This window comes from Polyodon spathula, chromosome 4 (assembly GCF_017654505.1).
Source record: "Polyodon spathula isolate WHYD16114869_AA chromosome 4, ASM1765450v1, whole genome shotgun sequence".
Lineage (NCBI taxonomy): Eukaryota > Metazoa > Chordata > Actinopteri > Acipenseriformes > Polyodontidae > Polyodon > Polyodon spathula.
In genome coordinates this window covers 35,114,273-35,258,451 of record NC_054537.1, presented here as the reverse complement: position 1 = coordinate 35,258,451, position 144,179 = coordinate 35,114,273, and the positions used below count along the sequence as shown (strand labels likewise).

General features: G+C 38.2%; 2 protein-coding genes and 1 pseudogene across 4 annotated transcripts in view; all 3 read left to right on the top strand.

The window, feature by feature from the left end:
* Nucleotides 1–33,031: 33,031 nt before the first annotated feature.
* LOC121314472 lies at nt 33,032–52,275 on the top strand (annotated as a pseudogene).
* Nucleotides 52,276–55,065: 2,790 nt separating this feature from the next.
* Nucleotides 55,066–136,097, top strand: LOC121314470 (ankyrin repeat domain-containing protein 12-like). 3 transcript variants are annotated; one of them, XM_041247780.1, is made up of 14 exons: nt 55,066–55,482; nt 84,282–84,311; nt 96,895–97,008; nt 108,808–108,958; nt 113,312–113,380; nt 113,765–113,911; nt 119,456–119,656; nt 122,597–122,739; nt 125,403–125,550; nt 127,436–132,174; nt 132,679–132,777; nt 133,146–133,289; nt 133,409–133,504; nt 134,705–136,097. In XM_041247780.1, the coding sequence occupies exons 3-14, from the start codon at nt 96,949–96,951 to the stop codon at nt 134,888–134,890; spliced, it is 6,183 nt and encodes a 2,060-aa protein (XP_041103714.1). In that variant the 5' UTR covers nt 55,066–55,482; nt 84,282–84,311; nt 96,895–96,948; the 3' UTR covers nt 134,891–136,097. The 3 variants fall into 3 exon arrangements, with proteins under 3 accessions (XP_041103714.1, XP_041103716.1, XP_041103715.1); XM_041247781.1 differs by lacking the exon at nt 55,066–55,482 and adding an exon at nt 74,316–74,413; XM_041247782.1 differs by lacking the exon at nt 113,312–113,380.
* Nucleotides 136,098–139,405: 3,308 nt separating this feature from the next.
* The window catches only part of LOC121314471 (twisted gastrulation protein homolog 1-like), an 18,717-nt gene continuing 13,943 nt past the window's right edge, over nt 139,406–144,179 (top strand). Inside the window, exons 1-2 of the mRNA XM_041247783.1 lie at nt 139,406–139,632; nt 141,238–141,404. Coding sequence (XP_041103717.1) covers nt 141,279–141,404 — 126 coding nt within the window. The 5' untranslated portion in view covers nt 139,406–139,632; nt 141,238–141,278. The remainder of the gene's footprint in view (nt 139,633–141,237; nt 141,405–144,179) is intronic.

Genomic DNA, 144,179 nt, shown 5'->3' with positions numbered 1-144,179 from the left:
AATTTGCAGCTCAAATGAAGGTGTGCCACTTCATCACCTGACAGGCAGAATAAATATCACTATATACAAAGGAGCATTAGCTTGTGAGTTTCTGGTTTCAATTGCAAGAAATCTCCTTGTACAGGTTTACATGCTCCATAACAACACATAAAAACAACAGAATAAATAAATGACATGGTTCTGAACATTGAAAAAAGTGATTTTTTAACAGAAGAATAACGTAGATTTGGAATATATTTGTGGAGATGGTCAGGTCGGGTATGCAAATATTTAAAAGGTCTCCTCGGGTCAGGTTCGGATTTGTTTGGTCAGGTCGGGTTCGGATCAGGTTTTAAATTTAGGCCCGAGCAGACATTTACCGGTGTGGTGTTATTTTGTGGTATGTGTTAAAACGTGGTACGCCATGTACTGCGCTTGCCCAGGCATGTGCATTGATTTTAGCTCAGAAAACAAGGAAACACCCATCTGAATGTGGTACGATGCACTGTTTGGCTCTTAAAGTTATTTTTAATATATATTTTTTTCACAATTCAGCAAATTTATATGACTTTAGTTGACAAGCAACAAGTTGGGTTATTTAAAATTGTAAACATGTACGTTTTTGTGGTGATCTACACTTTGTCTTGTTCATAGTGATTTGTGTAGTCTTCAATCACAGAGCTTCCGAATCAGTGTACCCTTAATTAGAGCCTTGTATGGCTGGAGATCTAATTTTAAAAGTTGTCAATATAACTTTTTAAATTATTATCATAAGAGGCGTGTATTTTAAGTGAAATATGCTTTAAAGGTATGGGGCTATACTAAGATAACAACAATAATTCTGAGCAGTAATTTTGTTTGTTTTTGTTTTTGCCAATTACTTACAGCCCTGTGTTAGCTAGCTAAGAAATGCCTTGCATGCCTTTTTTTTTTTTTTTTTTTACTGTTCTACCCATCAGACTTGCAGGTCTTGGTTAGTATCAACAAAGGTGTTTATTTTTGTATTGTTTATTCATTTTACTTATTATACTGAAAAATAAGTGCATGCTGCCACAAATAGATAAAAGATACATAGATACTGACAAATATGGACAGTAGCATAGTTCCCAGCAAATCTCCAAATGCTGGGAATTTGTTTGTTTGTTTGTTTAGCATAGAGATACAGTACAGTATAGTATAGTTGTGTAAACATTTTAATATTCTGTATATTTTTACTTTACATGTGGGTGTTTAAGATCAGGACTATTATTTCGGGACCAGCCCGTGGATTAAACGAGCAATACTCACCGCTGTATTGCCTGTTCTCATTCTTATTTACTGAGTTTTGTCATCAGACTTTGGAATATAACAAGTAAAACATCATTGCACCTGGATAATCATGTCTGTCTGTCTAGTATTCACAACAGCACTCCTGCACCTGCATACTGCTAACCACTTTGCCACAGTGAGTTAACGCATATCAAATAGCAAATCATGCGTCCAGCCAATCAAAGCACAGTGGGGGGAGTAAGGTTACAACTAGGAGTTAACAAAACAAAAGTATAGGTAAGGAGTATACCTTACTGCTGCTTCTCTTTCTCTGGCTTTTCCTGTGTGTCTCTTTTTGTCACACCTGGTTTGTTCTAACTTTGTCAGTTCACCGGTCTCTCTATAGCAAACACAATAGTCCAGAACAAAACTTAAAGGAGCAGTCCTCCAAATACAAACTGATAAATAAACGTGAATAGTTACTTACAGTACATTAAATCCAATGATGAACTTTAAGTAAAATATTATGATGCTTTTTTAGTTTGAATCCTAAATCTATTTCTCCATCTGTTTTTTTGCAGTGATATAGAAAAAGGTATTTCATGCAATTTTTGGAAACTGCGTGTGACACAATGTTCTTGAAATCCGACTTCAAATTATATGGGCAGAACAGATACTGGTTTTATGACATGTTTTTGAATGAGTCTTGTGATGGATTGTGACTTGCTGTCGACTGATTAAAGTCTTTATATAGTGGTGGTGCCCCACCTGGACAGAGAATTATTAAACTGTGAAGGAGACAGATTACCAAGTCAATTATTTCACAACAAGTCCTTCAAACACTCATCTATAACCCATGAATGCTCGTTTCGGAACTTTGCAAGAATCCATTTTTAAAAACGGCAACAAAGAATAAATAAGAGGTCAATAGTACCTCTGTAGCTCTATGACAAACCTCTTGCATGTAAAGATTATACACATTTTATGGTTTCTCTTGGTTTAAACTCAAACTATTTGTTAATATTGAACAATATAAGCAAAAACAACATAAATTGTTCATGTTTGTACATTTGTTAAACTGTGAAGAAGACAGATTACCAAGTCAATTATTTTACCACAAGCACTTTAAAGGTCAGTTTGTTAACTTGTATCCCATTCAGCCCTTCAAAGATGGGACACAATCCTGAAGAATTCTACAGAAGACCTACCTGGCTATCTGTACATAATAATTCATGGGGCTATTGACATTCTAAAAACCATTTTTAGATCCTCAAAATCACTCCAAAATGAGACGTGTTTCAAGTATGACTACCCCCACCCCCAACAAAATGGGGTGTATCTCAGAAAATCGTCAATGAGCATAATTGGTTTTATACCTGATCTGTATCTTCCACTAAACAAAATATAAGCAAAATCCAGGATCGGTTGATTTGGCTCAGAATGACCCATCTATAAGGTGCCACTTGGCACATGCAACATCAATGAATGTTGTTAGGATGGTTGCATACACATCTGTGATGTAGTTGTTGGAGTCACACATTACTTGCACGTTGACAGAATAGGTCCCCTTACGATTTATGAAGAGGTGCCTATTCTGTGTTGGTGCATGTAGGTGCACATGTGCAATCGAAGATTCCCAGGACACCAGGAAAGCCATACCTCCCAACAAAACCCTGCTTTGTATTTTGTTGCAACTCGTGAGAGACAGGGAAATGGATGAATTCTCCTGTCCGCTTTATTAAAGCTGGAGTTACACCTCACAACTGCACCTGATAGTCGACCGACTCATGTCTGCAGCATACTGTAAAGCCACTGTGCTTTTATGGCACAAAATCAAATTCCACTAACAATACATACTTTGTATATTGCAACAGATAGCCAACATTTCTGGAGCAAAATTGGTTTGATAGCTGGGATTCACCTAATATTTTGGTCGCAAATATTTATGGCTTTACAATAACCCACAGTACTTTGAAACGAGCCAGTGGCATAAAATGTTAGAGCAGCGTGTTCTCTTATTGTTACAGGCAAACAGTGTGCTCTACCCACGTTTCCTTCCAGGTCAGCCTGAAGCAGTTGGCAGATGTCAGTGATTGTCTATTGAGGCAAAATTGCTACACTGTGTGTCAGACAGGCTCAGAAAAGACAAATGACTTCTAAATATTTGGGGACATCTCCTGCTCCTCCTCTCTTTCCCTAGCCATGTAGAAATCCAGTGTGCACTCAATATTTCTTTTATTTCTCTTTTTTCTCTCTCTTTTCTTTGCCTGCTTCCCTGGTAGCTTCACCAGTATTTATAGTCGACCATGTCATTTGTGCTCAGTTTAGATCTGGTTTTCACATGCCAGCTGAAACGCAAACACTAACACTGTGGATGGTTTGCTAAATCACTATATTTGTATTTAAATGCTCCCCTGAAGTTCAGCCCATATCCGACGTTAACGCTGACTTCCCAGGTGGGCACTAAAAACACAGTTGCTAAATCACATAGATGGGAAAAGTTTGTTTGCCCACAGGTGCGCCTGGTTTTGGTGCACTAACTGTCTGCAAAAGTGTTTTGCGATTGCCTTAGGGGTTTGCGAATGTTGCTAAATAGGGCCCACAGAGTTTTCCACATTGCTGCTTGTAATGCAGACAGTTTAATAAAATAAACCACCTATACTTTGATTAAAACTGTAGTTATGCAACCCATGCCTGGTCCACTACCCTTTTCTTTTCTTTTTTTTTTTTTTTTTAGACCTTAAGGAGCAACGACACATAACTTTTCTGCTCTGTGTTTGCTCTGGTGTTACACAGCAGCTCCAGTCATTTTGGAATTCTGCCAGTTTGAGTAATGTCAGCAAATCCACCTTCCAGCGTCTGATGTTGTGTTTACAAACAGGAGCACAGTAACAACTTGCTGGTTTTCAGATTGAGAAAGACAAAAAAGACGTCAACAGCAGATAATGATGCAGACCAGTGAGAAGCAATTATAACTAAACCAAAAGGTACTCTTTAAATCTCCTAATACTATAATTGCAGATGTGTTATTTTAACTGTAGTATTTAACTGTAGTATTTTACAGTACTTAATGTTGTGTAAATGCATTTATTTATTTTTGTTAATGATCATGTTTTCTGATAACTCTTCATCTAAAGCTCTGTTCACACCAGATGCAATGTGATTTGTGATGCGATAAAATGATACTTTTGCTGAGACACTTCCTTTCACACCAGTGGGGACAGACACGCACGGTATGATGATGGTCCTGTTATACAGCTAATAAAAATATAGAATACTAATAGATTTTTACAGAATACTTATTTCAGTAAGCCTAAACAAATCATACACACCAACTGTATCCAGTACCCTGGAGATGGTCTCCCAGATCAGAGTGTCTTTGTAATGTTTGTGTCCTTTATTATACAGCTCCAGGTATTTTGATACTGCAAAAATTTACTTTTCTTCTGCCACTGTTTCCTGAAAAAAAAAGCCTCATTTGTCAGTTGTTCCCTAGCCACCATGTGACAAAAATCGCAAAAATACACACCAATTTAGTTTTTTTGCATCGCATAGTATCGCTTCAGTGTTGACCTGTCACGTCGTAGGCAGTGTGAATGGTTCATTGCAAAACTATGTTTTATTTAATTTTTTGTCTTTGCACAATGTGCTGTACTACAGGTTCACTTGTCGCGAAAATGTACAGCGATGCGACAAAATGAATAGAACCTGTACTTTTGATAAGTATCTTTCACACCAGGGCGACACTGGTGCAACGTGAAATAAGTAGGATTGAATCCTATTTTGTGTTGTTTTTTTTCTATACGACAACTAAGAAAATGAGCAATTACAGAACAGCTTCAATTCAGTGTCCACCAGGGTGAAGCAGTATCCAAAATGACGGAGGAAAAAAATACATGCCGTTGAAAAAACCCAGACCTCTGTGACAAAAAATGAGAGACACAGAGATTAAAGATAAATTATGGGAGTCCATTTCGAAGGCACTGAATAAGCCTGGTGTGTGTGGTTCATTGCCATGGCATATATGGTGAAATACCGTCAGAGAAGACTCGTAATTTCCACTCCATGCTGACTAATATGTACCAGTCTTGATCATAGTTTTGTCAATAGCAATTTGTAATAGTTTTATAGACGTGGCAGTTTTCAAAACTGTCGCATCATGTCATCGTCATGTCGCTGCAAAACTGTCTTGTCACCCACTGAACAATCACATTGTTGTAGCGACCTTTACTTGTCCAGGGTTGCACCACTGACAAGGCATGCTTATCAGTTACAATTGCTCATTTATCCTGAAAAAGTTTTTTTGTTTCTCTTTCATGTTATTTGTGTATGGGTATATAAATATATAAAAAATTGCTACTGCAATATTAAATTTCCCAGAAAATATATACATGAAGGATTATTATGATCTAACACAAGGCTGTAGGAGCATGAACTCTTTTGGTTACAGTCTGTAGCCAGCTGTTACTTTGATATTAATAAATAAGTATGTTTTAAAGAAACTTGCTTTCATTTAAAAGCTTCATGCCAGATTTTTGTTTTGTATCCTAAAGTGAGTTGGTTTTAGCAAAGAACTATGATTTCTGCCTCCTCTGTACTGTACCAACTGTGAATTAGTAAATAACAAATCTACAGGAGGGATAGAAATTTCAAATGAAATATGCACTTTAAATGCTTAAAACTGTAGCAATATCTATTGCTGCCTGTATTCACAATTTTCAAGGAAAACAAAGCAAATGGTTATAGAACACCCTGCAATGTTTAGTTCACCTTTGCTGTATCTTATGTTGTCTGCATTGCAGTGATTTTTTTTTAGCATAATCTTGAAATCTTGTGTTGCTTAATTAATGAAACAATCAAACCAATGCCATGCTGAGATTGAACAGCTGACGTGCTGTCTTTTGTTGGGCACCACCATAGCTCTGCTTGTCTGCTGTGACATGGGGGCAATCACTGTGCACTGCAGCCGAGTCCTTATAACAATATGTCAACTAAAAAGGCAGTACTTTCAGTCTCAGGAACTATTCCTCTTCAGACTGAAGACTTTCAGTACCAGTACCAGTCAGCTCCTTGGATAATTGTAACTGTTTGAGGCTTTTTTGGCTACAGTCCTTGCTATGGTGTCAAAAGAAGGCATCTTCCGACTAGCTCTTGGAATATATATATATATATATATATATATATATATATATATATATATATATATATATATATATATATATATATATAAAATTTTTTATTTATTTTTTTAAATAGTAAATGCAAATGTTCGAACCTCACATACACCATAGCATACTGTAGGTGCCTCTGCAATTCAAACATATTCTCTGACTCATTTTGAGTTATGAGCTTCAGCAAGACAGGAAGTTGTCGCTAAACCTCTGGCAATTAGCTACCCTGTTTTTGGAGGAGAAGCTTTGCACATCACTAAATTACAGGAAGTACAGTACTATATTAAGATTGATCTGAGATAAGTGGGATCAAACTTGGTACAATCAGGTTGGTGGAATTCAATCATCAGCAACCAGCGAATTGAGAAATAACCTTTTCGTTGCTTATATTTTTCTAGGCTACTAGTGATGAGACCAAAATTACTTGAAACAATGCGACAATCAGACATTACTGATTTAGTAAGTGCTTTATATTTAGACACATTAAAAAAGCATCTATTTTTTCTTTGAGGTAGGTATTCATTATTTTAAAAAACAGTTGGACTTGCATTTTTTAAATGCTGTGTACATTATATGTTTTTAGGCCTATTGGCTGTAGATATTACATTTTTTGGCTCATTGGGAAAGTACAATTAAGGATTTTAGGGGCAGTTACTCCCTTAAATGTAGAGCTTGGTGAAATAAAGAATCCATGGGATAACACACAGTCTTCTTTAAGGGCAACAAAGACATAGGAAAAGTTTGAATTACAGTGCAATGAACTACTAAATTGATTCTTTTTTATTTGGACATAGAGGTGGGAAAAACATAACTCATGTAGTTAAACTACTGGTTTTCTTTTAAACATATAGAAGGCTCATTAGTTGCATTGATTTGTATCAGTCATGCTCCAGTACCATCTGCCTGACTCCCAGTGAGACTGCCCCTTCACTATGACAAATGAGTGGCTGGTGAAGATGGTGAATGCAGCTAGGAGCCAGATGAGTATCAGTGATAACAACCCCCTAAACACACCATCACATTCCCCATGACAACACAGAAATGATGGTTGCAAAGATGGCATTCACTATTGATGGTAGTAATTACCAGTAGTAATCAGCCCTGAGTTTTACACAAACAAGGCAAAGAGAGAGGTTCTTGTATTCTTCCTAGACAGCCAACCAAACTAACTGCTAGATTACAAAAAAAAAACCTTGTGTACATATATTCCTGCATTCAATACATATTTAAAGATTTGACTTTGCTATGCCTGAAATAGTCTTGCGAGTTTTTCTCTGTTTGTTTCCTGCACGTTCTGTGGACAGAAGTGGTATTACTGTACAAAGCACAAGCTTCAATTTCCACATTGCATGTCATGAAAAAACGGACGCTTATTAAAATAAATACCTTAGAGTAGAACAGGAGTACATCCGGAACTTATTGTGTGGTCATTGAAAGATACCCCTCACTCTGCTTTTTATTAACCCACCATTTGATTAAAACCTGAAGCTTAATTTAAACGCCAAGGTTGACTGGTATTGATATCTGCATTCCAAAATGTATTAGACTAGATGAAAAATTTTGGACAAAAAAGGCAACATACACACTGTGATATTACAATTGCCTCATATGGGGAACACTGCACTTCAGAAATTAGTTTGGCAAATCATTGCTCGCCAAGAAATTCTGTAAAATATGAAACACAGTGCAATGTGTTCCTCTGTGCCAACCAGCCAGTGACACCAAGTGTTTCTTCCACAAGGCTCTTTTTGATGTGGTAAGAATCTACAGTTGAAGTACTATAATTTGTAATTAATACCATTTTTTTTTGTTTTTTTAATTCCCATTAGGCATCTTTGTTCTTGTGTGAAAATTGATATCACCATAGAGGGCATATAATGCAGATCGTTCACTTTGGCTCCTGGTCTCAACAGCACGTTTGGGTCTGTTCAGTGAGCAATTGAATGAGTGACCTCAAATAGAAATCAGCTGCTACAGAAAGTGACAACTCTTGGTCTGAGCTCAGCAAATGCTCCAAAAAGGTCTTTGGAGGTACAGTACAAGGGGTTAACTTTCAAATTTAGACCAATGCCCTCGCTTCTCTGTTGTCCAAATGGATCCTGTGGCATTTGTTTTAGCAAGAGAGTTAACTTTGTTGCCATGGTTAAATCCTAATAAATGGGTGGAGTGGTTACATTCCCTTTTGACAGGGCAGGCAAGTTTTGCCGCATTCCATGCGTCTCCGCTCCAGGCACCAAGTAGATGTAAGGAAGTGAGGCACTCCTGTCTTCTGAAAGGGGCACTCCAAAAGGCAAATACATTTTTAGCACATTCTTTCTTTTGACTGCAATAGCATATTTTTAAAAAATCAATTGGAAAAAGAGAACTTAATTTAAGGACCAATTCTTACCAACAGCAACAGTGGAAAAGGAAATGTAGAAACCAAAGAAAGAAGCTGAGGATAGGAGGAAGGACGCTGGCTGGGTGGACAGGGGGGGGAACGAGCGAGTGTGGTGTGAGAAGTGCAGAGATGGTACCTTGTTGTCCTGCAGGTGGAAGGTGACGGCGTGGATCAGCTTGAGAGCTACATGGGTCCTGTGGTGTGTTGCGGAGACTGATGAGCATGGGGGAAAAGCAGTGTGGTACTTTCTCCCTCTAAAGCTGTTTTGAGAGCTGAAGTCTTCTGTTTTATTTTCCTTTTAGAAAAATACTGCTTTATTCACTGTAGCCCGCTTTTGTACTGTATGAATGTATTTTAAGCACGGACCTTTTCAGAAGCAGCATATTTGAATTAGTCTCCAGCAATATTTTAACAGTATTACTGTTAGGCAGTGTTTTAACCACACCATTTTATTATGAATTGATCTATTTCCCCTTGTTTTTAAACCTATACTGTCACTGCTGCTGTGTGCTCGACTGCCCATTAGGGGCATTTGTAAGAGGCCCACGATATTATTTTTGTTTTGTTTTCTTTTTGATGTCCCGTTGGTAGCTGTGGCCTGATCTGAACTATATAAACTTATCTAAACAATTGGAAGGTGTGGGCTTTGAACAGGACTGGCAATTGAACCCTGGATCTGAAGTCAGAAGTGAACTGCTGGGTTTGGAAGATAGTTGGTAGTTTTCTTTTATTCTGTTCCCCTTATATCTTTTTAATTCTGCAACCAGGCAATTGAATGGTGCGCTGTTTGACTTTATTTTAAATGTATCCTTTTTGTCAAACTTGGAAATTTGCCTACCTGTCTTTCCCCCTCTTTTTGTAAGGTTTAAGGCTGTCTGTATCAAAAGTACAACTAGGAATCAGAACCAGTTTAAAACAGAAAAAGTGGCTAACTGGGGTTGTACACTAGGTGGCGTAGACATGACTACAAACAAGGTGTGACAAACACAGCAACTTGGTAGCAGGGGGGGACTTTGAAAAAGGATTCTTCTGTACTGATCTCATGTTCCCTGAAGAATAATTTGTTTAGTTAAGCATTCATTCCCAAGGATTGAATTAATCATTAGATAGGCCGCAGTTCAGTAAAATAACAGATTCTCGGCATTATGTTATTTTTCTGGAAAATGAACGGTAATGGTGGAAATTTCCTCAGGGAATTACTAGAACTGTATGACAGCTCATGTTAAGAGAAAGACTAAGCTTAAGTGTACTTTTTTTTTTTTCTATGACAAAAGTGTTCTACTTTTAAAATAACCATACTGATCTATGTTAACTGTTTGTCTATTGGCTTCCCTTTAGCCTTTCACAATGTTTCAAACCTTATGTCATCCTTTCCAAATTCTACTGTATTGCTGTTGGCTATTTGACAAATCTAGATGTAAAAGAAAACCCATATGTTACAAATATAGACCTAAATTACTGTACTGGTATTCCTTACAAATTATTATACATATTGAAAAAAGAAAACACTAGGAGATGCTACAGCTGCCGTTTGACAGACTGTTTCATGCATGGTAAAAATGTAATTACTCTTGAAATGGTTACATCAGTTTTCCAGAAAACAATAAAGCAGTTACTAATAGTATTTCAAATTTAGTCATGGTACACTTTCATGATCAGATTATATCCAGATCTCATTACACTGGGGAACGCTGTTTTTACATGTTACAGATTTTCATATGTAATGGTTTCTGTGCACCAGCTGAGTTGGTGTTTACCTAGGCAGGCACAGGAGATTTTATTTATGAATATGGGTTATTCAGTGACTAGTGGAGCTTACTGCAGTGACACCTATGACAGAAATAGATGATACACCTTGAATATTCAGGAGGTTATTCCATGAATCACGATATAAATTAAGGATGGGAATTTCAAATAGTTTTGGTATTTGAATACAGGGGGACCCACATTTCTGTGTATTAACACTTAGTCCCTGCTCTTATGCTCACAAAAATCAAAAGCATATGAAAGAGAGCTGTGTGAGACTACTATATTTAAAAAAAAAAAAAAAAAACACCCCACACACACACACACACACAACACAGGATCAACACAGTAGATCTTGAGCCTCTATTGCACAGAGCGTGAGCTGGGGGTGTAAGGATAAGGTAGAAGCAGCAGAAAGGAGCAGTTAGTAGGAGAGAGTGCCGGCTAGAAAGGACCGGACTTAGGATAGAGGAGCGGGCGAGGCCCTGACTCTAGTAGCAGACAAGCAGAGCCGGACATAGAAACTAGGATAGAAAGTGGTTGCTGACGGAGGCGATTATGCCGACACAACCCAGGGGCAGGGACCCAGCAACCGAAAACACATACGAGTTATGACTCATGGACCCGCCCCTCAGGAGGAAGTCGGTCCTGGTAGACTGGGACATGAAATGAGATAGAGGTACCCAGCATCTGAGACTTCTGTAAAGGGGCGCTCGTTAGACCCCCAATTGGCCGAGACTTCACGTTGCCTGGGACCTGACATAAGGACAAGGTATAGAGGTTAGTATGGGATTCTAGCACGGAGTAGCCATGTCCCGAATTAAGGCAGTGTATAGAACCGAGCCTTGAGTGAGGTAAGATAAGCACAGGAGCTGCGACAGGACAGTGTGGCCGGGGAGAGAACAACACAGGTTCCTGCTGGGGAGATACCATGATGTTAAAGAAAGGGGGGGGGCGATTTGATACTTGACGACTGAATGAACTAACTGTGCTGAAATTGATCCATCTTGGAGATATGCAGCCAAATGATGAAGTAAGCATTGAAGGCGGCCGAGAGGCAGATGATCTCCATACCTAGGTCCTTGTACGGGGAGAAGCGGCCTTTCCGAAGAGTGGAAATGAGCAAATGGAAAATGTCCATTGATAGACAGGCAGGAAGGCGAGGTAGGGGAAAAACTCTTAATCCCACGGAGAGTCAGGTGAACTGCTGGTATGGAGAGAACCCCTAGCATGGACGATGAGAGCCAGGATCCGGTTTTGATTGAAGGGATATGATTATTCGATTGTGGGAACAGAATGTTGAAAACACTGAGCAGGCTGTAGACTAGGAAGCTCTTGAAGGGGCAAGGGCTACAGACATGTAATGCTGAACAGACTGAAAGAGGTTACGGAGAAGGATTCAGTCGAATAGCAGCTGGGGATTCTGGGTGGGGGTTGTAGAAGCAGATGGGACCAGCTGACGGAACTTGGATACTGAAAGTAGAGGCAGGAGAGCTGAGGTGGCAGCTGGAGCCGAACGCACATATGAATCAGTTGCTGGGGAAGCTCAGCGCCTTTGCACCCCACGTTCTAGAAACGAGGGAAGAGAGATGAGATGCCGCCATGGTTGGTTAATACGGGATCAATCAGTGGTTTGCTACTATCTTGTCTGCTTGAAATGGAAAAGGTGAACTCTCATTCAGATTTGGGTTTCGCAACTCCAGTTATTCTATTAATTGTGGAACCCCTTAACTCAATCAAGACAGATTTCCAGTTTTGTAACACATCTCTCACCATGTATTAATGTTGTAACATTTGAGAGGATGAGTGGACATTTTGTTAGATGGGGATTAACGTTTGCCTCGATTGTGGGAATGCTGCCACAATCTGCGTACTGGAGGCTCAGGAGAAGTGCAGTTGCAGATTTAAACAGTAAACGAAAGCAACTTTTGCATGCTGCAGTAGTGAGAGATTAACAGTAGAGGGCGGGATCTGCTGAACAGTGCAGAGATCTGAGGAAGAAAACAATTGAGTGCTCTCAGTAGTGTGCAGAGGCCCAGCTGTAGAGAGCAGAGATCTGCAATACTGAACGGAGGACTACCATCGGTAGAGCGTGGTGGTCTGCTGCAGACAGGAGGGATCTGCTGAATGTGGTGGATGTTGGTCTTTGAGTGTTAAGGAAGATTTATATGGAGACAGAGATAGGGCTGCTTTTGGGCAGAGATGAAGAATGCAGAGATCTGAGACCACTGCAGAACCCGAAAGGATGAAGAATGTGTTGCTCCGAGGTATCTGCAAAACGTATTGATTTGGTCGGGAGCAGTTTGTAAGAGTATTATCTATTGGGGGTAGGAGGACTGTGGCAGAGCAAAGCTCTGCTCTTTAGAAATTGGCAGGGATGGGGTTAACTTCCCCTACCTGCCTGGGTTTATTATGTTCAGGTGGCTGGGGTTGATTAGTTGATTAGGTTGATTAACGATCAATCAGCGCCCAGCCACCTGATATAAAAGGAGGCCTCTGCTTCTCATTTGGAGAGAGGGAGCTGAGGAAGCAGGTTGGTGTTTGTTTTGTGGTTTTTGAATTTTCTAAATCCAGTGAAGGCATTGCCCAGCCTGGAAACTTTATTTTTGTGAGTTTTGTTTTTGCTTTATTTGTGTTTGAGTATCTGTTATTTTGCCCTTGTGCACTTTATTTTTGTTTATTTATAATAAAATAGTTATTTTTTTGAACTGCAGTCTGTCTCTGGGCCTCTATCCACTCGCCAGCCTGCCACAAGGACATTGACTGAAACGTTGATAATCGTAGAATTTGGTTTCCGTGTCCGACTAGTGGCTCGTGTTGATGAAATGATGATTTTGAAAGTCGAATTAGGTGCCTTGACGAAGCTGGTCAGATTGGAGGAGCGGAGCCGATGAGGAAACAAATCTGGGAACAGGAATAAGGTGCAGGAGTGGATGCCCGATGCAGGAAAGCTGGACGTTACTGTGATGGTAGATTCTGAGAATCTCAAAAGCGGCCGAGCACGCTGCTTCATGACCAGGTCCTTGAAGAGGGGAAGAGTTGAAATTGAAGAATGTCAGTTGATATAGGTAGAGAAAAGGTTGAGGCAGGAGGAAAACACCTGAGAATCCCTCAGAATGACAAACTGCAAGAATATATAGAAAAACTGGAGTGTGCGAGCTTTGCAGCAAACCAGCTTAGACTGTTTAGAATTTGTGGTGTTATACTGCCATCTAGAGGTATTGACTGGAATTAAACCATTGGCTTGATTGAAGAAGGATAGAATATATTTGGTTATTGTGATTGAAAAATCCTTGTCTATGTAGAACAATTGTGTATTCTTTTAGATTTGAATATATTCATTACATGTTTTAGGACAGTTAGTCATGTAAATGAATATGTTAATGCAGTATTTAGATGTCACAATTCGCGAGTTGTACGAGCCCTCATACGTTGAGGAAGTGCAGCAACAGGAAGCCAGAAGATTGCAGTACTGAGGCATGGAGCTTGCAGTGTCTGATGAAGCTGCCTGGTCACCATGGCAACTTACCACTGCCCACAGTGGCTCAATGAAGGCATTGCTGTGGTAACCATGGCCTTAGAGGTGCCGGTGGAAAAGTTTCAGTACAGCAGTGTCATTGGAGCATGTTGTGACCAGTCGAAAGCATGTGCCACCACAGGCTGAAATGGAGTACGAAATGGGCTTTTAAAACTTTGAACGTAACTTATGGAAATCCAGGGCAGGATCTTCTGAAGGAATGGTAAATTGTGCTGGCTCTGGGAATGGGGGAGGAGCACTTGATTGCAAGCGAGGAGTAAAGAATGATTCAGCTGACAGCTTTGTTGTGGATTTAAATAGGAGCTATGGCAAGGCAATCACAGACTACATGAATGTCGAGGTCTTGAAGAAGCTTTGAAAGTTATAGGAGGACCAGTCTTTCTAATAAAGATGCAGACAAGTTGAGTAATGAAGCTGCAGTTTGGATGGCGCCGTTGCTGGGCTGGATCCTGGATGAAGCAGGAAAGCAGCTGAATGATGAGAAGAATCACCAGAGCAGGCAGGAAAATAGTTCATAATATCTTGGGAGCACTGCACAGAGAAGTGACCTGCAGTGAAAGGCAACGAAGTTTAGATTAGTGGTGAAGCACAAGATGACGGCGTCTGAGCGTTTCCTACAAAAACAAAACACAAGACAGCGAAGGTGCAAGTGATTAGGGCTTAAATAGAGAATAGGTACTAATTGACAGGAAATTGGAATCCCCCAGCTCCACGCCTTCCCGAACTATGCTAGCTAACATTTTAAAGTTTTAGACAGCAAAGTAAACAAACTAGATTTGTGCATGCACGCATAGTGATCTCTATGGAAAGCCAACTTGGTGAAAAACACGTTGTGCTGCTTTAGAGAGAGTCAGAATAACACAGGACAGAAAGGCAAACACAGCATTCTGAAATGCCTCACTTAAAACACTACCCAACTTCCTGAAAGTGTTGCGCAGTGATTTTTATATATTATGTATTTGTTGTGATGTTCTGTAATGTAATGTAATAAACGAGAACAAAAGTGAGTTTTTCCCCCTTCGTTTTACAATGCCATTTCCACGTTTGTTTTATTTGAAGTGAAGTGTTTAAAGTTAAATTTGAGTTTTCATTTGCTTGTTCAGCTACAAAAAGGCATACGTAAACCTAATGTTATTACTTTATAAACATGTCTACAGCCACAGTTTATTCTGAAGAAACTGCAAATGGCTAGAACTTATTCTTTACTCCTGGGATATTTTTCTATTTTAACGTGTTACATGTAAGGCCTTGCTGTAAAATAAAGGCACAAACACAGGGGCCATATCTCACATGGTCTGGAAAAATAATCACCTCCGATTGATTAAACAGCATAACATGACCGTGCATATATATCATATACCAAGACTTGCATACTAATGAGCCGCTTCACATTAAATAAATCACTGCGCACCGCTACATTCTAAATTGCATGACGAACTGCCATTTTATTTGTTAGTTACAAAACCACTGCCAAAAGTTAGTGGCATTTCACTTTTTCTTTAATATATTTGAGGATGAAAACCCACATAACTGGTACACCACCAGCTTTAAGTGAAGCCAGCAGTCCATCTGGGGAAAAAAAAAAGTGCACCAGCAAGAACAGACAGTTGAGGAGCAGCTAAACGAAAAATCACAAAAAAAAACCTACAGCATGGGCTGGTTAATGTACTGGGGGAGATTTTATGCCAATGCAAGAAGTTAAACTAAGGACCAGTATACAGTCTCCAGTTTTATAACGCTGAGCTGGACTAAACGCATTTTAAAAGCAAGTTTAAAACCAGCAGTAATGTATTCATGTCAGTCAGGAAAACAATTAGAAAAGCACGTAACAAGGCCAGACATGACCCTCCCAGATTGTTTAAAATCCAGGCCAATAATCTGCAGGAAACTGAGGTACTGTCTCCTGCCACCGCAGTCGGATTGGTGCGTAGTCTGGTTCGATCGTCAACTTCATCTGGCACGACTTGGATGCGAGGGTGTCAGACAACTAACAAAAACATTGAGATCCAAAAGAATGAAAACATGTAAACGCTATATACAAGCATTTACTATAAAAAGTTAAATTCACTTCAAGATCTGGCTACAGTCTAACAAAGCTGCTCTGTCTTCCTTAGTGTAATTTGAAACTCCACCCATCATCCAGTTTGTGCTCAGCCCTCTAGTTTCTAGTGAGATGGCATCTTTGATGCAGAAATTCATAATAAACGAACATGTGCAATTTATTTAATAAATAATAAAATTTTGGGATTACACTGCAGATATACACAATACGTTTCTGGTTTTGTCTTAATTTAAAATGCGTTTTAATTTTTATTTCTTCCCACAAATGACAGGTAGCCGTGTTAAGTGGTATAAACCACTTTGGGCCATGTGATTCAGATAATATATACCACTTCAAGCGTGGTATATCATGGGAACCGCATGGCCAGTCGTGGTGTGTGTATGTATATATATAGATATATATATAGATAGATAGATAGATAGATAGATAGATAGATAGATAGATAGATATCATTATATCTCACACAAACATTATATATATACACACATACATATATATATATATATATATATACACACACACACACACACACACACACATGTATATATACATACACATGTGTGTGTACATATACATACATAGATACATACATGTGTGTGTGTACATATATATACATGTATATATATATATATATATATTATGTATATATATACATATATATATGTGTTTGTATATATATATATATATATATATCTGTATATATATATATATATATATATATATATATATGTATATATGTATATATATACATATATATATCTATATATATATATATATATATATATATATATATATATATATATATATTATATAATATATATATATATATATATCATATATATATATATATATATATATGTATACACATATATATATATACATGTATATATATATACATGCATATATGTATATATATATGTATATATGTATATTAAATATGTCTCTGTGTGTGTGTGTATATAATATATATATATACACATACTATAATATATATATATATATATATATATATATATATATATATATAAAGTTTTGATTTGCCCCCCCCCTGCTGTAGTAGACAGTGCAGTCAAATCAAATTGCTGGATATTAATATGCACTGTTTAAACTTGTTTGAGAAAGTTGCAAGTTAATGTTTCTCCCCCCCCCCAATCTCTGTCAAAGTTAGACAAGTGCAGCTTTGTGAAGCCTAGTTGTAACAATTCCTTTTAGTCATCATGAATTGAGATCTCTACAAACAGGAAAATTCTGGGCATTGACAACAAACAGATCTTCCCTTCCATAGAGAGTGTGGAGAGTAGTGGAAGAGCGTCAATCACTCTTGACAAGACAAAGGAACTTTGAGTGAACTGTCAACCATGAGCTGTGGGAAAGACCAAGAAGTGGCCCAAAGATGAAACCAACCAGTGTTGGTTGCGTGACTTTAAACACCACCCATGAATTCAATGATCCAATCAGAGTCAAGGTTTTCTTCAAAGACTGGAACAAGGTCGAGTCATGTTCCAAAAACAAGGTGTCAGAAAATGAGGCAGAAGTGGGTCTAAAAGTGGTTCTAAAAGTGTCTGAAATGGGAATAGAATCAGATAAGAAAATGGCCAAAATCAAGTCCTGAAAAGGGCCCTGCAAGAGAATTTAAACAGGAAACAATACACAAAGATCCAAACATGGCAGCAGTTGTGCCTCTGAATGGTCCATAGCCATGACAGAACTGCAACAAGAGCATTTTTTATATAACTACATAACTTTAACTGCAACGCATTCTTTGAACAGAGTTCTGTCTGATCAATGGAACCTATTCCAGTTGGAAATCTTCAGACAAGTCAAAGATAATGTTGTGAGACTATTAGAAAGCAACAATTGCCTCCCTTTGAAAAGAACTATTATCTTTCTACAAGCCGACCCAATACAATGCCTATAACAAGTACTGTCTGTTCCGTCGGTGGAGAGAGAGATGGGAGAATCTGCAGTGTTCTCATCACCAGAAGACTGACTGCCTAGTTGAAAATTGATAAGTATTCAATATACCTGTAACAGGGTGACAAGTCCAAGCCATGAGTCCGACACTGAGCTTTCCTTTTTACAGTCCTTTTTACCGTAATTTGGGTTCATGCCCCTTTAAGAATGTGACCCAGAAATAAAAACAAGATTTTTAAAACGCTTTTGCGCACTTATTCAAATATAAATCAAAAAAACAAAACACCTAGCTCTCATTGAGCACTAACTAAACGTATGCAGGTCCCTGACTAACACACAGGACAGCTAAGCTGTTTACCTGACATATAACAACAACTAACACTACTACAAATTTATATAAAACATCAGGCTTTACACAGACCTTTACGACTTCCAGTCAGGCTCTTCATTCCACATCAGCAGCAACAATACTGAGCACACTGGCTGCTTTCCTTAAATACTCTGCACCTGGCTCTAATTTACAATTATAGCCAGGTGCAGGGGATAATTAACAATAGAACAATTAACACAATTAATACAATTAAACAAACAAATTAAACAAAAGCAATTCAATTAAACAAAGTGTGCATTTTCATGTTTTTAGTCAGGGAGGAATCTGACTCTCCCCCTGCCACCTTACAATATATATAAAGTTGTTGCTGCTTTACAGTACATAATCCACATAATATACTTAGCTCTCTACAACATAATTCACACTGCTACTATAATCTCTCCTACATAGAGAATTGATATGGATCTCTACTACGTAAGTGTTTTTTTAAATACACAGAATCAAAAGTTTAAAATGTAAACAGAAGCCATTATGAAAAAGGACAGGAAGTGTTTGACGCTGCATTTCCATCTCAGGGATCAGATGAGGATTAATACAAATAACTACATCTTGGCTAAAGGCGCTTCCCCATTAGATGAACTGATAGAGTTACAGTATTATACACTTCATGTAATCTATTCTCTATATAAATAAGATGTATCTCTATGTTATCTATAACAGTTTAGCAATCAACCAGAAACTAAGACCAACAATGAAAAGATCAAAGCAATGCTTTCGAACAAAATAAATACATTTGGCAATTTTACAGGTGTACTACTCTTTTCTGATATTCATGGCTCTAGTGAGTTTTTGGCTGCAATTCTTGCTCTCTGAGGATGTTTTATGGTTTCAAGCTCCACAGAATTGGTGCCAGAATGCCTCAAATTAATCTGAAAATGGTGCAGAAGGGCTCAATTAGATCTAATTGCAATAAACAAAGGCCTACATGGGTAAACAACCTGCAACAGGCAACTATAGCCGCAAAGAGCCAATAACTGGATTACAGCTTAAAGTGGAACCGGAGAGAGGCCAAGGCCCAGAGTACAACTTTGTGATGTTAACGGCTCTACTGGCACATAGCTCACATTGTCATTATCTCTCTGTATTTCATCATTATTTCACCAAGCATGCTTTGATTTTTACTTGTATCTCCACTGGTTCCTGGCATGTGTCTGTGCAAATTATTCAAGTCCCCCCTTATTCTAAATTAAAACAGTCAGAAACATAACTGTTAATTGCACATCCATGAAATCGTAATATTTATACAAAATCAATTACCAATCAGCATGCTGATTCTGGCTGGCCAGCAGCTTCAATCTGGCACAAGCCCATGCTGACAGCTGTCACAAGAAATCAGAAAGAAAATAATCAGGAAGCAATGTAAAGCAGCCAGGTTAAACATAAGAGGCAGGAGATCCTGGTTTCAAATGCAAGCTGAGCCATTGAAAACTAATTTGTTCTGTTCACACACATGCCCATCTTACTGTCATTTTACTAGTAACTGTAAATGAGAGGTGACATCTCCATTAAGCTAGCCTGAGCAATTACTGTAATTTTGTGGGAACAAAAACATATACAAGTAATTTTATACATAAACATGTACTGATTCAATTTTAGTCTTGACAGACGGATAATTATATTTGACATTATGGCTAGGAATGCATGAAAATGCATTATTTATTTACTTTATGAATCATGGAATATGTATTAAAAAAAGAAAGAAAAGAAAGATGATACAAACTTAATGGCACCTCATTTAGTGACAAAGCTTTCTGAGGAATGACAAATGCTGTTTGTCAAAAACACTGTGCTGTGTGAAGAGAAGCAGATGGTACAGGCAAGTAATGAAAACAAGTACTGCAGATCCACATGGAAAAGAAGGCTGTTGTCATAGCAACAGAATCTCTGCCGTCCTTGAAAATCTGCAGCAATTATTAAAGTTTCTCTAGTCCCTAACAATGCATTCCAATATGATTAGTATGGAGTCCCTTAAATTGGATTTCTGTTGCCTTTGTAGAAAAATATATTATAGCGGATTAAGGTGAAATGATAAGGAGTCTGTGTATAAAAATGAACAGGTACTTTTATTCACGATACACACAGGTCATGACCGATGGGTACACCGGGAATGGAGCCTCCGAACTCGGCAAGGCCACCCTAGGGGGTTGGCTGGTTCCCCCGGGGGCACAACACAAGGGTCAGACCCCATGGAAAGCAGAGGCTCCCCCTTTGAAGATTCAGGTGGCCCCTGACCCGCTGCGGAAAGTCTAACCCCAGGATGCAGGGGTCCTGATCAGCTGCCACCCACACCTCGTGCTGAACCATGAGGCCCCTTATCTGGATGGTCACCTGGCTTTTTCCCTCCATCGGGTTGAGCTCCAGTCACGGTATGGAGCTGGACTGTCATGGGCTCCAAGCAGGTTTGTTGCCTCCTCCAGTCCCCTGGAGGTCGTCCGGCCTTGCCAAGATGATGTAGCCACCACAGCCATGCAAGGCACCCCCACAATTAAGATAGGGGTGTGCAGGTAGTCTCCTGCAGCTGGGACAGCGTTCTAACAGGGGATATGCACATGTATTAAATAGAGCGGAGTGTTCAATGTAAATTGACCCACGAATATCAATTTCAAAAGGGTGGGGAGAGGGGTTGAATTAATTTGTCAGATGAATTTTCTCATAGATATTTTTTTTCAAAATATATTCAGGAATAAATGTTGATATGAAATCTACATGATAAGGGACTTATTGCATCGTGTGTTACAATAAATACATCATTCTGGAAAAAGAGAAATAAAGCCTAGCCATACATGAGACTCATACTGTGCACACAGGACATCATGACAAATGGTTTCATTTTATGTTATTCTGATATAAAAACAGTTCAATAACAATGCTGTAGAAGGAAAGCTGCTGCTGTTTCCTTGTACCTAATAGCTGTGTGTGTTCAAACGTTACAGTCTAGCTGCAATCAAATATGACTTACAGCGAAGGGGACTGGACATTATCTGTAGAGTTGTAGTTGAAATATTTGTATTTTAACATAAAAATAAAAATAGATTCTTAGCACACTATAGGGTAGTACAGTACTAAAGTTAACACAATTAAAAAGTGTTTTAAAGTATTGGTTTGGACATATAAAAGTAAAGCTGTATCGCAGCTTCTGACAGATTAACATTCGGAAAAATAAAGAAAAAATGCAAAAGGCTAGTGAAATCTGAATGTGGCAAGTATCAGCTGCACTGATGACCTATACTACTGTAGGAATGAACCTGCAATCACTGGTCTCACACATGAACAGACCCATTAGATTTCTGCTGATACTTTTTATTATGCAACCATAAACAGCTGTTAAAAGCCTTTTTGCAGCTGCAGTTTCTAAAGGAAGAAATATGTATATAATGCTTCATCTATCACATTATTTAAACTTGCATCAGAAAAGCAACTAAAAATATGTTTATCAGATAATTAGCCTCAGAGCTGATCTAGAATTAAGTACCGCTGAGAATTTCTTCTGATATTAATTCAAATCCATTGTTAAAAGAAGGTGTGTTGAAAGAACAGTGTTTCCAATGTACCAGGTGTTAAAAATAAACTCAAGACCCATGAGTCATAACAATTTACTGTTGATGAAGGGTCTCAGTATAATGATGTTGGTTGATTTTATAGCAAGTCAAGCAAAATGCCGTGTTGTAGTTATGTAGTGCCAATGAAGGTATTATGAATGGTAAACATGAAACAACCTTGGAAGTCTTAAAAAGCTCCAGGCAACACTAGCATCTGCGAGTCAATCACGATTTTCATACAGTTCATTGATGTAAGCGTTAAGCTTGATAGCCCATCTAACACGATTGCATAGCTTGTTCGTTCTGCGCCTCTCTCACCATCATTAAAATGTCCTCCAGCTCCACTCACATTTCATTCAAAGATCATGGAATGCAGAGGGTCAGAAGTCCTTTGCACCTGGTATAGACCTATCGAATGGAAGCCTTGTTCTTTATTAAAAGCACCATTGGTGGTAAAATGATATGCAAGTACATCTCACTGAATTAAAAATTAAATGATAACTACTGTAAGGTAATTCGCTATAAGGTAATTCAAGCTTAACTTGACCAATGGGTGTGCTTGACCTCTCATGTCAATGACTGTAAAAGGATGGAGGCTGGGTGTGAACCGACGGCGAGGCACACCGCAAGGAAGCCTCTTAACCACGTTGTAAGTTGGGCTCTTCTATGGTTATAGAGCTTTCAACCTTATCTAACCAACAGCAGATAGAATCTGTAACAGCAGTGTATCACACAACACTACCCACTACATTCTTCTACTCTGTAACCTCTGCGATCGGCTGCAGCCAATGTATGAGACGTGAATCACTGACCAGTGTAACAGGACAGGGGCTGTGTGTGAACTGGTAGCCCCGTGCACTGTAAGCTAACATCTCAAGCGCTTTGCAAAAGAGCCGGGTCAGTCTGCATTTGTGGTTGTAGAGCTTTTAACCTCATCTCATCTCACAGACGGAGCAGAATCGTTAACGGCAGTGCATCTCACCACACTGCCCATTACACTTATGTCAATTCATAATTTTTGGAGGAGAGGCCTCGAAACACCGAACATGCTTACAATGATTTTAAATGATTATAACATTATTTGATTAGGTTAATAAAATGGTCGTTTTTACCATCTGCATACAAGTGTTCACCATGTGGGAATTCCACAGATTTTCTTTTCTTTTTTCCCTGGCACCATCTTCTATATATTGTAGCAATCTCGGTTCCCACAGGCAGGCGCATCACACAGGGTGAGGCAATCCACACACAGGCAGGGGCGGGCGTGAACCCGGGACCACTCGCAGTGAAGCATAGCGCCGATACCGTTGTACAAAAGAGACGGCTCCTTTGTAAAGAGTTTATATCGGGCTTACGTCACCTACCAGCCCTGCTGCTGCCTTCCCCCATGCACGCTACAATATCATTAACCAGAAATGGAGGAAATACTAAAAATGGGGTCCACTGGAGCTGGAATTCCCCACTAAATATTTTTTTCAAAGCAGTATAGCGGGGGAGAGGTTATTTTATGAAGACAGACTTATGCTCTTGGATTCAATGCCTGATCATATACTACTGATGCTATGTAAGTTCAGAATGCTGAAAGAATAAACCAAATAGAATGACATATTTACCACACTACCAATATACACTGCACAACATTTGTAGTATACTTTTATTCATGGAAGCCAACCCTTTTGTTGAGCACAGTCTTGGTGCTGGGCATCACAGAATGGCTGAAAGATAGCTTTATGATCTGGAAAAGAATAACTTGTAAAGTAAAGAATTTGTTTGTAATATTCTCTACCCTACAGAAAAACTTTAAAAATGCCATTCAGACACTACTTTAACACTACTGCAAATTACTAAATCACCATAATGCTGCATTAGCTTACAATAATTGCTTATGTGATATGATATTAAACGTTTTACCATTACAGAACTATTGTATTGCCATTGTAATGTCATCAGATTGACTGTGAAGATCCTTTTATACATGTATGCACTGCCAATAGCAGTAGTGGTCAATATCTTGTCATATTACCAAACAATTCAAGAATCTGGTCAGCAGTGTTTCACTGAATGCATGGCCCACCACAAGAAGGTAGAAAAGCAAATCTGTGCTGCATTTCACTGGAATACATCGCCACCTTGTGGATTAAAAAAAAATACCACATAAAAAAAAAAAAAAAAAAAAAAATATATATATATATATATATATATATATATATATATATATATCTATTAGACGATATATAAATACCGGACCCCTACCTTTTTAAATGGTACTAATTACCCCTTAACATTTGTATAAAATTTTAATCTATTACATAAATGACGTAATAAAAATGCGTTTGACAAAATGAATTTTTTTAGTTAATTATCCAATCGCAGCCTTATCCAAGGCAACTTACAAGTGTAAAGGGTAAAACAAGTTTGTGTGCAATTAGTTATTTATACAAAAATTACAAGTTATCAACAAATACAACAAGAAGAAGTGCAAAGGCTATGCTTCAACAACATGTTTCATTAACGTAAACCGAGGTAGATTTACAAGTAGCCCTTATTACAAAATATACTCTATGAATGCATAACACTTTGGTTGCTTGAATAAAAGATCTATTAACAATATTAATCAGTTTGTTGATAAGGATTGGGAACACAAATACAGCCATTTGAACACCTGTCGAACACAGCCATTTCAGATATTTTATAAACACCAAATGAAACAATGTAACTTATTAAAGGAAACACTTTATTACACACATTAACACAAAGAAATACAAAAGAAATACAAAAGGACGACAAGAATAAAAAAGGTTAACAGGAAAACCAAAACAACAACAACCAAGAAACACAACAGGAAAGTAATTCAGATTTATTTAGGGGTGCCAAGTAATTTAATCTTTTAATTATTATTATTTTTTTAAACATTGGCAACATCCAGTCAACAATCACATTAAACAAAAAAAAAATGTGATAGTCACCCATCATATCACCCACCAATTAAATATTGATCACACCAAAAGCCACAGCTGCAAGAAATATCTAATATCACACCAAATAAGGCTTCATGGCCAGCTTATTTGCATTGCTACAAATATAAGGTGGACATTACTTTTATTAAAAAGTCATTTAGAATCAACTTACTATAAAGTAGGGTCTTGTAAAGTAGATCTTTTACTTATTTTTTTAATTGTTGCTTTTCTACCATCCCCCAGCTTTAACTACACCCCCTTCCCCCGAAACATTTAAGAGAATCACTTGACTGAACCTAAAAGTAAATCACAGCAAATACCTGCTGCTCAAAAGGGAAAGACAGCAAGATGGCGGATACAATAGATACAATAGGCGGATAGAGTTACAATAGACAGCTCCTATTACAAGACAACATTCACTGCGCTCACAGTTCAATACAATGCCTGCACATTCATGATTGATGAATAAAAAGAAATGAAATGGAACACTGCACATTGAAGGGTAATTACTACAGATAACTAGGAAAAGTCCTCCTGCATATGTGGAGTAAATTAATCGTGCTTGTGAGCGATATATACAGTCAACAGTTTACATACGGCAATATATGGAAATTTGCAAATATTTATTGTAGTCTTAAGTATTTACGCCCTCTATTTGCAGCAATGTAATTTATAAATGTATTAAGTGTTATAAATATTGTTCAACTTTACACATCAATTATACCTCTTGTAAGGGTAATGAGGACTCATTCATATAGCAAATGCATATAGCAAATGGTATATATATATATATATATATATATATATATATATATATATATATATATATATATATATATATATATATATATATATATATATATATATATATATATATATATATATATATATATATATATATATATATATATAGATAGATAGATAGATAGATAGATAGATAGCTAGATAGATAGATAGATAAATACACACACAGTGCCTATAGAAAGTCTACACCCCCTTGAACTTTTTTCACATTTTGTTGTGCCAGACACGGTAAACCCATAGTAGCTTTTATGAACAGTCCCTGAGCCAGACTGGAACATTTACCCGTGGAGTTAACCACCAAGTCATCCCCTGAGCAGAGTGTGAAAAGGCCAAATTAACAACAATTAACTTCTACAGATTAGGCTGTTAAAATGTGCATGTTGTATTATGTTCCATTTATTGTGGTTACACTCTTCAGTTATCAATGAGGTTATGTCTCAGGTATGCTACATATATATTTGACATTGTTTTATTTATTTATTTTCCAACATAAGGTGGCCAAATAAATGACCAATTTCGATCACCATTTCCACCACGTCACACCAATTCAAATCAATTATTACTGATTGTTAAGCTTCTAAACACGCACTTAATATCATATTTATAATCATGGGACATTCGACGTATTTCATAAGGTATATTTTCAAATAAATAAATAAATAAATGCACTCTTATCGTAAACTTGTGAATATCTATACTGGTCTCAGATCGGCGGGAAGAATGGACCTTAAACTTAAGCATGTCTCCTCGAATGACACTGAAATGCAACTAAATCCTGTATTTTGAACCCTGGTGATACTGCAACAGGACCATCATAGCCTTGTTCACCCGTGTAAGCAAAACCATTCATTTTCATCAGAATATTAAAATACGATTTCATATTTAGAGTATAGTAAGCAGGCACTTTTTCAAAATTTCAAAAGAACACGCTTTCACTGAAAATGGCGTGAAGGACTCGAACAATCTAAAGCACAAACTTCAGAAAAATGCATAATCTGGCACCACAGTTTTCGGAAATGTGGCACATTTGTTCAAACAGTCGAAGGCAGTAGTCTGACTGTAGCGTCACATGCAGTAATTAAATTCTCACAAAACGTGATGCGTTAAAACAGACAGTATGCTACGTAGTCAGTTTATTAAATTCCACCACAAGTGGGGTTTTCTGTCAGTGTTAAAATGTCAGCAGAAAAACAATATGAATCAATCAAGAATTTAAAATACATTTAAGTTATTGTTTGCGTTACAGTTTTATAATTTCACTCCTTGAGTTCACTAGCACTATTTTTGTTTGCATCACAAACAGTTAGCGAGGAAAATATGTTAGGTGTGTTTTGAAATTAAGTAGAGGAGGGTAAAATGATGATCTACAGCAGACACATTTGTTTTGTTTGGCTTATTGACTATCACAGTGAAATGATCAGAGCACCATGTCCATTGACAATCATTCTTTAGAATGGTTTTGACATTTAGGAGAAAGAATGCTTCATGTAGGAGAATTAAATCAAATAGTCACTTTACAAGCTTAAATGATCTCGGTATTGCTTTGTTATTTTTACAACCAAAAAGGCATTTGTAAAGTAGAGATTGAATGCTACTTCACTCTAGTGTAAGTATCATCTGTTGTACCTCTTTAGGCATGGCTTCAAAGTATACTAAATTCCAAGTTTAAAAATGAATGCTTGTTTTGAGTCATAAGGAGATATGTGAATAGGTCAAGTTGTGTAGTTACAAAAAAAAAAAAAAAAAAACGAGACCGCAAATGTATTCTGAGTGCTGCCTTTGATACATGCAGTTAAACTCACTTACACATTTCAATAGCTCATTATCAACTCATAAAAACTCAGTCCCATAATGCTGTGCTCTATCTCGCACTTAAGGATTCAGCTGGCAGCTATGCTGGCTGCATCAGCACAGATTAGACTACAGTAACAGGTTACATGGATTTTCAGAGAGGAGTAATATAACATTTGTATTTGTAATATAGCATTTGTAAAGTAGAGATTGAATGCTACTTCACACTAGTGTAAAGATGCTATATTATTCCTCTCTGAAAATCCATGTAACCTGCTACTGTAGTCTAATCTGTGCTGATGCAGCCAGCATAGCTGCCAGCTGAATCCTTAAGAGCGAGATAGAGCACAGCATTATGGGACTGAGTTTTTATGAGTTGATAATGAGCTATTGAAATGTGTAAGTGAGTTTAACTGCATGTATCAAAGGCAGCACTCAGAATACATTTGCAGTCTCCTCTGTTTTTTTTTTTTTTTTTTTTTGTAACTACACAACTTGACCTCTTCACATATCTCCTTATGACTCAAAACAAGCATTTATTTTTAAACTTGGAATTTAGTATACTTTGAAGCCATGCCTAAAGAGGTACAACAGATGATATTTACACTAGAGTGAAGTAGCATTCAATCTCTACTTTACAAATGCCTCTGGTCATAAAAATAAGTGTCAGGGTTTTGTTTTAATACATTTGTGCTGCCAGTATATTATTAAAATAAAAACACACCTTCATAGTTTATTAAAGTACTGTAGGTAGGCACAGACTTAGGGATAAAATGACAACTAATTTGACAAAGTAATGTATTTGATCATGTCTGGTGCTCTTTTTGTGAGTGTACTGTTTAATATTGTAATATGTTAATGGCTTGCAAGCGCAACTGCATTTACGTCTCCCGGGAACCATTACTTCAATAGCACGTGACGTGTGATTAGTGGACTACCACTTTCTGAGATTGACTGTCATTTTTCTATTGAACGAGTCGGCCTTCCAGTGCTCCTACTAATAGATTGTTGTGTACAATACCTTTTGCTTAGCAGATTCACTTCAAAAGATATCAAACCTAGTTTTATTCAGCTCTACTTACATTCAAAATCCCAAGGGCATGGCAAAAAAATGAAAAGCTGAGGCATTAAATCGAGAATAGATTTCACAAAAGATTTGACACAGGCTTTAAATGCTTTTGTGTATAAGTATACTGTGTAACTGTTGTGCAGACACTTTGATTTCTTCATTCATGCAGAATAAGTTAATTAAATTGGATATACTTTATTTCTGAAAGGAAAAAAATAATCAAATATAATTAAAATAATAGTCTTGGATTAATAAAGAACTGCAAATCACTAAAGAACTGAAAGAATAATACATATATTTGCTGCTAAACAGCTAATACAGAACTGCATATTAAACAGGCTATTTAATCACTAAAGTATTTAATAAGTTACTAAAAACTGTTATTTTCGTATTACTAAAGTTAAAATAACCATCTTAAAAATTAGGTGTGACAGTTAATTATTTATACAAGATGAGGTTTTGACAATTAGCCTTGCTTAATCTGTATCATGATGCCGTTTTACCAAGGTGACTTATTCGAGATGACAATACATTCTAGTTGATTTCCTTTAGAGCTGCCTGCATATCCAGCAGATAAGGGTCTTCAGCAGTAGCGTTGCACCTCTGGCTGAAAAGAACCTCCATTACTTTGGGGTCTGCAAGCATGGAAAGGTCTCCAAGGTCTTTCCCGTTGCGGGCAATCTATCTCAGGACCCATCCCATTATTTTTCCTGCAGTAAACAAGCAAAATTGCTAGTAGAATGTTTTGCATTAGCTACCTTGCTTGTAACAAACCACAAGGCAATTGTGTGAAAAGACTTCATCAAAACGGTTTATGAAATGAACTGAAGATTGTGTATAATCACATATGAATGGTTATCTACATGGATAGTTTTGTTTTTTCATTGAGCAATATAACATTTGGTTAACTTCAAAGTATTCGCTTGTAGACCATGTTGAAAGGATCCCGTTATTCACCTCTTACATATGATTAGATCCTTAATTTCTAATTCTACTTTAAGAGGTTATAAAATAATTCCATAAATGCCACCTTTCATGCATTTCTCTAGGTCGATAACACAAACAGTTTAGACAGAAACTTGAGTTATAGTAAACATATTTTCATTTAGAAAATGTTTATCTGGTACTGTACCATAGTAGAGTACAGAAAGCTATCAGGTTCACTGTCTTCAGGTCAATGTCTGGTTTCAAAGCATGTCGTTATTGGAAGCTGGGAATTTTATGTAATTTTTTCAAAACTACACATGTGAGACATTACGAGTTGGTAGTTCAGAACAGGTAAGATTTATGGAATTATTTAATTATCTATAAACCCTTTAAGCATATTTGATTGTTTTATTACCTTTTCAAAATGTAGTGAGACTGGCCTGCAGCACAGATTCCAGCTAAAAAGATTCCAGGGAAACAGAAAGATGTTCAACATAAAGTTTACTTTATTAAAGCCAACACAATGCATTACCTGAACGTGTTTTAGGCAGTCCTGCTGCATTCTGGATAAGATGTGGCATGGCAATTGGTCCAAGTCTTTCTCAAACTAAAAGAATATGAAAGGGAAGAGTAACTTTATAATTTTCATTGTAGATTGACTTTTATCCATTCACTCTTACCACAATGTCATGTTTTTATCTAGTACTTTATTTAAATTGAAGACACTACAGCTTTCCTAAAACACTGATTACCAAGTTCTGCTTTAGTGCTAGGATTGTAAATCAGAATAATAAGCATGTTCCTTATGTTTGTGATACATGAGTGGCAATGGGGAAACTAGAAGCATTTGTCATAACCATTACCAATAAACTAGCATAGAATAAACACATACTCACCATGTGAAGGCTGGGTTCAGTCCACATCCTGACAGCCAGAACTGGGAAAAGAGACTCAACATCTTGCTGCATGCCTTGCTTCTTCAGTTCTAGAAATATTCTAGAAAATTGAAGAAAATTAATTTAAAATAAAATTGAAATAGCTTGGTTGAATACTTGTCCACCCCCCTGTAATAGCAATCCTAAATTAGCTCAGATGTAACCAATCGCCTTCAAAATCACACACCAAGTTAAGTGGCCTCCACCGGTGTTAAATTTTAGTGATTCACGTGATTTCAGGCTTTTATGGCCAAGACTGATCAAAGTGTGCATGTGACAACAATATTCCAAGCACTCCACAAACCTGGCCTGTATGGTAGGGTGGCAAGAAGGAAGCCATTACTCAAGAAAGCCCACCCTGAATCCTGTTTTGAAGTATGCAAAAAACCACTCAGGAGATTCTGTAGCCATGTGGCGAAAAGTTTTGTGGTCTGACGAAACTAAAATTGATCTTTTTTGGCCTAAATGCAAAGCGTTATGTTTTGTGCAAACCCAACAGAGCACATCATCCAAAGAACACCATCCCTACTGTGAAGCATAATGGTGGCAGAATCATGTTATGGGGATATTTCTCATCGGCAGGGACTGGGGCACTTGTCAGGATAGAAGGGAATATGAATGAATGAATGGTCCTTGAGGAAAATCTGCTGCCCTCTGCAACTGGGACAGAAGTTCACCTTCCAACATGACAATGACCCAAAGCAGACAGCCAAAGCTACACAAAAAGGTAAATGTCCTTGAGTGGCCCAGTCAGAACCCTGACCTAAATCCAATCGAAAATTTGTAGTATGACTTGAAGATTGCTGTCCATCACCATTCCCCAAGGAACTTTACAGAGCTTGAACAGTTTTGTAAAAAAGAATAGTCAAATATTGCCAAATCTAGGTGTGCAAAGTTGGTAAAGACCTATCCGAACAGACTCACAGCTGTATTTTTTTTCCATAATAAATGTTGCCACCTGGTTGTGGCATATACATCATAACAATTACACTAATTGCAATTTTGTATTTATAAACCTGAAATGCATATGAACAAACTGACTGGAGCATTTGGAACCAACTCCCCAGTAATGTTGTTGAAGCTGACACCCTGAGATCCTTCAAGAAGCTGCTTGATGAGATTCTAGGATCAATAAGCTACTAACAATATGTTTACTACAACCACTAGCCTACTAATCCCTAAATCTACCCTCTACCCCTAAGCCTAATGTCTATCACTAGCGTAACCTCCACCCCAAAATCTGTGTTACTATTAAATTAATTTTTACTACACCGCCTTTTAGCGCCCTCTAGCGGCTACTACACGCGACGTCCATTGAAGTGCTTCATCTGGACCTACTCTACCTTTTTAGAGGTACCTACTGGCCCATTCCTATAAGATGATTTTTGCTTGATAACGTCCCATTTAATCGACTGATCTTAATCAGATCGGGTGCTTCATTTGTGCAGATATATGTACAGTAGATGTAGAGTAACAACACTGTAATTTGTGTCATTTAACATTTGGCTTGAGAAAGTAACATTTACCAGTGAACATCAAATTCATAGCAATTCTCCCACCAGTTTGAAGCCAAATAATTAACTACACAACTGGCGAAATGAAAAAGGACTGCTCTTCTCACAACATCTTTAATCAATGACAGGTTGTCAAACTGTTAATACTGATTACTAGAGGGGATATTCCTAGATACGGAAGCGCTTAAAAGGATTAGTCAATAATGAGCAGTTCCAAGTATACAAATACACCAATAATCCAACTGCATGGAGTTGTTGCAGTTTCCTCTCATAAATTAAAAAAAAAAAAAAAAAAAAAAAAACACCAATATTTATACACTATTGTATTTTCTAGTGCTGCTCACAATTCTGGATAAACATGGAGAAGAGCTGTTGAATTTCCGCAACCTCTTTTTCAGGGCAGGTTAGCAGTGCTGATATTTCTCAATTGCTTCAGTAAATACGGTTTCTCATTTACAGCTGAACCAGTGTTGGGAAACTACTGAATTCACTCCTTAGCTTCAAAATTGTCATGGGGTGCAACAACATTCTTTTACGCGTTTGTATGTAGGAGAAAACCTTTCTGAACATGGACACTTTAATGAATAGAGGGGTACGTTTAAAGTTACTTTCACCTCTGTATCTATAGTCTTGGTATTTCCAGAAACAAAAAGGCTTCGTTGTTTTCTGATTAAAATCAAAAGGAAGGCTGTTTTTCCAATATGAAAAATAAATACAACTGTGCAACCCAAGTTTCTATATTTAGTTACGATCCTCTGCCTATTGACCATGCTAAAATAGTGTATGGATATTCTTTACACACATCATCTATGATAAAGTAAAATATGACAGTGACCTAAAATATGTTTAGATACAATTTTGATATCTAATTAATATCCCAGGTTTTTTTTTTCCCTTCATATTGGCAACGAAGAAAAAGGCAGGGAAAAGACGCAATATGTTATAACGTATATAATCGTGTATTAAATAAAAGTGTTGTATCCTACGAACTCAATAAGGATCGTTTTACTCTCAGCTCGATTTGAAAGGCTGTGGAGGTCAGTGCAAGAAATCGTTGCCTGTTCACATCGATTCCGACTGTTGTCAGATCTGCTACACTTGCAGCTTCTTTTAACTAAGAAAATAACATTGCAGATATGTTTTTGTCGGTTGCTGTTCGGTCCGCCGCTTCTCATTCGGTAAGTGTGAATAAGCGTGGTTTGAAATGAGAAACAAGCGTGAGTTATTGTTTTATATATACTGTACATGTCATTAAGATCTGCGTGTTTCCTTCAAAAAGGCCTGCACATCAACGCCAAGGACAGGTCGACTGCCTGCCTAAGCGACCACATTGGAGCTAATTGATGTGACTTTTATTTACGAGTAGCATTTACATGTGTATGTGCCAGACATCCCTAGTCTGTGTAAGTCGCCGTGGATAAAACGTAACACTACGCAAATGTACTGCTTTTGATATGCTGTTTCCAAAAAGAGTAACAAATTCATAGTCACCGTATCTCTTTATGTTTTTATACCATGCACTATTTGACTGTACAGTTTCAAAACTTTCTTGTTAGTGATTAGAGCCAATGCAGGTACTTGTTTACTGTCTGATCCGTACAGTAAAACAATCGTGCCAGCTGTTAAACTAATTACAACAGTAACATATATCCCCGGCCACTGCTGTGAATGCAATCGGTTCTCCAGATGCAAAAGTGTGTGAAGTGCGGTACAAGTACTGTACCTACAGTACACACAGTACGTAGAGAGAAACACATTCGAAATAAAACAAATTTGTTTCTGAGCCCTTGTTTTATTCCAGGCGAGGCAGATTCGCTACCTGCATCAGACAGCAGTGCGTTCTGGAGGTGGTGGAGCATTGCTTGTGGTAAGCTGTAACGTTTTTATTTTTGTAGATCATGTTTACCCTACAATATTGTAACTTTGTTGTTTTGTGAAATAATTTCTATCAGTAGACAGGGAAGATTCAAAATTTTCTGCGCATGGATTCAGGTTGTGTAAAGTAAACCTGCAATTGGAGCATACCTTCTACACTTTAGCAGTTACAATATATATTGTAACGAGGAGGCAGAGAAACCTGTGGGTGGGGGAATTGCATAGGCAGAGTGCCGCTTATTGTGCTTATAAAATTGTTTTATTTTATAAAAAGAAAACAAACAATACATTTCAACTTTTAAATTAGGCTTTATGTAATGTATCATTCAGCAGGTGCAAAATAGGTCCTATGCACAGCCTTTAGAACCTACAAATTAGCAGGGGTGGGATTTTAAAACGTTTAAACGTATAAACTCTAAAAACGTGTTTAAACGTTGAATGATATGCTAGACTTATAACCAGTCACGTGACAAATTTCACCAAAACATATATTTTGTAATGTATTCATTTTAGTAATTTACCATACAGAAGCCCGTCGCATTTCCAGCTTCTGTGATGCCACAGTAAGGGTGGACATTAAATAAAGGAAGGGGTTTGGCAATTGCCTCCAAGTACTTTTTCTAATTGGTGCAACAGAAAGACTGGCACTGGGGCTGGTTTTATTCTCGGTTGATCTGGCAGTCTTGCAGAATGTCACATCAGTCAACCTGAACAAAACTGCTCACTCATCTTTTTTTTTTTTTTTTTTTTTTGGGGGGGGGGGGGGGTTGGGGGGTGGTACATGTGTAATCACGACTGGAAATGAGAAGCAGCACATAACTGTAATGCTCTGAGTGATAGCAGACAGCCACAAACAGCTTCCATATGCGTAACTGAAGTTGTGTCTTTGTAAATGCATGTTTGGGAAATTTGGACTGTGTCTTAAATTCGAAGGAATACAATATGTACAATCTAACTTCATTATAACTAACCCCCCCTGGGACCTGGAGAAATGTTTGTCAGGTTGTTCACTATAGTAGGGTTTGGCGATTTGCTGTGTCAGAATGATGAAGATACACCCATATTGAATTGAACGTCTTTATACAGTAGTTCTTTCAAGACAGCTTCACATTGATCAACATTTAAGCTGTATATTTAAAAGAAAACAGTAAAGAAATAAAAAAAAAAACACTTTGCTGAACACCGTAATTACGTGTCCTTTCTCTTGAAAAAACATATCCAGCGTAGATTGCTTCATATTTTTCATGATTTTCTCAATGCACGCTATTTCAATCTGGTTACCTCTTCATGCCTGTTGCCATGGTTGCAGTTTGTGTGAAGACGGCAGTGGTTGCATACATCACACATGATTCGCACTACAACAGGTTATGCATGAATCAGCTTTATCTTCGAATTAGCCTATCAAGGTCTTTGTTTTTAGTGGGAGAATAACGCATTCACACTGGAGAAAGTTCAGTGTCAGTCACAACCAAGATCGTTTTATCCGAGTAGAGTATGTAAAAGTGATCATTCTATTGGCTAATTTCCATTGAAAAATATGGTCTTTGCTGCTTGGAATAAAACATCAGTTTGGGATTCTTGCATGTCAGATTGATTTTGAATAAAAATTTAGCTAATACTGCATACATGAGAAGTACATGTAATTATGCTTTTATTCACAATCTCATCTCATGAACTTACACCAGCAATTTATCATGCATTTGATTGTCCTTTCGAGATAACAAACAAATGGCTTGGAGTCCAACAGGTTTGTTATAGCGAGGGTGCACTGTCTCTCTCTGGGATTCGAACTGGAACGATAAACAAAAAAAAATCTGACATTTTTCATGGAACAGGTAAAAAACTAAACAAAATGAATTTATTACGTTCTGGAATGAAAACGATATTCAAGATTTTATTTCAGTAATGTGTTTTTTTTCATTCTCTTTCAGCCTGTTCTCTCTGTCTCTTTCCATTGTTTTCAAACATACAATAATTTGAAAAAAACAAAACAAAAAAAAAACACTCTTCCCATGGTCTTACATGCATTACATGACATCCAGCTAATGAAATTCAACATTACATTTAGCTTGGTTTTTTGGAGCAGCCAGCGAATCAAATAGCATTCTATTTGCCTTCAGTTCAGTCTTCAACCTTGCGGTCGGCTACATGCTGGATCCACGTTGTGTGATCAGTCTTGTATTCGCTCAGAATAAACAGGTACTTTTATTAACTTATTATGAAGTTAGGTATACAGAAAACAAGCTGTAAAAGTATGTGTGAGTGAAGCAGTTTGTTAATAATCAGAGGTTTGCTAGTTAAATTCCTGGATATTAAGAGTAAAGACATTTTACCGTCAACTTGAGAAACCAGCAGTGTGTGTTTGTATAACAAATTCATTTTGTTGTATTCTCAACCATTTAACGATTCAGGATTTAATTGCTCAGTGTTTCATTTTCATTGTTATAGCCACAAGAAGTATTTTGAAAAGTTATTTTAGCGATGCAATAATAAATATGTAGGTTATGGTAAATATATAATGCTTTGAAGAGATGTTTGTCACAAAATGTTTTTGGTATTACCTTTCAAATATGGCAGATGTGTAGAGTCCCTGGAATTTATTATTATTATTATTTTAAGTTACAAACACCACAAAGTTGAAAGGTGGAACAGAACGGAGTGGCATTTTTGATGGAGCCATAATCTTGATTAGCTGCAGAGTTTATTTCAGACAAAATCGTATTAAGTTATTACTTTGAATGTAAGGATGCTAACCCACTGAGATTGTTGGGAAATGTTGCTGTTTTTTATTGTTTACAAAAACCCACAATATGTTAACTCAAACTGAGGCAAAATAAGGTTTATTAAAAATGTTTTTTTTTTAATATAAAATTGGTAAAATATGTTTTAAAAAATGGTAAAATATATAGGCCTATGTATATTGCTGATGATAAATATTAACTAATTAGTCTAAATGCTCTAATATCTCATTTGTATAAGGGTCCGTTTACATAATTTAAAAAGAAAGAAAAAAATAAAAATTGGTTAGTTGATCTTCTTGTGTTTTATAAATGGTTACAAACACAGTTACTCATTAAACCATAGGATTTACACCGCAGCACATACAAAGTTGCAAGATAGTATACTGCAGTAAATACAAAGTTGCAAATTAAACCGCAGCCTAGGAAGATATCAGCAAAACAATCAAACAAACAAATAAAAAAATAACAAAGTTGGTGAATGAAAGAACGTTTATGAATTTAAAATAAGCGAAGCACTTATTTTAGTGGTGCTTCGCTTATTTTTTAATTCATAAACGTGCTTAAGTTCAGCAACCTTTTCCGTTGCTGCAACGTCTTCTGTTTTTTTTTTTTTTTTACCTGTTAGTGTTAACCGCCACAGAAATCCAAGAAGAAAAAGAGAAAGCCAAATTTCTCAGAATCCAGTCAAATAATAATAATAAAAAAAAACCCTGACATACTTTGTCTGAAACTTTTAAATAAAGTGACCAAGGACAATTTAAATATTTTAAATAGGCTACTCAAAACACAGCCTAGCACAGAACTGGCATTAAATGGCAGAATATGTGTAGCATCGCTACAGCTGAGCCGTCATGTATTGCGTTGTAAGTTTCACAATGAAATTATACAATTATTAAACAATTTCAAAAGTCATGTAGATTTTGCTCATGTTTTATTAGGCCACTCAATTTAAAACCTATTTATTAGGCAGATGCTTTTATCTAAGTGACGTTACGTTAAAAAGATGACAACGATAATTAAAATAGAATAATTATATGATTTTTAAATAAAATTTGACATTTAATAATAGCCTATATATAAACTGAATTTGATCATTTAGTAATTCAGTTATTATAATTTAATAAATGTATTGGAAAGTATTAAGCATGTTGTTGTACTGCTATGTATACGTAACTGAAGAATTTGTAATGGGTGTCTTTGAGGGGAGAGATTTAACACCTCTGGCTTTGAGCAAGGTGGTTTTATCCAGACGTCAGCAGGAGAATCATTCTGCTGTAGACCCAGAACCTGAGCCTTGCACAGCAGCCAACAGTGGTAGGCTCTTTACTAAACTCAATTACTCATCTGTATTTGTTACACATTTTATGCTAACTGACAGTTAAATTAAGGCAGACAGTTAAAAAATATTTTGTATGGCTCACGCAGCGGTTATGCTACTGAGCGATACCTGGAGGGGGCTCAAGGAGAAATTTGAGAGTCCTATAATAAAAAGAAAAGAAGCATGGGAGATGGTAGCAAAAGTTCTTGCAAACAACAATTACGGCGTCACATGGCAGGCATGTGACAACAAGTGGCGCAGTCTTCGGCATAGGTATATTTGTTTTAAAAGATAGCAGTGACTATAATTTTAGTTCTAGTGTTTAATTAGACGTGTGTTGCTTTGTAATTGCAAATAGAAGCAAGCGATTGTTAAATGCATTTTTGTCTTAAGTCCTTTAGCTACTTAAAAACTTGCCTTGCGGTGGTCCAACTTAATTACAGCTATTACAGTGCAAATGGTAGATCACAAAATTGTGTGTGTTTTTTTTTTACTTGTGTGTATATATATAATTACGGGAATCAAAGAATAGGGCAGGGACGCTGCAAATGGGAGTATTTTGATTTACTAGATGACATTTTTACTGGAGATCCCGCAGTTAAGCCAGTCAGTGTGGTATCATCTATGAACTTATCAACAGTATCTTTAACTCCAGTCCCCAGTCATGTCCCCAATACAGTCTCCAATCATTTCTCCAATCCAGTCGCCAATCATAATGTCCAGTTTCAACCCAGCACACCATCAGGGCCCACTCCTGCTCCATCAAATACAAATAACAACCCAAGGAGGAGTCACAAAAGATGTAAAGAGTCCCTTTACAATTTAAGTGAAGGAATTGCTGAAATGTATCAGCCAAGCAAGCAGAGAAATTAGATGCAATAATTGCATTGCAAAAACAAACATTAGAAATTCAAAAAGAAAAAAAATGAATTGCTCAGTCAATTTACAATGACTTTGTCAGAGATTGCAAAAAAATAAAATAAAAAACAACAACAAAATCATGAAATTAAATGTATTTATTTATTTATTTTTTATTGATTCATATAAGGGTGTGTATTTTGTATTTATCTAGTATACAGTGAAGGCTTAACTATTAAGGTTTAAGGGGGTGGGGTTAGACATGGTGATTTTATTTTGATTGACATTTTTTGTATATTTGCTACATGTGTCTTTAACAATAAGCATTTTCCAAATATAAAATGTGCACATTGTCTGCGATTACTTTTACAGAAAACTATGACATTACAGTATAGTACTACAGTACTAAAAAAATAGTAATAATTAAAGTCTGTTTGCTATTTCATCCCTCTCTTTTTCTGCAATACGTTGCCTTGCCAGTCGACTTTCATCTACAGTATGGGGGTTTTCGTCCAGGCAGGGAACCTCGTCAACGTGTTGGTGCTCATCATTTAGGGACTTGTGTAGAACTAAAAAATTATGCAATATGCAACCACTTTCTATCACTGATGGTATTCTGTGTATTAGTGTCATGTCTAAATGGTACAGCCTCCTCCATTTGCTTTTCATAACTCCAAATGCCCTCTCTGTGTAAATTTATGTAAATTTCCTTTGTGTTTCATTGTGGTGCCCGTTATCTCTGAAAGGTGTTATCATGTCAGCATAAGAGGTGAAACTCTGTGGGGAGAGGGTTGGTGCCAGATTTGTTTTTCAAATCGCTATTTCTGTACACACCTGCATCGTGCACAGAACCCACATTTCCTGTAAATATATTTGTAAATTTAAGACTGGTGTCAGACACTGCTTGCAGGTGGAAACTTGCATGGCCTTTCCTATTAATAAATGAATCCCTGTGTTCCGAGAGGCCTCAGACTGGAATGTGTGTTCTGTCAATGCAGCCGATGACACCAGGAAAACCAGTTTTTCTTTGAAAAGATTCTGACAGTTCTGGGAACTGATCTGATGATGGAAAGCAGATGCATTTGTGCATTAGTTTGTTAAGCCCATCGACAAACTGTAGAAAAGCATGATGTAGGGTTCTTTTGCTTACTCCGAATCTGTCAGCTACTCTTCTGAAAGACTCTTGATTTGCCAGCAACCTCAGTGATGCCAAAACCCTATTTTCAAGATGAAGTTCTGCTCTGTATGACAAGTAGATGTCAATTTCCTTGCAAAGTTTCTAAAAAAAAAACCAGATATGCCTATATTAAAGCATATACTTGCACAACTGTCAAACGATCAAACTCAACCATCAAACCACGTTTTCCTTATGAATTATAAAAAGCTTCTTGATGGGTGGCAGCAGAATATTAGGGGGAGGGGGATTCGAGTGGTTTAAACAGATTATAATTGACAATACAAATAAAAAGGTAGACAATATTGTTAAATGTTTAATATGAAAATACGTTTTTTTAACACCATGTTTTGCTACAATAACTGAATAAATTTCCATTAACTATGATATCTAGAGGATACGATACCTCAGGTGTAGCTCTAACCATTCTAAAATATGATCTGAAAGCAACTTCTTGATATCCTGAAACAACTAAATCAATGTATCCTTCAACACACATCGGTCTTCCAGAGACATGACAGGTTTTTATAGCAGTTACCGCAATGGATTTACAAATGTACAGTTCACCATTTCAATCAACTGAACGCTACTAAGGTCGTTATCGTCCAAAAACTCGTCTAATATGACTGATGAAGCCATTAGTGCAACTAAATCTGAAGTTGATCTAAGCGCCATTTTTAAATGTTCATGGAATTTACAAACGAGAGGAGGCCATTCGGCCCATCTTGCTCGTTTGGTTGTTAGTAGCTTATTGATCCCAATCTCATCAAGCAGCTTCAAGGATCCCAGGGTGTCAGCTTCAACAACATTACTGGGGAGTTGATTCCAGACCCTCACAATTCTCTGTGTAAAAAAGTGCATTTTCTGTTCTGAATGCCCCTTTTTCTAAACTCCATTTGTGACCCCTGGTCCTTGTTTCTTTTTTCAGGCTGAAAAAGTCCCTTGTGTCGACACTGTCAATACCTTTTAGAATTTTGAATGCTTGAATTAGGTCTAGCCTAACACAGTTCACTGCGAACGTTCACCTAGTTGAACGCACCCCTGGTTTGAGTCCCTGATAGATATAATTAGGGGTGGGCACCAATATCAATATTTTGATATGATATCAATAATTTCTATATCGTGATATCATGGGATTTAAAAAAAATAAATTCACGTTTGTTCGCAGAGACATACATGTTATTGCTCTCTCGTGTGCTCTGCTCCAGTTTCCTCTCTCCAGCCAATCCCTTACCGGAAATCCTGTTTTCAGAAAGTGCAAGCATCAAGGTGTAGCTTTTGGACATGTTTTTAGGCAAAAGAAAACTTTGTTTTTAAGTCGTACCATGTTTAGCCTGCTGTTCTTCCTCTAGCGTGAGGAATGTGCGTGCTATGTCACATTCTCACCACAATGGAGAGAGAATTTGGAGTTTCTAAACTGCATACACCCCGGTATTAACAGTTCAGGATATTAACTCATCTTTCTCATTGTACTTATTTATTAGGAAAGTAGACAGAACAGTGTATATATGGTTACACGTGAATACAGATTCACAGAGTTTAGTTTACAGAGTACAGCTTCAGTTTTTCAGAAATTGTATTGTTGACAAATATTCCTACAAGTGTGATTCATGTTCCTGTACGTCAAAGTATTTTGTTTGTGTTTTCTGCGTACGTGCAAGTGACACCTGCAGACCCACACTGTGTTATCTTTTAATCATAATTTACTGTGCTGTGCTTTTGTTTAAATTATTCTAAGGGAGTGCATGGTAAAGGAATCACCAAATTATTAGTTACTGAAATTTAAATGTAAACAATAACATTTGTTTAGGACTTGAAGGTTAGTGTGTCTTGTTACAGTTAATCTAATAAGCAGGATCAGTGCTTCAAATCAGTGGTAACAAACATATTTGGGACCACAGTCTTAGAATACAGCATTCTGTGCTTGAATGAGTAGAGTGGCTCTTCATTATGCTAATTACTGTTAATAGTCACAAACAGTTTTGTTTTTTCCACAGCTCCATCCTTATGCTAATGAAGTTTGTCCTGCTCCCCTATAAAGCACCACTTTCTGCTAAGTGTTTAATTTATGTAAGCCCTTTGAAAGTCTTTTTTAAGAGAAGGTTTTGTTAATTCCCAGCCTTTTATGTCCTAACGGTCTACCTTGCAGTCAAACAACTGTAGATTTCTTAGATTCTAATTAGCAGCTCCTAAAACGTCATACATGTGTTTTTATTTTTGAACCTGGCTCACCTGCCATTTATTCTTAGTTATCAAGGCTCATTCACATTACCGCTCCTGCATTGCAACCTGCTTTATAGAAGCCATTGCTTTTGTACTGAGTGTTAATTTACTGGATGTCTCGTTTCATTTAATATCCTTTCTTTACAGCACAGAGACACTCCAGAGAATAACCCAGACACCCCATATGAATTTACACCTGAAAACCTAATGGTAAGAGTTCAACCTTTTATATGACAAGGACCGGTGGCTTAAATCAACCACAGATTACTGTACATTTGACCAAAGCATCATTATATGTCAAATCAGTAGTCTATTATAGTATCTAGAACATTGCCGTGTCCTATGTGGTTTACATTGAACGCCTACAAATATATAAATGCTGGTTTAAATGGTAATGACTTGTGAATGGTCTTAAGGAGGGGGCCTATAGCTGCAACCAATAAGCCAAACCAATGCCATGAATTAGTGTGGACATAAAATAACCATCTAAGGCATTTCAGTCTGCTGCAGTTCAATGCAGTGAACACTTCTGAGGCTGAATTATGAAATGTACGTAACATATTAACAATCTTTGTACACAGTCTGATTTTGTCATTCTTGCCTCCATAACATACTGTGCTTGAAAATTACCATGGTGTTCCAGTGACTAAGATGCTTTTGGCAAAATGGGTAGGAACACTGTTGTGGTTTTTGGAATGTTATAGAGGTAAGTGTGACCAATCAGATCAGATGTAAAGGGATCGTTTATGCAAATGAATCATGTCATCAATATTGCTGTGAACTTACTTTGAACCTTTTGAAAAGAGTAAAAGCTGTTTTAAATAGCTAACGCCTGTGTCAAGACTGATTTTCTACATTCAGCATGAGCACCCAAATACCTGTGTGGGCCAATTAACTTTGCCACAGTATAAGCCATGTTTATATATTAACAGCGTTTGCATTGAATTCAGTTTTTATTCATGGAAAAAAATGTAAGCACTTAGTTAGTATCAAATATTTAAGTCCATGAATAACAAGAAACATAAAATAAATGCACCACTACTGACCTGTTTAATACACCAGTTTTATACTGTGCTGTATGTAGCACCAATATTTTGTCAAATGCATGGATGAAATATAGTAATTTTGTTTAAGTGTATTAAAAACACTGCTGAAGACATGGACTATGACTATTCAAAGAGAGGTCATTTGTGAACTATGTTTCAATATTTTTGTGCAGTGTAAAAATCCAATACATGTATTTTCTCACCCGCAAAGAGAATATAAGCCATCCTGTCTAATTACCCAGAGGGACATAAGGCAGGGGCTACAATCCTAGTGCTAGACCTGGCCCAGAGGCAAAATAATGGATGGCTGCCCATCTCTGCAATGAATAAGGTATGATGTACATTTTGTAATTTACAAGAAAATATTATTGGCTTTACTCCAATCCTGGTGTAATTGATACAATAATGTTGACACTGCGTGCCAAATATTAACATTTTCGCTTTGTTTAAAGAGACCTTATTAGATCCACCTGTATGATGTACTGAACCTTGCTGTTCTGTTTCCTATCTTCTTGGATCACTTGAAATAACTTTTTTGGCATTATGAACTCCTTTGGGCAAATCTGATATTTCCAGAAGCTTGATGCTATGCACAGTGCACCACAAGAGTTCCCCCAAGCTACCTTTTACAGATAGTAGCTGCTCAGGTTAGGATACGTTCTGCCTGGCGTCATGTGCAGCCGTGTCATCTGGGATGAATGACCTCTCAGTTTTAGCCAGTTTTGTAGAATTTGTAAAATGCCTACTGCAATGGTAATTATATACATTTAAGTATCAAGACCACTGTGGTTGTGAACTGAAGTCAGAAGCAGTGTCTGCATGTCATCTCATGCCCTGTTCATAAACATTCAGAAGCCTAGTCATTCCGAACTATCATTCTAGCATTTTGCATAGGCTATTTATTCATATTTTTTTCTTTTAATAATAGAAAAAAAAGTTTTACAAGCACACGTGTCATTTAGAATTGAAAAATAATGCACGTGCAGCACTGAAGGTTAAACTATTAAACTGGATCTTTAAGCTTTGTCTAATGTATATATAAACATATGATAAACTCATTGGTAAAACTAGAAGAAACTGGTGCGTAGTTAAGAATTGAAGCAATAAGTGTTTCTTCCTAGCAAATTGACAGGTATGTGGCAATGTATTTTCAACCCTTATCATTAAAAAATGAACTCAAATTTTCCTTTAAAAAAACATTCTGCTGTAAACTTCATCACATCATGTAGCTGAACATTTATTTTTATGTTGGATAATTTCCTCCATGTTGAAGAATTCTTGTTTTGTATTCTAACCAAGGACAAAAACTTGTTAAATCGAGGTTTACTGGGTCTTGTCACATATGTTGTCACATATGTTTTGCTTGCACACCCACACACTTGCAGGAAATGGAATAGTTTTGGTGTTTGCTTTGGAGTGATGTTGCCTTGCTTTCACTTTCACTGGTCTTATCTGCACTGCACTATTTCTGGGGCACAACCTTTTTTGAGCAGACGCACGTAGTATAAAAACTTTTAGCCGGAAGTGGCCGATCTTCTAGTTAAACATTTTAAAATATCAACAAGAAGTTATTTGAAGACATTTGTTTAGTATTCTGCATTTAGGTGTAGCACTTTAGTATCACATGTTGTGTGGCATTGCATATCAAAGCAACAACCAATAGTGACCCCCACCCCCCCCCCATTATAATTTGTTTTATGTTATAATTATTAAGGTAAACGTAGTAAGATGTTAGCCGATAATAACATTGTAATTACATAAAACTGATTCTTCCAACTTGGGTCTTTTCAGTACATGCTGCTAAACAAAATGATATGCAGCAAGTATATTGGACGTCAGAAATGCTGTTCATGCAGTAAAGACTTGTGCCACACTGCCATTACACTGTAATGTATTTTCTGTACTGTTTGAGTACAGGTTGGTGTAGATGCAAACATAGCATTCACAATGCATCCCTGTTTTTGCAGTGGGTGCTCATGTTTTTCACATCCTTTTCAGAATAGTAATTTACTACTTGCTTACTCAATGATTCGCTGTAGAGCATCACTTCGGCATTCCATTGATGTGTCACAAAAGTTCTGTTTTAAGATAAGAATATTTATGTGAATTAAGCTGAAAACAAGTCTGGCCAGTTCGAGCAGAGCAGAGCTGTATTCTACCAGACCTGGTTGGTTATATCATAGTGCTGGTGAAGCAACCATCTGCACAGGTTCGCACAGTTGAGCACAGCATACGTTACGTCTAGGATCTTCAGAAATTAACTGACTAATCTGCAATACTGAATAATTAAGTAACTAACAATTGGCTAATTTAAAATAAGCATTGCCTAATAATAAGGGACAATTATGGCCATTATGGCATTGTTGTTTAGCACAGGCTACTAGCTTCTTAAATCTTAATATTGACCTTTTACATTTTTTTTTTTTTTTTTTAAGGCCAATAACGTGTATTAAGTTTAATGTAAAAATTAAATAAATAAATAGAGGATTTGGTCAGTGTTTCATATTCACCCCATATGGACTAGTCATTTCCCAGCGACTTAAAACTGATCGCAACCATAGAAACAAGTTTTGAAACTGGCCCCCCCCCCCCTTTTTTTTTTCCCCCGGCATCTGAAAGTGACAATTAGAAAGGTAGCTAGTACTATAACAGTAATGTTTCCCCCTCACCCATGTAAATCACCATACCATTATGTTTTGATAGTGGTTTGAAAGCTGTAACGTTGGTATTTATCAAATGTATAATAAATAAATACCGAGCACTTTCACAAGAGATGCCAGAAGAAAGAAACCGTGAATTAAAACTTCCCATGAAGAAAAATAAATACCTTACTACAACTTTGATCAGATTTAAACCGTGTGTGTTTCTTTTTTTTTTTAATAAAATGACAGGAATATTTTAGGTAAGATATTCTATCTACCTTGCATGATATTGGCTCTTTTTTTATTAGCCTACTTTTAAAATATATTTAAAAAAATGGGACAGATGTATTTTATGTCTACCTAAGATGTATATATTTTTAATATCATTTCATAGTAGAAGTTCAGAAAGACAAGAACATCACATAATTTACTGGATGCATACAAGAATGTGCCAGAAGTGGAATCCGCTTAACATTTTATATAAGGTTAATGAATAGTGCACTTTAGAACTGTTTACATTAAAGTTTACATTATTTACTATTTTTATAAAGGAATTTTAATTGATCTTGTTGTGAAAGCCTCTGTAGTATCAGTATTTTTGCACTATTTTTTGGTTTTAAGTTGCAGTATTGCATCTTAAAGAATTAGTTGGCACACAATGTTTCAATTCAAATTAGAGTTAACATTATAAATGACGTGTGTGTACAATGTTGCAATACTATTGGGACACCAAAAGTCATAATCAAATTGGATTGTGCTGCTGTATAGGACTAGTTTTTTTTTTTTTTTTTGTTTTTTTTTTTTTTTTTCATTTTTAGATTCATTATGTAACATTTTTAGAAAATGTAAGGTAATAAAAACCTATAAGTAGATTACTCATACTTAAGAATTCTGTGAAATAAAAAATAATCTTAATCTGTACAGATTTACAGGGATGTAAATAAATTGCTAATCAGAGATTGTAGTAAAGCAATGATCAGTTTACTAAATGCTGGACTTTAAGTAATGGGATGATGATTTAGCTGTTGTGCATTACTTTACATATGTTGAGTCTAGACTGACATCATGTGGCTGTAAGACTAAATTACAGGTAAGCAGGCAAGGCGTGAAAAACTAACAGCCTTAATTATGACACTGAAAAAGCTATGCAAGGTATTCATAATACAGTGCTGTTCCAATTAAACATTTTAAATAATTTGGTAGCTGTAGTGAGCGTTTTGGTTATAAACAGCATAGAGCTGCTGCATAGCTTAGCACTGTTGGGTCTGCTCTATAGTTTCACTCCTCATGTGTTTTTTGAGAGCTGGTAGCCAAATACTTTTGGTTGCAGTGATGATTTTTTTACTTGGTATCCTGTATTCTAGTAGTGCGTTCTGAGGCTTTTGTGCAGAGCTAGCTGTCATAATAAATATTAATGGCTTGCTATTTAAAAAAATAAATAAATAAATAAATAAATAAAGGAAATGTTGCTGCATGAATATTTGATAATATCTTTATCTGTTCATTTCTTTAAGGTAGCCGAGGAACTGGATATGTCAACCATGAGGGTGTACGAAGTAGCTACATTTTACACAGTGTTCAATCGCCATCCAGTGGGCAAGTACCACATTCAGGTCTGCACAACCACACCATGTATGCTTTGCAACTCTGATAGCATCCTGGAAGCCATCAAGAACAAACTGGGTAAGAAAAGAATCATTTTTAATCATAATGCTTCTTAAAGATTACACATTTCATATATATATATATATATATATATATATATATATATATATATATATATATATATATAAATATGGAGTGACGTGGTATAACATACTCACTGATATGTATGATTAAGATAATGGTTTTTAATTTTATGATAGATCCAAAAATAAAAAAAGACTAACTAGGGTTAGGTTTTGTTCACGATTCCGTCAAGTGCAAGGACAGATATTTGACTGTTTAAACTAAAACTGATTGCCCATTTTTGTGCAATAAAAAACAATATATATAGATATATATATATAGATATCTATATAATATATATATATATATAATATTATTTGCAATAGATATTGCGTAATACTATAACGCTTTTGTTTAGCATTTCAAATTGAAATACAGCATAATTACTCTGAAAAACAAATAGACAAGCATTAAAAAACATTATGTTAAAATATTTTAGTACATAAACTACAGTAATACTACAAAGAAACAGTAAATAATAATGTCCAACAAACAAACACTTGTGTCAGACACATAGCCTAACGGCTGACTGAACCTGCAATTTGATTGGTAATACACAAGAGGTGTGCTGATATGTACATTGCAGAAGTGCTGTTTACTGGTTCCAAGCATCTCTATGATCTTTAGCTACTGTATTATTGATGTATTATTATTGATTTCTTAGCAGATGCCCTTATCCAGGGCACCTTACAGTTGTTACAAAATATAACATTACAGATAAGAGCAGTTATCAACTATAATAGTCTATGGTAAATAAGGGCATATTCAAATATGCGAGAATTAAAAAAAATACAGTAATTACGTTTGAGAGCGATTTTGACTAAGAGCAGTTAAACGTATAGTAAAAATATTTGTTTATAAGAGTAAATTCCACTAAGAGCAAGTAGTAAGTACAGTAAATGGATAAGAATGATTTCAAATAAGAGCAATTGCAAAAAATGGAAATACGGTTACCTTACAAGATACAGAAAATAGTTCTAATTGACAGCTGTAGAATACAGCAAAGTGTGGAGCAGTTAAGTGCAGGTACAAGATGATGCAAGTACTGATACAATTGGGTGCCATGTAGTCCAGTATAGTCGAGGGTCGTGAGGTTTACAGGTGCTGTCTGAACAGGTGTGTCTTGAGGAGCCGGAAGGTGGTCCGGGGCTGAGCAGTCCTGACATCTATGGGTAGATCGTTCCACCACTGAGGGGCAAGCGTGGAGAAGGAGCGGGCTCTGGAAGCGGGGGAGCGGAGGGAGGGTAAAGCTGATCTGCCGGTGGCGGAGTGGGCAAGAGGCGGTGTAGGGGTAGATATAATAGTCTGGAGGTAGGAGGGAGCAGAAAGTACGAGACAGCGATAGACAAGTACAAGAGTTTTGAATTGGATGCATGTGGCGATAGGGAGAAACGAGGAAAGGAAAAGACAAGGCGATCAGCAGAGTTTTGGATGAGCTGGAGTGGACAGATAGCAGAAGCAGGGAGGCCGGCCAGGAGGGAGTTGCACTAGTCAAGGCGGGACAGTACCAAGGCCTGAACTAGGAGCTGTGTGGAGTAGTCGGTGACTAAGGGGCAGATTCTGCCTATGTTGCTGAGGAAGCGATAGGAGAGTGCCAGAGTAGAGATGTGCTGAGAGTAGGACAGGGAGGGTTGAGGGTTACACCAAGGTTCTCGGTGGAAGAGGAGGGAGAGAGGATGGTGGATTCAAGAGGAATAGAGATAGAGATCAGTGGTGGGGGAGTAAAAGGAGATTTGGAGAAGTGCATCCAGGAGGTGGCCGTATATAAGTGCAGATTTTGTTTTAAGTTTTGTAGTGTCATCTCCAGAGGTCGCGTTTAAGCAGAGTTCTGTGTCATATACTAAGGGGATTTTAATAAAATGCAAAACGGTAACAGCAGTGCGTTTCTAAAACACTGATGTGAAAAACAACATTCCCTTTTTTATCCCTATCCACTAATTATATTTATATTACAAAACAGTTTTATGCAATTCAGCATGTAAAAAGTGGTTCCACTGCTCCCTGCATCCTCTAAAAAAAAAAAAAAAGCCACAGAGGTCTCAGTAGAGCGACTCGGTAATAAGTATCAGAACATCTTACCTGTTGACACTCTCAGCCAAGAGTTTGGACACAAAACACATGCTCAAAAATCATGGTTTTAAAACCATGGATGAGGCCTGCAGGGTTTTTATTGAAGTATTCCGACATCTTTCCTGCTTTTACAAAACTTGCAGTAATTGCACTTACAATACCTGTACCTTGTGTACCAGCAGCTGGGGTTTTAGCTGTGCAGACCAGCAAACTCTCTCATTTTACGTGAGAATCATCTAGAATATGACAATTTCAATGGAAGCTCCTGAGAATTATTAAGACTTTGATTTGGAGAGAGCACGACTCATTTTGGACTTGGGTGCTAAAAGGAAAATTTTTAAAGAACATTTAAACAGCAAAACTGTAAATAGTTATGTTGACAGCTACCTGCAGAGACATTGGTACATGTTCTACAACACTGATTTTTACGTTGTGAATGGGGGATTTTCAAAAGAAAATGTTTGATGGTAAGCTTGTCTTGATGTATATTTCTACTACCATTATTTATACTGTGTACTATTTTGCATGTTAACTTAGTTAATCTGAAATAGTTACACTGGAAAATAATATAACCATGTTGATGCTATATGTAAACACACAGGTGTTATGGTTGAAAGATGGTATGCTTTTTACAAATGCACATTTTTAAAGGCCAGCACGTTAAATGGCCACACAAATTAGTTTGTACCGGAGTATCCCAAACATTACTTTCTTTACTTTTCTTTCCGTCTTACTTTAGAAAATAATTGTCAAACATTGAAAGGCATTTTTAGCTCGGTCGGTAGTGTTTGTCATTCTAGCACAACCCTCTTATCTTGCTCTGTTACTTTGATGACTCTTGCACAGATCTTGCACACACCAATACAGGAAATGCCAGCTTTCTAACAGAATATTTATGACTTTCATTATACAAGATGTTTTTAAGATATATTTATGAAGCACTTATCCTACACACCATGAGTATATTGGAAGCAAATTTTTCACTGTCCCACGCAAACCCTGTATATCACTAATCACCATGAACTTTAGCTAGTGTATGCACAATATATGTACAAATGTAAGTGTAAGATACAGACCAACAGCACAGGTTTCTCCCCAGCTTTTGAGACTCAGTAGCTTCTGGTAAATAATGTGGTATCCAAGTTTTATTACAATAAAATAAAACAAGTAGTTTTGTAAATGTGTAATGACATGCGTACAGGCGCCTCCAGGTATAGTTAATACAGACGTGTCCTGTGTTCAGTTTTAAATCTATATACTTTTTTTTTTGTACCGATAGTATTAAAGTTGGAGAAACAACACCTGACAAACTGTTCACGTTGGTCGAAGTGGAATGCTTAGGTGCCTGTGTAAATGCCCCTATGGTACAAATCAACGACACCTATTATGTAAGTACTGAATTTCAGAGTCAAAACTGTTTACTGCTTTTAAATGCCTTTGAGTATCCTAAGAATCTGTTATGGGACTGCACCACTAGGAATCATGTCGGGGCTGGCAAGAGTGCTATAAGAACAATACTGAAAAATGAATGCAAGACCAACTCCCTGGTGGACTCTTTAAAATGGAAGAATGATGTGCAGCATCTTTCATTCAGATATTCACAGGTGCATAAAAAAGAAGATGGAAAGCATACGCCAGCTGTTTGAATAGTTTTATTTGAAGTATTGGAAGAACTATAGATTATACTGGCACTAAGGTTTCATTTCTGAAAGACGTTTCAAGCAGAAATGTCGTCTCTGAATTTGTTTAGGCAAAGCGCAAGTGTTTGTGTATGGAAGAGTGTGGCAAAACCTACAATCTGTGTGTTTGTTTTACACCCCTCCCTAGGAGGATCTTAAACCTCAGGACATTGAACAGATTCTTGATGATCTGAAGGCAGGAAAAGTACCATTACCTGGTCCGAGGTAAGGATCCTGACTATTGAAAGCTGCTTTTAGCAGATGATGCAGCAACAATACAAATGTCCTGTATTACCGCATTGCACAACATTACCACAGACTGAGAATCCCAGTCACTCATGGTTTGACAAATGGTTTCCATTCAGTATGGAATGGCTCAACCCTACATATTTTTCTTTATAGTGACACCTAATAAAGCTACTGTGCATGGATGATTAGGTCTATATTGCTCTGACCTACAAAGCAGTTTTTTTTTTTTTTTTTTTTTTTTTTTTTAAATAGATGGATGAAGGTAAGATCGTAACAAACTACAGTAGGTTACAGAAATTCAGACCATTGTCACATTCTTTATTTATTGCAAAATGGTAAAAGCATTCTGTGGGATTGTTAGTATCCAAGTTCATTTCAGAGAGATCATTTTAGCCTACATGAAACATACTAAAATTGACCCTTAATTTTTCAGGAATGGTTGTTTCTCTTGTGAACCAGCTGGCGGGCTGACTTCCCTGACTGAACCACCCACTGGGCCTGGCTTTGCAGTGCGACCAGACCTTTAACTCTTTTAAAGATCTATTTGAGATGAATAATTCATCTGGAAATGTGGGTTTGAACGTTGATGGTGTATCACATGCTAACGATTACAGTGCAAACACGTTGCCTGTGTAATATATTAATTAAACACACTTCCCCTATAATTATGTATTTTGTAAAAGGCTGTGTGGTCCAGTGGTTAAAGAAAAGGGCTTGTAATCAGGCACTCCCTGGTTCAAATCCTGGCTCACTCACTCTGTGACCCTGAGCAAGTCACTTAACCTTCTTTTGCTTCGTCTTTCCGGTGAGATGTTGTAAGTGACTCTGCAGCTGATGCATGGTTCACATACCCTAGTCGCTGTAAGTTGCCTTGGATAAAGGCATCTGCTAAATAAACACATAATAATAATAAACAAGTAACAAAGTTTATTTAGCCTAATGTAAAACCAGATCTCCCTTTAAGATGCACGACGTGTTAACATTGTGCATGTTATTCTTCTTAATTTATTTGTTTATTTATTTTTTTAATTGTATAGTGTAGTAATCAAGGAACCAAAAAAAAAAAAAAAAAGTGCAATGTCCTTGCAGTTATAGTTCTTGGGGTTTATTTTAGACATTAACTCATCCTGAATCAAACTTTTCTAGGGCTGTATTCAAAGGTTCGTTCGCTAGCCAGGAGTTTGAAGGTAGTTCTAAACCTTTGAAGGTTCATCAGGCGGCATTCACACACTGTCAGATATTTTTTCTTTCTTTGTTTTCTGTTAACAGAAACCGTTTGGCAATGTATGAATACTATAAATTACACATTAAATGTCACTCAAATGCAAAATTCGATCTTTTGATTTGTGTAATGGTTATTTGTTAAACAAAAGTTGTGTTAAAATCCACTACCAAATAATTAGTTAGCACCTCTTTGTGATGCTTCTTTTCTTTTCTAAACAAGTTAGCAATAACAAGACACTCTACCAGAAATATTATATATTTTATTTATTCAGCCGATAATCATGATTATCGTGATTATTTACAGCCAATAATCGCCAACAGAAAATTGTATTATCATCCAACACTATATGTATGAGTATTGCAAGCAGCATCAATTACATGTAAGTAGGAGATTTTGTGGTCCAGTGGTTAAAGAAACAGGCTTGTAACCAGCAGGTACCCAGTTCAAATCCGAACTCAGCCACTGACTCATTGTGTGACCCTGAGTCACTTAACCTCCTTATGCTCCGTCTTTGGGGTGAGATTTTGTTGTAAGTGACTCTGCAGCTGATGTATAGTGCACACACCCTAGTCTCGCGTAAAGCACTTTGTGATAGTGGTCCACTATGAAAGGTGCTATATAAAAATAAAGATTATTATTGTTATTACATAAACACGTATTTTTATTTAAATTATAAAAACATGATTACTGTTCTATGTAACATATTTTAAACTACATGTGAATGCTTTATACCATATATATGGATAATTTGTAAGACAGGGTTTTCAATCAAATATAAACTAGTTACTATGGTGATGGTCACCATTAAATTATGCAAATTAGTACTGTCGAAGGTTCGAACTTTCGTTCGTTAATGTGTAGGTGTTATGTATGCATAACGAGCCAATCGATTGATAGCTTAGAAAATCCTTAAGTGATTAATTTAAAAAAATTAATCTGTCTAAAATAAATCTGTCTAATCTTTTAGGGCGACATAAGACTTACATAGTGATGGCAATATATATTAAGTAAGATTTAATGGTGTCATTTTGTTAGCTGTATGTTTCTAATCTTTTGTATGGGCTTTATAATTTTTCTAAATACACATTTAGAAATACATCTTTCTATATGTTTTATAGAAAAGGGTTGTAACTTTGATAATTTATAATCTAGGAAAGTGCAATGATTTTCCAAAACACAAAATAAATATCTAGCATGCCTGGGCTAAACACTAGCACATTTCAAATAGCATTTCTTTAATAGGTGGATTCCTTGCTCTGTGTGGTGGTGGTGTTGTTGTTGTGGTGTGTGTGTGTGTGTGTGTGTGTGTGTGTGTGTGTGTGTGTGTTTGAATCTCCTAAACACAAAGTCAATTTGCTGGACAGCAACGCCTGCCTGTGACATATTTACAGGAATAACTTATATAAATGTTTTACTTGTGGTTGGTTTCACTATTACATTAAACAAGAAATACTTATATTTAAAAATATACAGTATCCATGTGATATGCAGAGGTAGAGCTACAGTATACAACCAGTATAATGCACACTTGAATTTTATTATATATGACCTTGAACAAAAGAGTGACAGATGTGGCCTTTTGTCTTCAATGGAAGTTATGTATGTGATCAGGTATTAAATTATGTTTTTCACAGGTAACAAGTATGTGAAATACATGTGTAATTTGGCAAATGATACGAACCGCATATGTTAAGCGATATTTTAATGCTGTGAAATAATAAAAATAAATTCTACGCTACTGTAGCAATGCAACTTGTGTAATCTTATATTATTACCCTCACCCGTTTCCTCGTTATAATAGCACTATAACTGTCAGACTTTTGTGAACAGCCGTGTAAACAAGCCCCCGCCGTTAAAAGTGTTGTCGATTCCATTCATTCCCTGCAAGTACCCACCCCCCCTTCCCCTGTGTATGACTCACGCCAACTCTGCAACAAAACACCCACTTCGACGCAGGCGCACTGTGTACTTTGCATGAACCTCACTGCGCCATAAGACTCGCAGAACTGAATTATACAACAGCAAAAAAAGATTTCTGGCAAACCGAAAGATAACGTTAAGAGAAAGTCATTCAAAGGATCACATTCAGTGTACCCTCTTTTCGGTCTGCTTCTCCCATGGCCCTCCACGATGTCACTTGTTTTCCCCTCCAACACGTCTCAAGAATGTCCCAGTCGCTGCAGAAGGGGAAAGCGGAAAGGATGACTCAGTTGCGAGCGTCACCCATCCTCCCTTGCACGTCTGAAAAACGAAACCTTTGCTATTTTAACCTCATTCGCCAACTGAAATGTAAACCTAACTACATTGCCGTTCTAAAACCACAATTTCCAAAAGCAATAACTTGCGTTCGTTTTATTCAAAGTGACATAATTAGAGAGATGAAGCGTATGCACATTGTTTTGGAGGTAGACAATTTTTAAAAAAAAAATCTTTTAGGACCTTCGTGGTAGTTGAAACACATGACAACGTGTCAGCCAATAGATGAGGTGGTTGAATATTCGCATGTTTTTTTCGTTAGAGACAACACAGAGGGGGAATGTTTTTAAAACCATCTGAAAGCAGGAAGGAAACGATATACTGCTTGGGAGTTCGTTTTAATATTAAATATTCACTGTTGCCACGAAAGCGTACAGGTGTATGAGTGTACATACAGTAAATGAATACGCGGGATCCAAATCACTTCACACAGGTAAGTGAAAATTAAGCGGATTGATGATATACCCCTTCATGTGCAAAATGTGTCTTGCTATTAGTTGTGTGGGAATATCTGAATGGCTTTAATAATAATAATAATAATAATAATAATAATAATAATAATAAAGTACCTTTATCTTGCAGTGTGCGGAGCACCAAAACATTATTTCTTAGGTTATAATGTGTTTGTGTAGGAAATGTACGATGTAGTTCACATGGTATACAAAACAACCCCGAAGATGGAGATGCAGTACGAGTCCAACACTGACTGTGACAGTGTCTCTGACAACAGAGCAGGCTTTGTATATTCGGTGTTGGGATGCCAGGCTGCGGCTGAGTGTCAGCTCAGACATGATAAGTACGCTTGAAACACAAAGGCACTTTTTTTTTTCTACTCATTTGACGCTGTTGACATTGTATTGCCCTACCCATATACTGTAGAATTGCCCGATCCAAAATTAAGATAAAGCAATGTTATACTGAAATGCTTGTAGCCAGTAATGTTCCACGTTTACACAGTCGCTGAATGTTTTATTGTTGGACTGAGCGAAGGGTAGGTAAAAAAAATAAGGAGGTGTGTACCACTGCACGTTTTAAAATCTAGCACCGTACAATGTTTTTTTTTTCGTTATTAGGAAAGTACAATGAAATAAAAATAAATGCCAGAAAGCTGAATGATGAGGAATTTGTATGTATTGCTCATAAAAAAATAAAAAAAAATACATATATACATATCGTTTGATGATAGGTTAGTATTTACAGCACACATACCGTCAAAACGTTGTCTACTGTTATTCCAGTGAACAGATGGTGGCGCATATTGTTCACTCCGTTTTAAAATGAAAACAACTTGAAAAATTACTTGTGTTCACTCCGTTTTAAACAATGAAAAACAACTTTATTTAAAAATTATTGTTGATATATATGATATATATATATATATAATATATATATATATATATATATATATATATATATATATATATATATTATAAACGGTGTGGTTTATAAATATTATATATATGCCACACCAAATATTTAATATTATATTTAGTATCATTAGGTCAGCATGCATTTAGTTTGTTTCCATTGCAGAAAGTACAAAAACATTTTCACCGTACACTGATTTTTCATTTAAGTTCTTTGATGTTATTTTGTAACTACACTAGAAGCCAATGTCAGTTTAATAGTTCCTAAAATAACGGAGCAAAATGCACCGTTACAAACTGACCCTTCATTTAGTGGTTTTAGTTTCGTTCTCTGGAAAAATGTAGCCTATTGTATACACAAATAAAAAAACATAGAGGCTAACCCTTTTAAAATAACGTATTATTGCGTATCTTTTTCAACCCCTTGTAAGATTGGTTAATGGCACAAAGGCCTTTTCTTAAAACTTGTCATTATCGTTTTGCAAAAAAAAAAAAAAAAAAAAATTGAAAATTGTATTTTCATATATAAAATAACACACACACAACATGTTTGACTACGCCTTGATGATAACATGATATCTATTAATATATATATATATATATAGTATATATATATATATATATATATATATATTATATATATATATATCTATATAATATGCGTAAAACGGGACGATCTGCCATTTAGACGGTAAAGAATACGATCCCTATATTTACATTTTTTTTTTTTTTTTTTTTTTTTTACTTTTTAAAAGGGGGGGGGGGGAGTAATGATTAGTTGTAGTGATTGTGAGAGTAAAATTATTAGAAATGGAACCAGCTTAACAGATTTGTGAGCTAGTTTTCCTTTAAGTCTGTATTTCAAATAGGTTTATTTGTCGTGAACTATTTGGTTGTCACTGTAGTTGCTGTTCAGTCTCGATAGCAGTGCGCTGTGTTTACTCCTTTTTAAAAAGGGAAACACAGGAAAGTATTGTTTTGTTTTAGCTGGCGGGCGAGCGTGCGAGTGTAAGACATTGCTAAATAATGCGGCAGGGGCGGTGCTATGATGCGCTATAAACACATATCGTTAGGTTAGTACCATAACCCTGGTTCCCTGAAAAAGAATGACAACCATTACCGAATGGGAAGAGCCTGTCTGACCGTCAATCTCTGAGCAAATATACAAAACCTGCCCTATCAGGGTCCAGCTGTGAGGGGGAAGTCCTGCCCACCTCCTGTTGAAGAGGGACGTCCTTACAATAGCATATCGCCATTTTCTTTAGAAAACAGGTCAGCTGGGGGACCGCAAAGTGTAATGGTTGTCATTCTCTTTTCAGGAAACCAGGGTTATGGTAATAACCTAGCATTCCCTTTCAATTCAACTGACAACCATTACCGAATGGGAAAGCTGTACCAAAGCTGTCGTGGTTCCAGATTACCGACAGTACTGCCCCACGGCAATAGCATCAGAGCCCACATCACACCTAAGGACATTCCGTCTGCAAAACTCGAGAGCCCAGAGAGGGTCTTGTTCGGTTTGTCACATCAAGGCGGTAAAAACGCACAAATGTCTGACTACCTGTCCATGTAGCGGCATTGCATAACTCATCTAAGGAGGCGCCAGGAAGGAAAGCCCACGAAGTTGCCTGGCCCCTGGTAGAATGGACCTTTATCTCCCCCGGTAACAGGGAGTCCGTCTGTCATACGCCAAGCGTATCACATCTGTCACCCAGTGCGCTAGCCGTTGCTTCGATAGGGCCTGACCTCTAGAGCGGGACCCATAGCAGACAAACAGCTGGTTGGACTGTCTCCAGGACGCCGTCCTATCCAAATAACAGCGCAGAGCCCAAACTGGGCATAGCATGTGTTTTACGGTCCTCCTCTGACTCATGCGGGGGAGGTCTGAAAGTTTCCAAAACCATTGATTGGTTAATATGGAATGAGGATACCACCTTTGGCAAAAAGAATGGATTTGTTCTTAATGTTACCCGCGAGTCACTTCCAGTGAAAGCCATACATGTGTCATCGATGGACAGCACATGAAGCTCACTTACTCGTCTGGCTGATGTAATGGCTATTAAAAATGCCACTTTCAGTGAAACAGGGCACAGTTCTGCTGATGCCATGGGCTCAAATGGTGGACCCATAAGGGCCCGCAGTACCAGTTCTAGATCCCACTTGGGGACCATACTTTCCGTGGGAGGACGAAGCATCCGAGCCCCTTTAAGAAACTGCACTGCCAGGAAATGTGCTCCAGGGGACACAGAGTCAATTTTGTCGTGGCACACTGATATTGTTGCCAGGTATACTTTCAAAGTGGACGCTGATTTTCCTGCGTCAGACAAGTGAGGCAAGAAGGTTAATATCATCTCAATAGGGCAAGTCACAGGAACGTGTCTTTCGGCAAGGCACCAGTCTTGGAAAACTTTCCATTTATATGAGTTCTGTGCTGTAGTTCTCGGTGCCCTAGCAGACTGTAGTATCTCTACTACTGCATCTGGCAGACCTCGTCTAAATAGACGGCTCTGTTCGACGGCCAGACCCAAAGTTGGAGCTGGGCTGGGTTTGGGTGCCGTAATAGCCCCTCCGCTTGGCTCAGGAGGTCCTTACTTAGCGGGAGCTGCCACAGCTGATCCGACAACATGTCGGAGAGAAGAGCAAACCAGGGGCATCTCAGCCATCTGGGTGCAACCAGCAAAACCTGTGCTCTCTCCACCATGATCCTCTCTAGTGTCAGGGGTAATAATGTTAACGGAGGAAACACATACCATAGCCCCTGTGGCCAGGGGTAAGCTAGCACATCTACTCCGAGGGGGCCCCCGTCTCTCTCCATGGAGAACCATAGGGGGCAATGAGTGGACTCGGCTGTGGCAAAGAGGTTGACTCATGCCGGTCGAAACCTCTCCCAAATATGCTTCACCACTTGAGGATGCAGCCTCCACTCCGTGCTGTCTGGAGCTCTGCCTTGTTGTCCACTCCGGGGAGGTGAACTTCCCTGATGGAACGCAAGTTTCTGTGCGTCCAGGACAGGAGTCTGTGCGCTGCGTGGTGAAGGCCTGGTGAGCGCAGGCCGCCTTGGTGGTTTATGTAGGCTACCACTGTGGTATTGTCCGTCCGGACCAGCACATGTTTGTGCACTAACTGCTGGCGAAAATGAGATAACGCCAGGTTCACTGCTTGCAGCTCTTGCGCATTTATGTGCTCTTGCTGCCAATGTCCCTTCCATTGACCTCTTATTCCTCTCCCGTATCAGAGCGCTCCCCAGCCCAGGCTGGAGGCATCTGTTGTGACCACTTCCCTTCTGTGAGGGGATCCGAGGGGAGACCTGAGGCATAGATTGCCAGGATGGAGCCACCACTCAGTGTCTGGATACTCGCACCAGCCGGTACCGATCTTGGACCGGGTTTACCTAGGCTTGAAGCGGGAGCATTCTCAGCAGCCCTAGTGGAAGGATTCTCGAGGCGGCTCCCGTCAGCCCCAACAACCGTTGATATATTCTGACCTGTAGGAGAGTGTCCTCTCTGAATAGGGAGAGTGTGGCCTCCAACAACCGAATCCTGTCTTTCGACAGTGAGGCAAGCATGCTCACAGAGTTCAGTTTGATCCCCAGGAACACTGTGGACTGAGACGGTATGAAGTTGTTCTTCTGTTGATGTATTGAGACCCTTAACATCATCACGTGATCTATGACCTGTTTTGTGTGAGCCTCTGCGCGTGCTTTTGAATGTGCGCAAACTTGCCAATTGTCCAGATAGTTCAGGATCCAAATACCCCGCAGCCTGAGTGGAGCCAGTGCTGCATCCATGCACTTTGAAAAAGTGTGGGGCGCCAGGGAGAGGCCAAAAGGCAGCACGCAGAATTCATACGCATTGCCTTTTACGCACACCCTTGTAAAGCATATCCCTGTCTCATTGTCGATAACACCCAGGAGTCCTGGGTGCAGCCTTGCCGTGGGTCGTTGCTGTTGGTCAGTCCGGTTGTGGGGGGGTTTGGTGGTAGCCGGGGCCCCTCAGGGGCGGTCTCCCTTGGGCTTGGGATGGGGCGGGTCTTTCTAGGCCCTGGCCTCGGTCTCCAGCTGGAGAACCGGTTACCCCAGGCCTGCGGTGGTCCCCTGCTGCTGGCCCTGCCTCTGCCTCTGCCTGCTTGTCTATTCTGGGGTGGAGGGCGATGTTCAGACCCTTTCACCCCAGCAGGCCCATGCCACCTTGGGCGCTGACGGTAAGCCGAAAACTTGGAAATGACCTCTGTGGCCTTGTGGGACCTCTCAAGCCTCACATTAATGGTTGCCCCAAAAGTCTGCCCCGGTGTAATGGGGGTGTCCAGCAGCACCACCTTCTTGGTCTCCATGACCTTCGCTTGTGTCAGCCACAGATGCCGGCGGTTGGCCACCAGCGCTGCCGGCGACCTCCCTGATGCCTGACCTAACTGCCCTATTAGGCCGGTCATCGCCTTAGCCACCGCCTGAAGCTCCCCTTTGTCTGCTTGTGTAGCTCTCTCCTGCAGCCTCTCTGCCAACTGATTCTGGTAGAGCACCAGTATGGCCATGGCATTTGCTGCTCACTCCGACAGCACTGCCGATGCATAAGCTTTTTTGAACATCGCATCTGTCATTGGATGGAGAGGTTGGGTCCTTATCCCCCTTGGTGAAGGTGGAACCTTGCACCAAAACCGGGACCGTGTCCCCGATAGTGGGGAATACGCCTAGACCCGCTTCTTGGGCTCCTGCAGTAAGAAGCAGAGACTCTGCTGTTCTGGAGGCTGAGGGTGCAGACGCTGAGTTGCTCCAGGAGGAGCACACCAGTTCCAGGAAGTCCTGGCATAGGGGGAGGGCATGCTGTGGGTGCCCTTTCTGTTAGCGGAAGCGGTTCCCCTTTCCTTCTTGTTTTGCCGGCCAGGAAACGTCCGTGGCTGCAGCTGCATTAGGGCCCGGAACTCTTCCTTCTGCGACACGTGTGGCAAGGGCGTTAAGGAGCCTCCCATTGTGGCCTGCCCGATGGAGGTGGCTGGCTCCGAGACGTCCGATCTGGACGTGGACAAGGACAGCTCTCCTGGGCTAGGGGGTCTAGGCAGAGGGGACGGGGAACGAGACTGTGGGAGCTGGGACTGCCCGGTGGTAGGGGGCAGCCTGCCATGAGATTTCAATAGGGTCTCCAGCATGGTCTACTGAGCCCTTACAGTCTCTGCCAGCTGCACGAAGCGCCGCTCAGCGGTGACCATCACGCCTCCCTTGAAAGGTGTCTGCGCCTCTGCATCGGTTGTGGGGTAGGGGAGTGTGACCCAGATGAGCTTGAGAGCTCCCTGGTCACTGTAGCAGGGGGGGTCCTGGATGACGAGTCTGGTCTGGTGTCTGGTCTACCCGGGCGCCTGCTGTTCCCTCAAGGCTTTAGGCGACCGGAGGCAACTGGAGGCGGTTTGGACTATATTTGAATGACTGGGTGTTTTAGCCGTGTATATAATTGTACTTCTCATGCTATGTAGTAGCATTCCATTGATATAAACATTACTTCTCACTATATAATGATGTTTTATCATGAGTTTATAGAGCGGTCGACATGCTAGTTCATTAGGGGCGTTTCATCCCAGGCGCCTCTGGGCGTCTCCAGACACCTCCAGACAGGTTTTAGGATGACCGCTGAAGGGTTGACCATGCCGTGTTCCATTAAAATTGTAAAAGAAATATTTAGCGAGCAGAAGGCCAAGGAACTGGCAAGAACTGGCAAACATACCAATGTCAAACGACAGATCGCTTTTATGTCAGAAGACATAGTTTCGCAGTGCATTGATTGGCTGCGTGATGATGATAATACAACTCGAATCCACAGACATTTCTAAAATGTCCCATTTACCCTCGGTACCTCGGTATGTGTGGAATAAGGCAATAAAGGAAGACTTTTTGTTTTGCAAGGAGGTCAGACGATATTTTCAAACTGTTTTATGACTTCAGCTGGACTGTTGAATTGGGGTCTGCACTGCTGGAGCTGCACCAATGACTGGAAAGCATTCTGGTGTTGTGAAAAATAAAAGACATTGCACCTCGCGCTATTTGGGCACATTGTTTTTTACGTTGAGAGGCACTTGCTGCGAAAGATATTGAACCAGGCCTTCAGTGTTCTGAACACAGCGGTAACACTCTTTAGTTTGAATAAATCCAGTGCAACAAACTCCACGTATCTTGCTAAACTTTGTGAGGAAGTGGGCGAACTTGCCGAAGTGCTGAAAGATGACGTTGATAACCCCTGCCCTATAATACAATAGATAACATTACTATCGTGAAAAAACTACCCCTTTTCGTTAAAAAAAGAAAGAATTCAGATAAATGAATGTAATATAACAAATATGTCAAATATTGAAGCATGGTACATATTTATAGTCTACTGGTTATTTAAAGTTTGCAACAACAACACTATTCACATATCGGACAGTGTAAAAATTTGGCTTCAGTGACGATTAAACATCTGTGACGCATATTTGATTATTTCATTTTGGCCAATTCCAACCCATATCCGTTTTTCAGGGAAGACATCACAGGCTTCTGGTAAAAATGACCGATGTCGCAGCCCTGCAAAAGTTTTGTGAAAACCATTTTTTTATTGGCAATGTGCTAACGATTGCGAATCATCGCAAATCTCTTTTATGAAACGAGCCCCTGGTTACTTGAAAAGTGTGTTGCCTCTTTTATCTCATATTCCTTGTGTTTGCAAATTATCATCTATTTTTATTTTATTTTATTTTTTTTGTGGTGAGAGTTGCAACTCGGTAAAAAATTCCACATTTTTGTAAAACTATGTTTTACATTTCAGAGATGCAGTGCACTATTAATTGTATTCATCGGCGTGGTTTAAATGTCAACTTTTGGTATTGTAAACTAAATCTACATTTTAGACATCAAAACAGTATAAAAAATGTCAAAACACAAAATAGCTCAAATGAATAGCCATTTCCTCACACTCTTTGAAACGGACCATATGAAAGTTTTGTTCTAATATTTGACATTAAATCTTGTAATATGAATATGTTAGTAATAACACATAGTTAAGCAATCATCCCTTAAATCTGTATAGTTTTAAATACTTTAATATTTTACACTGTAACCAAATAAGTTGTTGTGTTCAAGCAATTGGGCTTTTTCAACAAGCAAAACATAAATTGAAAAAAAACGTAATGTGAGGAAATGTCCGTTTTTATACAGTTTTGATGTCTAAGTACATTTTGCTTATACAAGAAGTTCACAGTTAAACCACGACGATGAATAAATTAATAGCGTAGTTAATCACACGGATAAAATTCAATAAAAAGCTGATGCATTTGAATATCTCAAAATAATGCTAAATTCGTCATGACAAAGGGCGATAAAAGGAGGTGTCAGTTCTGAGCGTCTGTTTTGTAAGCATTATGAATGTTTGTTAACAACTGCTACACAACGTTTAGAAAATTGACTTTTCCTGCACTTTTTAAACGCGAGGCTGTGAACGTGAGAGTATCTGTACACTTTTTTTAGCCACTTGCCCACAGGACTACTGAGACAGGCAAAGTTCTGTCTCAGTAGTTATCATCAGTTTTAATTCGCCTCGGGCAAGCGTTCTCGATTGTTTACACGCAAAATGCCGTTAGCAGGTACGAAAGGATACAGATTTTACTACAGCACGTGGATATAAAATAATACAGGTAATAACAATAGTTATGGTGTGATGGGCCACGGTCTTTACCTATTGCAGAAAGACGGGTAATTGTAAAAACATACTAAATTCTTTCTACACCTATGCCATAATAATAATCAGATGTGTTTCATTGGTAAAATTATCAAACTAAAAGAGCCTTACTACGCCCTTTTCTGTGTTTTTTTTTTTTTTTTTTTTTTTCCCCCGGTCTAAAAACATTCCTTCTAGTGGTTTAGATACTGGAGCTTGGTTTAATCTGCATAATAACAGAACTCCCAGTAAGTGTTAAGGTTTTATTATCAGTGTTCACATTTTGTGGAGGAGTTGTTAAAATTACTAACAAAAAAAATAGTTGGTAAGTCCACATATCTAATGTGCCCTTGATGTACAGTAATTTCTGGGGAATTGATCATACACTGTTTTAGAACATAAAGGTAGCTGTTTCCTTGAATACATTAATACCAGAACATATATAGCCACAAATGTGTATGAAAATTGACTTTAAACAGGCTGGAAGAAACCTGTGTGCTTGAAACAGTGTGACCAATGGAAATCCAGCATTGTCATGATTGCTCTGTAAGACAGCCCTTGAGATCTTTTAGATATATTAGATATGTAGACAATAAAAACTATTTGTGAAAATCAGTAAATCCAATAACCTAACCTTAAATGTCATGATAGACAGTTTATTAAAGATTGGCCCTGAAACTGAAGTAGCCTTATTGTTTTTTTAAATAACTTGTATATTGTTTTTGGTTTCAAATACGTTAATGTAAAAAGTGATGACTGTTACCTTATTTACAGTACGTTATTTCAAGATCTGAAAATGTTTAAAATAATTATGACACTACGTTTTTATTGAAAACCTGAACTTATTGGTCGATTGGTACCGGTAGAGAGAGACATGAGTAATAGATCGATGACGTACTCATATACATTTAAAGTATACATTAACACGTGTTTCCCAGACAGCTAACCTGGCGTCTCTGTGATCAATTCTCTAGCTACTGCATGTAGTATATTTAAATTTCATATGTAATTCTTTTTTTTTTTTTTTATGTGTAAAACACTCAGTACGCAGCTTATTTCAAGTACTGGCTGTTTCTTTATCTTATAAGGATAATATTGGATGCAAAATCCTCCAGCCTAGCAAAAGGATTTTAGGGCTTCATTGTGCACACATATAGATTTAGTTCAATTCAGGAAATCCAGTAATTTTATTAGGCTATACTGCCCAATTAATTTAATTTTCTGACCCATAGTGGTTTACAGCCCTTTGATTGTGCTTTTGCTGTTTAGTTTTTCCAGTGTGTTGAGACAAAACCTTTTTTAAAAGTAGGCATAGCTAACAAAATAGTTCCATAAATCTTCTCCACCATGAACATCTCTTCATTAAATAGGTCTCAAATGTGCAGTTTAGAAAGAAAGAAATGTTTTAGCACACATGTAGTCTCTTTCTAAAACATGATATCTGCTACTGCACCAGGTTAAGGAAATGTATGTTGCCAGCCATGCTTTAAACCCTGGTGCACTTCCTTGCTCAGTTGTCCCCACTCCTTTCATGGTTTCTTTCTTGTCAGTAACTAATTGCTTCCCCTCTTGACGTCATGCTTTAAACGAGTAACACGCTTTGACCCACGAGACACTGCTGGGGTGAAATCAGCCAGGAAGTCTAGTATAAAATCAGACTTCTCTTTTGTAATAAAAATGTGTTAGCTATAACATGCGTTTCTTTAAAACTGCTCATTTGAGAGCTATGTACCAAATGGTAAAATGGGTAGGATTTATGAAATTATTTTATCCGCTACAATTACTTTAACCCTTTCTGGACCAAGCATTTTTCAGTGGGATGCTCCCCCAGGACCAGGTGTTTTTTGGCTGTATTTGACACTCTTGCTATAAAAATTCACAAAAAATCTATTTTATCTATCTTGGAAATGATGTCCGTTTTTTTCAGAACACTTGGGGAAAATTATAAAGTACTTCAGAAACCATACAAACTTTTTCTTTTTTTTAACACTTTTTTTTAATATATTTTAAGTATTTTTTGTATGTATTCTACTTAGAGATACATGTATAAAATGTGTTATTCTATGACCCAAGGGATCTTACAATACTTCCTGAAAGTTTTGTTGAAAAATTTTGATGTTTTGGCAAATTACAAGACATTGTTTGACCTGAGTGATTGCAATGACATAATACACGTTTATTCCCAGGGTCTTTATAAGCAATAATGGGCACTACTCTTGACTTTATTTTCTATAAATCATTCATTCCATTATTATCATTAATAAGGACAAAAAAAATATCTGATCAGGGTTCTCACCAGGAATTTTTCACAGTGTGGTGGTGGGAGGAGCGGGGGGCAGGCAAAGAAAAAGATTCTCTCAATACCCTGCAGGCGAGGCAAGACAAGTCATGCACATGCTTACTCTTTAGGAAGTAGTTGTCAGCATAATATTCTATATCTATGGTTGTCAGTAGATAGATGCAGAGTCAGCGTCATCGGATGGCGTACTCCCTAGCAACAAATGGACGCCATTCCACTGAGGGGAAACTAGATTTTTGCCATAGTGTTATCGCGTCTGTCCAACTGAGAAACCTGTTTTTACCTTTCAAAACATTAAAATGGCCTACGATTATGTGGATATAATTAGTCCTATTTTTATTCTTCTTTCATAAACAGCATAAATGGTAGGTTTTCTAAACATTTTTTGTAAAATTCAAGTCTCGATTTTTTTTTAATTTTTTTTTTTTGTCAATTGTAGCCTACTGCATAGTAGTAGTTTCTGCATGTGAGTTGTATTGGATTATATGTAGTTAAAATATTATATTACTTATTGATTACTAAAAAAAAAAAAAGCTATACTAATAACATGCATCATCTCACATTCCAAATATTCTGATAAACTTTACTGTGATCATGTGATTGTGGAGTTTTGCTTTTGTTGTCATTGTTCTGATATATATGGTTGTTGCACCATTAAAAGACATAACTTACACTTGATCACGTGTGCTTGCAAGAATAAGTGGAAAACCCGTTTGTCACTGTTGTTACATAGTTAAGGAATATACAACAAACATTTCTTCCACTTATCACAAGTAAAACAGGACATGTACTGTGTCCCACATTTTATATTTTAAAACCTATGTACTATATGAAAATCTATCTATGGGAAACTGAAGTCATACAAAAGGGTTATTGTAAAATTGTGGAACTTTTTTTCTAAAGACCTTGAAATAAAAAAGATTGAATATCTCAAAACTGTTTGGAATACACATTACTGTTCTTCACCAGAACGATTTATTTATTTAACCCAGCTTGTTATGCTACGTTCCCGCTAGCTGCTCGCCACATTGCCACATTGAAACATTTTCCCTTGTGGCTCAACTATTTTTCCCCAAAGTTTGCCACGGTGGCGAAGGCTTTGAAAAATGTACTTGTGTAAGACTGCCAGCACATTCAACATTCAACATATTTCACACATTTAAAATGTGTGAAGTATATTTTGGAAATAGTAACAGTGTATTTGAAAAAGGAATAATTTAATAAAATAATAAACACATTTTATTATTTAAAAAATTATTTGTCTCACTATGATTTATTGAGTTTTAATGTCAGAATCAGTTCAGTATTCACAGGTGAAAGAACACCTTTTAAAAAAAAAAAAAACTTTTTTAAACACAGTAGTGGCTGTACAATCTGTACTAATGTGATTAATATTATTAGTAAATCTTGTGTAACTAGAGCTGTGGTTGGTCAGGAAAGCATTAATATTAACATACAGTAATATCACTGTCTACTGGCACAATTTTGCTTTCCCGTTCTGTAGTGGAAAAGATTATGTAGTACATGAATATCTCTGCACACCTATTCAGAATTTAGGAAATATGTAATGTTTTTTCACGTTGGACTAAGTTTGGCATTTATTAAGTGGGATTCAGAGTTATAGTGCAAATTAAATACACCGAACAAAAATATAAACACAACATGCAACAATTTCAAAGATTTTACCGAGTTACAGTTCATATAGGGAAATCAGTCAATTGAAATAAATTCATTAGGCCCTAATCTTTGGATTTCACATGACTGGGAATACAGATATGCATCTGTTGGTCACAGATACCTTAAAAAAAAATAAAAAGTAGGGGCGTGGATCAGAAAACCAGTCAGTATCTGGTGTGACCACCGTTTGACTCATGCAGCGCGACACATCTCTTTCGCATAGAGTTGATCAGGTTGTTGATTGTGGCCTGTGGAATGTTGTCCAACTCCTCTTCAATGGCTGTGCGAAGTTTCTAGATATTGGCGGGAACTGGAACACGCTGTCGTACACGTCGATCCAGAGCATCCCAAACATGCTCAATGGGTGACATGGGGCCGCGCATTATCATGCTGAAACATGAGGTGATGGCGGCAGATGAATGGCACGACAGTGGGCCTCAGGATCTCGTCACGCTTTCTGTGTGCATTCAAATTGCCATCGATAAAATGCAATTGTGTTGCATTGTCCGTAGCTTATACCTGCCCATACCATAACCCCACTGCCACCATGGGGCACTCTGTTCACAACGTTGACATCAGCAAACCGCTCGCCCACACGACACTATACACGCTGTCTGCCATCTGCCCGGTACAGTTGAAACCGGGATTAGTCCGTGAAGAGCACACTTCTCCAGCATGCCAGTGGCCATCGAAGGTGAGCCCACTGAAGTCGATTACGACACCAAACTGAAGTCAGGTCAGTACCCTGGTGAGGACGACGAGCACGCAGATGAGCTTCCCTGAAAAGGTTTCTAACAGTTTGTGCAGAAATTCCTCTGTTGTGCAAATCCACAGTTTCATCAGCTGTCCGAGTTGCTGGTCTCAGACGATCCCGCAGGTGAAGATGCCAGATGTGGAGGTCCTGGGCTGGCGTGGTTACACATGGTCTGCGGTTGTGAGGCCGGTTGGATGTACTGCCAAATTCTCTGAAATTATGCTGGAGGCGGCTTATGGTAGAGAAATGAACATTCAATTCTCTGGCAACAGCTCTGGTGGACATTCCTGCAGTCAGCTTGCCAATTGCATGCTCCCTTAAAACTTGAGACATCTGTGGTATTGTGCTGTGTGACAAAACTGCACATTTTAGAGTGGCCTTTTATTGTCCTCAGCACAAGGTTCATCTGTGTAATGATCATGCTGTTTAATCAGCTTCTTGATATGCCACACTTGTCGGGTGGATGGAGAAATGCTCACTAACAGGGATGTAAACAAATGTGTGCACAAAATTTGAGAGAAATAAGCTTTTTGTGTGTATGGAAAATTTCTGGGATCTTTTATTTCAGCTCATGAAACATGGGACCAACACTTTTACATGTTGCATTTATATTTTTGTTCAGTGTGTAATATTTATGTGTATTGTAAATGCATGTAGGGTCTGGCATTATATGGCAAATATCTACGTGTTTTCAAATAAAATACACATTTTTGCCTTGCTGAAACAGTATGTTTATAACATGTTTACAGTGTTGTTAAGTGGCTAAAGTTTTTCCAGTGTGGGTAAAAAATGTTAAGTTACTTTAGCCACAGTGGCTAACTAAATGTAAGTCTTAGAGGGAATGTAGTTATGGTACAATAATAAAGATCTGCAATGGTGTTGCTTGTTACAGAGCTGTGTATCAGGGGCGCACCCAGGATCTAGTCTCATCTGTCAATGGGGGGAATGTGTTACTAAAGTTCAGTGAAGTTCAGTCTCGTCTCCGTGTCGCATACATTACACGAACCAAACTATAGAACATGTTGTCACAACCAATCTATTGAAGAATATTGAGAGCTGAAACAAGTATTTTAAGCAAACCAATCTCACTTAAAGGAATAATCAACAATATTTCACAGGATTATTATTATTTTTTGGCCGTTACGCAAACTGAATACATGGCCTGATTACTGCATCATTTTTCCAGGTAACAACGTAACAGCCCGTTACGCTCAACAGCCAGGGGAGAACCCTGCTGATAAATTGAGTTCATGAAGTAGTACCTGCTTATATCCACCGGTTTCTTGATATTTATAAATGTTATGTTAAAACACATGAGAGAATAAATCTAACTGTCAAATACATCGGATTTACAGCATTTACGCTGCCAAACCTTTCTCCGCCCTTTAGACACTAAATGCCCCTCTGTAACGTCACACAAAAAAAATATATCAGGAAGTGAACGTCAGTCCCTCCGCTATCCAAAGATATGTGTTTCAAGCCGGTACTGCAAAGCACGCTGGCCCTGTAAACCATCAAAACAAAGTGCTTTTGTGTTTACACGACCGCGGTTCTAGAAGCCCACTTCAGTATGGTTAACACGATTCCAGTACTTTAAAGACTAAAAGAAAAGGCTTAATAGGCTGCCAGACCTCGTGTATAAAAATTCAAAACATTTGTAAACCAATGATTTTAATTGTTGTCCTTTCCACCAGAATTATGAAGATCCAGCCCTCCCCAATACAGTCCAGTATAGAATAGAAGTCACATCGTAAAACCACCATGCTTGCCAATGTTGGAAACCAAACTACGTTAAAATAGCTGAGAAAATTCAGTTTTCTACTTTCATAGTCTAATGAGTGAATTACTGTACATTTACTGTAGGCTTATGATAAACATAGTATAACATTCAGACTTTTTACTCCCTCATAAAACATCCATTGACAGAGGTCTGTGCTCTGAATATTCTCTTGTGCTCATTGGTCACTGCATTGTTGAAGGATTTCCTTCAGGGTTGTTGACGGACCCAGGGGGTTTCCATGGTTTGTTCATTGTTTAAAGTTTAACTTTTAGTTAATAAATAAGTAAATAAATAACTGTTTACCAGTCCCTGATTGTCAAAATTGACCAAGCAACAAAAAATTACAGGTTTTAAATTGTGGTAGTTATTCTTCCCCCGTCAAAATAAACAAATTCTAAAATTTCATAATTCTGCACTTGCCAAGTATTTTCTTACAGTATATATCTGTATTCCTGTTGAAATGCTGTCTACTTTCCAAAGTTTGTGTTTAAATGTTTAATAATGTCAAAATGTTGTTTACATTTTCGCTGCTCTTTTGTTACCTCTGTACTGTGAATAAAACTTGTTGGGCTCTTGGGGAGAATCTGAAATACAATGTGATGAGCCCCCACCGCCTCCCTCAACAAACTTTATTGAAAGTCTAGAAATTATACAAGAACAGTGAAAAGTTAAACACTGGGCAACACTTTTTTTTTCCCCTTGTATAACTGTTAGCTATTATAAAATGTAAAATGTCAAGACATTTTTTGTTTCTTTCTTTTTTTATAATGTAAAAGCTCAATTTTAGGCAGGCTATTCACTACTGTTCAGACCAAAACTTTTGTATGTGGTTGAATAATCAGGAATTTTTTTTTTTTAAAAGGTTAAAAAGAACGTAAAAGGGGAGCATTCAGCTGTTGTTTTGATGAATTGTATGACCACAGTGCGTGACGTACAGCACTGTACTACTGTAGTTCTAAAACCAACACATGAGGATCAGTAAACTGTCATTTTGCAAGTTGACAGGTTATTTTCTTTTTTTCTGAAAGGCATTTTATTTTGTAATTTTTTTGTGGTGGATAAATGTACGATGTTACTGACTGTTCTTGTCAGTGCCTCTGGGGTCTGCCCCATTCTGTAGGTATTGCCATGAAGCTTATTCTGTTGTTACCATGGTCACTTGTCCTTATTATATCACAGATAGAGAGATTACAGACCCTATTTACAGTAGCAGATGTGTAAGACAAAAGCATATTTTCTGAAAGAAAAGTTTTTTTTTTTATGGTATAAAAGTAGCAACAAGCAGTTTACAGAAAGCAGCTTCAGTAGTATGATGTACATTATTGCCCTGAATAATTGCTTGATAGTTTTTCAATGATACATTATATTTCTGGTAGTAAAGGTGGACGAGATGCATTCAATTAGCAGATCGCTCTCGCGTGGCTTCTTGTAACAGACATTGGCAGTTATAGAAGGGGCTGTTAGGACCTAGCAGTTCCAAAATGGCAAGACATATCGCTGTGTATTAAAGTTGCTTTAAGCAAGTTTTTCATTTTTTCCTAATTTAATTACTACTGTATTTTTGTAATTCTGCTGTGGCCCTGCACCTCAGTAACACTGTTAGCCACTGAGGGTACGGTGTTCTCTCCTGTTTATTAATTTATTTTATATATAGGTATTATCTCAGCCATAACTCAGGTAAAATATAGTAGCCTACTATATATTGAGAAGCTGGAAGCTTTAATCAGTTCATACGTCAGGAAATGGTTGGGAGTTCCACGCTGCCTCAGCAGAGTGGGACTTTATGGTAAAGGAATACTGCAGTTACCAATCTCTACTCTAACCAAAGAGTTTAAGTGTGCCAAAGTCAGACTGGAAATGATATTAGTAGATTCACGTGACAAATGCGTAAGGGAGGCAGCACCTGTGTTGTAAACTGGAAGAAAATGGGCGGCAAAGAAAGCTGTGGAAAATGCTAAGGCTGCCCTTTGAATTGGAGATATTATGGGGCAAATTCAGCATGGAAAAGGAAGTCTTGGTCTCAGTTCAGCTCCTCTTACATGGCACAAGGCAGCCCCGGCTCAACAGAGGAAGCTGGTAGTCAACGAGGTGCAAAAGCAGGAGGAGAGGATCAGGTTTGTAAAGGCCGTTTCCTAGGCCAAGCAGGGAGAACGGATGAGATGGGAGAGTGTGGAACGACGCAAGATCGATTGGCAAGACCTATGGACAATGGAACAGAGCAGGATCAGTTTCCTCATCAGATCAACATAAGATGTTCTCCTATCACCACAGAACCTAAACCTCTGGGTGGGTGAGGATCCCTCATGTCCTTTGCGTTCATCACCTGCAACATTAAGGCACATTTTGACAGGATGTAAGGTGGGTCTTAGCCAAGCACGGTTTACTTGGCACCATGGTCAGGTGCTGCGATGTTTGGCCTTAGCATTGGAAGACAAGCGTAACCTGACCAAAAAGTTGCCACCAGTTCCATCAAAGCATTACACACAAAAGACAATATTCCTCCTTCCAGGAGAGCAACCACCAAGAAAAGTTGTTAAAACCAAGCCTCACCCAGGACAACTGGAAGCTGGCAGTTGTTGGTCAATGGCTTATTATTCCACCTGAGATTGCCACCTCTAACCTTTGACCAGACACTGTCTTGTGGTCTGGATCAGCATGCCTTGTTCATCTGGTAGGGTTAACAGTGCCGTGGGAGGATGCTGATAGTGTTTTTTATTTTATTTTATACATTTTAAACAATTTTTGGGTGGACCAGTTAGGAGATGTGAAAAGTCTGATTGTTTTCCAAGTGGTTTCACGTGGGTACATCTGGCAATAACATTTTTGAAAATCCATTATTGCGCCGAATATAGCCTTGTAGCCAAATAATAATTTTCTTTGTTATTGTCTGGGAACTTTCCATACCCAGCAGCGAGATTTTCCAGTTCATCATGTTCTACTATTAAATCTAATTATTATATGATTGTTGATAGCCTAAAACAGTTCCAAAATTCATGGAGGTCTTTTTAAATTGCAAAATGTGGTTTACTGATAGAGTAATTCGAAGCCCATCAGCTGTTTTAAAACCGGGGTTGAGAGTGCTTTTGTTTTACCTTAACTGCGGAGGGATTGCATGGGACTGTCGATGCAAGAAGTATTCAAGTAATTGTAACCCTCTTCTCTGCTTTAGAATTTAAGTAATGGTAAACTCACGCGATGAAGACCACCTAAAACCAATGATCCTCCAGCGTAGCCCGCAAGCCTATCGTTTCCCAGGGCTATAGTAAATAAATATATAAACCTTCTTTTATAAATGATGGACTCGCTGTGTCGTCTCTATTGACACAACTGTAGCACTCTGGTGAAATAGTTACACATGGGGTGATGGTAATTGTTTGAAGATGATACCGTATTTACATTGTGTAGTTTGCGTTGTGTGTTTTGTTTCAATCAATAAACCCAGACCAGGTTGTTCGAGTCCAATAAGCCAGCTCTATTTTATTTAGTTCCACCGGTTATATTTAAAAGACAAACACATAAATACACAGGTACACGGCATGCTTAGTACATTAATGCTGTCAGCTTCATGTCGTTATACTGTCTGACGCGAATTTCAGAGAGCACTGCTGTTCTAAATGTTTCCCTCTGGTTACCTGGCTACATAAACAACAGCACAGTAATTCTAGACGACCGTGTTTGTGTGAACTGCAAGTGGCTCCCAGCCTGCCAGCCAGCCAGTCAGCCAGCCAACATGCATCCTGACCGTCTGGAGCACTGGTGGGGGGAATAAACTAAGGATTGCTGTTTGAAATGCAGGCTATCAGTGTTTATTAAACATGTAAGTAAGCTGTTTTATTTCAAACATTTTTGTTTTTCTCATTTACAGAAAAAAACAGTACATTCAAACTAGTATATAATAGGGTAGGACGGCGAACGTCAGTGTACGTGGGTAATAGCAGCACGAGTAGAAGTAAATGGGCTATTGTAATTTGTATATTAATAAATTATGTAGTTTTCCTATAAAAATGCAAACATTTGTATTCATTCGAGAACGTTTACTTTTAAAAAAGAAAGTACCACCAAATGTATTAATATAACGAAACTAAATTGCCAACATTACCTGGAAGCATTTTGTTTTGATTTGTTTTCTTGTGTGGCAAATCTGCCGTTTAGAGAATCAAACTAGGTTTTGCCTGTCCTTCCATTAAAAGTTAACTCTTTTCTGTGTATGCATCAACCCATTTTTACAATAGCAACGCCATAGAAACAGATATAGGAGGGTTCTTAGCACCCACTTATTTTTCCTGATATGGTGCATAGGCTGCAGTAGTACTCATGTCTTTACTATAGTTTAAAATAAAGATGCAACACAAGCAACACAGTTTTTTAGGCTATATTACAAGTGTGCCATATGGTTGCATTTTCATTTTTTGTTGTTTCTTTTTGCAATTACATTCAGTTTACGTAAAAAAATAAATCATGTGTCAAAATGTTTAATAGTGAAAAGTTACACTTTTCTTGTAATTTTACAGTGAGCTAGCGTTTTTTTTTTTAATTTTAAAAACAACAATATTTGTGTTTTTATGTTAGAAACCCAGTCATGCTTTGCCAATGTACAACTTATTATCAGAATGAAACCATGATGTAAAAAGCAATTCTTCACTTCCCGGTGTACGCAGTGCTCACGCAGACAGTTCAGCGCTGCTTCCTGCTCAATGCAGAGCCGCTTCCTGCTTCATTGGGTCACCGATAATTATCGCTGCAAAAAAATTATCATGATTTATCGGTATTATCGATTTATTATTCCAACCATATTGCTAAGATGCTAAAGTGATATAAAACAGTAACTTCATGCCTGTACTCCCTTCTTTTGTTGCCTCATTCTGATGAATGGTTAATCTGTGCCTCTTAGGACTGCAATTAACACAGCATCTTTGATATTTTAAATAGTTTGCAACTGTTGTGTATGGAATTGGTGACTGCTCCTTTAATTGTGTATAGTTGTAATATGGGAAATAGCATGCTGCAGCTCGCATGCTCAGTTTTAAAGTCCTGATCTGAGAGCATGTAACACAGACAGCTCTTTACATGTTACTGTTCATTTTTTCAGTAAGAACAAATTTCAGTAAGTTTGTTCTGTTATTTCCGAAATTAAATAACAGCAAGTACATCCATCCTCTCAACCAACAGAGAATCCCAAAGTGAACATTTCAGATGTTAATTAGAGAGATATTTCAGAATGACAGGTGAACAGTTTGATGGTCTGTTAAGTCTGTGCCAAAAAAGACGCATTTCACAGGATTGTAGATGACATTCCGTGATTGTGACGTGATTAGACCCTCAACTCTGACTGGAAATGATGTTGGAGTCTGAAGTATGTACTGTAAAGGTCAGAATTACGTCATCTAAACTCTTTTGGAAAGTCGTACATCCTTTTCTCATTCTTCTGCGACCTGAAAAGACTTTGAGGAACTTTTAATAGAAGAAGTTTGTAAACATCCACATTTATATAACCCCTCACTTAAATAACATAGAGCTGCCCAAATAATAGAAACAGTGTTGATGTGTATTATTCAGAAGAAAAAAAATAGAGAAGGACTGGATAGAATGTAGCCCAATTTGAGAGAACTGCATGATAGATTTGTGAAGAGCAAGAAAACCCTGAAGTAAAGAGTGGAGTCAGAGGCTTGTGGCCACACTTTGCTGGGAATTGCCAGTTGCTATGTGCAGTGTGACTGCAGATCTGCAGGTGTCACTGGCATCGCATGTGTATTTTTGCGTTGAAGCAGTGGTCCCAGTCTATTGGTTGCGAGGACAGAGATGTACCAACAGCGTTGCTTTTGATTTTTTTTAAACCTCTTGTATAAGATTTACAAACTCAGCACATCTCCTGAAAAGTCCATTTTTCAAATTTCGCGAATGCAGTCTGTATTTAAAGTATGAACGACAGCTGTGCAGTCAAAGGAGCTGTTTACACGATGCGTCCTTCGTACAGCAAATAGTGAAGCTGCACAGTTTTTATATCTTCTGCACCTTACGTATCACATTCATCTGCGACAGAAGTATGAATCAGCCTTAAGTTTTGTACTCTAAAGTAACATTTAAATGTGTCAGTAGTCAAAAGAAATAGTCTTTTTGTTATTGGTTTTTGGTGTACTATTTAAAAGCTGTTGTGCATGTTGATGTAGCTAAAACTACATAATTTGGTGACCTTTCCATGAGCATGACCTTTCTTTTTTTTTTTTTTTTTTTGCCGCACCTCGTCCGTGAAATGTACAAAAAAATACTGTGTCAAACCTTACGCTTAACCCCCAAACACCAGTGGCAATCATTTTAGTCAGCCTGGAGCAAATACAGTATAAGGACAATTATGCATTGACGGAAGGATACATTCAGTAAAACTTCAAGTTTTAAGTCTAGTGTTTTACTTTTTTATTTTTTTATGTCATTTTAAGACATTGTATAAACACACTAACACACTTCAGTGTATATATTTGGATTGTATGTCATGTGTTATTGCTTATATATAGCATAGTACTTATTTGGATTTCAGTGAACGCAGTGGACAAGGTCAATTTTGAGTTGTTGATATTGGTAGCATATCTTACTAAGGATTTTATCTTCACATAAAATCATTATTCATAGATCCAGTTTTTTTCAATGTTTCATTTAGCCATTTTGAAATGCTGTATTTTAATGGTTTTGAAAGAGAAGGTTTTATAGCAGTATAGAAGATTTTTTAATAAAATGCCATTGTTAGTCTGGACTACTGGATCCCTTAAAGTGCAGTGTTGAAGCTAAAGATTGCACAGTACACATGCGCTTGTAACAGAATGTAGGCTAAAGGTATTTTTGTTTGCATACCAAGACCTTCCTGTGTGCAGTACAGTACATCTGCTATAATGACGAGCCAGTTAAGCATGTTTGAGTCCAAAAAAACATTCCCTCAAAGTAAAATGGAAGTGTCTTTGCTGAACATTCCCTCAAAGTAAAATGGAAGTGTCTTTGCTGAAGCCTATTACCTGTTATCCTTCTTAATGGCAGCGTTTACATGCACAAGTCATGACAGTTTTCCTCACAACCTGTTTGCTGTACTTTTAAGGAAATGCATTGCTATGCAGTTCTGATTTAGGAAAAAAAATCGTCCGTACCAATGCAGATTACTCAATTCATAGTCATTGAGGGGAGGTGATATTTAAATGTCTGTGTCTGCCTAGTAATTAGGAAAAGAACGACTCTGAATATCGGCATTGCCATGAAGTTAATTTTTTAACTTTTCAAGAGAAATTAATTCATGTGTTGTCAGGCACATTCTGAATTATGTCGTGCATTAGCTACTTGTTTGTCTGGTTACCTTTCCAACACACACACACACACACACACACACAGAAAATTATGTAAAATATAATTTCTACATTTATTTTTTCTCTTTTTTTTTTTTTAAATTTAGAGGTCGCCAATTATTTTTATTGTTTTCTCCCCAATTTAATAATGTCCAATTATTTTTAGTCTTAGCCCACCTCTACCAGCCCTGCACTGACTCTGTAGGGGCCTGTCCTCTGAGCACAGGGGCTGCTGTTGCGTGGTGAGCCAAGGACAACCTGGCTGACCTGGTCCTCCCTACCACTGGGTGGTGCTTGGTCAATTGGGTGCCACCCCCTGGGAGCTCAAGTCCTGGGTCGTCAAAGTAATAGCCTGGACTCGAACCTGCGTCATGCAGAATATAGGGCGCACCCTGCACGCCACGCTGAGAACCTTTACTGGATGCGCCACTCGGGATCCCCTTCATTTCTACAGGTTTTACTACTTAGAATTTATATTTGTGTGTGTGTGTGTGTGTGTGTGTGTGTTTGTGTGTTTGTGTGGGTAATAGATTTGTGGAAATGTAAAGTAATTTCATTTGGCACTAGAACCGCCTTACAACAATACATGTAAATTGATTTAGAATGGACCTACAATGTTTATTTATTGTGGTGTGTGTGTATATATATACACACACACACACACACACACACACACACAAGCCTGTTGTTATCTCTGTTGGACCTGGCAGCCATCAATTCCTTTGTTTTTTACAAGGTAGGAGAGATTTCATCTTGAAGCTAGCCACAGTGCTTCAGCAGAAACATTTCGATCAGAAAACTGCAAAGCTGCAGGCTGCAGCAGCTCAACCTAGATTCTGTGCTGTGAGTGACACATGCAGGATAATTATATGTTACTTAGATTAAAAACTACTTTTGTTTTTACGGTTTTGTATGTGCTGTTTACACTAGCTGTTTTAAATGTTTATTTTATTATAGTTTTTCATTTTGTTAAGTAGTGCTTTCTGTGTGGTAAGTTAGAAAATAAACCCTTTTATGTTTAATTGTTCATTTAAATACGAAGTTTAGGTTGTGCAGATGTTTGACATGATGTGCTTGAATAAAACTTTTGAGTTGTATCCGATAGTTTGACTTTCATTTTAATATTGATGATGTTTAAAATGTACCGTGATAATGACTGCTGTCGGCAGGTATTAGTATAACTGTGGAGGTTCTACTGTTGAAGTAGTCCAGAAATGTAGTGTGTGTGTTGGAGGGGGGGGGTTCACACTGCCAAAAGGACGTCCTTTTGCTGTTTCACAATGTATTCACGTGACAGCGTCACACAGTCATGACTGTAGAGTCCATTTTCAAGTGCATGTAAACCAAGCCATTGTCTTCACCCTCACGTCTCATTCCACAGGTTCAGTCGTATTATTCAAATTTATTAGTGAATACTTCAGACTTGTTAATTACTGTTCCAATGCTCTTATAATTGAAAGGGGAACAGCTTTGATGTGTTCACAAAAATCATTGGTGCTACTAGTATTGCTACTACCACTGCTCCTACAGTACAGTACTTCTAGATAAAAGTACAGCCTACTGTAACCTTATAAAGCTTGATCAGGTGAAAATGCTCTTTGGCTCATTTAAGTCATTACTGAGTACAAACTAATTTCTCACTTTGAAACAGACAAACATGTGTTGCTATGACACTTCCTCAAGGGGCCATGCTTGTGCAAACACACGAGTTCCTTTTTTATGAAGCACTGGCCCTGTCAGATGGCATGGGGAATACAAAGTGAAGTACAGTATAAGCAGGAATATTAATTTTAGTTGCTGCCAATATCTGCATAGTTGGCCTGGTAACTGAGACCAAAGTAATAAGACTCTGATTTGAAGATTATTTTAAATAGAAGTAAATAAATTAATAAATAAATAAATAAAATGTTATTTATGTTTTCACTTGGATTTTTAGCTGAACGAAAACTACGTTAGAACGATATTCATATGCTGTAAAGGATTTGCACAGTACTATAATTCTCATGAGTCCCTGTGATGCCTTGTAATTTAAAGATGGCTGCAGTGGAAACAGCCTTGTTGATGCTCCTAGTTTCTGCCAGGCTGAAGCACAGCTGCACTTTCTGCAGCAAATCCTTCAAGCCTAAAAGCAGACTGTTTTCGGTTTTGATCTCAACTATAAAAACATTTGCTCAGTACTGTAGCATGGATTTGCATTTTGACAGTTACAGCGCCTTAATTATTATTTATTTATTTATTTATTTATTTTTAATTAAGGTGGTTAGTCTGAAGTACCTCCTGTTGATTTAGAATTGGAAGACTTTATTTTCTGCTGCATACTATTACTGTAGTTCTACTGTTTTGTGAGAAGTTGCAATAGTACTGTGTGTTTTTAATTTTAGTTTATACCACTGAAAATCAATTAAAACCAGTTAAACACAGAACACCATTTTTACGAAACCACCCCCAAAAATACCCCACTCAAGCTACAGTATCGTTTGTAACGCGTGTGTGCAGCACTGATCATGGCAGAGATATTCTGAACTTTTGTCATTCTTATTTTTGTATCTATGCCTCTGCCCTAATCTAGTTATTACACTACTATTCATAATCAGAAAATGATTCATTGTTCACCTTAACTGCTTGGGTATCCCTGATCATTAACCTACTTTTAGAGCCAGCTGTAGGCTTGAGCTTTCAAATCCAGATTCCACGGTGCTGGGAGGCAGAGTAAGGCTTGTTACAGTCTGAGCCATTTTCTTATGTGTGAAGTCTTTTTTTTTTTTTTATTTAGTCGTCTGCAATTTTTTACTCCAGTTTTTCTCCCCCAATTCGGTATGCCCAATTATTATCTGTATCCTCGGCTCACCGCTCTCAACCACCCCCCTCCGACTTGAGGAATGGAGGCTGGAGCATGCGTCCTCCGAAACGTGCTCCTGCCAGTCCGTCATTTTACATGCTACGGATCCACAGCGAGGCCACCAGACCTATAGTGCCGGAGGACAACACAGATCTGGATGCTCCACTGCAGAACCACAGACGCCCTATCGGCCACAGGAGTCACTGCTGCGCGGTGAGCTGTGGATTTCCCTGCCGACCTAAGCCCTCCCTACCTGGGCAGCGCTCGACCAATTGTGTGCTGCCCCCTAGGAACTCACGGTCACAGTTGGCTGTGACATAGCCTAGACTCGAACCTGCGGTCAGGCTATAGGGCACATCCGCGTGGAGCGCCTTTGCTGGATGCGTCACTCGGGAGCCCCGTGAAATCTCTTTTTATTGTTATTCAGAATCTTAAAAGCAGAGCAAAACAGTATAACATTGTCAGTATGAATTACTGATATTGCTTAGAGGTTGATTTTGTTAATTTTTAAACTATGTACAAACTAAAATCGGTGAGCTGTTTCTTGAGTGTCTTTTTAATTTGTTTAAAATTACTGCTGTTATTATTATGTATTATTATTATCATTTTAGGAATCATAATGAGCATTAGTGCATGTTGCAACTGGAAACCCATCATTAACTTAACCAGAGTAACAGGAAGATGCTTGGAGCACTTTCCCACATACTGTAGACCTACATTTACAGTTGCCAGCCAAAACTGACTTGTTTTATTTAGCTTAAGTGTTGACTGATCATTTCCACAGATCAGCAAAACTGAATTGCACTGTGCTTTTCTGTATGATCTGGGAATACACCTACAGTACTTGCTTAGAAACTCTTTGAAATGCAATAACGTTTTGACTGGATGTAGGAGTGATCTGTGGTAGATCTAGGAACTGTCAATTCTCTTTTGCGTAACCATATAAAGGATATGATGCTTAGGGTAAATATTTTAAATAAATTTAGCATAGAGGTAGCTGTTTTTATTGATATTGCTAGCAGCCTGTACAGTGTCACTTTTTTTGTCTCTATCTAGTAGTTGACTCTGACAGGCAAATAGTCTTGATTTTGTATGTAATTTTCTCAGGCAGTTACTGTTACCTCCTGCTCAATCATACATCAATCAACCTTTATTATATATAGCACCTTTCATAGTAGATCACCAGCACAAAAACAAGATAATGAGGAACAATGTATAATGCATTAAATACAATGAAACACAGGGCATAGTACATTAAATACAGGCACAGGGTGTGAATTCTAAACATTGTGGATGCGTGTGTCCTACAGAATCATACGAATAAGATGGAGTGGAAAATCTGAAATAGCAATTTAGACAACAGCTAATAACAGATATCAAGCTTAAAGAGCATTGAAAGCAAGAGAGAACAAGTGGGTCTTGAGAGTTGATTTGAAGCGAACGACCGTTGGAGCTGCACGTACTAAAGCTGGAGGAGTGTTTCAGAGAGTCTGGGCTATGAAGCTAAAAGAGTGCTCTCCGAGTGTGGTGCACTTTTGTTTGGGTATAACAAGCAAGCCTGAGTCAGAGGACCTCCGCTTGCATGCAGGGACATAGCGGGTCAGCAGGTTGGTTACAGTTTCCTTATGAAATGCAAAGCAGAAACTGTGCAGACATCAGTCAGTTATCTTCGCTCTGGTAGTATAGACCACTGATGTATTAGTGTGTGTGTGTGTGTGAAATCGGAAGCTAAAACTTATATCTGCCTGAAACAAAATTCACTGGCAGTTACTTCAACAAATAATGCCTGGTATAACAGGTCTTTATCACAGCATGAATACTATAATAATCTGTCGTCTAGGCCCCCCTCAATCAGAATTCCCAAAGGTTAGCATGTGATTTCATATTTGAAAACAAGGAACTTTGGTTCATTGCTAGGCAACCTAGTGGAAGGTGACTAACCTGAGTTGAACTGTACTGATCTGGAATGGTCTGGAGTCTGTTTTGTAAGTATAGGCCACTCTGTAATGAATTGTAAGCTACTGTACAGGGCTACAGTTATACATCTGTGTGCAGTTGGAGAAGTGCAGTTCAATGTGTAGCCTACAATGCCACTATCTATCTCAATGGTTGTGTACTCTAATAGTGCCATTCCTAAATATTTCTCCAAACCTAACCCAAGACAGAGGAAGAAAAAAGAAAAACCCTTCAAAAATAGGGATTAAATGCTGCAGGTCCTTCTTGACAATTTACCCAGCATGTAAAATCGCTCCAGTCAGTCATGCTTCCCCTGGAACCAGAGCCTCTGTGTTGTTGAGATCTTGACCTTGCAACTTGTAGCCACTTGTAAAAGGTAAAGTGAGGCTTGGCGATTGAAGACCGCATACATTATGTTCTCAAGTGGTACCGTATTAAGCTTTTGTCACCCTGTAAAACATTTTCCTCATGTAGAGAATGGAGTACATGCAGCGTGAATGTAACGAGATCCACGCAGGATTTCAGCATTTTCTCTTCATCTTTTTAAACTCATTGCAGGCCTGCGGACTCACACACCCAATGCTCCACTTCAAAATAAGTAACTTGATCTTGATTTTTGCTTAATATTACAGAAATAAATGTATCTTGAAAGGTTAGCACAGCAATACAATTAATCTTTGTTATTTTCACAGATTAAAAAGGTTGTTCACTTGTTTTAAATTCATTACTTAATAGATCTCTTTTCCGTGACACAAGATAATTTTATGTGGTCTGGTCTTCACCATTTTCATTTTTATTACTAATTATTGCAAAGAGCCAACTATTTTTAACCAAACTAAAACACAATGTATAACAAAAACTACCAACAAACAACTACGTTGTTTAATAAATCCAAATATTATTTGAAATCTACTGTGCGTGTATCATATTGTATTGTGTGTAAAAAAAAAAAAAAAAAAAAAAAAAAAGAAAAAAGATGTGGGTTGTTTTTTGGCATATCGATGTATGGTACCGATAATACAAATAACATTGTGTTTGTTTTGCTTTTTATTTTTGTATCAAGTGGATGTGTGGACAGTAAAATATTGATGCTTTAAATAGAAAACAGACAATGACCACTTGATCCTTTCACACAGAGACGTGTCTGGAGAAAGGTACTGGTGTAATGTCGATTTTTGCTATGACATGTAGAGGCATCAGATTTTGTTTCCTTGTCAGAATCTGATACCTGTACCAAAATTTTAATCTGTAGCTATAACTAAAATAATGTAATATAATTAACATAACATATTAAGTATGCTACTTTTGCCAAACAATTTGACATATGAGTACTTGAGGTTTTACACATGCACATGCCCAAGGTGGTGTCCCCCATACCTCTCAGGCATGGAACACACTGTGCAATTCCAGTGCTCCGTAGCGGTACATTGCAAGCAATATTTTAACACTATTATATTTTAATAATCCCCACTAGAGCAATATATCCGCATACTTTTTGTATTACAATTTCACTGTTGTCCGTATAAACATTTAAATAAACTTTTTATTTTCTTTTTTTCTCTTTTCAGGTTTCCCCACCGTATCTCACCAACCTACTGGTAAGTACATAATTCAGACCTGCCAGGCTCTGTGCATTTTGCATATACTATACGCATTCTGAGTTGCTAATACGCGGGTATGGTTTCATCAGAGATGATACGCAGTCATGTGTAATATATATTTTGCTCATCGGCTGTGATGTTGCCTGTAGTTACTGAGAAAGTGTTGCATCTAACATGATCAAGGGCGCTGGAACTAGGGGTGCTGGGTGTGCGGCAGCACCCCATGGCTTCCATAATATACGTGGGTTACAGTTTTGTTCAATGCATTTCAGCACCCCCACTTTAAAAATTGTTCCAGTGCCACCGAACGTGATTGGTACATTTTGTTAAGGACTCCCTATCTCTGAAATTTGCAAATGACCACCCACAGTCACTTTGCAGCTTCTATTCATGCTTGGTCGCTTATGTTGAAAGTGGTTAACACTGCTAAAGCCTGTTCAATTAATTATCAATGTTGTATACAAAAGCAAAACACATTATCTACCATGTTTTTGTTTTCTCTGTAAGACATAGGGGGTCGATTGCAGTGTACCAGAATTAGTCCACTTGATGCGTCTAACCAGTGGATCAAGCAGGTTTAGTCCACTTGCTTGGACTAAAGTTAGTACACTTGTTAATCCCGATTGCATTGCATCTGTAGTGTGCAATAATTGCAATAATTGAATACCTTGTTTTGAATTCAAATCATGTAGAACCCGACCTTTATCAAAAGAATCAGTCTAGTCCATGTTTCTAGTGAATACAAAGTAACAGTTTTATTAGAAATAACACTAATCAAAGGAAAAATTAAAGGTGCAACAACTAAACTAAGATAATACAGAAAGGAAGAATTAACTAAACTAAACTAAACTAAACAGTACAGAAAATAAGGTTCAAAGAACAACACCCTCCCCCCACTCCTGCTGGTTGATGCAACACAATCTATGGGAGATTCCCTTAAGGTTACAACTGCATTTCCTGATCGCTATTAAGATGAAGGTTTAGTCTTTAACAGGGGTATCATTAGTAACACAGATATTCACTTTTGTTAATTTTTGATAATCAAAGCATTGTTAAATCAGTCTCTCATATATATAATTTGGTTCAGAAGGCAATTCTCACTCTTGCGAGATAGACTCTTTGCGTCCAGACAACCTATCAAGAATTATCTATTATCAAGACAGCTAAATTTGGATTCTAGCTTTTAAACGCAGAATGGTAATTGCCTTATGGAACTCACATCAATATGTATAAATCACATACAAACAAATACTATAGTGTTCATTAACTCAAAGCATGAATTGAAAGCAATAATACTTTTCTTACATTCCACTTAAAACAAAACATTAATTGTACTTTAAGGTCTGCTTATTCTTGAGTTCATAAGAGGATTAAAACACTACTCATTGAATACTTAACAGATCTGCCCTGCCTTCTCCAGCTGTTCTGTGTCTTCAACAATACAGCCGCTCGACGCTCTCCCGCTGGGAAAGAACAGGTCCAGGTTCTGGGGTCTGCCTTCCTCGAGTTTCGTCTCCACTTCAGTGTACGAAAAAAATGCCTTTGCAAAGACCAAGAGTCATTAACAATTTAGGTATTCCACTGAAACAGCAATTCCTCCACCAATATGTGCACTCTTCGTCTGGTTATGTCTGGGATATTCCACCGCAAACTCCGGCACTGCCAGCTCAATAAACTGAATATACTTCAATTTATGTCGACTTCAAATGTTCATCTAACTCTTTCTCCGGTGATCAGTCGGGGCTAAGTTAGAGATTTGATTACAAGTACTTCAGGATTTTATACGCCTTATGCAGCGGAATCCCACACCAAGGCAAACACTAGAATAGCTATCTCGTATTAGAGAGTCCGAAAACAGTATCCCTGTCCCAGCTGATCACAGGCTAGATGTCCAGGTTATCACAGTTCAAAGACTTGTTTGTGTATTGGAGCCTTGGATTTTGTGTCACATTGTAGTGATATTCTTTGATGCCAGTGTCAGCAGAATTGTTGTTTTACTGCTGAAGATAGTCGAAGGTAGAGAGTCCACTGGACAAACGATCTTCAGTGTGGTGGATGATGAGCTGAGGAGGAGGGGGATATCCTGGGCTAACTGTGTCAGCTTTACAGCTGACAATGCTGCTGTGATGCAAGACCTGGGGAAGGGAGTGGCTGCCTTCGTAAAAGGTCAACACCCACACATTCACTTTGTTGGCTGTGCTTGCCACCTTATTCACATTTCTGCAGAGAGAGCCTCAAGGGAGAGGTCAGTCAGCATCGAAGACCATCTAATCACCATCTTCTACTACCTGGAGAAAAGCAGCAAGAGGAAGGCAACACTGCGTGAGGTGCAGAAGATATGTGACGCTGATGTCCGGAAGATTGTGAAGCTGTGCTCCACCAGGTGGCTCTGTCTTGGTCAGTGTGTGAACCAACCACTGGAGCAGTGGGATCCTCTGACTTCATTCTTTGCTGGAGAGGTCAATTCTTCAAAACCAGCAAAGGCTACAAAAACCGCTTCCAAGCCAGCTGCAGCTAATTCCACTTTGCAGGCCGAGAAGTCACCCAAGGCCTCGTCATGCTCCAGCACCGCCAGCAGTGTAAAGCCAGCACCTACACCTACAACTTCAACAACGTGGACAGGGTTTGACTTGAGTGCTTTCCTCTTCAAACAGGGTGAAGTGGCCAAGCAACAGAAAACAGCCAAGGAAAAAAAGCTCAAAGGGGGTCGGGAGAAGAAACCCTCTGGGAGCTCACTATCCAAGCCTGAGAAGGGGCACAAGTTTCTGTCAGACCCTGTGTCCAAGGTATATGCACTATTTTTGAAGAGGTCTATGCCAGTTTTTGACACAGGAAACCAAGCTTTGCAGAAGGAAGAACCCTGCATCCACACCGTGCTGCAATATTGCTGTGCTTCTGCAAGCCAGAAAAAGTTGTTGCCAGAATGAAAAATGTGGGAAGACATTTGAAACCCACAGACCCTAACAACAGGAAAAACCAGCTTTCCACTCCGATGAGTGGGTCATTAAACGAAGTGCTTCATCGAAAGCCAGACGAGCCTATACCTGGGGCGGTTTTACAAGGATGCAAGGCAGTTCTTCTCATCAGCTGCTAACTACATGATCCGGAAATTTCCTTTTGGAGATGAGGTCTTGGTGTATGCAGCTGTGGCAGACATCCGCAAAAGGAAGTCAGTCAGCTCCTGCTCTCTCGTGTTCTTCATCAATCACTTTGCCTGTCTGCTGCCTGAGGGGGTCACAGTAGACTAACTGGAGGATAAGTTCCGCCTGTATCAGGTAAATGATTTTGAAGACCGCATCCTGACCAAGCGCATTGGCGAAGCCCGGAGAGAGATCGGATTGGTCAAGGTTGCTGACAAGCAAGTCTTTCTGCAGTAATGCTGACTGTGAAAGAGTGTTCAGCTTGTTGACCAAAAACAAAACCCTACTAAGAGCCAGCCTGAGCACAGACGTGTTGAGTTCACTGCTAACACACAAAATCGTGATGTCAGCAAAGCAGCAAGTGTGTCACACACATCAGTGACATCTTGCTCAGAAAAGCCAAGTCAGCCACCTATGAAGCTTATGAGTTTTTAACGTTTTGACAGTAAATAAAACTCACCCCTAGTATTCATGTACACGTCAACGGTGGTACAAAAAAAATGTTAATGGTTGGCAGGTCTGCATAATTATTTCTTCCCCTTTTCTCGTGCACAGTAGTTTACAGTGGTATTATTTACTTAGTCCTTTATTTGTACAGTGATGACGTACATTTATAAGACAGACATGCTCAACCGGCACAAAGAAAAGTATTGGTAAAAAGTCTCTGCATTGCTTATTTTAACCAGTCCAGGGATGGTTTTATTAAGTGATGAGATCTTTGAACTGTGTATCTTAGAGATTCCATTTACGGGATGCATTCATCACACTGGCACAGTGGACATGCGCAGTGCAAAGGGAAAATAGTCTGGGCAACCGCAGTACGCAAAGTAGGAACATTTAATAGGGACGGAAATTGATGTGACACCGGTAGACTACTTTACTGTGTTGGATTGTCTGCCGTTCATTTTAACAAGTAGAAATATGTACTGTAAATGGTGGAGCAGCGAAAAAAAGTCCCACTACACTCCTGTATATGCAATACAATGAAGATTGAAAGCAAGCAATTAAATGGGCTGAATTTGCCAGATTCGAGGACGGTGGTCTAAAAATTTCCCTAAATGTAATGTACAGTGCTTTTCACCCCAACCCCACATACTGCTTGTGTCGTACTGACAACATTAATGTAGGGTACATTTATTTTATGGGTGGGATATTTTCAATAGGATTCACTGTGCCCTACAGTGTATTACGATTATAAAATTGTAAGAACAAAATGACCCAGGCCAGATGCCATTCTGAAGTTTTATTGTGAAAATCATGGAGAGCCTGCAATTGAGATGTTTAACGTAAAAGACAGTAATTCTTATTGTTTTAAAAGTAATTTTGCAATCACTTTAACCTCAAACGACCGATTTAATGGTACCATTGATAAATGTTAGATTAAACTATTTATTTTTTTAATTCTAACTGCAAAATTCTATAAGGGATTGACCGCTGGATTTGATCATAATATCATAATAACAATCATTCTCATGGATCTATTAAACCTTTTGAGAATGAATGATGAAACCAGCTGGTGAGCTTTATATTTAAAGGAGTAGGTATGTGTCATTCTCTAGCTCCTGTTTATACTTGCAGGCAGCAGTAAGGTATCAAGCTACAATATTTAAAATCTAGCTCTGCATTTGTTTGCCTTCAAGAATGCGTCTGATTCTAAAATCGTTTCCGATTTTATAGTATTTTTAGGTAAAGGGATATGGTCATTACAACGGGAACTATTTCGTTCAGTGGTTCCCAAACTGTGGGCCGCGACACAGTCCTGGGTGGGCTGCGGGAGCAATGACATTCTGTGTATTTTTTTTCTATTAATAACGAAATGCAGGCGCCAGTGGCAGCTGTGCCTGTAGAAAAATTAAGTGTAGCAATGCAATATTGGTGGACTGTCAGTCAACGCAGAAATTCACAAATCAGAGCTAACAGATTGCCTACCTGTGGGCGGGATGTAGAGCGAGAGCTCTGACAATAGGGCAGTGTTAAGGTCATGTGATCGCTCTGCTGGCAGATGTAAAAAGTGTGTTCAGTATTAATAAAATTACATGTTGAATCTGCTACCAAAGAATACATTTTGCAAAGTATAAAGAACAAAAAAGGCAGCTCCAGGAGTTTGAATGCTTTTGTACCGAAGGCTCAGTTTTGAGGTGCTGCAATGGGTTTCTTTTTATAGAAATGTTTTCATACTAACTTTTGTACTTGATAACATTCATTTAAAAATTAAAAAGATGCCTATATTGAATACGTTTTTGTGACTAATTAGCTGTTAAGATTTAAACTATCGAGTACTTTGTTGTGTGTTTCAATATTAACTAAATCAAGTTATTACTCAAACTGATAAATCTTGTTACATAGTGGTAATTGATTTGTTAAAATGTTTGGATATACTGCTATTTTATTGATTACTGGCTCATTCACAGTCTTAAAATAACGCTAGAGTATGTTTTGCTGGAAAATAATAATAACAAAAAAGCATTTTTTTTTTACTGATTCAAATTTCGCTGCAGATTGATTGATTTATTTTCATAAGTTTTCTTTTGGTTAAGTGGCGCAGCTGCTCTCCGATTTATTTTATTTATTTTTTTTGTCGGGGGTGGGGGTGGGGAGGATGTTTAATGACCAAGAAAAATAACTGCATTTCTAAAATGTTCAATTATACAAAGCTACCTAATTTTAAAGGTTTGATAAAAAAACGTCTGTTTAGTTTTTGCAATTTATTTTATTTACTAAAATTAAAGTGTTTCAAAAAGTTTTATTTTCACTTGGTGCATATTCTGTGTGATTTCTATCTTTTCACAATTTATTTAAATGAATAAAGGACAGTTTAGGTTTATTTATAATGTTACAGGTAAATGTTTAAATAAAATGTTTTTAATTTGACATTTTCTCAAGAGGTGCTAATTGTGGGCCGCCATGGCTAATGCAACTGAACAGGCAGGCCTCAGGTACAGAAAAGTTTGGGAACTCCTGCAGTAATCAACACCCATTTATTTCTGGACTTAATCCAGTGTTGGAATAGGGCAACTCTACTATACTACTACTTGTTTTTGAATTTTGTAATTATTGTCAGTTTAACTGAAAGCTTGGCTGAATCAGATGTTGAAAACAGCAAAGGTAACCCATTAATTGTATGCTGGGTACATGCAGCAGTACATTTGTGCGTTTATAAATATGTCTGTGGCAGGCTGGCGAGTGGATAGAGGCCCAGAGACAGTCTGCAGTTCAAAAAAATAACAATTTTATTATAAATAAACAAAAATAAAGTGCACAAGGGCAAAATAACAGATACTCAAACACAAATAAAGCAAAAACAAAACTCACAAAAATAAAGTTTCCAGGCTGGGCAATGCCTTCACTGGATTTAGAAAATTCAAAAACCACAAAACAAACACCAACCTGCTTCCTCAGCTCCCCTCTCCCCAAATGAGAAGCAGAGGCCTCCTTTTATATCAGGTGGCTGGGCGCTGATTGATCGTTAATCAACCTAATCAACTAATCAACCAGCCACCTGAACATAATAAACCCAGGCAGGTAGGGGAAGTTAACCCCATCCCTGCCAATTTCTAAAGAGCAGAGCTTTGCTCTGCCACAATGTCATATTCTGTTTTAGCAACCTTCACCAGTTAACTAAAAAAATAAATAAAATATCACAAAGATAACTGTGTTTTCATGTGTATAGGGAAAGATGGAAATAAATTTGCTGCTTGGTTTGGTTGGTTCCCTTTCAAGTACAAAATGGGTATTTACCTTCTAAAGACCCGGAAGCCTGACTTAGATATACAAAACTGCTTGGCCCGCCCCCAAGGGCATAAAGGGACTGTGCGCACAGATCTCAGCGCCATGTTTCCTTTCAAGACTGACCTGAAACAGGAGAGCCTAGTTCAGACAAGTGCTTGTTATTTCTTCTGCTTTATATCTGCACTATATATGTGCACTACAACCTGTTTGTTACGTCCCACTATGGCCTTCTGGCCCACATGAAACCAGTTGCTTCAGTCGCTGCTTCCCAGCTCTCATTTTGGCTTAGTTTTGGCTTTGGCTGAAATTACGAGTCGGTTTGTATATTTATAAGTCATTTATTACTGCATTTTTTTTTGTCATTCTGTTTTTCTATTTTCACAGAGACTAAGTGCAGGCCTGTCTGCAATGTGGTGCTGCGGCACACATGTAGCGAGAGCAGCTGCTGGGTTCAGTAGAGCAGCGCAGGACCAACGCACTTGCTTCGGCTGTGGTTGCTTGCAATCTCTCCCAGAGTATCTTTATGCCGTTTTGGTGATGGCTTTGCATCACCATTACAAGGGTTGTTAGTTAATTTTAAAAAGTAGGCTCCCCTCACTCTTGTGTGCGTACTGACTGAGTGCCTTTGCCAGTGGCTTGTACAGGTGGGCATCCCTGCAAGGCCAGTCTGCCTTTTGAGGATAAGCATGGCAGATGCTCTTCCTGCCTGGGGCCAGATCACTGGTGAACTGCAGTTTCTGCGAGTTTTGTGCAAATTTCTCTAAGCGACTGGAGAAGTGTCTCTCTCGCAGCTCTACAGAGCACTCTGCATCTCTTACTCTTGCACAGTGCTCTTCCCCATCACCCTCTTAAGAGAGGTGGCTGCGCCCTCACCCCATGGCTCTGCCAAGGGAGACCGGACGACGCACCTGGGAAAGTAAACCACACAGGCAACCGTCTTCATCTTCTTCACGGTCTTCATCTTCCTTTGCCTCTCCTCCTCCCACAAGTAAGAAAAAGAAGTCACCCCTCCAAACGATAGGTGAACTCAGGCAGATGGAAAAGCTCTGGGCAGCTGTTTCACACCAAGAAGCGGTGCTGACAGAGTTACTGCGACTGCCTCGCCTGTCCCCTTGGGGACCCAAGTAGGTTACGAGCGCAGATTGACAACAGGAGGACATGCTGTCCATTGCCACCTCTGATTAGGGGTGCGAACAGAAGCTGGCATTCCTGTATGAGGACGTGGAGTCCGACAGCACACCCCCTGCGTTAGTGCACCGCAGACATCTGGGTCACGCCTTCATAGAGCCAATCAGACTGTGCGATTGGACTCCAGGCCCATGCTGTCTACTCTGTCGGATGACAGAGGACAGAGAATAGCCGCCTGTCTGAAGCTTTTCCAGCTCAACAGAGCGCTTACAGTAATGACATTCCAGAGACTTCTGGGCTTAATGGCAGCAACTTCCCAGACCCTTCCTCCTGTGCACGTGTCCTCTCCAAGCCTAGTGGAATAACAGAGTTCTTCCGAGGAGCTTTCTTGGTGGACACAACCTGCCCGTCTATGTCTAGGCTTAGCACTGGGCAGCATTACCAGAAGGGAGGTCCATCAACACAGATGCGTCCAGCCTCAGCTGGGTCGCTATGTGGAATGGCAGGGGTACAAGGTAGGTCCACATAATATTTTGGAGCTGCAGGCAGTTTATCTGGCCTTTTTTTGCAGGAGGTTCAAAGGAGAAACATGCTTGTCCGGACAGACAACACTACCATGGTGGTTTATATAAACCACCAGGGCAGCCTCAGGTCTTCCAGTCTCCATCGTGTAGCCTGCAAGCTTTTGCTCAGGGCACACAAACAACACCTCACACTGCGGGCAGCACATCTGCCGGGATGATAAAGGCAAGATTTGAACCCTAACTAGTCATACTTTCACTCCAACTACATAACTGCTATGTTACACAGTTGCACATCTTAACCCTTTCAACAGACTAGGCTACTGTTTACATTTATCCTATCCAAACGGCAATACATTGCCTCAATATAGGTTGAACAGTTTTGCTATTCCTGTAATGTTTGTGTGTTATTATCCATTAAGAGAAAAAAGAAGTGATATCTGAAACAAAAACACATTGGAAATGTGGAAAAACGGCAGGTTATCAAAAGTGCCCAGCCATTTAAAGTGGAGATATCAAAATCACAAGCCAAGTTTCAAGAAACCATTGGGGCAACCTTGCCCAGCAAGTAGGCACAACTGTAAAACCAATGGGGGCCAAGGTTGTCCCAGTTGACACCTCTTAGTGGTACAGTGTTGTAATTAGCATGCTAACTTTGTTCGATTCTACATTTTAAAAAATAGACCACAGTGTCACACATTATTGGTAAGCCATTTTCATGAAGTCACCCTACTCCCACATGAAACATATTTTCAAAATACAGGTGCACTCCACTTATAACGGATCCTGTTAGAACGGAGTTCCGTTTACAGTTCATTGAGTGTCCACATGTCCCTGCCAAACAACATTAGTTTTAATGGGGAATTATCTGGTTTATAAGGTATACACTGTTTTAATACATACAGTTTTGCTGTCCACAGGCAGATATATGTTTTTTTAATATGTACAGTTTTCCTTTTCCACAGACAGGGCTTTTGCTTTTAATATGTATAGTTTAGTATAAACATTACTGTTTAGTAAGTAGTTTTCCTGTTCCACAGATAGATATTTTGCGCAAATAAGGTACAGTACATCCAGGACAGTAAATATAAATAGACAGACAGACTTGTAGTCAGGCAGGAAAAACAGTTGGTTTTTACTTTTATTCTTCTATGTTTTTGTTGGCACAGTCGTTGTACAGTTTAAATGTATAACGTATACAATTTTAATTAAATTTGGAGAAAATATGAATTCATAGAATTGTACTGCTTATTACATTGTACAGCATGTTCTGTATAAATAAGCCCTTGTTCTTTGGCAGTTAAGCTTTCGTGTATTGTTTATGTTTAAGGTACTTATGTTTGCAGTTAGATACAGCATTTCAAATTGTGTTTACTACGTACTTTGTTTAAGGTACTGATTTCCATTGTTCCTTGGAGTCCATTATAAGTGGAGTGCACCTGTACAATAATCCATTCATATGAAATTACTGCCAAGCCACTATGTCTTTACTTAACTTTTCTTCTGCTCTTTGCAGTATTCTTTTCTATTTTTAATTGTTGTGTCTGGCAAGTTGTATTACATTTATGTTATAACTGTGTGTACAGTATTTACCTGCTCACTAAGCTACAGTATGTTTGTTTATACTGGTTATGGAGGAGCCACAAGGAATATTGTCATGACTTAGAAAGACTGGGGTACAACACTACCCTTTGGTACCCCATGGTGTTTAATTCTTTTGGGTGATTTCTGCTAGAATGATCCAACTACAATTTATTCCTTATAGGCATAGTTTACTTTTTGTAAAAAGAAAAAAAAAGTAAAATTTAGTAACTGGTTTGACTACATTTGAATGCATACATTTCAGTGCTGTGCTGTGAGTTTGGACAAGGGATTGTGTACAGTGCAGTATTGTACCGTACTATAGTGAGCTGGGATTGGAGCCAGTGATGGATATGGCTGTCTGTCCTCTCTGAGGTATTATAGTATAACTGAGCTGGGATACACTTTATAGGCTTCAATATGTCAACACAAACAGACTTTTATCGTTTTTGTTGAATCTTCTTTAGCAGCCGTATCTATCCCAGGTATATTTGGTTATTACACTGTTTACCTTCAGGAGTCCTGAGGGTGATTTAATTGCACAGTAACGTATCAAGTTTTTATGCAATTTAAGCATCTTCATTCATGGATTTTTCCCATTACTAATTGTGACAGTACAGAAAATAATAAGTGATGTCCACTAATATTCCTAGCTGTTCTCCGCTTTACATCTATTATTATTATTATTATTATTATTATTATTATTATTATTACAGTACATGTATAAAGTGCCTATTTTATAGCACATTGAAGTTTCTAATAATGAGGTACAGTCATTGAAACTTTGCAGAATTGAATTGCGTACTACCTTTTTGATTTTAAAAATAAAACCAAACAATAATATGGTGCTGTTAATACCTATTTAAATAATTTTGTATTACTTTTAGCTTGTATTTTTTCCAATCAGAAGCCTTTTTTTTTTTTTTTTTTCCATTTTGAAGTTCAGATAATGAAGCTCTAGCTTTTGGTTTCATGGGTTTCAGAATTAGGGGGTGAGTAGGTTTTCATTATTCTGTAAATCCATGAACGGAAACAAAAACATCAGTTCAACAGCACAGCAAAGGATAGCAAGCATAGCATCGTTGTTGTCATGTGTATTGTTAGCAGAAACAGACCACTTTTAATAAATGAGGCATTTGGCACAGATATTTTTTATTTATTTTTTAATCAACTGTTAATACCAGACGAGCCTACGTAAACATTGACAATCTTTGTTTCTTTTAGTGCTACAGTGTACATGTGTACAGTTAGAAAAGAGTTAAAAAAATTAGAAAGAAACTCTGTAATAAAAGCATTTCAGGTTTTGTATTGGTAAAAATTTTATTTAACACATTTGCGTAGTTGCGTGCAGTCTGGTGTGAAATTGTCAGTACTAGCGTAGTTTGCCAACCTTGCAGCACAGATACAGAAGGTGATTGCAACTACTGTATAATTGCATTTCTAGTTCAAAGAGGATAGTTGATTTAATCTAAACCTGGAAAGATTCCTTTTGTCCTCCTTTTCATGGTACATCTATAAAAGATAATTGTTTGCACACTCTCATCAAATGATGCAAGCATGGGATTCCTTGTTGAAGAAATCTTGAATTTAAACAATATTCTCACTGGGTTTGTTACAGTATCACTTGAATTATTTTCATTGTGCTTCAAATGAAAAATCCTAGGGAATGTTGACAGTATGTGGGTGAAATACAGTATGTGTAAAGTGGTTGCTAGAATACCTGTCCTTGGCATCTGTGGAGACTAGAAATGCACTGTCTGGTTATATTACTTTCCACTGTTTATAGACTGTAACCCAGTATTCAGTGATTTTTCTCTATAGAAGATCCAGGACTGAAAACTAAAAAAATTTGAAGGTCCCAGAGAACATTTTGGGGGTCCCAATAAAGTAAAAGTCTTAATGTTATGGTACACAAATGTTTTTTTTTGTCTTCATTTATTAAAGTTTTGACCATTTTTTAACAATAAGAAACACAAACAATGTTTTCTGTCTAAAAAGAATTAAGACCAAAAAGCATAATAGAATCCACAAAAGCAAAATTTCATAAAGATCAAAGGACAAGCAACCGTTCTACTCAACCAGACGTCCCCCACTGCATGCTCTCAATATTAAATGACACCAAATGCTCCAGATTTGCATAAGGATGCAGTCAAGTGATTATATATAATATGTTTAATGTTATTTCTAATGGTTTTTCCATGTCTGTATAATACTGTTAGTGTTATTATGATGATGATGATGATGATGATGGTAGCAAGAAATCTACTGTTGGCATGCAAGCAGTGAATACTTGTTTTGAATTCAAAACAAAAGCAAATGCCAAGTACAAGAACAGCTAAATATTAACATAGCTCCTACAAATCTTTATTTTTAACTGTTTTGATACGAAGATGAATTAATTTCCCAAGCTGCTCTCTTTTTTAACATGATGCACATTGTACGCCTCGGACTAAACACAAGCCTCATGCTTTACTTATCCAGGTGCATTATGAGAAGACTGATGCCTGAGTGCTGCCCCTAGTTAAGAGCTGTAAGATGGCCAAGCCTGGGACTGACAGGGACGGCACCATGGTAGAGAAACAATCTGGAAGGAAGGTAATAGGATTTTAATTTATTATGAGGTTAAAAGGGGAGGTTCTGAAATGTAAAGGGGATTGTGTTTTTTTTTTTTTTTTCAATTTAACGGTTCGTGTGTCAGCCAAAATTGCCTCTTAGTTTGAATGTTTTCCTTTAATGCAATGTCCATTTAAAGTGTTTTTGGTTATCACTGCCAATATCAATATTAAATAACGTAACCCACACTGGACACTAGGTGTTCACATAAATAAAAGATGTGTGCCTGTAATCAATTAATCAATCAGTCAATCAGTCTTTATTTTATATAACACCTTTCATAGTGGACTACCATCACAAAGCGCTTTACAAGATGCAGTAGCAACAAGAAAATCCATAATACTTTAAATACAGAGAAATGCATAATACATGATATACAGAAAATGAATAAATAAACAAATAAATGCATAATACATTAAATACAATGGAAAATGCGTAATTCATGATAGTAGCATAATACATGAAATAGTAGCAGCAACACAGCAGCTAATAGCAGATAAAGAGCATGGAAAGCAAGAGAGAACAGGTAGGTCCTGAGAGTTTATTTAAAGCGAGCGAAGGCGGGAGCATCACGCACCAAAGCTGGGAGAGAGTTCCAAAAAGTCAGAGCCATGAAGCTTAATGAGCGTTCTCCAAGTGTGGTGCACTCTTGCTTGGGGATAACAAGCAGGCCAGAGTCGGAAGATCTCAGCTTAAGGGCAGGGACATAGTGGGTCAGCAGGTGACCAGGAGAGTTTTGAAAATAATCCTGAACTTTACAGGTAGTCCGTGCAGCTGGGCAAGACGGGGGGTGATGTGATCACGTTTTTTACATCTGGTAAGGATCCTGGCAGCGGTATTCTGAACTAGCTGCAGTTGGTTTATGGTGCATGCCAGGAGAACTCCATATAGAGAGTTGCAGCAGTTGAGTCGAGAGGAAATGCATGGCAAAGTATCTCCTCATCTGGGAGGGAAAGGTAGGGACGGACTTTGGAGATGTTTCTAAGATGGTAGAAGGAAGATTTGACCACGGAGGAGATGTGGGCATCAAAGGAGAGGTTGCTGTCAAGAAGTACACCAAGGCTTCGTACTGTGAGGGAAGGCAGCAGCAGACAGTTTCCGAGGTTCAGGGCAGCTATATTGAGGTTCTTAAATTGAGTTTTAGATCCTGCTAGGAGGAGTTCAGATTTGCTAGTGTTCAGCTGAAGAAAATTGTCAGACATCCAGGCCTCGATGTCTTGAATGCAAGCTGAGAGCCAGACCATGGCAGAGGGGCTTCCAGGGTCGAGTTTTAAGTAGAACTGAGTGTCATCAGCATAGGAGTGAAACATGAGGCTGTGTTGGCAGAAGAGGTGACCCAGGGGAAGCATGTAGATATTGAAGAGAAGGGGCCTGTGGCAGGCTGGCGAGTGGATAGAGGCCCAGAGACAGACTTCAGTTCAAACAAATATACTTATTATAAATAAACACAAAATGAAAGGGCACAAGGGCCAAAACAAAGCAATTTAAACACAAAAAAGATCAAAAGCAAAACTTACAAAAATAACAGTTTCCAGGCTGGGCAATGCCTTCACTGGATTCAAACTTTCTACACAACCAAAAAAAACCAACCTGCTTCCTCAGCTCCCTCTTCCCAAATGAGAAGCAGAGGCCTCCTTTTATATCAGGTGGCTGGGCGCTGATTGATCGTTAATCAACCTAATCAACTAATCAACCCCAGCCACCTGAACATAATAAACCCAGGCAGGTAGGGGAAGTTAACCCCATCCCTGCCAATTTAAAGGGCAGAGCTTTGCTCTGCCACACACCTCCCCCCATGTACAACGTACACCGGCCGCAATCGGCCAACTCCCCCCTTCCCCCCACCCTCCCCACCCCCCTCCCCCCAAGAGTCCAATTATGTCCCTTGGGTGGGCTGTTATGGTGGGTGGTGGTGGGCGGGGTTGATGTCGGAGCCCCCAAGCCTTCTTTGGTTGAGGCGGCCCGGCTCCCTCTGGTGGCGGAGGCGGCGACGGCGGCCCGGCTCCCTCTGGTGGCGGAGGCGGCGACGGCGGCCCGGCTCCCTCTGGTGGCGGAGGCGGCGGCGGCGGCGGCGGCTCCCTCTGGTGGCGGAGGCGGCGACGGCGGCGGCCCGGCTCCCTCTGGTTTCAGTTTTCATTTGCTTGTTCAGCTATCAAAAAGGCACAAGTAAACCTCATGTTATTACTTTATGAAAATGTGTCGATGGCCACTGTTTACTGTGAAGAAATGGCGGCGGCGGCGGCCCGGCTCCCTCTGGTGGCGGAGGCGGCGGCGGCGGCCCGGCTCCCTCTGGTGGCGGAGGCGGCGGCGGCGGCCCGGCTCCCTCTGGTGGCGGAGGCGGCCCCTCCCTCTCGGGCTCTGAGAGCGGCGGCGGCTCCTCCCTCTCGGGCTCTGAGAGCGGCGGCGGTGGCTCCTCCCTCTCGGGCTCTGAGAGCGGCGGCGGCTCCTCCCTCTCGGGCTCTGAGAGCGGCGGCGGCTCCTCCCTCTCGGGCTCTGAGAGCGGCGGCGGCTCCTCCCTCTCGGGCTCTGAGAGCGGCGGCGGCGGCTCCTCCCTCTCGGGCTCTGAGAGCGGCGGCGGCTCCTCACCCCTCTCGGGCTCTGAGAGAGCGGCGGCGGCTCCTCACCCCTCTCTGGCTCTGGGGACGACGGCAGCTCCTCCTCCCTCTCTGGCTCTGGGAGCGACGGAGGCTCCTCACCCCTCTCTGGCTCTGGGAGCGACGGCGGCTCCTCACTCCTCTCTGGCTCTGGGAGTGACGGAGGCTCCTCCTCCCTCTCTGGCTCTGGGAGCGACGGCAGATCCTCCTCCCTCTCTGGCTCTGGGAGCGACAGCAGATCCTCCTCCCTCTCTTGCTCTGGGGACTAGGTGGCGCTATCCCACTTCTGACACCAAATGTGGCAGGCTGGCGAGTGGATAGAGGCCCAGAGACAGACTTCAGTTCAAACAAATATACTTATTATAAATAAACACAAAATGAAAGGGCACAAGGGCCAAAACAAAGCAATTTAAACACAGAAAAGATCAAAAGCAAAACTTACAAAAATAACAGTTTCCAGGCTGGGCAATGCCTTCACTGGATTCAAACTTTCTACACAACCAAAAAAAACCAACCTGCTTCCTCAGCTCCCTCTTCCCAAATGAGAAGCAGAGGCCTCCTTTTATATCAGGTGGCTGGGCGCTGATTGATCGTTAATCAACCTAATCAACTAATCAACCCCAGCCACCTGAACATAATAAACCCAGGCAGGTAGGGGAAGTTAACCCCATCCCTGCCAATTTAAAGGGCAGAGCTTTGCTCTGCCACAGGGCCCAAGAACAGATCTTTGGGGGACGCCACAAGTGACTGAGTCCAGCAAGACCAATATTAATTGGCATCACACATGCAGATTTTACTTAAAAAAAAAAGTAATATAAATATGTGTCTATATTCACAATATAATAAAACTGTCGTTCCCAGTAAGTAATCATTGTCATTGCCTTTATACAGCCTGCATAACTTTACACCATCTGTTGAGGTGGTGTAAATTTTGAAAATAATTCTGTAACCGTCTTGTTAGCGAAGGTACATGATTGGATTATATCAGCGGAATGAAAAGCTATAATCAGATCAGCCACGTAAATAGAAGAGATCACAACTGTTAAATAGTATTTCCTTGTAAAATGTGTTAAACCCAACTATAATTTAACATAAATCTACTTCAGATATATGAATCAAAAGTTGTGCATGTTAAAAAAAAAGTTTGTTATATTAGTGCTAGCTTGCTATTTGTATTGGAGATGTCTAGCTTTACATAGCTCAGTAGGTTATAATAATTGTGAGGAAATGCACTTATCTTGGGTATAGAGGGGTCTGTTTATTGCAAGTGTGACATACGTACACACAGACGGACAGATGTGTATCTAGAGATCTGTGATTACACTAGATGCAGACCTCTCTTTTTGTTTTTGAAATAGCTTGTATCTTTCTGTTTCCCATATGAGATTTTTGTGGCTGTAGCTTTGACAGTAATGTGGAAAGAGCATCATTGAAAAGCCTCGGGCCACCATCTAGCATTTCCAACACAAGGGTATTAAGAAGCACGGATTAGTCTGTTTATTGCATGGCCCACTGAAATTAACATTGGCTGGTATAACTCGGAACCTTAGGCAGAACAGCATATACATATTTGTGCATAGTGAGGGGAGCAACTCGGTTAGAGCACCACAACTAGCTTAGACTGATGAAAATTGTGAAATGTTACAAATTATATTGATACTCCCTGCATTAGATATATTTTTCCAATGGATTATTAATGACAATGGAAATGTAAAATATGCATTTCTATTTAGACAGAGAATCCATGGGTTGCTTCCCTTTTATAATGTACACCCAAGGCTTCTCATTCTTGTGTAATGCCCACCTCCTGTATGCAACCCTATCAAAAACACTATACTGTATTATACTATATAGTAGTGCTGGGACAAATATCCAAATATTCAAACAAATATTTTTGACATTTATTCATATATAAAAATCAGATGTTTGGTATTAGCTAGAAATGACAAAAATACCTTTCACTTATCTACCGCATCACCAGAAGTTTCGCAACAGTTTGAAAAAATGGCAAATGAAAATGAGCTCTGTGTGATGTGTATTTAATAGATTAAAAAAAAAGGATAAACACAGCAGCTCTTGAGCCTGTATTTAAAATTTTTAGACAGCAAAAACAAACCAGATTATGCAGAATCTCACGGGACAGAAAAAAGCAAGCGCGTAATTCTGAAATGCCTCGTTTAAATAGTGCCCAGCTTGCCCAATGTTAGTGACTTTTGTATAGATTTCATATTTTTTTGCGGCGACTTTGTTACATGGAATGTAATTAATGAGAACCAAAACGGTGAGTTTTTTTCCCCTTCATTTTATAACACTATTTCCATGTTTTTATTTTATTTGAAAAGTTTAAGTTAAATTTCAGTTTTCATTTGCTTGTTCAGCATCAAAAAGGCACAAGTAAACCTCATGTTATTACTTTATGAAAATGTGTCGATGGCCACTGTTTACTGTGAGAAATGGCAATGGCAAGAAATGAAAAAAAAAGTTAAAAAAATTAATTAAATGCCTTGTCAACTGCTATTTGGCATCCTTTGTTTTATAGTTAATTCACTGGGGTAAAGTAAGGACTACACAACGTGTTCTTTACTCCTGTGATATTTTTCTGCTTTAACGTGTTGCATACTGTAACGTCTTGCTGTAAAATAAAGGCACACACAGGGGCCACGCCCCCTGCCCCTGCTGCTATGCTGTCTTTGCCTGCGTTCTGAGCAATACAATGGCTTTTATTACTTTTTGAAAACGAACAAATATTTAAATTGAGTGAATATCCGGACATGAAAATTCCATGTTTGTCACAGCACTACTTAAGTGATAGAGCCCGTCGATGCAGACTCTACCGTGTGGTATATAACCGCGACTGGAGTTATGCGTCCCAAGCCGAAGGAGGGGGGACCACGAAAGTCCAGCGCCCAGGCGGGGGGACCGCGACAGTCCAGCGCCCAGGCGGGGGGACCGCGACAGTCCAGCGCCCAGGCGGGGGGACCGCGACAGTCCAGCGCCCAGGCGGGGGGACCGCGACAGTCCAGCGCCCAGGCGGGGAGACCGCGACAGTCCAGCGCCCAGGCGGGGGGACTGCAATAGTCCAGCGCCCGAGAGGGAGCTGTTCCCACTTCCAAAAGCAGAGGAAGAATGCCTGCTGACCCCATCTCCACTAGCAGAGGAAGAATGCTTGCTGTCCCCATCTCCACCAACAGAGGGTGAATGCTTGTTGGTATCACTTTCCCCACTGTCACCACCTGAGGAGAGGAGCAGGAGCTGCCTCTGCCTCCATCACCACCAGGGGGAGAGCAGCAGGAGCTGCCTCTCCCTTCACCAGAAGGACCAGGACGTGATGCTGCCATTCCTCAGCAGCCACTGCATAGTCTGTTGAGGGGAATATGGCGGAAAACAGCCTGGCCGCAGTGGCCACGAATAGGGCTAGCACCGCCTCTGCCACAGTGGCCAACCACAGCACCATGACTGGTCCTGACTCTGTCACCGCCCTGGGATGCCTGCCTCGCATCGCCTGGGGTTGCCTGCTGCTCCGCATCGCCTGGGGTTGCCTGCTGCTCCACCTCGTTGGTGGAGCCACCATTCACAGGGTATTAGGGAGAAGTGGAGCTCCCGCTGCCACCTCTATAACCAGGGGCTCCCCACCGGAGTTCGCCACCCAAAAATCCGCTGCTGCAGTCGCCTGGGGTCGCCGGAACTGCTTCGCCTGGGGAGGTGAGTTCAGGGTTGCCTGCCTGTCATCACCCGGGGCATTGAGTCCAACTGCAGCACTTTTGCTGCTGGAAGTACTTTGGCCGGAGCCCCACAAAAGGGAGCTGTCGGCTACGAAGAAGGGGGAGGTCGGGGGACCACCTGCCCCCGCAGCCTTTCCGCTGCCAGGACTACCATGGCTGAATGGGTCAGTCTGGCAGCTGTCCGCAGCTGCCAGGGGTACAACGGGATAAAGCAGCCTTTCCGCTCCAGGACTGTCCCGGCTCAGTCAGCCTGGCCACTAGGGGTGTTGGATTGGGAGGAGGATGTCCCACCATGGCCACCCCCATGGACCATTGCTCTCCCTGTTTTTGGGCAGGAAATACGACTGGGACTTTGAGACTAAGGGGGGAGGTGGCCATTGAGGCCATGCGTGCTACGCACAAGGGGCGGGGGGGATAGGAGGATATGCGGCAATATTGCCACACCCCTGTGTGTATTTCTGTGTTGTATGTTGCGTGTAGTGTGTTAATGTTGGTGTGTTGTAGTTGGTACGCAAAATATAATATGGGTTATGCACACAAGTGTTTAAAATTAATATTTGTATTTAGGCACGAGGATTGCACAGCACTTCACATGCAGGTAAAATGTAATAATATGTAAGCACAGGAAATTGCACTTCATTAATTCACGTGCAGTTGTACCGAGACTCCAATTGAATGATTGATTAGCAATCGAGTCTCGGTACAGCTGCATAAAAGCAGCATGTTTTCACTCACTTGGGGCTGTGTGTTCGATAAGTGGAGAATGGGTGTGGAGAGGATAGAATTTAAAACGAGAAAACTAAACAAAGTAAATATATAACCGTTGTTTTGACTCACCGTCTGTTAGTCCACTGTTTGTTTAAGTGTTAGTCTGTTTTGTTTGTCTGTTTATTTTAGCGTCAAGTGCCGTGTCCTGTTTTTTTGTACAACTGTTTTATTTTCTAATAATAATAAACCGCGCAGCAGTGCATTCATTCATCATTTCATCATGCAGTACTGTGTTTCTTCTGGTCTGTCCCCACTACAGCTGTCTTTGTCACAGTATTGCACAACCCATATATAGCCCCCAGTATTGAAAGAGGGTTAGCCAGTATTGTAAACAATGATGGTAATATATATTAGACATACTGTTTAAGACTAAGATCCCAAAAACTATTAAGATAAAGTGGCCTATATTTAAAAAAAATATACGTATTTATTCAGTTTGCATAAAAAAAAGTAGTTTGGTCACTTTATATTATTTATTTATTTTAAAATCAGACATTTGTTTATTTCATGCATTTATTTAAAACAATAAAGTGAACCCTCATAGAGTAATTTACTGTCCAGTTTAGACACTATGTGAGTAAAATGCAGCATTACCTTGAAGCCATGAGTACTTTCAGTAAATACTGTATGTACTTCAATGCTAACTTATGGGATATGCATTAACTATAGCCTTAGATTTTAACTGTAATGTTACTTTGAACTACTGTATTTGGTCTTAGAATAAAAACATTAAAATATTATTTGCTTTGGTCACCACAAACAATATGGCTATGAAACAAAATAGCACAAAAACAGATTTTTTTTTTATTTCTGTGCTGCAGAGGGAGTATGCGTAACAAAAGGCCTGCATGTACATACTATATATTTATAAAGAAATGATAATATTGTATTCCTTATTGATCTCCTTGCTATAGTAATATAAAGCATCCCGACTCTCCAAGCACAGAAATTCAATTGGCAGGTTAGGTTGCTAATCCAGTAGCTTATCCACCAGTCACAAACCTGCATTGTAAGTGACTGCATTCAACCGTAATTTCGCATGCAGTATATTCACAATTGACCATTGAGACCTCAGGAACCAAGGAAGTACAAGAAGCTTGATAATATGCGAAGCTGTGCTGCAAAATTGATATGCATGTTGGTTACGCATTAAATATCATGCGTAATTCATTTTTTTGCAATGCGTAAAACACCCAGTAGGCAGCTTAACTGGAGCACTGATTATTCTGTTATAATATAAACATTTCTGTTTTTGGCAGACAAGATATGAAAGGGAATGGGACTTCGTTCAAAATGATCAACCCTTAACATGCAGACTGAATTGCTTTGTAGTGCTGTTACTACCAGTCGATAAATCTACACCTTCTATAGTGGGATGGAAAGTAACATTTAGGTCTACTTTATTTGTTGAAATGGAAAGTAGCAGTACAGGCTACATCAAGTCACATTAGACTTGGTCATCTCTGCACCAAGTTATATTCTATAACAAATTCTCAACCATTGGTCATGTATAATGTGCAAGAAGGATTGAAAGTAAATGTAAAACTGTAATTCTCTCAAGCAGCCTGCATTTTTCACAGCACTCTTGATGGGAAAAAAAAAAAAAAACTTGTGTGTCAAATATAGGATTGTCCTTGATGTTTGGACAGAAGTAAGTTAGCAACATTTATTTCCTAATAAATATGTATTTAAAATCTTACCCTATACATAAAACAAGTTTTACACATGTGTTTTTATGCTTATTAATGTTTAAACTGGGTTTTCTGATTTGTTACAAACAGTTAACAATCGGTTACAAATGTTTAAAATGTGTAACTAAAGTTTTTAAACGTTTAGGAAATTAAAAACACTCCTAACACACCTGTATTAAAATGCTTCTTAAACAGGCACAAACCCAAAACAATTCTGAATACACTTTTTAAAAACACAGTGAAATTTGTGTACAGCTTTGGGTGAATTTATGACTTTTGTTTACACGTTAAATGTTGCATAAAAGCATTAAGACAAAATTGGGGGGTAGGGGGTGATACATATGCGATCACCTAAAGGGTTAATACATTCCTTATATTTTGAACAAAAAATTAATATGTTTAAGTGTAGTGAATTAATAGGCGACTCTTATTTTTAAGACCACTGTGTAAAAAAAATTAATTAAAAAAAATAAGAGCCTGCAGGTTGCAAAAATAAATAGCTTTAATTTGAATGTATTAAAATCAAATTATGTATTTTATTTTATTTTAATTACTGTAAAAAAAAAAAAAAAAAAAAAGAAATTAAAAAAAATCCTGTATTTGTAGTTCTGTTTCTCAAGCAGTGAAACAAAGAAAGATTAGCGTTGAACGTTCTGACAGCTGTCTGCCCTGTAGGTAGCAAGGAAGCAGTTTTTCTCAGATTAGCAAATCTTTCCATGACAGGGAAATGTTCTTATCAGTCAATTTTTATTTTTTATAGCGCCTTTCATAGTGAACCACCATCACAAAGTGCTTTACAAGATGCATTAACAAGAAGAAAATCCATAATACTTTAAATACAGAGAAATGCATAATACATGCTATACAGCAAAAAAAAAAAAAAAAAAAAAAAAAAAACATGATAGTAGCATAATACATGCATAATATATGAAATAGTAGCAGCAACACACAGCTAATAGCAGATATCAGGCTTAAAAACCATGGAAAGCAAAACAGGTCGGTCTTGAGAGCAACGGTGGGAGCATCATGCACCAAAGCTGGGAGAGAGTTCCAAAGAGTCAAAGCATGAAGCTAAACGAGTGTTCTCCAAGTGTGGTGCACTTTTGCTTGGGGATAACAAGCAGGCCAGAGTCGGAGGACCTCAGCTTGCAGGCAGGGATTCAGCGGGTCAGCAGGTTGAGGAGGTATTCGGGACATTGTAGGTGAGCAGGAGAGTTTTGAAAGTAATCCTGAACTTTACAGGTAGCCAGTGCAACTACTTAGCCATACCAGAATAAATCATGTACTCTTTCTTGTTAAATTGCAACCTGCACCTGTAATATATTTACTTTTAAAAGTGCAAGTGGATTATTTTTCCGTAGTTATTTTTTAAAAAATCCACTGGCCTGTCATGCGTGGAGGCTGCAATCTTATTCATACTGGTGGTAATCCTCAGAAAGGAAAGATGTGCAAAAGGTTAATCAATACTGTGTAGTGTGTACTGCCAGTTGTTAGTTGCAACAACTGGCAGTACACCTCACCCCCACCAGTAGTGGAATATTATAAACCACCTAATGTAAAATGCATCTATTCTGATTTATTTACTAAATCTATGGACATTGTTTTTATTCTGTTGCATTACTAAAATTCCAGGTGAACTTATAGAGAGGATTTTGAGTAGAGCATTAAAAACTTTGTTTTTTTTATGTATTTGAAAATGTCTGTTCCTGAAGGGTACAGTTTTACTGTAATTTTCTAAACCTATCTGAACACCAGAATCCTAATTTTGAGCAGAGATGCAGATGAAAGTCAAATTCCCTCAAAGCTTTACACAAATTTCATTGTGTTTTAAAAAGTGTCATTCAGAATTGTTTTGGGTTTGTTTCTGTTTTAAAAGTATTTTAATACAGGTTTGTTAGGAGTGTTTGGTTCAGTTTTAATTTCCAAAACATTTAAACCCTTAATTGTATGTTTTAAACATTTAAACTGTTTGTAACCGACCAGAAAACCCACAATTAAAACATTAATAAGCATAAAAAAACACATGTGTACAATGTGTTTTATGTGTAGGGTAAGATTTTAAATACATATTTATTAGGAAATAAATGTTGCTAACTTACTTCTGTCTAAACATCAAGGCCAATCCTATATTTTTGACAAACATTTTAGACAAAATCTAAGAAAACAAAACATTTACCACCTATCTTATAATTAATCCTCCTATTAGGTTTGGGTCTGTTTGGCCCGAATCTATTTTCCAATTAGCTTAAAAGCTATTTTTCTTTTCATTTTCTGTATAATATTTTATGACTTTTCCTAAGTTGGGGTCATGAACTTATACACAGAAAACAACCTTTGAGATGTTTATTTTTTTGTAGAACAGGTCATGTATACAAATAAGTTGTTTCGGGTCAGTGTGACCCGTGGCATTTATCGATGTAGATTTATGTGCAGGAATAAACAAACTTCTTTAATTTGTTATTATTGTTATTATTATTGTTACATTTGTATTATTATTTCTGGGAATGAATGCACCTGTCTGGAGATACTGGAGAATAATAAAAAAAAAAAATATATATATATATATATATATATATATATATATATATATATATATATATATATATATAGACATACACATATAGACACACACAGCCTAATTTTCTCTGTCAGTATTGCAACAGCATCTCATTGGTAAAGACATTCCAAAATGAGGACCTCCCAGGTTGGCAGTCAAAGAGGTTTTTTCTCCGCTTCTGGACTAAAGGAGCATAAAAGAGTAAAACCCTTGCAAGTAAAAACATTTAATCAATTTAAGGCTGTTTTAAATTTGTTTGAAATTGCATCGGTTCAATATGACCCAAAACATAACAGACGTACCTAAATTCTGAACATAAGAGGGTTAAATGTTTAAATGTACTATTTTGTTTGAACCCTTTCAAGATGTTTAATGGAATCCTACTAATCCTTTCTTAGTTTTTTCAAGCTGTTTATCTGTGTTTTTTTGTTTTGTTTTGTTTTTTTCAGAATAAGGAAAAGATTTCAGCATTCAATAATACTCCAAAGCTGGACCGAAGTGACCTGTTGGGGAAGGAGGTGAAGCAGAAGTCTTCCATGAAACGCAAGCTTCCTTTTACCGTCAGTCCAACCAGAAATGAGGAAAGAGACTCGGATACAGGTGCTTACCTTTCTCATCTCTCTCTAGAAAAAACAGCTCCTGATGAATTTGCATTGAGCGCTCTTGTGTGTCAGGCTATTGAAACTTTCAGCAATACAGATACTACTGTATGTTGCATCACTCAGAATGTATGATTTCGGAATGTACACTTGATAGTTCAAAGGTTAAAGATGCAAATGACTGGGAGTCCCAGGTAAGGGTGAGTCAGTATGCAGGTTTACGGGTTACCAAGTTAAGAGTACATTACGGTATTGATGCTGTTTCTGTTCTGCTGCAGTGTAAATACTGCAATTATGGTACACAATGGTTAATGCTATGTTCATCTTTTGTTCCTGTGAACAAAGTGAAGGAAACGGTAATTTTCATTTGAACAACTTGCTGTTCCCTTTTGAGTATGAAATGCAACCATTACCGAATGGGTATTAACCTCTTTAAGACCTGAAACCTGAATAAATATGTCAAAGCTGCTCGCAGAGCCTCTGTGACACAGTCATGCCCGCTGCGAGGACATAAAAGGACTGCATGCACAGAACTCGGCGCCATTTTTCTTTCAAAGAACTGACCTGACAGGATAACCTATTCAGATAAGAATTTGTTACTTTTTTTAATTTTTTTTTACAATTTAACTGTGTTTTACATAAATCATATGTGATATTGCAAATAATCGTTGTATTAGTTTTAGTAATTACACGTATTTGTGCACTACTGTTGTTTGTTACATCCCGCTGTGGCCTTGTGCCCCGCTTGAAGCCGGTGACTTGAGTCATCCCTTCCCAGGGATCAAGCAACGTAAGTCGGTTGACTTTGTGCCCCCCCCCCCCTCAGGCTGCAATAACTATGGCTGGATTTATTTTATTCTCGTTTTGGTTTGACCTTGGCCAATATTACGACATGGTTTATATAATTTAAGTAATTGTATTACTGTATTATTGTATGAGAGACAAATTTGTCTTTCTCCTCATATTTTTCTGTTTTCACAGAGGCTATGCTCAGGCTTGTCTGCATTGCGTGTAGTGAGAGCAGCTGCTGGGCTCAGCGGCGCTGCGCAGGACCAAGAGGCTGCTTCGGGAATCCCTCACACAGCATCTCAATGCCGTTTTGGTGACAGCTTTTCCATCACCATTACGAGGGCTGTTAGTTTACTAAAAAGCAGGCTTTGCTCAGTCTTGTGTGGGCACTGACTGACCTGGTTTTGCCAGTAGCTTGCGATCCCTGTACATTGCTACCCGCGGTAACTGTGAACCGAGTAGACCTGTACCCAGGTAGAGAGGTCACCACTCCTTTCTCAACCTGGTACTGTACCGAACCGGGACTGAGGTTACCACACCAGTACAGTGCCACTACTGTACCATACCGAGCTGCTGCTACAGGCACCAAACTGCTACCGACCCATACCATCCCGGTTCCGTACTGTACCAACAGGTGTTTATATCCCCAGTCTGGTACCAAGCAGGCCTTGTTGACAGCCCTGTTGCTGTCTTTAGCTGCTGAGGCAGCAACTCTACATACTTACTTTACATTGCTTGCTATTTGCATAATGCCTGAGTTTTCCTGACACATGCAAGGCCAGCCTGTCTGTAGGCACTGGTAAACCACAGTTTCTCTTCCCCATCACCCTCTGTTAGAGAGGTGACTGCGTCCTCCCTCATGGCTCTGTGCCAGGGGAGAGCGGACAGTGCACCCCGGAAAGTAGCCCTCGTAGGAAGTCATCCTCACGGGCTTCTTCATCCTCCTTTGCCTGTCCTTCTCCGAGGAAGAGGAAGAGGAAGAAGAGTCACTGGTCCAAGTGTTTGGCAGACTTGGAGCAAATGGAGTGACTTTGGGCAGCAGTCTCCCACTAGGGAACTGTCCTCACAGAGTTGCTGCGTGAACGTTCAGCACCGCCTGCTCCGTCTGTCCCTTTGGGGTCCCAGGAGGCTAATAAAAACCTGCTCCGTCTGTCTAAACTGTTGGATGCCCCTATTACACCAGGGCATACCTTTAGTCTCAGAGGTATTGTTCAGAATTGGCCTGTGGCTGTTTACCAGGCTATAATAGGTTCAGCTGCCCAGCGCAGAGGCAAAAACCTCAAGCTAAACCACAAGGTGAGCAGTGACCTTAGTGTCTTACTGCTAGAGACCCAGGCCCCTTCTCAGGGAACCATTTGGAGTATTGGCATCAGTGTACCATGGACCATTCAAACCAGCTACTCTCTGTAGTTCAAGCACGGCTCCCCTTCCTTTCAGGGCATGACTCCAAAATCAGTCACAGACCCACAAGATGCCACAGTGGTGTCTCGGGAGATAGCAGCTGTGCTGCAAAAGCGGGCTATCCGTATGGTACACCCCCTCCAGTTGGTCTGCTCCAAATACGTTGGATGGTTGAGTGCAGAGGATAGTGGCCTGTTTCGAGCTATTTCAGCTCAACAGAGCTCTCACGGTAGTGACGTTCCAGAAACTTCTGGGCTTGATTGCAGCAGCAGTCAATTTATCGCTTAAAGCGGCTTTCTTGGTTGCAGTCTCCTCCGCAGAGTAGGTGCATGAGATGCAGGCATTCTGAATTGTGAAAGCCTGCTTAATTTTTGCAGAAGCCAGGAAAAAGGTTACACTCTATACCAATCCTGCTTTTTTGCCAAAAACTACTTGGCATTTCATGTCTGACAGAGAGCGGCAGCTCCGTGCTCTGTGTCTTGTGTGGGCACTAGCATATTATTTTGACAGGACGAAAAGCTGGAGGCAGTCGAAACTATTTTTTGTCTGCTATGTGGCAAAATCCTATGGTCAAGCCCTGTCTAGGCAGAGGCTGTCCAAATGGGTAGCAGACATGGTCAGGACTGCCTATGAGTGAGCCAACTTGCCCCCCCTCCAGAAAAGCTCACTACCCATTCCACCAGTGGCATGGCAACTTCATGAGCTTTATTCCAGGGTGCATCTGTCAAGGACATTTGCAATGCAGCAGTGTGGGCTACTCCCCATAGCTTTACTAGGTTCTACTACTAAGTGTCATAGATCCTCAAAACCCTGGCTTTGGGGTGTTAAGGGCAGCTTCCCAGTCAACCCTTACAACACAGGCATAGGGGTGAGTTTCTCACTCAGTTTTATAGCTGTAGCTACTTGTTACTGGGGTCCTGAATGGCACCGCACAAGGCATCCTCGGCTTAGCCTTATAGCATTCTGGTCAGGCAGCAATCTTGCGCTTGCAACGGCTTGGGGTATACGGACCCATTCGGTAATGGTTACATTTCATACTTGAAAGGGAATGTTAGGTTATTATCATGATCCTGGTTCCCTTTAATGGAAATGTAACCATTAACCTTCAAGGTCACAGCATCCATGATTGCAGCAGGCTTATCTTACTCAAAACTTATGCTGATTTCTGTGAGTGCAGTCCTTTTATGCCCTCAGGGGCGAGCAGCTTTGATATATTTATTTAGGTTTTGGGTCTTAAAGAGGTTAATACCCATTTGGTAATGATTACAGTTCTATATCAGGGAACCAGGGTTATGATAATAAGCTAACGTTGTTCAACATCCTGTACAAACAACACTACTCTGCTTTCTTACCTAGCTTCACTGGTAAAAATAAAAATAGATTTTTAGGCAGCTGGATTATTGCAGCAAAAACATAAATGTAACACAACTCTCCAAACACATCAAGATTTTTTTTTTAAAAGCACTGCAAAGAGCTGAAGAGGTAACAATACAAAGGTTTAGTCACATAACTATCTTCACTATCAGTGACAAATCCTTATGATTATGTTATAATGCTGCCTGATATAAGCTACAGTGATAGTGTGAAAAATGGTTCTCTTCTATTTTCAAAAAAAAGGTTTGTGTTTTTATAAGCAACATGAACGACCATTTCCTAATTCTGTTTACTATCAAACTAAACAGCTTTTATTTATCTTTTTGTACACTGCAGCACAGGATAGATCTTAGTAATAGTTAGAATACTACATTCTGTGACAGTATAAATTATATATTGTACAAATTTTATTCTGCTATATTTGGGACTTTTACATTAGTTTACAGTATTTCTCAATTTTTTGTAAGTTTTCATTTTATAATTTGCACAATTTTTACATTGATAATAAGATTACCATGTGTTTTTTTTTATGGTTATCGTACCGTGGAAATTCTACGCTAGCCCACCACTCATCCCTATGCAGACACACTGAAACCTGTTTTACGCATTCTAACAGACATGCCATCTGATGTTTTTCTGTTTTTGAGGTTCTTCTCCCTTTATACAGGCTGGGAAAATGGCAAGTCTGTGTGCAAACCATTTTCAGTAAGTGTTCCCAGCCTGCTTTATGTATGTGGTGCATTTTCTTCCCTGCTATCGTCCTTTTCCAATCTTTCTGCTTGCACTGTAGATTCAGATCCAGGACACACAAGTGAAACCTGGGGAGAAAGAGTAATCCCTCCTTACAGGACATACTCAGGTAAAACGGTTTACCAGTTTCGGCTGTTACTACCCAATAGTGCCCTTGCCTGCTAGAAGGTCGCTGTTTTAAATAAAGTGCTTTTCCACAGTTTCCGGTATATTTACAATTTGCATATTGAGATTGCTGGCTGAATTTAGTTTAAACTTGTGTTTAAATAGGTGGGACTATCCTACTTTTTTTTTATTCATTGTTTATTTTAACTTCTAATCTGGTAATCTGGCAAAACACACTCTACCTTAATATTTTTACTGAACACTGACTGCAAAAGAACCATTGATATGTTTCAGGTAAGTGCAATCTGCTGTCCTTAGTGTTTTTTGAACAGCTAAAGCCTAATTTTACTAAAAGGTTATTCAATATTTGTGTGTTTTTTTATTGCAGAGAAAGATGGCCCAGACAAGAAGAAAGTCAAGAAGGAGACAGGGAGCAAGAAGTCGGCTCCAGTCAGCATTCTGTTTGGGTATCCACTTTCAGAACGCAAGCAGATGGCGCTTCTCATGCAAATGACAGCAAGAGACAACAGTCCAGGTTATACCAACTATAATGTTTTTACTAAAATCCCTGAATACTTTAAAGGTGTAACTCTACTACATTTTGAGTTTTTTCAAATACCTAATAGGTTTCATGAAATGGAGATTATTGGAGTTTGATCATCTTCCCAGGGCTGTATATAGTAGTGTAATACAGTATGTGTAAATATGTGGGGTTTTTTTTGCAAACTTTAATTGATTTTCAGCAACATTTAAGGGCAAATCTGAAAAACAAGTAAAAAAGAGGTGCTCATATCTTTTAAGGTTGAGATGATTTATAGGGGTGTAAGGAATAATGTATCCATGAATCGTAACATTTATATATATATATCGTAATAATAATATAATATATTTTATATAGCGCCTTTCATAGTGGACCACCATCACAAAGCGCTTTACAGAGGTAGGCTGTGAACTGTGAATTATATGCAGAGTCACTTACAATAGACCAAAGGCACAACGTAGCACATTGTAGTTCAACCGGTGATCCTTGAATCAAGAAATGCAGTGCAGGGCATGAAGTTAAGGTCATGAAGGGCAAAAACATTGGCCGTGAAGATTCAAGGGCTCCAAGGCAGTTCTAGGGGGCAAAAAAGCAAAACATAAATTCAGTAAAACAATGGCATAGTAAAACAATGGCAACAGTAATAGATTGTGATAATGAGTCATTTTCTTGCAGAATGAGATTCATGAGAAATCAGTTGAGTTGTGAGAATGGGCCAGCTGACGCTGAGCAAGTTTGTGTATGAGTTGTAGATCAGATGTGCTGGTGCTGACAGACACTGGCGGCAATGAGTAACAAGGCAGAAACCACTGCTCACTAAGAAGAACATGAAAGCTCATCTCAAGTTTGCCAAAAAGCACAAGGATGATCCTCAAGAGTTTTGGAACATTGTTCTGTGGACAGATGAGTCAAAGTGGAACTTTTTGGCCAACATGGCCCCGTGATGTCTGGCGAAAACCAAACACTGCATTCCACAGTGAGAACCTCATACCAACAGTCAAGCATGGTGGTGGTAGTGTCATGATTTGGGGATGCTTTGCTGCATCAGGACCTGGACGACTTGCCATCATTGAAGGAACCATGAATTCAGCTCTGTATCAGAGAATTCTACAGGAGAATGTCAGGCCATCCGTCCGTGAGCTGAAGCTGAAGCACAACTGGGTCATGCAGCAAGACAATGATCCCAAACACACAAGCAAGTCTACATTAGAATGGTTGAAGAACAAGAAATTAAAAATTTTGGATTGGCCTAGATAAAGTCCAGACCTAAACCCCATTGAGATGTTGTGGCAGGACCTGAAACAAGCAGTTTATGCTCGAAAACCCACAAATGTCACTGAGATGAAGCAGTTCTGCATGAAAGAGTGGGCCAAAATGCCTCCACGGCGCTATGAGAGACTGATCAATAACTACAGGAAGAGTTTGGTTGCAGTTATTGCTGCTAAAGGTGGCGTAACCAGTTATTGAGTCTAACGGGGCGATTACTTTTGCACACAGGGGCATTGGGTGTTGCATAACTTTCTTTAATAAATAAATTAAATAAGTATAAAAATTTTGTGTTATTTGTTCACTCAGGGTCCCTTTGATCTAATATTAGATTTTGGTTGAAGAAATGATAACATTCAGTGTCAAAAAAATGCAAAATGTAGAAAATCAGACGGGGCAAATACTTTTTCACGGTACTGAACATTGGATTGTGACCTGCATATCATGATGTATATATATTTGATTGTGACCTGCAGATCATGACATATATTGGATTGTGACCTGCAGATGTTGATATATATATTTGATTGTGACCTGCAGATCATGATATATATTTGATTGTGACCTGCAGATCATGCTATATATTTGATTGTGACCTGATACATGGTACATTTCGTATTGTGACATGAGTGTATCATTACACCCCTAATGATTTTAATGTCTTTTCACTTCAAAATTGTTATATGTGAAATACTGTAGAGCTATAATAACTGATAAGTACTGGAATTCACCATTCATAAACGGAAATATTGTGAACTTACAGTTACAATTGATTACTGGTTTGTTCATTGTGTAACTACAGGAATTTGACCACTTTGAAATATCTGTATATTAAAATCATTTGGTCATATCTTGCCACTTGTGGTACAGTAATTTGCATTCTTTTTTTTTTTTTTAGTCTTATCCACTAGATTACTAGATAATGCTTGAATGAACACCTCCATGCTTTATTTAATTTTCTGTTGTTTAAGAAGTTAGTTGGTTAGTTGCCAGATACCTTCATCTTTAACCATGTGTTATTTAAATACTGCCTTGTGCATTAGAACACTTTATGAGGTTTGAGAATCTGTACATGAGCCATCTGTTACATATTTAAAGTTAATAGTCAGTGGATGCATAACTATATTAGACATCCAGACTACCTATACAAGCACATTTATATCTCAAGTGCCGAGGTTCCCAGAGTCAGCTAAATGAAGTGATGATACAGCAGCATGCACAGACGCTCACATTAAACAATTACTCTTCACACGACACCTTTGCCTTAAAATGGCAGGACAAGCATGAATGAAGCTTTCTATAACAAGCTTCATCAAAGAAAAAAATATATAAAATAGTCATGAATATGATTTTATTGAAGGTACGAGCACCTTTATTAAAGTATGTGAACATTTGAAGTGTTTTGTTATTGTCAAAACATTTTCATTGTTTTCTTATTATGAATAATTTTATCATTTTAAATGGTTATAAAATGTATGTGACAAAAATGCACCTTGGCAACATAATGGAATAAAAAAGTATAAACATGATGTGATAGTTAACATTTTCACCAAAAATATTGCAGTGCGAACATTTAGATTTCCATTTTTTTAATTGTATTGATCACCAAAAAAGAACCGCAATCAAGGTTGGGTCATTGGTGGTCAGAATTATATATTTTTTGTTTGTTTGTTTGTTTTAAAAATAACATATTAAACTACAGCTATTGGTACTGTGTTTGTGTTTTTTGGGGGGGTTATATTATATTCAAATGGCTTTTTACAAATTAAAAAAACAAATTTATAATACAATGGAGACATTGTAGTCGATTTGGCTATAAATCAATTTAACAACTTTCTCAGAAAAAATGGAGGTGTACACCAGAAATACCTGAAGACACCAATTCTTCAAAAAGGGGTAATTATGTGGAATTACTATCTCTGATTTGGGACTACGACAGCATGTTAAGCAATCACTTGTTAACATTCACAGTATTCTCGGGTACCTGTAACAAGACAAGGTTCTGATAGATTCAGAAGCACAAGGAAGCCAAGTACAAAGCTATGTACACAACCAATGTTCTCTGAAAATGTGTTACGTTTACTAAAATAAAAATTATAATAAAAATGCTTTTAAAAAGACCAAATTCCCATTGGCTTCTTTTGATTTATTAGTATTAAATTAAATTGATTGACAGTTCTAGTTCAAACTGATTAATAAAACCCAACTTGATTTTTTTCTGTTTTAAATCTAAATATAGTAGTACATGCCAAAGTCACTATAGCTAACCCCCATGGGACCTCGAGAAATGTTTGTTATAGCGGGGTGTTCACTATAATAAGGTATTTTTCTGTATCAGAATAATGACAAAAACGCTGGTACAGGCACACAGGATTTATTAAACTCAAAAGAGAAAGTAAACAAACGGGTCGTGTGACGCTGCCAACGATGATAAAGCACAGAGGACACATACAGAAGACTGTGGAAAAGGCAAAATAAAACACCAAAACTACAACTAAAAGGCGCCACACAAGGCGAGCACTAGCCTTACTTAACGAGGCATCCCGCTCCAGGAACCTGCTACACCTGATTGAGGACTGGCACAGCCAATCACTCGCTGCCCTTCCTCTCAACCAAACCTAGCAGGCAGCAAGTCTCAGTTGAGTGCCTGTGTGCAAACAATCATTTGATCAAACATAACAACTCCAAAAAGCATGTGAAACAAAACCATTTCCACATATAAATTACACCAACACTAATTTCTCCTTGTGCAGTGCAATCGCCGTGCTACAGGTATGTTTAAAAGAAAACAGTAAAGAAATGAAAAAGGAAAGAATGTACACTTACATGCTGAATACAGCAATCACATGTCCTTTCTCTTGAAAAAACTATCCAGTGTAGATTGCTCTTCACACACGTTGCGTGGTTGCAGTTTGTGTGAAGATGATGGACGGGCAACGATTGCATTCATCATGCATGTTCGTACTACAATAGGTCATCTTTGAATTAGTCAACCATGGTCTTTGTTTTCACTGAGAGAATAACACATTTGACACGGGAGAAAGTTCAGTGTCAGTCAGTACTGAGATCCTTGTATCCTGGTTGATCATGTATTTGATTATTCTAATAGGGCTAATTTGCATTGAACAAATTGGTTCTTTCTGTTGGGATCGTTAAAAGTGGGTGTTCGTTATAGTGAAGTTAGCCTATAGCATTTTTCCGGTTTGTCCGACAGTACTCCAAGGTGCTCTTATTATTTTTTGAGAAGTTTTTTTTTGTTTGTTTTTTTAATTTGGAATCATTAATTATTTTTTCTCATTTTCTCCCCAATCTGGAAAACCAATTACTATTATTTTTTTATTTCAACCCGGTTCACTGCTGCCACCCCTGTGTTGACTTGGGAGAGATGAAGATGGACACACGCATCCTCCGAAACGTGCAGTCAACCGCCAGCTACTTATTTCACTCTGCAGGCCTTCCATGCAGCCACCTCAGAGCTACAGCATTGGAGGACCACGCAGCTCTGAGCGGCTTACAGGCAAGCCCGCAGGCACCAGCCCAGTCTACTGGGGTCGCTAGTGCGCGGTGAGCCGACGACACCCTGGCCGACCTAAGCCCTCCCCACCTGGGCGGCGCTCGGCCAATTGTGCGCCACACCTGGGAAGTCCCATCCACGGTCGGCAGTGGAAAAGCCTGGACTTGATCCGGCGATCTCTGGGCTATAGGGCGCATCCTACACTCCATGTGGAGTGCCTTTACCGAATGCACCACTCAGGAGCCCCCTTTTTCTGGGAAGTTTTGACTTACCCATTCTTCAATGTTATTAAAAAGCTTGAAATTTGGTTTAAACAACATTTTGTTACAAATAAAACTGGTGGAGTGATATTATATGATTTGTTTTTGTGAAGTGGTTACAAATATTCTAAAGGCATATACTAGGGATTGTTTCCCTCTAGCTCAGCCAATCAGAGTGCAGGGAACCTTTTCCCTTGAAGTATAAAAGCAATTATACAATTAAAGCGATTCAGGAAAGCATGTACAGGCTTGTCTATAATTGACTTGCATGGTTCCTGGTTTTTGTCTGGTTCCACTAAAGAAGCCTGTACCTTGAAAAGCATGTGCCTGAATTTGATTTTGACTTTAAAGCAAACTTTTGTTAGAACGTAAATTAGAGTAGAGCATTCAGGGTTATTTAAAAATCATAGATATAAGTAAAAAACGAATGTGGTCTGTAAAAGATTATACATCACTGTCACTTCTCACTTCTTTTTTTTTTTTTTTTTTTGTACATAGACTCTACTCCTAACCACCCATCCCAGACAACACCAGTGCAAAAGAAAATCCCAAGTACCTCATCCCGACAGAAGGACAAAGTGAATAAAAGAAATGAGAGAGGAGAGACTCCGTTGCATATGGCAGCCATCCGAGGAGATACAAAGCAAGTTAAAGAACTTATCAGCCTTGGTGCAGATGTAAATGTTAAAGATTTTGCAGGTAGGAAAACAAATTATGTATATAATTATGTAGGTCAAAGTCGTTGGGCCCTCCTAAATAATGATTACAGGTAAATAATGTGTTTACCTGAAAATGTATTCTTCCCATTGAATTATAGACACAGTCTATGACATAGCAGACAAAAAAAATTCTGGTTTGAAATATATTTGCTTGTTTAATTTCATAATGTGGCTGTTTTCTTCTTTGTAATACACCAAAACACATTTAATGTATTTTATTTTGTTCCATGAATGGAAGACGAGCTGGGTTAAACGTACTGGTAAGACATACTGCTGGTAAAATCTCTGTGTGCTTCTCAGTAGTGAATTTGAAATAGAAAATGTATACTTGTGATCTTAATTATCTTGATAAATGTAAGGTTTTCATGATGTAGAGTAGGGATGGGTCGGTATACCTGTTTTTCGGTTTACCGCGGTTTAGATACATTACGGTATTAATACCGTTGCTTTTATTCTACATCGCAGTTATCGTAATTCCTTTTACAACGGTTAACACATTTTTCATCTACAAACACACTTCTTCAAAATCAAACGATGGTACTTGCAGCCTTAGCAAAGTGTCGAGGAAGATCTTTTTGTGAACTGATACTGTATTTTGATAATAGTTTTGAAGGAAACTGTCAACGACACAGAATACGTGTTTTAATTGCTGCGTTCTGTTACCCAAAGCTTGCTGCGCCGTCTGCTCTTGGCTGCTGTCTTTCTGATGTCACACACAGCTTTTAGAGAAACGCCTTCTCCAAACCTTGCAGCGGCGTACACTTTCAACATGCTATATTTACATTTGTCTGGATTATCTATAGTCAGTTTAATATAATTGATTAACATTAACTTTATTTTAAAATTATACATCACTTCTTACGGATTTAGTACATTATGTTTGTTTAAATAATTGATATATTTTTTTAACATAGCATTGACAAGGCTGTTCACGGCTTCATTGTATAATGATAAAATGTTGTTCGCCTCCGCTAACAAGTTGGCAGCAGTGGTTTTAGTGGTTATTTGCATTATGATTAGCAGGTCACTTGTGATCTTTGCATCGTCCCATTGGTTCACAGCCGCAGACAGCCTCCCGCAGGAACATTTCTGCACAGATTTCTGTGGGTGTTGAGTGAAGTCTACAGCGCATCTCCGCGACTCTGTGCAGCACTGTGCAGAACTGTGGAAATCTGTGCTATAAGAACACGACCAATATCTCAATTAAAATTAGCATAGACCCGCGACTGCAGCAGGATAACCTACTTATTATCAACTTAGTTTTATTTAAACAAGTTGTGACGGTATTCCAATATTGTTAGGTAAGCAAATAAATCAATTTTTTTTTTTTTTTTTTTTTTTTTTTTTTTTTTTTTTTTTTTACAAACTCCACATAATCATTGGAAGCTTACTTGTGCAATGTTATAACTAACGTGTAGCTTCAAATCCAATAACACATTTTAGTATTAATACTTTTTTCTATACATATTTTATATATGAAAAAATAAACAACTTATCTCTGCTCTTAAATAATAAACTGTGGTACATGTTTGTGTTTTTATCAATAAGACCGATCATTTCCCAATTCTATATAAAATCAGCTAAACAGAGTATTTATTTATTTAATTTTATAGGTTAAAATGTTTTAACAAACTACAGCACCATGTCATTTTAAGCTAATAATAGATCTTAATACTGTTATAGTATTACAATGACAGTGTACAACTTTATTTTTTTATTTTTTTATTCATATTGTATTTATAAAAGAGAAACGTACCAAGTTATTTGGCATAGTAAAATATTAAATACCAAACGATTAAATCATTCCATGAAAGGAAGTGTAATTTGTTGGTTTTATTTTTGTGAATTACGGTAATTTAAGTCTTCATTTAAGCCTTTACTTGATAACTTGCATGATGTGCTGTATACCGTGATATTACGGTTACCACGGTATTTTTTTTTTTTAAAGGTTATCATACCATACAAATTTTATACCGTCCCATCCCTAATGTAGAGGGTGATTTTTAGAAAGTTGGCCAGTACAACATGGCACAGCAGCAGATGTAGTGATCATTCCGATGATGGCCTGATTGCATCCTGCAAGTCTTTTTAAATTTCAGTTTAAATAAACCTATTCTTATCAGGATGTAATTGGGTTGTATATGTATGTTATAATTGCCTGTTAAATTCGTAATATTGACTTTATACGTCTTGTCTTATACTTCACTGTAAAATTTTGTAATATTGATTGCTGTATTTATTTTGGAACAATCAATATTATTTTTTCACTTGTTTGCATGTTTCGTACACTAAGAACCTGTAATCTTTACTTTAAACAAAATAATGAACAAGAGAATGACTAAAGTCAACTATTACCCATTGTTGCATTACTGGATTTTCTCTTTTGAAAGTACTCTAACCATACCCTTGCATAACTCAGTGTTCCATCTGGAGGCACAAATATAATAATTGCAGTCTAGAAGAGTATTACATTGCGGAACTTGTAACCTGACTTGAACACAGCAAAAAAAAAAAAAAAAAAATACATTATATATATATATATATATATATATATATATATATATATATATATATATATATATAATATATATATATGGGGGTAATAGAAGGTTTGAGGCATTGCCTTACAGAAGTCCCCATTTTTTCCAAGCCTAGTGCACAGTGGTATTAGTTAATTTGCATAACTAGTAAAAAATTATCTGAAGTCATGCAAACCTGTGTCATTATACTTGTTTGTATCTGCTAATAGGTCTTGGAAAGCTCTTACACAGAAAATGCTAGTTAATAAATGTTTCTTTGCAGTTGCTGTGGTGTATGTGGTTCAAAATGCATTTTTATTTTATTTTATTAGGTTTATTTACTTATTTAAAGTTTTATGATTTTTTTTTTTTATTTATTTTTTATTTTTTAATATCCTCAGGCTGGACTCCACTCCATGAAGCGTGTAACCTGGGCTATTATGATGTTGCCAAAGTCTTGATAGCAGCAGGAGCTGAAGTGAACACACAAGGTCTGGACGATGATACACCTTTGCATGACGCTGCGAGCAGTGGACACAGAGATGTATGTACTGCCAACCATTCATATTGCAGATCACCAGTAATGCTGAGAGTTTAATCATTCTAGAAGTTAAGTTAAGTCTTAAAATGAGATTCATTTCTTTAAACAAAAAACTTAGCTAACAAGTGTTATTGTGGACTGATATTTAAAAAGTCAGCTCACCAAACCAGCTCACTAAACATACTGGCATACTAGGTTAATCCAAAAAAAAAAAAAAAAAATTAAATTTTTTTTTTCTCAGCAGATATTACATGAAATCAGAACCAGACTTTTAAAAATGCGTTAATTTCACAACAACAAAAGCCCTCATCTATACAATTGAGTACCACTCAATACCATGTAATATTTTTCAATATTACAACAGCAAGCGAACATTCAAAGCGGAGATTAAATGTTTAAGAGATACAAATGGCAAAATCGTAGATGAAGAAAAAAAAATAGCAAATATATTAAATGATTACTTTTCACAAGTTTTTACAAAGGAAGATACTGACAACATGCCCCACATGTCATCCAGTTCCTATCCAGTTTTAAATAACTTTAGCATAACTGAGGCAGAAGTGTTAAAGGGACTAGGAGCTCTTAAAATAAACAAATCCCCTTGGCCGGATGAGATCCTCCCAGTAGTACTCAAAGAAATGAAAGAAGTAATTTACAAACCGCTAACCAAGATCATGCAGCAGTCTCTTGACACAGGGGTGGTACTGACAGACTGGAAAATTGCAAACGTAATACTGATCCACAAAAAGGGAAACAAAACTGAACCAGGTAACTACAGACCAGTAAGCCTGACTTCTATTATATGCAAACTTATGGAAACTATAATAAGATCCAAAATGGAAAATTACCTATATGGTAACAGGGTCCTGGGAGACAGTCAACATGGTTTTAGGAAAGGGAGATCGTGTCTAACTAACTTGCTTGATTTTTTTGAGGATGCAACATCGATAATGGATAATTGCAAAGCATATGACATGGTTTATTTAGATTTCCAGAAAGCTTTTGACAAAGTACCGCACAAAAGATTAATTCTCAAACTGAACGCAGTTGGGATTCAAGGAAACACATGTACATGGATTAGGGAGTGGTTAACATGTAGAAAACAGAAAGTACTGATTAGAGGAAAAACCTCAGAATGGAGTGTGGTAACCAGCGGTGTACCACAGGGATCAGTATTAGGTCCTCTGCTATTCCTAATCTACATTAATGATTTAGATTCTGGTATAGTAAGCAAACTTGTTAAATTTGCAGACGACACAAAAGTAGGAGGAGTGGCAAACACTGTTGCAGCAGCAAAGGTCATTCAAAATGATCTAGACAAGATTCAGAACTGGGCAGACACATGGCAAATGACATTTAATAGAGAAAAGTGTAAGGTACTGCACGCAGGAAATAAAAATGTACATTATAAATATCATATGGGAGATACTGAAATTGGAGAAGGAATCTATGAAAAAGATCTAGGAGTTTTTGTTGACTCAGAAATGTCTTCATCTAGACAATGTGGGGAAGCTATAAAAAAGGCTAACAAGATGCTTGGATACATTGTGAAAAGTGTTGAATTTAAATCAAGGGAAGTAATGTTAAAACTGTACAATGCACTAGTAAGACCTCATCTTGAATATTGTGTGCAGTTCTGGTCACCTCGCTATAAAAAAGATATTGCTGCTCTAGAAAGAGTGCAAAGAAGAGCGACCAGAATTATTCCGGGCTTAAAAGGCATGTCATATGCAGACAGGCTAAAAGAATTGAATCTGTTCAGTCTTGAACAAAGAAGACTACGTGGCGACCTAATTCAAGCATTCGAAATTCTAAAAGGTATTGACAGTGTCGACCCAAGGGACTTTTTCAGCCTGAAAAAAGAAACAAGGACCAGGGGTCACAAATGGAGTTTAGACAAAGGGGCATTCAGAACAGAAAATAGGAGACACTTTTTTACACAGAGAATTGTGAGGGTCTGGAATCAACTCCCCAGTAATGTTGTTGAAGCTGACACCCTGGGATCCTTCAAAAAGCTGCTTGATGAGATTTTGGGATCAATAAGCTACTAACAACCAAACAAGCAAGATGGGCCGAATGGCCTCCTCTCATTTGTAAACTTTCTTATGTTCTTATGTTCTAATAGTAGTAAGCTTCCAAATTTAGTGATCTTTTATAACCCTTTTTGCAGCAAATTTTTCTTTCTCCCAGGGCACTGACATTTTTACTGTCGTACTGCCATGAGGTGCAGTAAACAGACACAAAACATTCTAATGAAACTAGCTAATCACTCTGAATGAATGATCTATATATTGGTTTTTGTTTGTCAAGTTTAATCAGAGATTAAATGTTCCCCTGGCCTACAATTCCACAATTCATTGTAGAGATGACACATTTTTATGGAAAATCGTGGCATGAAATCGAATACGAGTTTGTACTGTAGATGAACCAGGGAACACTTTGTTTTAAAGTAAGGCTGTTTCTTGTATTTATTGTGTTGGCAACCATTATATCTGCTGCAGTTTTGTTGAACTAGAAACAAACCTATATTTGCAGTGAAACCAATTTTTTTTTTATAAAAAAAAAAGTTTTTTTTATGTTTATTTTTTCCATACATTTGAAAGACAACATCTACAATAAGAAACCTAATACCTGTTTCGTTTGTTTGTTTGTTTGATCCTTCTTAGATTGTCAAGCTGCTTCTCTGCCATGGAGGAAATGCCTTCCAGGCCAATAACCGTGGAGAGAGGCCAGTGGATGTTGCAGACACAGAAGAGCTGGAGCAGCTACTGAAAGGGGAGATGCCTCTCTGTGATGATGAAGACAGCTCTTCAGGTAGATAACCCCAGTAATTATAATCTTCCCTGAGGCTGTGGAAATCGCATAAATGTTCTTTAAAATTCACGGTAGTCATGGGTAAAGTATCTTATTTCACGGAATGTGCACGGAACAATTTTATAAATTATGTGTCATTTCGTGCCACACCCCTTGACACGACACTTTCCCTGTGTGGCAAAGTGCCCCGCCCCTGGGCTATTTATTTGTGCTGTATGTTGCATTAGTGTGTTAATGTTGGTGTATTGTAGTTGGTACACGGGATAATATGGGTTATGAACACAAGTGATTTAAATGTATATTTGTATTTAGGCATTAGGATTGCACAGCACTTCACGTGCAGGTAAAATGTAATAATATGTGAGCACGGGGAATTGCACTAAGAAATTCACGTGCAGTTGTACCAAGATTCCATTTGAATGATTGATTAGCAATCGAGTCTCGGTACAGCTGCATAAAAGCAGCATGTTTTCACGCACTCAGGGTTGTGTGTTCGTGAGTGGAAAACAGGTGTGGAGAGGAGGTAAAAACTAAAGATCAACAATTGCTATGTGCTGGCTTACAACCAGCACGATACTTGTTTGTTCGTCCACCGTTTGTCTGTCTGTCTGTTCATTTTGGCTACTGTGCCATTTTATTTTACAAAGTGTTTTTCGTTTGTTCAACCTTTTATTTTCTGTTTATTGATTAAACTGCGCAACAGCGCAATTCACATTTCACCTGGCAGTACTGAGTGTTTCTTCCGGATCTGACGTCACCACACACTCCATCCTGTTACACTCTGTCAGTGTCAGCCTGGCTGTCTCCTCCCTCTGTCACTAACTCCTCTGAGTCTAATCTTTCCATTTCCTCACCCCCGTTTACATCTTCCAGCCCTGCTACATTTTCCTCAGTAAATCCCTCAAATTCCTCATCACTGTCACTATCCCAGTTAAACAAAAACAAATCTCCGCTCTTTCTTATATCTCGGTCTCTTTCAATTTTTCAATCGCCAACTACAACTCTCGTCTTTCAGATCATGACATTGCTATACATGTTCTACAAACAAAATGCAAACAAGACTTTGACATGTATTTTTATGAATGTGCAACATTTTATACCTTGCAACAAGCATTTGATTAGACAGAAAATGAAAAATAAAAAAACGATCAACGTGAGTGCTGGTGAGCGACTTTAGTCGCTGCGGACACTGAGAGAGTTAAGAATATTGTAAAAATCTCTGTATTTCATAAGTACATATTCATAAGTAAGGCCCTATGTAAATCACGATTTCACGGGCTGCGCGGAAATCGTTATTTACACAGGGCCTAACTTATGAATCTGTATTTGTAGTTTGAGTAGTGGGGTTCTGAAAAATATAGCATTACATGTCCCCCCACGTGTTGCTACAACTGTTTTTTCTTTTTCTTTTCATGTTAACATCCTGACAACCTTTTACATGTGTAACTTTAAAGTCTGTTTCAAGTTTTTTTCAAAATATCCGCTCTAGTGCACTGGGGTTTGAGATCTGTCCTCTAAATCACTGCAGGAAGAGCGATTTAAAAAAAAAAAAAAAAAACATAAGTGCTCTGGCTTTTCTGTTCTGTACCACATCATGGATCATTACTGCTGTTACCTGTTTGACAGTGTGAACAATAATCCTTACATTGTCAGTAAACAAAAAAGAGTTTTGAAAGAAGTTGTCAAGATGTTAACAGTGAAAATAAAAATTACAGGTACGTTATTTAAACAGTTGTAGCAACATGTGGGGATATGTAACGTTATATTTTTCGGAACCCCGCTACTTAATCTTTAAGGAGAGGTTACTGTCATTAACACACTGCTCAAGTCCTGAAACTGAAGCTTGGGTTAAAGCCTAATTTTTCTTTGATTTCCATCCTTGTAGAATCTGAAGACCCACTTTCAGTTAACCCTTCCAGTGTGGATGATAATATGGAGGACTCTGAAGGTGAAAAGGACTCAGAAAACAAACAGCTGACCCCAACCAAAGCCTCCATATCTGGCCTGGATGAGTATGAGTTCAAAGACGATGAGGAAGAGGAGGACTTAAGCAAAGCACTGAACAACCGGCATATTCTTAGGAGAGAGCTCAGACAGTGGGAGAAGGGAGAAAAAGAGAGGAATCATTTTCTTGCTAAGCAGGAAAGGACAGATCAGCAAAATACCTGCAAGTCAAAAAAGCAGAAAACCTCCAGAGTGCTTATCTGCTGCTCTGAGAGCTCAGATAATGATGATGATGATGATGATGATGATGATGATGATGATGATGATGATGATGATGATGGTGATGCACCACCGCAGGAGAGGAAGGTCTCATCTCCAACTTGTTCCCTTGCAGCTGCAACAGAGGGTCACAAAACTGAAATAAAAACTAAGAAAGAGATCAGCCGAACAGCTGAGCATAAAGAGAAGGGGAAGGTGAAAACAAAGTTTAATAATCTGAGTAAAAACACAGAGAACCAAGAGCTGAAAGACGATGGCAAAGAAAGTACTAAGATGACATTTTGTTCTTCTGCAGCCGGACTGGAAACTTCAGAGCGGACAAAAGAGGAGGATTCTTTTAAAATGTCTTTTAGCCCAAAGGATGACTCTTCAGTTCATCTTCACCATCTCCCATCAGTAAAATCTCCCAAGATTAATCCCAATTTATCTGACAAACAATCTTCTCCCCTAAAACAGGAAAATGTATGCTTGCTCCCCGGAGGTTCAGAAGTGTCTTCACAGACAGGAACTGTCCCATATGACCCCTGTACAGACACAGAGAACACCATTGAAAGTTCAACCAGCAAAGGGTTTAAGCACAAAGAGAAAAGCAAGCACCACCAGAAAGTAGATGAAGATGGAGTAGATGAAGAGGTTGAAATCTCCAGTCCGAGGAAAGAGGATGACCTGGGGACTTGCTTTGCCAGTTTGGAGGGAGCCTTACGAAAGACTGATAAAGATGGAAAAGTGATCAAAAAGCATAAATTAAAACACAAGGACAAAGGAAAAGACAAGCACAGAAAAGAACATGAGGGGGAAAAGGACAAGCACAGACAGAGAGACAGTCACAAAGAAGCACCACAGAACCTGGAATTTGATCGGGAATTCTGGAAAGAGAACTTTTTCAAGAGTGATGAAAACGATGATCTGTTGCCAGGGAAAACCGAAACCAGTCGGACAATTTCTTCAGAAAAGCTGTCCGAGAAGTCTGTCAAAGAAGAGAGATCTGTGAAAGAAAAGCATCTTGGCAAAGAGAAGAGGTCTAAAGAGGAACGAGATAAATCTAAAAAGGACAAGAAAGAAAACTTTTCTAAAGAAGAAAAGGGGAAGGATTTGAACAAGAATGAGCAGGAGGAAAGAACAGATGACCCTGCTGTAGACAGGGAGTCTGAGGACCGTCCACATGGGGGTGCTGCTATTAAGGAGGAACTGGCAGAGCAGCCCTTTACAGAGAAGGAAACCAATCATGAACAACATGACCCACAGGAAAAAGGCATGAAAGAAAAAACTGAGAAAAGATCCCTAGTAAAGGAAAAAGATGCAGAAAAGATGGACAAACATTCTGACAAAGAGAAAAAAATAAAAAATGAACACAACCTCTTTGATAAAGCTGAATCATATGATTGCACAGACAGATGGAAAGAGAGTGAAAAAACAAGCTTCTCACATGAACCAAAAACCCACAAGGACAGTGAAAAGCAGAAAGCTGTTTTGTCTGTCAGAAAGCCAGAAGACCACAAAAAAAACAAAGACAAGCCTGAAAAAAAGCATGAAAAGGAAAAGACAGAAAGAGAGCGGTATTTGGATGAAAACAAGGACAAAGAAAAAAGTATAGAGAAGAAAGGGAAGCCCATGGAAAAGGGGTGTGATTTAAGCAAACTAGACCGAGTGAAAGAAAAGGAGAAAGACAATGAGAGAGAGAAAAAAAAGAAGGAAAAAATCAAAGATGTAACCTCTTCTTCAAACATGAAAGTAATTATAGAAGAGAAAAAAGGCATTGTGACAGAGAGCAGTAAGGTATCACATGATAAGGCATTTTCCTCAAAGGATAAAGAAAAAGATGTGTTGAAAACCCCTGAAAAAGACAGAAGGGAAAAAGACAGAGAGATTGACCGCTACAGGGACAAACACAAGGACAAGACTCAACCTAATAAAACCAACAAAGCAAAGACCAATGAAGTAGAGGCTGATAAGATTAAACCTAAACCCTCACCTGCTGCCAAGGACACTCGACCAAAGGAGAAAAGGCTGGTCAACGATGATCTTATGCAGACAAGTTTTGAGAGAATGCTGAGTCTCAAAGATCGTGAGATCGAACAGTGGCATCGGAAACACAAAGAAAAGATTAAGCAAAAGGAAAGGGAAAGGTTGAAGCACAGGCCAGGGTTAGAGCTCAGCAAACTGAAAAATAAAGAGGGACTAAAGAACTTGCCAACAGAATCATACAGTAATAAAGAGCTTCTACGTTCTAAAAGCTCAGAAGTGTCCGAAGCTCACAGACGAGAGAAGCTGTTAAAAGATCCCACAAACACAAGGTCTTTTTCCTTGGATGCAAAACATTTGCCAAGTGTCGGAAAAATTGCTCATGGTCTTGATAATAGCTTGACTCGCTCTCCCAGGCCAGAAACTGAAAAATCAGGAGTTATTTCTAGATCAGTGTCCATGGTTTCAGTGGCCAGTTCAGAGGATTCCTTCCAGACTGCAGTAACAACACCTAGGCCAGTAACTGAGTATGATTCTGATTTTACACTTGATGGTTCAGACTCACAAATGTCCTTCTCACAGTCTCAGTTTGTGCCCACTGCCAAATCGCCTATTATTCATGAAAGAGACGCTGAAAGTTTATTTGACATATCTCATCGCGTCAAACCCCCACTGTCCAGCAAACAGCCTCCATCTTACTTAAGATCGATTTCTAATGAGGATGCTAAGCCCACTGCTCCTGACTGCAGAAAGCTTGGTGAGGAACGCAGGTATAGTGTACCAACACCTGCTTATAAAGAACATTTAAGACTTTCTGTAGTAGAAAGCAGCCTGACCCCAACACAAGAAAACCAAAACAGTTTCTCTGCAGTGCCTCCAAGTCTTAGCACCACCACTTGTACAACAGATGCACCAACTGTTGCTAGTGAAGAAAGCTCATGCATGACTGTTCCAAGCTGTTGGGCTTCCCTTCCAGTGTCTCCCATGCCAAGCAGGAACAAGCACAATGATTGTATTGCACTGCAGAGTAGTCCACTGCATGTAAACCATCCAGAAATACAATCGGAGAGTTATCACTTAACCGATAAAGCATTGGAAAAAAATAATAAAACTCTAGGAACCCCAGATAAGGAAGCTGAAAAGCCATGTGAGAAATTATCATCAGAATGTACAAAAAAGGAAAGCTCAACCCCTTTAGTGAATGCATTGGAAATGTTATCTTCTCAGTTGTCCTTACCATTGCTTCCAAAGGCATCGTCTGAAAGTAGTAGTAACACATGTGAAGCATATGAACTAACTTCCAGCATCCAGAGAGATGAGATGCCCCAGAAAACAGACCAGGGCCAAGCTTCATTTTCTGAGGAAAAAGGCACTACTTGTGTTCATCCTGATGTTGGTGCACTGTTAAGTACAAATTACAAAATTGAGGAGCAAAATGTAGAAGCAGTATCGAGCGATTTGTCTGAAAGCGTAATACCATGTTGTCCGAATAGCCCTGAACAAACTACCGATCCTTCATGTACCACTGAGCAACGAGTAAGCAATACCAACACAGAACGTTCTGTGCAGAAAATAAGTACATGCTGTGATGAGTTAAAAAATACTGAAGAAACTGACTTGGAGACAGATAATGCCACTGGTAGGGTGGAATCTAAATCAGGTATTGCAGAACAAACTGTTCTTGAAAGCTCAGGTACTTCTGAGTCAGAAAACTCTGAATTTGCTCTGCCTAAGTCCCCAGCTGTTATTGAGGCTACTTACTTAAGCCTGGAGGATAAAGTAGGGAAACATATTGATGCAGAAAGCATGGAAAACAAACTTTCACAAGAAATGCAAGACCCTCCAAAACCACCTTCAGATAGTGCTGCCCAACCACATCTTGTGCCTGACGTGAAGACAGAATTAATTGAGCAGATGGTGGTAGACCTAGAAATGGCTGATGACAAACTAGAACAGCAGGATGCTTCTCAAAGAGTCACCAGAACTGAAACAAATTCACAAGCCGGCATGATAAAAGCAGCCTCAGTTGGTTGCCCACAAATATCTGATACAGATGGTGATTCATCAGCTTCCATCAAAGCAAAAATAAGGTTAACGGAGGACGAGGACACTCAGGTACATCACCCACGAAAGAGGAAGATGTCGAGAGTGTCACAGCCTGTTCAAGCAAACCCTACAGTGCAGCACGCTAAAGAGAAGACCCAGCAATCTCTTGCAGATGTTGTAGACTCAATAAAGCTGGATGAGATTCAGCCATACCAATCAGAGAGGGCCAACCCTTACTATGAGTTCTTGCACATCCGAAAGAAGATTGAAGAGAAGCGGAAAGTGTTGAGCAGTGTTATCCCACAACCACCACAGTATTATGATGAATATGTTACTTTCAATGGATCATATCTCCTAGATGGAAATCCTTTGAGTAAACTTTGTATACCAACAGTAAGTTTTTGTATTTCATTTTAAACATAATATATGTTTTAAACATATATAAACTGTATTAAATATATTCACAAAAGTAAGTTCTAAACATGTGATTTTATTATTATTTATTATTATTATTATTATTATTATTATTATTATTATTATTATTATTATTATAGTACTATAACTCTTGAATTGTGTGAAATGACATGCAATTATTGAATACTATAAAAATACAATTAAAAAAAAGGTTGGGTAGTAGTATTATCACAAAAGTAACACATCTCAGTTGTGTGGTAAACACACAGTGACATCAGCAATCATGGGAAATTAAATTTAAGGTGACATGGCAATATTAACTTTTAATGTAACATATGCTTCCTTGTAATTCAAAAGTAACCTGTACTACTCCTATCAAAGTCTAGTAATACCACATTAAATCACTTTTATGTTAACCTCAGGTGCCACCTAAAGTGTTTATTTTCATGTGTTTACCATTGCTTTTTGTATTATTTTGTATAGATAACACCTCCTCCTTCATTGCCTGAACCCCTAAAAGAAATGTTCAAACAACAGGAGGTTGTTCGAATGAAGCTGCGTTTGCAACACAGTATTGAACGGGTAAGAACAGTCACTTTTAGTGCTGTGGCTAATGATCTGATTATAGTATATTGAATAGATATAAATATGTTTTAGTGTATATTTGGAAGTAAACGTATCTAGCAAGTAAGGAAAATCTTATTGCTGAAATGCTCAGTTGATGTTCTTTTCTCCATGAGTGATTAACCCTTCATTGCACATTTAAAGGCAGCGATTGACATGGCATTATGGGGACAGTTAGTTTCATATAGGATTTGAATACAACATCATAACCAGGGTTAGGGCTGCAATGATTATCACTGCCGCATTGTATTAACCTCTGGCCATATCAATAATAGACTAGTTGCAAAAGAGATTTATATAACAAATTGACTATTTTCCAATTTTAGGAAAAACTCATAGTGTCAAATGAGCAGGAGGTTTTGCGTGTCCATTATCGTGCAGCTAGAACCCTGGCCAACCAGACTCTACCATTTAGTGCCTGCACTGTTCTTCTGGATGCAGAGGTTTACAGCATGCCTCAGGACTCTCAGGTATGAAACATTTCAAATGTGCAAGTACTTTGATTTCATTTATTTGTGAAGTCTGGGAGGCAGCTTGGCCTGTTGCGGTAGTTTAAAAAGTATTACATTACTTTTTTTTCTTTTGTTAGACTGATGACAGCAAAATATCAGTGAGGGATCGGTTCAATGCTCGTCAGTTTATGTCTTGGTTACATGATGTTGATGGCAAGTTTGATAAGCTTAAGGTAAGTAATCCTTGCAATTGTTTAAATCTTTATAAAATGTATACAGTACATCATTTTATAACAAAATAAGTGCATTAATACATTTCTGATAGCATAACTATATTTACATTTTAAATGTTTCCTGTTCAATAATTGTGTCTTGCCACAAGACTTTATTTATTTGATAGAGTGTGAGATAAATATATAATGTACATAGTTACTGCATTCAGTACAACCAGTATCTCAAATTAACATTTTGTTTGAGTGGGAGAGGACAGCATTGTTTTGGGCATGGTGTATTAGCTGTACAAGTTTTATGATATAGTCAGTGATTTACACCTTGGTTTCCAATCCTGGTCCTTGGACCCACTGTGTCTGCTGGTTTTCATTCCAACTGAGCTCTCAATTACTTAATTAAACCCTTAATTGAACCGAATTTGCTTAATTAGACCTTTTTTTTTACTTGTTTTCAGCTCTTAAACAATTGCAGAGGTCTAGCTACTTATAAAATGGTATAGCTAACTTGAAATCTGCTTTAAGAGCTAAACACAGTTAAAAGGGTCTAATTAAGCAACTTATCAGTTCAATTAAGGGTCTAGTTAAGGAACTGAGAGCTCAGTTGGAATGAAAACTGGTCCCTAGGACCAGGATTGGGAAACCCTGATCTACGAAATGTTACCATAAAATGTATTTCATTTATCTGTAATCTATCCACTGGAACAATTCTCAGGTTATATTGTCATGTCTGGTCAACTAAGTGTTGTTTTTAATTATTTTATGTGGGGATGTATAAGTAATTTCCAGACCCCAGTGAGTAGTTTGACTGCAGGAATGTAGTATTTTACAGTATAAAAGCTTCAGGATTTGTAGAATGAATAATCTTTGTGTTCCATCTGACACTGTAGGCACATTTTCAGTACCATCATAGGGAGCTATAAATGATGATGGCAATTCCCCAGTTCATGTGCATTTAGATGTAAACAACAATCATTTAATTGCATGATACACCTTTCTTTTACAGCTTGTTGGAAAATTGTGCCAGTCATTTTTTGTTTTGTTTTATGGGGTTATGGCTCAATGGTTCAGCCTGGAGCAAACACTGGGGCTTTACTGAACTGAAGCAATAATACAAGTGTTTTGTCATTTTTCAATATTTCTGATTGTGCTGATAAGACATCAGTCAGTAATATTAACAAGCATTCTTTTGTTTTGTTTAAAAAGACATGTCTTCTGATGAGACAGCAGCATGAAGCAGCAGCACTGAATGCAGTGCAGAGGCTAGAGTGGCAGCTCAAACTACAAGAACTTGATCCTGCAACATACAAATCTGTCAGCATCTTCGAGATCCCAGAGTTTTATGTCCCACTGGTTGACGTCAATGATGACTTTGAGTTGGCACCCATATGACCTGTGTCTTTTGTTCCATGGGGTTTCACTCAAACAAAGCATCCATGAGCAACGGTGTAAGAAAAATGCTACCCTTAACACCAAGCATTGTACAAAGGAATACAATTCCCAATTCAAGAGCACTTAACACATCCTAGACTGTTGATTCTTGAGGAGGGTGAGAGTTTATGTGGATACTGAATATGGGGTTCATGTCCTAAACTAAAAAACAGAAGTCCAGTTTTCCCATCACACTGTTTTAATTCTTGATGGTGGACGTATATTGTGGGTGTCTAGACAATGTCCAATTAAAACAGTATAATGATACGATAATAGAGTTCGAGCTTGCTGTTCTAAGGAACAGGCACTTACTACAAGGGACTGGGAGTTTGTGCTTGCAGCGCTGGAAGCTGCTGAATGACACAGAAAAGAAGAATGGATGTGTTCTGCAACATGAAAGTATGCATACATATCTATAAGAAGATAACTTGGTACAAAGGCTGCTTTGTGGGATACCTTTCCTCTATAAAATGTGGTTCTGTACTGCCACAGAAGTTATTAAAATGAACTAAAAAATAAGTTAGATTTCACATTTAGTGAAGGTTTTCTTACAGACAGCTCTTATATTTATTGTGTTACTAATTTATTTTATATATAATTGTGCATTTGTAAATAACCATGTAATTAATTGTTTTTAACTTGTAAAAAAAAGAAAATGAGATGAAATAGATATTTTGATTGTAAAAGTGTTTTGATGGGCGAAAGTAAAGTTTTACATTGAGTGGCTTGTTCTTGGCTAATTCTAAAGCATGTGTTGGCTTTTTACTTGTTCCATTACTGCAGATGTTTTATATTTGTGATGTGTATGCTGTGCATGCATTACTGGTTTCTGTCTACAGAACTGTACTGTAGACTATAATGAGGTTTCGAAAACTGTAGTTCCATTCGTGTTTGCCATTTGTTTTGTCATGTGCATCACAAACTGCAGTTTCATTTTCAATGTATGTATGTTGACTAACACACATTTAAAAAAAAAAACATGTAAAATGTTGCTTCCTCATTTGAAAAATGTTACTTATGTTACTGACATGGAATCGCAACAAAATCTATTTTTTCAACACAATGCCTTTGAACGATGGTTCTCAGATGATATATTGTCTATTTTAATATTTACTTGTTAAATGGCATGTACATATTTGTAATATATTGTTGAATACATTTTACTGGTCCTGTATATTCAGTATTAATTGTTTTTTTTTTTTTTAATGTTGGTGTATTCAATTTTTACAGTACCTAAAATCATTGGGGTTGCCTTTACATTAATCACAGTAAGCACACTGGTAAGTGCACACGTACATATTGTCAGAAAATTTAAAACGTGTAATTCAATTTATTACTTCACTGACAAAGTAGAATTATATATTCAGTAGTAATTTGTTGTTTGTTTAAAACAAATAACATCAACTAACTTGCAGTGGAGAAATATAAGTTGGTTGTAGTAGTTCACCAAATGTAGATTCTACAGAAAAACAAAATCATAAATATATTTAAATATTTAAAACAAAATCATAAATATATTTAAAAACAGTAATTGATCAGCCAGTAGATGGCAATATAGACCAGAATGCAAACACTGACACCTAGTTGGAATAAAACAGAATTTGTGAATTGGTGCTAATTTCCAGAGTGGCCAGCAATTCTAACATGGCTAATGTCACGCTGTGCTCAAGGTGCAACCCGGAAGTAGACAGTGTGAAAGAATTACCTGGTCTCTTTTTAATATGTTTAAAAAAAAAAAAAAACTGAATTAAGTTGAATATTTTACATGAAATTTAAATATAAATATATAATTAGTCAATTTCAGTAGGAATCAGGTATTGGAGACCCAGAATTAAAACAGCTGCTCCAGGGTTTAGTCAAATTTAAAGATCAGCATGTAGGTGAAGCTAATTTGTGCAACACAGTCCTAAAAGCTAATCTTTTGCTCCCTTGGTGTTATGGTACTAATTCGCTACAAAATGTCATATTGTTATGCTTCTAACACGACTGTCACCAGCAGAAAAGTGACGAAACAACCACTTCATAATTTTTTATTATATACATTGCAAAAAGCTACGATAAGACAATGTTCAGCTTGCAACACAAACTCACAAAACTAAGCAAATTGAGTTTATGTTTTTACTCTACAGCATCCTAACTGAGACACGTTCTACCTAGTCATTGCAGAATAGGCTGGGTGTGGTCTCAGCAGTTACACGTGGGTACCAGTTGGTCTGCATCCATACGAGTGCTGAATAAAAGAGCCTGATCGTTTGTACAGCGGTATGCGTGCTGTGCTTTAGTGCGAGAGGTCCCGCGCCCGCGCTGTGTGTGGATTACCTCACTCTGTGCGATAAGCCTATCCGCGGGAACCGAGGCACGCTACAATATATTGAAAAAAAGCTTTATAGATCATAAAGGGACTATAGGTTTTACACATTTTTAGGCACCCCTAACAGAAAGTACACATCACAGAGTTAAGCACTTCTCCAGTTACAGAGACAATATGCATGGCTCCATGTTTACCGAATTCCTTGTTTTTAACTGCTTTGAAACCCTTTGTTTAATATCTCAAATGCCGTATTTATAATGGGACCTTCGACGCAGCGTTCTTTAGAGGCGCTACCACTCCTCTTAAATCTCTCTAGCTTTTCGTTGGAACTCTCGAATCTGTTTCCAGTAATCGAATACAGAGTTATTTCTAACATGTCTTTGGTATTGGGTGGGGTGCTGTGCGCCGTTCCTTTCATTGCATTTGGCACCTTCACGTTCGGGCTCTTCCATTCCTCTGTTTCTAGGTTAAACAATTAGACATCTGTTTCTTTAAGCAAAAAAAAAAAAGAAAACAAAAAACATTCCAGGGCGGTGCTAAATACGTTATCCATTCCAGCTGTTTCAAATGGAATGTTCTGAACATATGTTCTTAATTGACTGCAAAATCGGTACTAACTAATGTAGTACTGTATGAAAATAATGTTTTTGACTAGCATCTATTTATTTTAAATGCCCCCCACCCCCACCCCCTGATAGCAGCATTATAATACAATTATATACAAAAAAAAAAAAAAAATGCTAGCTGTACAATGCTCTACAAAGTTACAGATGCAAGACCTCAGCAGCATCCACAACCAAAATCACAAAATCAAATTTTCAAATCCCACATCCATTATAAAGACTTCCGTACATAAGTGCTCTTCACGAGAAATTCCATGGTTTAAACAGTAGTAAACAGTAATAATAATATATAGAGATATATTATATATATATATTATATATATCTATATCTTGTGTGTGTGTGTGTGTGTGTGTGTGTGTGTGTGTGTGTCGTGTATGCTTCTAAGAAATTTCTAAAATGTGGAAATTTGCTAAAGTATACACAACATGGCCATGCTTAATTTGCTGAAATGATCCAGCGATCATTAAATTTTAATTTTAAAGAAAACATCTTCTTGTGTTATCATTTCACCAGAAAGAAATGAGAAACGTGCAAATTAGGTGCAGATGAGGGTATTGACTCTGCTAACACTTGTATAGTTTTTTTTTTTGTTTGTTTTGTTTTTTTCTTACCAGAAAACTCACAGAAAACTAAACAAAGATCGTCTCTAGGGACATGTAAACAGTATCGCGAACAGTGACAAAGCAATACAATGTAGGCAGTGTGTTTGATTTTGTTATCAGTGTTTTAAGTTGTCTTAACGTGTTTGATGGCTTTGTTGATCTAGTTAGATCAAAGCAAATCTACCAACATTTCCTAAAGAGTAAGTGTGAAGTGACTGCGAAAATAAGCCATTTGAGAAAATTGACACCAGACCAGATATATATATATATATATATATATATATATATATATATATATATATATATATATATATATATATATATATATATATATATATATATATATAATCTTCTTATGTACATAGGTCCTACACATTTCCAAAGGTTATAATGGTTACCAAATAATTGTTATTTAGCGTCGGACATTAAGTATGCCTAGTAGTAACTAAATTGCTCCTTGTCAAAACCAAAAACCAGAAACAAAAAAAAACAAACTAAATAAACAACAACAAAAAGATTATTCTTTTAGTATTTGCTGTGTTTTTAGAGTAGGGCTCCTAAAATTCGGAAAGGTCGCGAATCTAAGTTTAATTTAATTTAAGATGCTTAATGTAGCCTTTCATTGTTTACGTCATATAAGATACAATTACTCCTGGAAGTAAAATCTACATAAGAGTACAATATTGCTTACATTAACAAGAAGCATCGCGACTTAGTCTTCGGGGGGGGGGGGGGGCTTCAAATGCATGAACAATTTAAACTGTTTATTGTAAGAATTCCTCTTATCTGTTTCAAACTGAGCACTGAAGCATTCTGAAGTATGTGGGGAGTTGATGTTTAGGTTCCAAGAAAGAAAAAAAAGAGGCACAGCTTGTCCTCGGCCCCACCCCCACTGCAGCTGATAGAAACGTTTCTCACCTGGAATTGCTGGCAGCCCTGCACGAGGCGCTGCTGCAGTTGAAAATTGACTATATGTCTTTAAGGCGCCCAAGAGCTGCCCCACTTGCTTTGTGTTTTGGTGAAGTGCTGTATAGCTCACGCAATCAGAAGAGAACATCAGCATGATTTTGTTCTGAATAAAAATTGGGAAGAAATCAAAAGGAACATAATAACAACACATACCTTAATATAACTAAACACAAAGGAGATTGCCAACACGTGTGAAGGTGAGTTATACTTTTTATTTTTTTATTTTTTAAAATTCTGTAAGCCAGCTAGTTTTAATCAATGCACAACGGAATCTTTTCAATGTAGGTGATGCAATTGTAATGATCGAGGTGATGCAATTGTAATGATCGAGGTAGTGTCGAGGAGATGCAGGGGGGCCAGTGGAATATACAAAGAGAAAATGGAGAGACCTGCAAGATAAGAAATGTGATAGCATTCAGATAAATGTTTTATAACTCATTTTACCGAAGTCGCGAATTATTTTAGCAATCGCATGCCTCCAAATAATTCACTTCTTATCTTACACAAGATAAAAATCGATAGGAAGCGAAATACATTTTTTTTGCATACTGTACATTTGTTAAAAGCAAAGTTAAACATGGCAACTTATTGAAACTCGTGGAAGGGCTCAATCATTAACATACGCATTTAAAAATAATCATTACACTGTATACTTGTGTTTAATCACACATATATATATATATATATATACTATAATAATATATATATATATTATATATATATATATATATAAGTATCTAAGATGAACATTAGTTCGGTGTGTTTTTCTCATTATAATAGAAAGGTTGAATGTTAAAAAAAGCAATGGAAAAGCACAGCCCATTTCTAGAAACGAATTACTAGAAACGAATTACCCACTCTCTTATTTTGACTGAAGTATACAATTGTACGCGTTAAATCTGTTAATATTTTCAGCGTAATAGGAAGCGTGTCATTGGACAAGATCTACGTACTGGTATTCGTACGGTATTTTACTGTTACTAAGGGATGATTATCCAGTAAAATATGTAATGGTTTAGAGAACAGTAAGATATAGAGATGTCGTTTTCCACAGTTGAAAGGTCAAAATATCTCTCCGTCGAAAGTGTTTTAAATTAAATCACACCAATGAAATACCAAGTGTCCACTTGAATTTCAATGTATGTTTACTTTCCAGTCTTACTGTTCACGAGCAACCCTATTGCGGGGAAACACACTCTTGTGGAACATAGTTTAGATATTTTAGATTTAATATATATATATATATATATATATATATATATATATATATATATATATATATATATATGAACTCAGAAACGTGTTTATGTGACTTGTGTTTAAATTATAATTTGATCGTGCATGATACCTCTGTTCTCGTGTACTGTACCAGATTAAATTGGTATTTTAAAACTGCATTCTAAATAAAACATTTAAACATGAGGACGTAAACACTGTTAGTGTTGATAAAATAAAGTGAACAATCGCAATATTAGTAATTATTTTGAATTGAGCTAACCAGCAGCCAACCTCCAGTTTCACAAGTCTATATCACATTAGCATACTGGCCACATGTTTTCTGTTTTCTCTGGCTAATCACCTTGGGTATGTGTGTGTTTATATATGTGGGCGTGTGTGTGTGTGCATGCATGTGTTTTTGGTGGGTGTATGACTTTTCCAGTCAATTTAAGGTAGGCTAATTTTGTTTTTTTAAATCTTTCATTAGTCCATTTCACAAACACATACTGTATGTAGCCATGTTAATGGGCCATATGCTGTACTGTGGTTCTCATGCTGAAACCCATTTTACTGTCTTGATTCAGGTTGCATCACAGATTTTGTGGCAGTTCTCAGAAGAGCAGGGATGAGTTCAGGGTATGCTGTGATCCCAGCTACAGCTGTGTTATTGTTTCTTCTGTCAGGACTGTCACTGACTGGTGCCTGCAACAAGGCACTTTGTGCCAGTGATGTCAGCAAGTGCCTTATCCAGGTAAGGAATCATGATCCACCAGGATCGATTGTTTGAAGATTTGAATAATGTTATATTAGTTTGAGGTCTGTCATGATATGTTTCAGATGTCAACCAGTGCTAGTGTCAATTTTAGAATTTAAAAAATAACATGGACTTTACCCTGTTGTTCTGGCTATCAGTACATGTCAAAGTTTTTGTGGCATTAAGAAAATTCTTCTTGTCTAATTTTATTTCCAAAGTCACTTCCCTAATCCCCTTATCCACTGGTTCAAGAATATCTATTTAATCAGATATATTCTTTTTAAAATAATTTTTAAAGCCAACACACTAAACTACTCAAACTATTTTCTGTTGACCTTCTGTAAAAAAGTGAACGGGGTGATACACAGATGATGAGGTTAGGCAATGAGGTTTCATGCTGAGATAGAAATCAGCTTATTTGTTTTGTAGCTGAAGTAATGGTTATTTATACCAAAAAAAGCATGTTCTCATACAGAAATTAGCAGAAACAGTTCCATTACAAGCCTCTCATCCTGACACTACCCCAAACTCTTCTGTCGATAATGAACAGGTTATAACATGGGTTAGGAACATGTTATTCATTCGGGCTAGGTGTTATTTAACTTTTTTATTATTGTTATTTTAAAAGTCAATCCTATATCTCTATACTAACATGAACCACTGTAACAGGACTACAGTATTTGCCATTTACAGAAATGCATTCCAGAAACAGTTCTTACTGTGCTTCCTCATTCTGTCAAAGTAATCTACAAAAATGAGACAGAAAGAACAATAAAACACGCACACAAACTGGGTTTGCAGGTTGGCGAAAAAACCTTCCTTCTGCTTTTTAAGGTTTGTTTTATTATTATTATTTATTTATTTATTTATTTATTTATTTTTAATTTTATTATCTGCAACTGCATTAATTCTTTCCTGCTAAGAGCTGAATTTGACCGATTTGGACCCATAATAAAATGTGCATTGATCAGTTTCCATCTGTACCACTCACTTAGTAGCAGCATGAGGTCCATCGGTTAATAGAGGATATTGCATCTTACAGGATTGGATATATACCAGGTTCTACTGTATTTGTTTAGTTCAGTAACCTGCAGAACATGCTGATGGCAGTGTTTGGGGGCATTGAGCTATCTGGACACATTTCCCACTTTTAACTCTACATAGAGCACCAGAGTTTGACCCAGTTTGTGGACTTCTTTCATAGCTTGTCACTTTTCATTCACCCAGTGAAGCACGAGAACAGCCTCTTCTGGGTGTGCAGGTATAACATCTCGTGTGCCTTAGAGGGCTTGTGTTGATGAGTCTCAAGGGCTTTGCTGCAGCACTCTGACTTCTTTTATCCACCTTTTTCAGAGGTAAATTTCAATTCTCAGTAGAACATATTTGATGCTTGGAGACAAATATATTTCAGTACTGTCGACAGATAACGTTGAAAGTACCCCATCCCTTGTCTTCAGGTGAAAAACTGAAATTTATAGTTGATGATTGTTTGTGGTTTTCTAAGAACTGAATGCCAGTAAACCATTTTCTGTGTCAGTCTCCACTCCCCAGATGGCCTTTGTTATGTCTTCTATTACATGCCCAACAGGTTTCACTGTTTTCTGTCTAAAACATTATTGAAGATGGATTATCTGTCCTAATCTGTTGATTTCAAGTTGCTTGCCACTTTTACAGAATAAAGCTGAGACTTATGAAATCTTCTTTGCTGCATGGCAAGAATCCACAGCTTCGTTTTTGTATCTGCGGCATACTGTGGGGGCAACAATGTGTTTTTTTCCCCACTTTGCTGCATGTTCATATTTTCCATAATACATTACCTCACCAGATCTGAGGGTTATTTTTCAACGTCTGCTGGTTGATTTTAATCTTTCTGGTGTGTGAGTCATAGTAAAGTTCAGTATTTGGGTTTTATGATTCAGGCTTTATTTCTTACTCCTCTTACCAACACACTGTTGCTGTGCATACACCAAAGCTGTCTTAAGTCATATTCACTCGGAGAAGATGTCCAAGGATTTGGCTTTGGGAATTGCCTATGCTAGCTTATATGTTTGTAGTTAAAATGTTGTGATGGTAGCATACAACACACCTCAAGATCATGAGGTATATTAATTAATTCACGCTTAAGACCTCATGGCTTGCCTTTAACACATAATTGTAGTTTTCATTTTTATTTTGCGATGAACAGATGGAAATAATGTAGAACCTACTTCTTTTTGGTTTCTTAGCATGCCGTGATCACACAGCCAGTGTGCACCTGAGAAAAATAGGTTCTGTGGGGTGAATTTGTAAATTTACTGCCGCTGCTTCTACAACTGCTAATTTCTCAGTAACCCTTTCAGCTTGCAAATTCACATTTATATTTTCAGTGTTGTGGAGACTTATATAAAATCTAACGACACCCTTCACTTTGACCAGTCACCAAGAAGGCTGCAGTATTGATGTCGTCATACAGTTTTCAACCTTCCTGATGACTTTAATGTTTCAAGGTGTTGGCTTCTTTCTCTGCATGTTCTGTGATTATCTTTTGAAGCCGTCACAGCTAGTGTCGAAGCCTCATAGCTCAGAAACCATTTGCGATAGATACTAATTATTTGCAAGGTTATGTAACCCCCCTCCATGCACAATTTGATGACTATGGCATTGACATCTGACTTAATAGGGCTGCCATATTGCGATCACTTGACTTTTGATACAAAGCTGCATTCCGTATTTCACATACGTGGTGCACAGCTGCATTCTATGATTCTCTGTATGATGTTTCATTGCAGGTGG

Coding starts and splice junctions, on each gene's coding strand:
- LOC121314470 (XM_041247780.1), top strand. CDS start 96,949: ATGGCCAAGCCTGGGACTGACAGGGACGGCACCATGGTAGAGAAACAA. Junction 113,912..119,455: donor AGCAAGAGACAACAGTCCAG/GTTATACCAACT, acceptor TTTTGTACATAG/ACTCTACTCCTAACCACCCA. Junction 119,657..122,596: donor AAATGTTAAAGATTTTGCAG/GTAGGAAAACAA, acceptor TAATATCCTCAG/GCTGGACTCCACTCCATGAA.